Here is a 118,373-nt window from a genome sequence, read left to right on the forward strand (position 1 = left end):
TTTATTATTGCAAAATCAACACACTTTAATTATTTTATTTAACTTGCAAAATATTCTCTATTACACTTTGAATAAACCAGATGCATTTTATACCATATTAGTAACAAATAACAATTATTCCTTTATTAGAGTTTCCCGACCTGGATCCAAAAGCCATACACAAATCAAAGTTGCAAATCATGTTTCTGTTTTCTAAATTTAAATTTGCCTCTAAATCCAATGAAATGTGTCATGAGCCTAAATCTCTAGTATTTTATAATCGATGATTCTAATGTTCACAACCTGAATATGATGCAGTTTTTATTAGTGTCATTGGTTATGGCAGTTTAATCCCAATGATGACCTTAAAGCATGATCTAATTTCTCTCTTTCTTGTTTTGCATTGAACCGATGGTCCATTCCTGCGCCGTTATGAAGTAACCTCCTAATTACCACACCTTTTAAATAACCCTGCTGATCTACTGCATACCTTTAGAGGTTCAACTGTTTGAAATGTTCAGCGCGGACCGCTCCGGAGTATGCAGGCTCTATCACATGCTGTGATTTATGGCTTCACAAACATGTCAGATTTACTGCCGTGGTGTAAAGAGCATGAAGACTACAGCCTCGGACTCTCCCCGTCCATTCATTTTTGACAGGTGACAAGACACCAGTAATTATCAGCCGCCAGGATAAATCACTAGATTTTATCACGCTGCTCGCCGTGCCCTTGATGGAATAACCATTTTCAAGCAAAGCGGGAACCTGTCCAACGCCTCTGAACCTTAGATTTGTAAATCTCCTGCTATAGACCCCATAATGACTGGTTGTTAGCCGTTTGTTATTAGAGGTCTGTGTGCCAAACATTATAGATATTTCCTAAGGGGTAGTTAGGGGTAATAAGTGAGTAAGGTCCGGGTTCGCTAACCTTGGCTTTGCAGTGGTATGTTAATGCATGTTTTTGGAGTCTGCCATGGAATTTTCTCACCTTAATAAAAAGCCTCCAGTCAAAAAAAAGAAAGGGTTGCACTTATCTGTGTCCCTCCGCTATTTACCACAACACAATCCCTTAGGAATAGTTAATGTCTGAAAAATCAATGTTATCAAGTGTAAACTGCCAATCTGTGGCCTTTCATTGCAGTTATGCTATTTGTCATAGTCTAATTGCAGAAATACTGCATTACCTTCTCTGAAAGGGACAGGCTTTACATGGAACATTCCTTATTTTCAGGATAAAGTTGTGTTTTCCATGTTCCAGAAATGGCAGAGAAGGTATTACAACCTCATCCATTCTGGTTCTTTGTGAATTCTGTCTACCCAAGTTTACTTGATAGTTATTTTTGGTGCAAAGATAAATATTCAGTGCCTGTGTTGGAGGAAGAACTCAAGTTAAACAAATTTAACCAAACTAAACACGTGTAACTTTGTAAAACAAGTGAAAGTAAAAAGTGATAACATAAAAATCAACTGGCATCAGAGTAAAACTACATGTCATGCAGAATTGTTCTTTCAATACATTATGTTTTCTTTTGGTGGGATTTTATTACAGATACAGTAACATGTTGGCAGCATTTCAATATCATAGATGGTTTAGATGCAGGGAATTCTAATACATTTGCATTACTGCTCGATATTTGAATGTATAATTATGCATCATGTTGGGGATGATACAAATCAAATCTTAATTGGCAAAGTAACGAGAAGTAACTGGAAGTACACCTTATGCGACCTGGTTTAAATTCAGTAAATGTTGAACTAAATTGATAAAACTCTCTAGTTTCTTTAGCATGCCTGATTCCCTGGAAATCCTGGATTCCGCTTTTGATCTGGATCCAGACCAAAATGTTATTAGTTCTTCTTTGGGTCATGCCCCACACCCGAGTAGTTTTTGCATAACCCTGTTAACTAACCAAACAAACAGATGAAAACACAACCTCCCTGAAGGATGTTTTTAGCATGTGTTCTCTGGGTCTGTACAAATACAGGGGCTCCAGTGGGCTGTGGCCTCTACAGTCATCATCCAGCAGCTCAGTCCATCTTTCATTTTGTATCTTACTGTCATAACCGAATGCTGTCTGTCATGTCTGATAGTTTCAAAGCCTCCAGTGAAGGAGACTCTCAGGCCTCCCTGAGTCACACTCTTCTTGAACAAAGTCAGACATGAAGTCTTGAAGAAACATTTGAACATTTGACAAAAGAAAAAAATATATATCTGAGTTATAGTCGGGTTGTGTATGAGCTGTTCTACTCCTCCGTCAGCGTGTACCGCAGAGACGTACTGTAGTGAGACACACGTCTTGAATTTTGGTGACATGGTGAGAGAGTGTCTGCATTAGAGGTCCAACGTGTTAAAAAACTCTCGCTGAGAGCAGTTCACACTGACAGAACAAATGTGAATCATTCTGACTGAAATTACTGGCACTTGCGTGTAGCTGGCTGCTGTGATGCCTGTCAGAGAGCACGGGAGCAATAAAATCTCTGTTGTTGACTTGAGACGATGCCCCGGGTACTAGAGCAGGCACTGCCCAGCATAAAAAGTGTTATTCACACAGTATCTGTCACAGCGTCGGCTATTAATCACAAAGGTGTGCTGAGGTGTATTCTGCAACATTAGAGACATAAAATAGATGGTTGTTAAGAGGAGGAAGAGCATATCTTGATTAAGGCCTATAAATACTTCAAGTTGTCATCATCTTTCATCAAGCAGTTAATCATACCAGGATACATTTCCCAGAAAAAAGACACAATTTAACATTACATTTTGTATTTTTATTATTCACATGAATTCAGTTTTTAGTTATTAAACAAATTCAAAATTCTTGACATGGAAAAATCTGATTTTGTTTAATTTTGTATGTTAACCCTGCCTTTATAATAATAGTAACCAATTGATCAATGATACACTTCTTTTCAGTCAGGTCATGAAGGTGGGCTGATGGCTGTGTGGAGAAAAACAGCACTTTTAATGTTTGGGTCACTAAGAGATCCTGTGCTCTCTAATTTAGCCATAAGAAGAACATTACTATAACCTCTGCTGTTACTGATTTATACCTTGTAATAAAACCATGCAAATCTGTCAGTACTGATGTCATGACATGTCTAACAGTTTCCTCCGCATTGGAATGTCAGTACACTTCCTCCCCTGCCCTAAATACTTGAATCACAATATGAATCACTGGTTTTTACAGGAGAGCATTTACTGTAAAATCACATGAACTGAAAACTGCTGAAAAAGACCTGTATTTATTGCACAGTGCAGTGTAAAGGCATTAAGCTGTTAAATCATGTTTTATCGTGTGCCATGCAAACGCTGAGGTTAATGTACGACATGACCCAAAAATATGCAAAGAGTTGGGAAAAAGAGGATCCCGACAGGCTGTGTGTATGTTCATCGTGCATTCCTTCCAAAGAGAAGTCAGTCATTACGTGGGGTTGTCATTAAAGGGTCCATTTGGAGGGTTGCAACATGTGGTCAAGGTTAACTCTCCGTAGGCTAGTTCCCACACAACCCACAGCAGTTAAAGTGAGCCCTCTGACCAGAAGAGTGGTAACAAAGCATCAGACCAATACTCTGGTTAAATGGCTCTAATACGTTTACTGCACTCCCCTAAAGTGATGTGCGTGAAATGTCTCCTCCTGGGAATAGAGATCGATTGACTGGTGTTAAAAGTTTGTGGTTTAACTTTTATTATCTGTGATCTGTAAAATAAGTAAAAAAAAATACATCTAAATAAAAATATCTAACAGCTGTCTGGTTGACTGGGAGCATATTTGTTTAAGGACAAAGGAAAGTTACAATCAACTTAAGGAGTTTTGTCATTACGTGGCTGATAATTGTAGCTTTGTGTTTGGGGTCAATTATAACCCTGTCCTGCCTCTGGCCCTCAACCTCTCTCACAGCAGGAAAGAGATCCCACACCTTCTACAAGCTTGGAGATAAAGATTTAAACTTGTTCCACCAAATAAAGTCCACAGTTGTATCCTAAACTAAACATATATAATATTCTCTCTAATCCTGAATATCAACTTTTTTGTAGCATAAGTCAAGTGATAGGTTCACAATGTCAAAGTCTATCTTAAAGCTACATTCGGTGTGATTATAAATAGTGGGACTGTTTTTGCTCACTCCTTAATGTTCAGAATGTACATAAGTGACCCATGTGTTCAACTGTAGATGGTCTTTTTTTTTTCTGCAGAAATGCATTCAGAAGTATTTCCAGTTAAGACACTTTGAAATGAGTCTGTGTATTTTGTCCCCAATAACTGCTCATTGAATAATAATACATTTTTTAATGGTCAGTATAAAACCTGGGGAATAATTGGAATTATTAAAACAACAACACTCTGTTTCAGTGCTCATATTACCACCTGACGATTGTTTCAAGGCTGACTTGTTTCAAATGTAATTTACATTCCTCTGCAACACAACACTGAAACACTGCATTTATCTTGTTGTACATGTTGCAATTATCCCTTCAACTATAACCGAAACACTGGTAGTTACCCAAGAGTAATTTGTCAAGTATTTTTGTTTGACCACGGTTGATGTCAATCCAAGAGACTGAACTCATTTCCCAGGCTTTCACTCTGCTACTGCTGCACACATCCTTAAAGAATATGATACTTTCAACAGGATGGAAAAAGTCATATAGCTCCTGAATAACCAAAAAAATCCATCTTTACAGTGTCACACTTACATATTGAACTCCAACTTCAGCTTGGGGGACAATAGTTTTATACATCAGTGCCGCTTAGTGACAGGAATAAGAAGGCCTCTCTCTCATAGCTGTCATATAATTAAAGGCAGGGAAAGAGAACCATTGTAGAAATGTTGCCCTCTAGTGGTAATAACATCACACAAGTACTAAGGCTGCTTTAGATTGGTTATGCAGTTGATTTGTGCTGTTTCTTAGATGGTAAATAGCCCAAATCAACTGTAGAGGGAGCCACAATCCAACTTGACAATAGCTCTGGAGGACACAAGCAACTCCAGGAAGCATGACAATGTTCAGCAGTCTGTTATTGATGTGAGGACCAGGAAATTTGCTAATTTAAAAATGTTAAGTCTTGCCAGGTAGAGGTGCTATGAGAAAGGATTAAAGCTAACTCAAAAGAAACACAGAACTCTTCAGTGTGCAATCTTTTGCCAGAATTTAAAACAAGAATTGCACTCAGAGAGCACATACCTCCAAGGATTACCTATAGTTTCACATTTTTGTTTGGATCTGCTCCAAATTTCACACAAAAAATATCAGTCCCCTAAACACGCCTATTTTATTCATCAAGATCAATGAAAAATTCTCTGAGAGATCAACAAAAGTGTTGCAAGACACCCTTCCGTGCTATTTTAAATAGACTGAAAAGTAATTCCTGGATTTGCATCGAAATGTAATGGGAAATGTTTTGATCCATACAACATCCTTTCACCAAGTTTCATGCTAATCCATCCAGTAGTTCTTTGCTAACAATCAGACAATATAGATTTTTAACCAGTAGTTTGGCACTTTAACGAGTAGTTTGGCACTTGTCTTTATTTGATAGTGACAGTGGAGATATCAAGTGGGAAATATTGACTTAGTTTATCTGCCAGACAGCAGATGACCATAGTTTAAAACTGTTTAAGATTGTTTTACTTATCCAACAGACAGCATTTTAAAATTACTATTTAACTAACCAAGAGTGTCATTGTATGCTTATAGTGACATTATGATAGGGTCTGATCTGAGGGGTGGTTAAGTTAATGTATATAATTATAAATATTTCTCCAGCCTTATGATGTCTATGTAATGCCAGTGGTTTAAAATGGCTTGATGTTTGTCTCCCTGTGAGGGTTTTAACAGAAAAATGATTTTGTTTGAAGGTATTCGATTTGTTATGAGATTTAGACCTGTGAAGGGAGAAGGGTCTGGGAGGGTGACAAACAGTAAGAGGGAGATACACTTCCTAAAGTTTTCATAGAGTTTTTCCCCCAATTAGTCCAGGCATCTCACAGGTTTGAAAGATTTCTAACACAGATATATACTGTACCAGTTAAAAGTTTGGATACACCTTCTCATTCAATGGTTGCAGATTAATATTGAAGACATCCAAACTATGAAGGAACACATATGGAATTATGTGGCAAACAATAGAAATGCTCAACAAAGCAGAATATGTTTTATATTTTAGATTCTTAAAAGTAGCCACCTTTTGCTTCAATGACAGCTTTGCACACTCTCTGCCTTCTTTCAGTCAGCTTCATGCGGTAGTCCCCTGGAATGGTTTTCCAACAGTCTTGAAGGGTTCCCAGAGGTGCTGAGCACTTGTTGGCTGCTTTGCCTTCACTTTGCGGTCCAACTCATCCCAGACCATCTCATTGGGTTTAGGTCGGGTGATTGTGGAGGCCACGTCATCTGACGCAGCACTCCATCACTCTGCTTCTTGGTCAAATAGCCCTTACATAGCCTGGAGGTGGGTTTGGGGTCATTGTCCTGTTGAAATACAAATGCTGGTCCCACTAAGCGCAAACCAGATGGGATGGCTTGTCGCTGCAGAATGCTGTGATAGTGTGGTAGCCATGCTGGTTAAGTATGCCTTGAATTTTGAATAGATCAACAACAGTATCACCAGAAAAGCCCCCCCACACCATCACACTTCCTCCTCAATGTTCACGGTGGGAACCAGACATGTAGAGACCATCAGCTCACCTTTTGCGTGTTTTACAAAGACATAGTGTTGGAATCAAAAATCTAAAATTTGTACTCATCAGACCAAAGTAACGATTTCCACTGGTTTAATGTCCATTCCTTGTGTTTCTTGGCCCAAGCAAGTCTCTTCTTGTTGTTGTTATTCCTCAGTAGTGGCTTCTTTGCAGGAATTTGACCATAAAGGCCTGATTCCCACAGTCTCCCCTGGACAGCTGATGTTGAGATGTGTCTGCTACTTGAACTCTGCGAAGCATTTAGGTGACCTCTAATCTGAGGTGCTGTTAATTTGCAATTTCTGAGGCTTGTAACTCTAATGAACTTACACTCGGCAGCAGAGGTACCTCTTGGTCTTCCTGTCCTAGGGCGATCCTCATGAGAGACAGTTTCATCATAGCGTTTGATGGTTTTCGCGACTGAACTTGAGGATACATTCAAAGTTCATAAAATCTTCCGGGTTGACTGACCTTTCTGTCTTAAAGTAATGATGGACTGTCGTTTCTCTTTACTTAGTTGATTGGTTCCTGCCATAATATGGATTAGAACTGTAGTCGAATAGGGTTATTTACTGTATAGAGCCTGGCACCAACGTTGCCTCTGCAAACCACAACTGATGGTCTCACACACATTAAGAAGGCAAGAAATTCCACAAATGAACTCTTGTCAAGGCAAACCTGTTAATTGAAAACCATTTCAGGTGACTACCTCATGAAGCTGAATGAAAGAAGGCAGAGAGCAGCAAAGCTGTCATCAAAGCAAAAGGTGACTACTTTGAAGAATCTAAAATATAACACATATTCTGGTTTGTTTAACCCCTTTTTGTTTACCCCATAACTCCATAGTTTGGATGTCTTCAATATTAATCTGCAATGTAGAAAGAAAGAAAAATACAGAAAACCATTGAATGAGAAGGTGTGTCCAAACTTTTGACTGGTAGTAATACATAGTATTCTCAACAATAAGACCTAGGTTTCAAAATGTACATCCCCAGTCCCTCTTATTTCCCTTTTGGAATTCATGCAGATTAAAATAAAATGCTAAATGTACCACATTACCTGGCAGCATCTTGACACTGTGAAAATGGAGTGACAGGCCAAAAAGGTTTGAACATATTGTCATGGTATGTGAGGATAAGAGGTAGATATACACTTTATTCCCTGTAGGTGGTGTGAGTAGGCTGTATTTGCTTTTACGTTACTCTGAAGTTACCAAAAAGAAAAGCAGGAGGATGAATGGGAAACTAGGAGATACGATGCCTTACCATACATAATCCTATCGACATAAATAACATCTACGACCAGACTTCTAACCAAGAACAACAAGGAGAGATGACATTACTTCCATTTGACCTTGTCATTGTTCTCATTGTTCTCAGTATTTATAATTGATGGTAAGATTCGATTATTGATTTTTGTGACCTGTTCTGGAAAAAGAGATAGTCAACACAACCATCGTCACAGTCTCAGCTGTTTATTAATTTTGAACGAATACTAATTAATATAAGGTGACGGTACCTCTCCTGGAACCGTCACCTTATCGTGGTGAGAGGTTTGCGTGTCCCTGTGAACCTGAGGGCTGTGTTGTCTGGAGCCTTGTGCTCCTGGTAGGGTCTCTCATGGCAGAGTGGTCTCAGGTGAGGGGCCAGACTAAGAATGGTTCAAAAAGCCTCAATGAATAGCGAAAAAAGAGGAGATGGGACCCGGCCCGGAGGAAGCCCGGGGCCCCCGTCTGGAGCTAGGCCCAGACGGAGGGCTCGATGGCGAGCGCCTGGGTTAGGGCCCGGTCGGGCATAGCCCGAACAAACTACGTGGCACCCCCCCTCTCTTTATCTCATGGGCCCACCACCTGTGGGAGGACCCGTTGGGGTCGAGTGCGCAGCCACATGGGTGGCAGCGAAGGTCAGGGGTCTCGACGGACCAGACCCGGGAGGCAGAAGCTGGCTCTGGGGACGTGGAACGTCACCTCGCTGTGGGGAAAGGAACCAGAGCTTGTGAGGGAGGTGGAGCGCTATCAGTTAGATCTGGTGGGGCTTACCTCCACGCACAGTCTCAGCTCTGGTACCGTACTCCTGGATAAGGGTTGGACTCTATTCCGCCGGAGTTGCCAAGGGCGTGAGGCGCCGGGCGGGTGTGGGGATACTCATAAATCCCCGGCTGAGCGCCGCGGTGTTGGAGTTTACCCCGGTAAACGAGAGGGTCGCCTCCCTGCGCCTAAGGGTTGTAGGGGGGAAAACTCTGACTGTTGTTTGTGCGTATGCACCAAACAACAGCTCAGAGTACTCGGCCTTCTTGGAGACCCTGAATGGAGTCCTGTATGGGGCTCCAGTAGGGGACTCCGTAGTTCTGCTGGGTGACTTCAACGCCCACGTGGGCAACGATGGAGACACCTGGAGAGGCGTGGTGGGGAGGAACGGCCTCCCTGATCTGAACCCGAGCGGTCGTTTGTTATGGACTTCTGTGCTAGTCATGGATTATCCATAACAAACACCATGTTGGAACATAAGGGTGCTCATAAGTGTACCTGGTACCAGAGTACCCTAGGCCGAAGATCAATGATCGATTTTGTGATTGTGTCATCTGATCTGAGGCCGCATGTTTTGGACACTCGGGTAAAGAGAGGGGCGGAACTGTCAACCGACCACCATCTGGTTGTGAGTTGGATCAGGGAGTGGGGGAAATTTCCGGATAGACCTGGTAAGCCCAAACGAGTAGTGCGGGTGAACTGGGAACGTCTGGAGGAGGCCCCCGTCCTAGGTATCTTCAACTCACACCTCCGGCGGAGTTTTTCTGGCATTCCTGTGGAGGTTGGGGGCATTGAGCCGGAGTGGGCGGTGTTCAAAGCCTCCATTGCTGAAGCTGCGGCGGCTAGCTGTGGCCTCAGGGTCTTAGGCTCCTCAAGGGGCGGTAACCCTCGGACACCGTGGTGGACACCGGTGGTCAGGGAAGCCGTCCGATTGAAGAAGGAGGCCTTCCGGGATATGATATCCTGGAGGACTCCTGACTCGGTTGCAGGGTACCGACAGGCCCGAAGGGCTGCAGCTGCTGCCGTTTCGGAGGCTAAGCAGCGGGTGTGGGAGAAGTTCGGAGAGGCCATGGAGAAGGACTTTCGGTCGGCACCAAAGTGTTTCTGGAAGACTATCCGGCACCTCAGGAGGGGGAAACGGGGAACCATCCAAGCTGTGTACAGTAAGGATGGGACTCTGTTGACCTCAACTGAGGAGGTCGTCGGACGTTGGAAGGAACACTTTGAGGAACTCCTGAATCCGAATAACACGCCCTCTATGTTGGAGGAAGAGCTCGAGGTTGATGGTGTTTCATCGTCAATTTCCCTGGTGGAGGTCACTGAGGTGGTCAAACATCTCCGCAGTGGCAAGGCCCCAGGGATTGATGAGATCCAGCCAGAAATGCTAAAGGCTCTGGGTGTTGAGGGGCTGTCATGGTTGACACGCCTATTCAACATCGCGTGGGAGTCGGGTACAGTGCCAAAGGAGTGGCAAACCGGGGTGGTGGTTCCCCTGTTCAAAAAGGGGGACCAGAGAGTGTGTGCCAATTACCGGGGCATCACACTTCTCAGCCTCCCTGGTAAAGTCTACTCCAAGGTGCTGGAAAGGAGGGTTCGGCCGATCGTCGAATCTCAGATTGAAGAGGAACAATGCGGTTTTCCCCCCCGGACGTGGAACTACGGACCAGCTCTTCACTCTCGCAAGGATCCTGGAGGGGGCCTGGGAGTATGCCCATCCGGTCTACATGTGTTTTGTGGATCTGGAGAAGGCGTATGACCGGGTCCCCCGGGAGAAACTGTGGGAGGTGCTGCGGGAGTATGGGGTAAGGGGGTCTATCCTCAGGGCCATCCAATCCCTGTACTCCCAAAGCGAGAGCTGTGTTCGCGTCCTTGGCAGCCAGTCAGTTTCGTTCTCAGTGGATGCTGGTCTCCGCCAGGGCTGCGCCTTGTCACCAATCCTGTTTGTGATATACCTGGACAGGATATCGAGGCGTAGTCGTGGTGGGGAGGGGTTGCAGTTCGGTGGTCTGAGGATCTCGTCACTGCTTTTTGCAGATGACGTGGTCCTCATTGGATCATCGGCCTGTGACCTTCAGCACTCACTGGATCGGCTGGCGGCCGAGTGTGAAGCGGCTGGGATGAGGATCAGCACCGCTAAATCTGAGGCCATGACTCTTAGCAGGAAACCGATGGATTGCTTACTCCGGGTAGGAAATGAGTCCTTAGCCCAAGTGAAGGAGTTCAAGTACCTTGGGGTCTTGTTCGCGAGTGAGGGTACTATGGAGCGTGAGATTTGCTGGAGAATTGGAGCAGCGGGGGCGGTATTGCGTTCGCTTTACCGCACCGTTGTAACGAAAAGAGAGCTGAGCCGCAAGGCAAAGCTCTCGATCTACCGGTCGATCTTCGTTCCTATCCTCACCTATGGTCATGAGGGCTGGGTGATGACCGAAAGGACGAGATCGCGGGTACAAGCGGCCGAGATGAGTTTTCTCAGGAGGGTGGCTGGCGTCTCTCTTAGGGATAGGGTGAGAAGCTCAGCCATCCGTGAGGAACTCGGATTAGAGCCGCTGCTCCTTTACTTAGAAAGGAGTCAGCTGAGGTGGTTCGGGCATCTGGTAATGATGCCCACTGGGCGCCTTCCTTGGGAGGTGTTTCAGGCACGTCCAGTGTGGAGGAGACCTCGGGGAAGACCCAGGACTAGGTGGAGAGATTATATCTCAACACTGGCCTGGGAACGCCTCGGGATCCCCCCGTCAGAGTTAGTCAATGTGGCCCGGGAAAGGGAAGTCTGGGGCCCCCTGCTTGAGCTGCTCCCCCCGCGACCCGACCCCGGATAAGCGGACGAAAATGAGATGATGAGATGAGACTAATTAATAATCGTTTGAAATCACATTAATTTTGATTCACATCAAGTTGCTACACAGACAATCACACACGGACGCAAGTTCGTTGGTCAGGTTGTTCACCTTTCCAAACATTTAGACTCCAGCATGACAATGGCATGCATGCAGTGTAGGCTATGCATCACCTTTCCAGCTTTTATTTACTTACTGTTTTAGTCCATTATCTCTACTGCTCATCCTGCTTAGGGTCGTGTAAAGAGCTGGAGCCAGTTGACATCAGACGAGGGGCGAGGTACACTGGAGGCCAGCCCCATCACAGGGCCGACAAAGAGACAAACATTCATATCTACACTCAATTTAGAGTCTCCATTTAACCTTACCCCAATCGGAATGTTTTTGGACTGTGAAGCAGAAAGAAACAGTAATCACAGCATCATGGTCTCCTGAGCTAGCCCTGTAGTCAAATTCTGGACTCTCAATTAGTTCCTGTTTATTTTGTAAATTATTATCATGTTTCTACTCTTGCTGTTGGTCCCATTACATTACATGTCATTTAGCTGACGCTTTTATCCAAAGCGACTTACATTTTTAGAACACTCATCATTTTATGAGGGGCCATCCAGGGGTTCAGTATCTTGCCAAGGACACTTAGGCATGCAGATGGGATAGAGTGGGATTCAAACCGGCAACCTTCTTGTTGCAGAGCACCCGCTCTATCCCCTAGGCCACACTCTCCGGTCCCCAGTCTTTGTCATAGCCTCCCCCACCCGTATGTGTTTCCCCTATGTCTCCTTACCATTGCCTAGTGTGTTAATGCCTTGTCTACACATAATGCACATTTTTATTTGAATAGATATTATCCTCTCTGTTTAAAAAGTCTCCGTCCACACAACCTTCATTTTAGAAAAACATCTACACTGAAACAAGCATTCCAGGCCAGTAGGGGGCAATAAAGTCTACATCAACCATCGTTCAACACTAAAGAACAACGCTGTGGTCCAATTAATGTTGGACAAGCCCTTGCTGGTAATGTGGTGCAACGATGCTAGATTAAGCTACAAAAATCGAATGAGACTTTGCAGTAATAACCAAACGCAGAGAAACAGTTATCCTTTCCCAAACACTCTATTTTACATGTACACAGAAATATACAGTGTCTGAAAGTCTGCACTTGGAATTAATTCGTAATAATCTATCTATTTTTTTTACTTAAAATATTTTTGTGCGGATGAGAGAAAAGAGGAAACAGTTTTGCAAAATATACAGTGTGGACGGGATGCTAGTCATCTTTTTCATTATATAAGCCATTTTGTAGTGTAGTATCTTAGTGTCGTGAATAAGCAATTTTGTAGTTTAGTATGATAGTGTAGTGAATAAGCCATTTTGTATTGTAGTATCATAGTGTAGTGAATAAACCATTTTGTAGTGTAGTATCATAGTGTAATGAATAAACCATTTTGTAGTGTATTATCATAGTGTAGTGAATAATCCATTTTGTAGTGTACCTCGTTTATATCTCAACACTGGCCTGGGAACGCCTCGGGATCCCCCCATCAGAGTTGGTCAATGTGGCCCGGGAAAGGGAAGTCTGGGGCCCCCTGCTTGAGCTGCTCTCCCCGCGACCCGACCCCGGATAAGCGAACGAAAATGAGATGAGACCTCGTAAACGGACGATGGACCCTACATCGACCGTTCAGTCCACCATGCATTGCTTGTACTGTCAAGAGAATTGTCAGACTTGAGAGAGCGATGGAGAGTTACAGGTTCTCTTTTTTCTGATTCATTAACCTGCTGAAGTCTTTAATTAAAGAGGTGTCCGCACACTTTTAATTGTGTACATAACATAAGTCTCATGACAACACAATGCTAACATTAGCTGCTAGCTAAGGTGATTTTCCTCTTGATTTCTGGTGAGCAGCGTTTCAGCCGTGTAGCCGTAGGTCTCCCAATGATTATTAAAACCCTTACTGGGATCATTTGAGAAACAAGCTCACTTATGAAATATTGGCATGAGTTGTAACAAAATTTCGCTAAAAACAAACATGTATTTTGTCTCACATGTGATGAAGTTGCTTTGCTGTCTCTCTGCTGTTTATGCAAGAGATAATCTGGAACATCCAGTTCATAATTATTGGACAAATCTAAACATTGCTCCATTGTTTCCCCTCACTGGGTGTCAGTTTGTCTCTTCTGTCCCCCTGTGTTACCTCAGGCCTCTGCTCATGTTTCCCACAGACTTTTGAATTTGAATTATGAGCTTTGTATCCTGTTCTCCATCTGGCTGCCTCCAGAGTACCTGTTAGTTTTTCTGCTCCACCAGCCTGTATGTGTGTGTCTGCATTTAGGCCCAGATAGGCTCACTGATAGTATCACTATATCAATAAAAACCCCTGGGTTAGCATAGGCCTGTATTTACAGTTATGATCAGATCAGATATGATCAAATCTGAATTACCGTGGGACAAATTCTTTGACTATATATTTGTGAATATTTGGAAAAATGTTGGTTGAAGTTGGTTTTGATAAGAACTGATCATTGCCAGCAAGACCTGCCTCATTGAATGTGGTTAAATGTATAATGCAATGACAAAATTATATTTAGTATAATAATTAAGAATTTTATTATAAACCAAACAGGGATTTAAATCATGGACTTAACTCAAAACACACGTATAGCATTTTCAACAAAACTTGGTGTGAGGTAGTGCTCACTGCCTCTACTCATGAAATTTTAATCCTTTCTGGATGCTAGGATGATTCCATTTTATAAAAATTGGTGGTTTAAAAAAAACAAAAACAAAACAATATATATATAAATAAATAAACTAGATGCTGCAGTAAAAACACACTCAAAAATAAGAACCAAATTCAGAGCGAACATTTTGATGACATGAAGCGTTTTTTTTGTTATTCAGATTGAATGGAGATGTATTAGTCAAAACACATGGTGCAATGCATGCACCCTCTGTACAGACATGCCATTTTGCAGCAGGAGGATCAAATGCAGGTCCCCTTACAGAGGGTGAGTGCACAGAGAATCAGTCAGCTGCACCGTGGACCATGTGTGCATGCGTTCTCCTTCCCTCCCATTCAGCTGTTTTAAAACGACAACCCCCCTCCCTTTCCAAATCCTGCTCCCGCTCCGAGTGCAGTCATTTCTAGTGCAGAGAAATGTCCCTGGTGACACTGAGGGATGACGCAGGCTCCCTCTTTCTTTCCCTGTTTCACTACCCCCCCTGCCCCTACCATCTTCTCCCTCTTTTGACTTGCTCTCCCCTTCTTTTTTTTTGCTCTGACGCTCCCCCTTTTCTCTATTTCGTCTCCCTGTCATCCTCTACCCTTCTCCTCTTGCTGTCTCCCTCTCCTCCCTCCTTCTCCCTCTCTCTCTTTCTCTCTCTCTCGCTCTCTCTCTCCCTGCTCTAGCACTGCAGTGCTGATTGTGATTGCACACACACACACTCACACACACACACACACACTCACTCACACAAGCACACACAGGAGCGTAGCTGAGCGGCAAGGACTGCAGCAGCATGCACCATCCGCGGCTGAGCTGTTCGGGGGAACGAGGAAGAGGAGCAGAGGAGAGACATTAGTGTGCTATTTTCACACCAGCCTGTGTGTGCATCTTTTCAGCACCGGGGATGGTGCATTTCAAGAGCAGATAGCTTATGTTATCCGGCCTCCTCTGCACTGACTCTGCATCCCATTCACCCTGCTCCTCCCACTCCAACTCTTCCTCCTCCTCCTGTCTAAAGCATCGTTAGACAGGACTACAGATTGACCGGGACTGGAGAGTGGTGGATGTTCAGGTTTTGCCCCGGCTGAAAGATTCTTCTATGGCTATGCTACATTTACACCTCCACTAATGGCTGGATTCTAATTGACATTTGGAGCTTGAAGATACCCCACAGCACTCAAGGAATCTTGGATGTGTGTCATTCTTCACCAGTGTTGTCATTGGCGCATTTCCTCTATTTCACTGCTTGCTTTTGCCTTCTCTGAGACTGGTTAGCAGGCACTGCAGCATCAGGACCGCAAGACCCATGAAGCGGTAGGGCATGAGGACCCAGGGGCGACCCAGCGGAAGGGCTTGAGTGCTTCCATTGCTACCACTGCTGCTGAGGTGCTTATCTTGATTTTTTTTTTTTTCTCCAGAAAAGGGTGTCTGGTGGGGGTTGGGGAGGGTGGTGACAGCACAGGTACCCAGGCCCCTGCGGGTGGCTCTTGCGTAGAGGCGCAGGCAGGACGTCCTGTGGGAAAGGGGTGAAGAAGGGCTGGCTCAAGTGTTGGGCTCCTGATGGTGGCTATTTTTGTCTCCCTTAGCTGAGTGATTGGGACAGCGGGTGGAAGAGAAGATGCTTATGGCCCGAGACACGGCGCGGGATGAGGCTCAAAAGCTACACAGGAAGTGGCTGAAGCACCAGGCCTTTATGGCAGAGCTGGCCCGCAATAAAGAATGGCTGGCCAAGATAGAACAGGTGAGTGGAGGGGACCAGGGCATGGCGATGGAGGGAGGGAGAGATGGGGAGGACAGATAGGCAGAGCAGGTGAGTTGGGGGGGAAGGTACCACACCAAAGAGAGCACATGACCGAGAAACAGTGATGATGCTGGGTGTGGTGGCAGTGAAATGGAATATGTGAAAGTGGGAGAGATGTCTTCACCCAGTTTTCATTTCATCGCTTTGATTGGGGACATCCTGAATTACATTCTCAAGGTTATACCGTTGTAGTGGCTGTGTTGTGTTCAGGTTCACAGGTGGTGTGATCCCTGTGGCTCTGTGGTCTGTTTGCTCTCAGAACAGGCCATGCAAATTTATTTTCACATAACTTACACATAAACATCTGCAGTAGTGAAGGCCTAACGTACAGAAATGGAACATTCAACAAATATTCCCTTATTTACAAAATGTCCTCAAGGAACGCACAGCTAAAATGTAGTCAGCTCACAAGAAGACCCTCTCAGGTTTGCTTCTTTTTGCCCTGCATTCCCATCATGCTTTGCAGCATCCCATCCACACAGAATGTTCTCCATGCCCTCTGCCTCAGTGGAGCTCATGTGGACTCTTTGCATGTGAATTAGTCAATAAGACTCCATTTCTGCAAAAGGCACATTGCATTTGAACATTTAAATGTGTGGTCAGCTCAGTCACATGTCAACATGCTGATGCACAGAATATGACATCAATGCAGTCTGTGTACATTTTCCTGTTTGCTTCCAATGTAGAAACCTGCTGTTTGTCTGTTTGTTTGGCACATTATAACATTGTAACACAAAATTATAACATACAATATCATTATCTAAGGTTCTTTACATACTACAGTCAAGAACTTCCAATATTATATTAAGAAACCCAAAGGTTCCAACCATGACCATCTATTGGAGACAGGGAAGAGGAAAATGTGATTCTTTGATAGTGCATCTGTTTGACTTTTAAACAGATGCACTCTACCTTTGTAATGATTCATCATAATAATAATAATTACACAAAATTGTTCTTGTGTTTAACCAGAAAGTGTTCTATGAATTTAGCCCCAAGCATCACAAGAACATTAGAAAACCTTAAGTGTGTTTGTTTTTTGGTTATTTGATTCTTAGTTTTTGCACCTACTCTAATATTAATGAAGTGGCTCCTATTAATCAAGTATCAGTAAGTAAAAGCTGTGACTATAACACAGTACAGTATTATACAGTACTATAACACAAGTCCCTTAAAGACACATGTAAAACAATCTGTGTCTGTAGTATCAGTTCTGTTGACATTTGATTGTGCTTTAATTAATCTTTTTTTCTCCCAGAAATTAAGAAAGTATAGATTGTGTGACTGCACATTACCTAATGAAGAAATCCTCACAGAGTCACCCATGTGTGAAATGTATTTTAAGGCTTATCGTGCTATAGTCTAGAACCCCCCCCGCTCCCATTGAGCCAGCAGACACCTTGATTTAGTTCAGTCACGATGCTAAACAGCTGAGAGATGACTTGTGATATGACTGTGATGCATACCAATCACTGTGTGCAGGCAGGTTTGTGCTTTTTACCAGGTGACATTTTATTTATTTGTATTAATTCAGGTTTAGTGCCTGAATCTGTGCAACCATATTCATTTGTGTTCATAGCAGTGTCATGTCCTGTGGTTTAGCAGTGCAGGATATTATGTTCGTTCAAGTATAGCCGGTTTAATAGTACTCAACACATGGAGGAAACACCTGGGATGGTGTTCTTACAAAGTCATATGCACAGAGGTTCGTATATAGGAAAATTAATAATCAAATATGCTGTACTGCAGCAGCTCAAATGGAACTTAACAATATTCAATATTATCAAACAGGTACAGGTTGTGAGTTCATCAAATACATTTTTCATATTTTAATTTAGTACAAGACACTTGATGATCTGTTCAGCTTAGTGAAAGACTAAAAATGCTCAGTTTGGTTTGTTGTTATCATGGAGAATCTCGTGCATTTGTCACTGACAGCTGATATTTAATTGAGCAATGGATTCAATCAAAAATACATCACAGAATTTGTTTTGGTGTCATTGTATGTTAGGTTTAGTTTTTGGGATTCCCAAACTTATTTCTCATCATACCTGTTCCCAAATCATCTGAAGTGATGAGCCGGGTTTGTGTTGAGATGTAAAAAGAAAATCATTTTAAGAATAAGAAATGAGAGTTATAATATTAGCAAAAATCTTTTTTTGTCCATAAAAGCAAACTCAACAAGGCCTCTTGAAAACGAATGGTTATACAATTCTGTCATCATTTTTACCAGCGGAATTAAATACATAAAGCTGGAATAGATAATTTTTTTTCAAGAGGAGTTGGACATAAGTAATGAAGAGCATTTTTTATATGAGTTGAGTACAATGACCACAGTTATACAATGTTGTGAACATTTCTTAGCAACTATATTGTTATGTTAATTGAATTTGCCATTATAGGTGCTACAGTTAACAGTAATGTGTGCTGCTTTACTTCTGAATCATGAGCATATTTTTGAACCTTTGATGTTAAACAGCAGAGAAATAAGCTGAAAGGACTGACTCGGAGTGCAGAAGATGGCTGCTCCATAGTGGATGTCTCCCCTGAGCCAGCTCCTTTGTGTGTAGTCCCATACTCACACTTCCACCGACCCTCATGTCTTCCTATCCCTTCTAGCGTTACTTAATCTACCCCCACTGCTCTCCCTGTCGTTACCTGAGAGACAGCGAGAAGAGATGACGCTGCGTCCTGCCATGGTCGGAGAACTCTGCGTCCTTTTGGAAGGGTTCCCGCCTCAGCCCCTTACCTCCCTTCTCCCTCAGTACTTACTCAGCACATGACAAAGGACGCACAGCTCCACGCAGCCGGGTGTATGTGGAGGATCTGTAGGTGATCAATGACCTTGTGCCAGGGCTCTCCGTGGGCTCAGGGGTCAAAGCTTTGTAAACACTAGCCGGAGATCATAGATCAGTGGCACCACTGTCATCAGTCATAGTTTTTCACCTCTAACTTACTAGCTGCTGGACACCTTCTGGTGATGTGGGATCAACATAAGAGTCAGATTTTGATTTTTCTGTTTGCCACAGTCTACATTTAAATCCTCTATCACTCTTAATCTTCAGCCCCTCCTTTGTATGTGATTGATAAGACCTTTATTCAATTCAACTTGTATAGCACCCAATCACAACAAACATTATCTCAAGGCACTATAGTCACATCCATATTACCCAACAGTTCCCACAACAAGCAAACGCTTTGGCGACTGTGAAGAGAGAGAGAGAGGAAAGGAAATCTGATGGTAGGGAATAGGATGATGTCTTCACTGCATTACACACATTCCACATATGTGTCAGGGCTGGTGCACACTTAAGGATAAGTGGGCTCATTTGAGACCTCATATGCGCCTTTCGACTATCGCTGGGCGTTTTTCGATTAGAGGCCAATTGGAGCTGATTATCTGCCCAAATAATCTTTAGGTGTGAGGGGTTTACAAAATAATCTTAATACTACTGAATGTTTGGAAGCCTCCCTGATAACGATTCATATTTTCTCTTCATTTGTTTTTCGCTCAAAACAGACCACACGCAACTGCATATAGTGAAAACATGGATCCTCCTCCTCCTACTTGTTTTTTTTCTGAGGTCACGTTTGATCACGCAAGTTTCTGTGAGATCCCAAGTCTTGGATATCACCACTTTCTTACAAATGGCAAATGTATGGTCTTACGTTCAGCCAAAACTGGGGCTCCTGAACAGAAGAGAGCCACCGTTCATATCAGCGACGCCTATTTCCCACTATGACAAGACAGGGTCTGTCGTGAAAAGGCCCTACACTGTCGGACATCTTTTCCCTGTCTGTTCCACTCCAAACCAAATTAAAAATAAATTATTCCTAGTGTTGCTCAAATGGGTGTAAACCCATATGCATTTGCTCTGAGGTATTTTCAGGGGTGAATGAACACATGTGATGCTCTGGCGAGTATATAGCAGGATGGTGTACTCTATATATATTGCATTTTATAGATTTCCATTTAAGAAAAGAACATGTCACCCAGTACAGTGGTGGAGCCCTTTTTATCATAATTTTTTTCCAGTAAATATACATGTCCTTTTTCCATCATGTATTGCATAAAAAATCTGACTGTTGGGAATAAAAAGCAAAGACTTCCTTCTCATATCCCTGAAGTTCTTTCTTTAAATATCTCTTAATCTCTCTATTTTTTTTAGTGTATTTTAAAACAACATTGACCTTGTAAACTGAATAAATACCAGCACCAAGTTCTGCCGCTATATTTACATTCAAACATGACCTGATAATTCACACATGAAGAGATTCGCAGCATTAAGGAAGACATTTTTCTTTCTTTCAGGGTGTATATTTTTAAGTATGACTCTTTTGTGAGATTTTAATGGTGAAAAACAGTGGTCAAATTAAGTTGTGCATCCAGATAACAATGAAACACCCATTCAGCCCCTCTACTCTTTTTCTCTTCTATAAATGTACAGATTTTATATATTTTTCTTTATTGGTTTGTGTTTTTATAGTGATGTCAGGTAAACAACATCTCGCAAAATATTGTTTGGAACAGATTATCTAACTATGTCACAGAATAATTAAATACTCTAAGGAAACAATTGACTCATACTGTATTTTACAGTAGAGTAAAGAAAGTGATTACATTTTTGCTTTAATTCAGATCCACAGCTCAAACATACCTTAAATGTCTACATCTATTATCTATGGGAGAAATGTTTTATATTTCATTCCAACAGTAGACAACAGGAACTATAACACACACAGCAGATGCAATTAAAGAAGGCGGTTTACTGTGTCCTGCCATAATAAACATATAATTCCAGAGTAGTTTGGATGTTTTGACCTATGAATTATTCAGTCAGCTTTAAGGTTATTACATTATTATATCCTGTCATTTATTTGCGTCTATCACATTAAGTAACACTGCTGAAACATGATCGTTGAAGGCTCACTTAATTCAAGACCAAGCGATATTAGATTGAAAACATGTATGTCACATTATCTCATGGTGTTAAATCTGTATCAAGACTACATGTTCTACTATGAGGTTGGGTAATCATTTAATACCAGGCATACTGTAGCGGTATCAATACTACATGACGACAACCTTGCTATCACATTTACATAATAGGTTGCATCTACTTAAGGATTGTGACAATATCGCTGCATGGTATTGCTACGTAAGCTAATTTGAACCTCTTTCACCAGATCTTAAGGGGATGTGGTGTGTGAAACAATGTCCTGCTCAGACAGTTTCTAGTTGTGCATTAAGGATCTCAGTAACTTGCATCAATACTCACAAGGTCAGTAAATTGAATAAAGTTAAATCAGGGACAAAATGCAAATAATTATTCCAAAAAAGACACAGGCTCAGTTGAAGCTGCAAGCAACTAACATCTCAGGTCTTTTTCTAACTGGGTCCCACCAAACACACTGGTATGTAAATAAACCTGAGGTCATATTAGGATTTGATGAGTGGCATTCACATCCAGTAGTTTAACAAACCAGATATTTTCTTGATGCTCGCCAAAAAAAGAGATTCTTGTACCAGCTTTCTTAAAAATTACAGCAACACAATTGAATAGTGTTCAATAGAAATACTTGTCTTAGTATGTTTGTTAATCAAGTCAGTTTTCAGATGATTCTAATGCTACATCAATATTCTTTTATTTCTGTTAAATCTGTCCTCACGTGTCTGTATTTTCTGTCTGCTAAACCTTTTTGTTTTTTTTTACATTTTCCTCCAGATTAAAAACATGCCTCACTTTACAGCTAAATAAACTTGTTATATTTTTGCCAGAGATCATCACCGTCCCATCATGTAAAATAGATTCATGTCATTTCTGCTATTTAGGAGTAACTCATTTGATAACAAAGGCTGACAATGGCCTTTTATATCAGACAGTTGTTTGGATGGTACATATCTGTTTTAGGATAATGGTACTTATATAATAATTGCCATCCATGCTACAATGGTCACTAATTTCTTTCTTTTTTTTTCAAAAATTAAGGCACAGGCCACAGCCTTCTAAAAAACGATTTATGAGCCAAGATATTTTTTTATCCATGAGTGTGTGTTACACAGTATGACTTAGTTTATATCTAGGTTGAAAAATCCAGAATTGCAAAACAGAGGTCGCTGCTGGCAAAAAAAGTTGCATCTGATGTTACTGTAAATACATATATAGTCATGTTAGTGTTGCATTTTGGGTTGGGCTGCAGGGGACAAAATAACACGTAGTGACATTCGCAGTATGATGACTCTTTGAACAGCCAGATTTGAGTTTGGACATCTGCTCAGGGTTTAGGTGTTTTTGTGGATAAGCCCTTAGCAGAAGCTTAACGTTATGCAAAAGTTCCGTGTTACCTTTATCAACGCAGTAGGTGTGAATACATGGTTGTTTGTAATACCACCCACTGTTTCACTATGCTTCATCAGCATTTTAAGAAAGACCGCAGAAGAAGACAGTGTTGCCATAATAGCATTATTCATTTGTGGTATAGCCATTCAAATATCACACTATGTCAGCCATGACTGCCTGGAAAATTCACCTCGCAGATGCCCTTTGGATCCAACTGTGCCCAGGCTGTAGCAGAGCCGAGCACACACCCGCAGCCCCATCCCTGTTCTACAAACCTTTGATTCTTTCTCCTTCTGCTTCCCCTCTTCCTTTACTCTGCCTTTCTCCTCTCCTCTCTCCACCCCCTCTCTGATTCCCTCTCCCTCTGCTTCACTCTGTGTGTCAGTAAAGCCAAGAGAGAGAGAGAGAGAGAGAGAGAGAGAGAGAGAGAGAGAGAGAGAGAGAGAGAGAGAGAGAGAGAGAGAGAGAGAGAGAGAGAGAGACCTGCTTTCTGCTGGCTCTGCATTATGAGACGGAGAGCAAGGCTGAGGGAAGATAGGAGCGAGAGAGAGGGATGTGAGAGAGTGAGCACTAGCAGCAGTTAAGCAGTGAGCCTGTGCCAAGAGGAGGAATGCAGCACTGCATTATGAAAGCCATAGGATATAGGCCTTGCTCTCTGTGAAAGATGAAGGAGTAAAGCAGGATTTAGAAGATAAAATCCATCATCTGCACACTTGTTAGTACAATACAAGCTAAGTAAATGATGAATATATCACCCACTATCATACAGTATAGATCAGGGAAAAAACAGAGCTTTTTTCTTAAAACATAGAGAGAAAGACACTGCAGGGACCTGAAAGCCTCAAATGCCTGCACTACAAATGAGCTTTTGTGAGCCATATTACAAAAATATCCCAAATCTTGTCATAAAAGGCAAACCCCTCCTACCATAGGTAATGGGAGGAGAGTGATGATAGTGTATTTCTGGGAAATGCTTAATTTTATCAAAGTAAAATGCCACAATCCTCGATCTCCCTGCATCCAGATCACGACGTGAACGAAGCTGGAGTATTGAAGAGGGGAGAGGAGTCAGAGGAGCACAAGCTAAGGACAGAGCAGGGCTTTATTAGATTTAACATGCATGATTTTTAGGTCAGCCCGGGGCCACACTTTGCTCCATACACCTGCCTCCCTGCAAGCTGGGGGCTCCGAGACCATGGCATGGAGCTGAGTTGTCCCAAGTTATTTTGGGGAAGGAACTGAATTATGTCACAGAGATTCTTAACACTATGTAATGGTACTCTTACAGTCTTGATCTGAAATAATTGAATAAATACAATGTAATAAATACTCACTCATTCAACCTTTATTTCTTTTGTAAATAAACAAAGCATTCCACCAAACCAAGTAAACAAAAACATGAAACATAAACATTTGCAAAATAGCAAAAGCAAGTGCGAAATTAAAAGCCTTAGGAATACATACAGTACATGGAATTTAATTTAAAGCTTACTAATAAATCAAAACCAATTATTTAACTAAAACAAGAACAGTTCGGTGTAAACTTAAATTGGAATTATATGGAATAAATTAGATCCAAAGGTACATGTTTGAGAATGGGGCTGTTTAGTTCCTACAATATTACTCTTTCTATGAACAACAAGTGCCTATTGATAAAAAAAAAAAAGTTGATACAAGGTTATCAGATTCCTAATCTTAGTGGTGGAGATTACAGTGGAAATCTCCACCACTTGACATCTCAAGTGGTGGAGATTTCCACTGTAATTCATTTCTAGTCCCAAGTGAGACAACAATAATATCAGCCCATACGAACCATCCCTTGAAGAAAGAGCTGACATTTGAGTTAGAGGCGAAATAAATCACTCAGCCAGGAAATGACAGCCCAACACATAATGTAAGTTCTAAATAGGTCAGGTTTTAGCATGTGTTGAAATACATTGTGAGTTGCAGTGAAGTCAGAACACTGTTATTCAGTGGATGAACTTGACTTTCTGTCTCCAGGAGGGTCTGGAGCTGATCCAGGAGAAGCCGGAGCTGCGTCCGGTCGTCCAGCAGAAGCTGGAGGAGATCAGAGAGTGCTGGTCCGACCTGGAGAGCACCACCAAGGCCAAGGCGCGCCAGCTCTTTGAAAACAACAAGCCTGAGCCGGCGGTGAAGAGCTACTCGGACCTCGACAACCAACTCTCCCATCTGGAGCAGCAGCCCCCTCAGCTGGAGCAGGCGCACCACCTGCCCACCTTCAATGAGCAGCTGCAGAAGTTTCAGGCAAGTGTCAAGTGTCCCCGGCGGGATTCTGAGAAGAACCCTTCATATGTGAAGCAAGTTGCAGGTGCTCTGAGGCCAGACATGGTAAAATTGTTAGAATTGTTACCACCAACAACCGTTCACCTCTGTAAATCCTCAGCCATCACTAGCTCCTTGTCATCCTTTACACTGCCCTGTTTTAACTACACGTTTGCACTCAAGCACCTACAAACATTTATTCCATAGATTAAGCCGTTTTGTTTATGTTGTTTATGTAAACTGTAACTTATGTACAAAATGGCACAGCATACTACGTAAGTATATATTATTTAAATCTAGATTTGTTTCAAACTTTTTGACACTTAGCCTTCATTAGGGAATAAGACACAAAACAGGTCGAGAGGGGATAGGAGAGTGACAGTAAATGATCCAGCCAACCAAAAGTCAGACTGATCTGGGCATATTCACCCGCTCCAAGAATAATTATATCGTTTTTTAATCTTTGCGATAAATTGAGATGAGATGATTTGAAATGATATAAGATAAATCTCGGAAATTTGATGTGTTGCAGCAGAAAAAAGAACAGTGATAAATAGATATCAGTGAAAGTAATAAGACGTCAACATGCAATATAAACGCAGGAAATTAAAATATTGAAATAAAGTAGAAATTATATCTTCAGTGTAAACAGAAAATATACAGTGACAGCAGAATACATATATATCATCATAACTCTACTTTTTGGACTCCACCCATTTGACATTTAACTCAAGCAGCAGTCTAACTGATACTCTATAATCAGCCCCGTTGTAGCTCATGATTTTGACAGACTGTGTTTGATTTTGACAGCTCATTGTAGTTTATGTAATTTTCCCAGCTGTTACATGTGTTCACACAGGCCACTGTTGTGGTATGCCCTAAACACGCGGTTCAGTGGCATTAAAATATGCACCATATGCTTTTTCCCTTTGAAGTGAAAAAAGGTTATTACATAACCCTGAAATGTTCTGATAGGAAAAAGCTGATGTGATGTGTTTGTCCATGCCTGTAACATGACCTCCCTCATTCCCCCGTGAAGGCTATGGAGTCTCAGATAGGGGACTTTTACAAGGATGTGGGGGAGCTGGGAAGCTTGCAGGGGGTCTGCCTACCCCAGCGAGGCCTGATGGCAGGTGACAAGGGAAGCGGCGAGCAGTCAGGCATGGTGGAGACGCGCATCGTCCGCCTCATTGAGCCCCTGAAGGAGAGACGCCGCATCCTGCTGGCTTCCAAAGAGATGCACCAAGTCGCCCAGGACCTGGAGGATGAGATAGTGAGTGGCACAGCGCTCCTCCATACACGCAGATCCTTGTCACACCGCAGTTCAAGCTACTGCATTAACCCTCCTATTGTTTCAGGTCAAATTTCATCAGTTTTCAAATCTGGATACCTGCATACGCTTAATTGTTTCTGATCAAAACAAAGCGTCATTACAACCCCAACAATGACTTTCTGAATACAATAAAACTCATGTTGATCATCACATGCTTCAACATGTGACCAGGTGGAAATGGGTTATTTGTGCAAAGAGATTTATAGCAAATGTTGGCAAACCATCTTGAATAACAGAAATGATAAAACCAAAAATAATGGTAATAAAATCTAATAATTTTACAATAATCTCACCTCAATCTCAAAGGTGTATAACTTCCACTGGTACAAGAACATGCACAAACACAAACACAGTTGTGTCTCCATGACTATAGCGGACATCACATTGACTTACATTGATTTCCTGGAGACTAACTCTAACTGTAACATATATACTACTTGCCTAACTCTAGCACTCACCCTTACCCTAACCTTAACCTAAAACCAAAACAAACCTTTCTAAAATGTAATGACTGAAGTTATGGAGACTAGATTTCTGTCCCAATAAACGAGGACAGTTTCCCATTATGTGATTGTGTAAACAGATTTAGTTCCCAAGAACATGAGTGATACCTGGACCACATAAACACACACACAGTCTCACACTCACACAAGTTTAACCTGACTAGAGATGTCAAGTGTTGGCTTGGATTTTTAAAATAACTATTTTCATTGGGAAGTGTATGTTCTCGACCTTTTTCATTTGAAAAATATTTTTTTCGTGCTTGTTACAGTTGTCAAACCTGTCAAATGTTATCAACAAACTTTATGGGTTTAAACCGCAGTAGGAGGGTTATGTTTTATGGCTTTATGAATTTTAAGGAATCTGAATTTAGAGGAATTAATACTTCTGAAAAACGACCTGACTTTGTCTTCTTGATAGCTGTGGATTCAGGAGAGGCTTCCCCTGGCCTCCTGTAAGGATTATGGGAATAGCCTCCAGAGTGTACAGCAGCATGTAAAGAAGAACCAGGTAAGTGTCAAAAATGACATATTGTGACGGTCAGCTGGGATGCGACCTAAATTCTAAGTCAGGGAACTTACCTCTGATCGGTCCCTCAGACACTCCAGAGGGATCTAACTGGGCGCCGCGCCCGTGTAGAGGAGGTTCTGGATCGGGCGGGCATCATTGCTTCACTGAGGACTCCTGAGGTGGAGTTTGTACGTGAAGGCGCGGGTCACGTGCGCCAGCTGTGGGAAGTTTTGCAGCTGGAGACGGAGAGGAGGTCTGTGATGCTGGACGCCATGCTGCAGTCTCAGCAGTACTACAGCGAGGCAGCTAAAGTGGAGTCCTGGCTGTCCGGTCAGAAGCTCTATCTCGTCAGTGAGGAAAAAGGCACGGTACGGACAACCCTGTGTATTTTTATATCAGTAAATCCTCAGTGAACATATGACAACGACAACCTCACATTAGTCTCATATTTTTCAGGATGAGGCGAGCACTTTGCAGCTGCTGAAGGCCCACCTGGCTCTGGAGCAAACAGTTGAGACATATGCAGAGACAGTCGGCATGTTATCCCAGCAATGCACGCGTCTACTGGAAATGGGACATCCAGACAGGTTTGGCATGACCTTCCCTCACACCCCTTACACTTAAAATGTCTCATTTCTACATTTTCTTGTAAAATGGTATGGGAATAACACACCAATAATTCCCCTGTTGGTTGCTCTAACACTTTCCATAGTGAGCACATCACCAAGCAGCAGTCCCACATAGATCGGCTGTACGTGTCTCTGAAGGACATGGTAGAGCACAGGAAGACCAAACTGGAGCAGCAGTACTGGCTCTATCAGCTCAACAAGGATGTAGAGGAGTTGGAGAGGTGGATCACTGAGCATGAGGCGGTGGCCAGTTCCACCGACCTCGGCCATGACCTTGAGGACGTCACGGTATGTCCCTCATTTCATTAGCTACACCACTGTAACCACAGCAGACAGATACAAACTTTTGTTCAAACGGCACGAACCACGATCATATAAGTGTAATAATATGACATCCTTTTACGTGGGATCCACCTATTGACCAATTATTAACTGATTTTTATTGTTACCAGATCTGGATTTTTATTTGGATCCACCAAACTGCACACACTTATTAAATATCAGTCCTCTTAACATGTCTGATTTAGTTCATCAAGATTTATGACCCATTTTTATATTATATTATATTATATTATATCATATGTTACTGAGGGATGAATTCCTATTTTTGTAGATTAAGGCCCAATCCCATTTCACTCCTTGGCCCTAGCTCTTAACCCTTACCCTTCGTTTTGGACATTAACATGTAGGGGTAGGCTGTCCCAATACCTGTGGGGACGGGGGGATAAGTGTTGGGGCTGTATAGCCCTCGAAACGATCAGACCATCACTTCAAACCAAGGGGTACCCAGAATGCCTTGCGAATACCTGGCAAGCAAAAATGTATCAATCTCTCCATTAATATGGATATAAAAGTTACGATTATGATTGTAACATCTTTAATTTCGTTTCAATATTATTGACACAGAAGAATTGGAATAATCCAGAGTTGTAATATATTCTATAGGATTGGTCACCATTGTACAATTTGAATATCCTCCCCCGCAGGTTGTATTTTATTTTAATAAACTTTGAGACTTTTACATCGTTCAGCCATCAAGTGGCAAGGAGGTCTAGATCCTTTCCACTTTAATAGAATGAGGCGGCGTGCCAAAGTTTTGTGAACACAATCACATTATACATTTTAGATGACCAATTTGCATTGAAACAAAACAGTTTTATTCTTTAGTCTTTGTATGAGCACGACAAATCATACATTATCCTCCTCACTGATGGCAGAACATGGTTGATTTCCAGGTCATGGGATTAAATATATCTAGCTGAATGGAAATCATGCATTGTCTCATTGATTAAAAGAATAATATGCCTCACAAAGGTGGAATTTATTGCAGCACTGGTGTATCAGAATGAGTGAGTTCACGTTACTGAGTCCAGAGTCTGAACTGATCTGCGATTTCGGTGTTTCAGGTGCTTCAAGAGACGTTCACCAAGTTTGCCGCAGAAACCAACAACATCGGCCAGCGGCGCATGGAGCAGGTGAACAAAATGGTGAACGAGATGATCGACTGTGGCCACTCGGACGCGGCCACCATCGCTGAGTGGAAGGATGGACTAAATGAGTCTTGGGCGGACCTCCTGGAGCTGATGGAGACCCGCCGACAGATGCTGGCAGCTTCGCACCAGCTGCACAAGTTCTTCACCGACTGCAAAGAGGTACAGTCACAACAAATATCTGTCCCTGACTTAGGTGCGTCGTACAGCTTCAAAGGGAAACTGTTTGGCCGTGACACGCGCCTTCTATTTTTAAAGCGCTCGTGATGACGCCACTGTCCTGTGTTGCAGGTCTTGGCTCAGATCGCAGGGAAGATGAAGCAGTTGCCAGAGGTGAGGGCTTGCCAGGCCAACATCACCAATCCAGCCACCCTGCAGAGACTCATGCACTCCTTTGAGCATGCCCTTCAACTGCTAGTGGCACAGGCAAGTGATATGACTTCTTTCCAAACCCATGAGTCATAGTGTAGTTGGAGTTATTTTTCTTTAAAAAACCTATACGAGTGATCCTAACCCAGCCTTTAGACTATACAACTATATTTCATTATTTACTTTTTTGTTTGTGTATGTATCTGAAAAAGCTTTTTTTTGTTTATTAAAAATCTGAAACCCACAGTGTCTTCTTCACTGACTGTACTTGCATTGGCTTCAGTGTGATCAAGCCATTCATTTATCCTGTGTTGGTGCAGGTGAGGCAACTCCAGGAGAACGCCGGCCAGCTGAGGACTATCTATGCTGGTGAGAAGGCTGAGGCCATCATGGCCAAAGAGCAGGAGGTGATGGAGGCGTGGAAGGAGCTGCTGAGGTCCTGTGGGGCTAGTCGTGTCCAGGTTACTTCAGTGACCGATAAGGTGCAGTTCTTCTCGGTAGTGCGTGAAAACCTGATGTGGATGGAAGGCATCATGGGCCAGATAGGTTGGGATGAGCCCAGGTGAGACATTTGCCATCTTCCCGCCCAGCTTTGCACTGGTTACTCCACTGTGTTGAGATGAAAACAGAGTTTTCAGTGTGTGGTCCAGGTTTATTCTGATTTATTTGTTCACTGTTTAGTTCAACTGTACACAGACTTTCATTACCGTGCAGTGTCATATTAAGCTGCTGTGCTACCTCTGCCTAATTTTGATGACATCTGTTACTACATTTTTCATATGGTGTAGGTGTGGGCTATAACTATGACACTGTAATCACTGCCATTATCTTTTTCCCAGTATAACTGTGCTACAAGTTTGAAACAATACCAACTTGGCTTGAAATCTTCAAGTAAATGTTGAAATAACCAAAGATGTAGCAAAACAATCAGCTGGTATTTTGATAACAGGTTAATTGACTTTCAAAATGGCCTATTTCCAGTTTCTGACATTGGTGAGATTTGCTGCCTCTATTTTTCTTAGGTTATATATATTTTCTTTGAGGGAGAGATTTTGTATTTGTTCATTTTGTTTCATAAAAAATGTAGAAACCTCAGAGAAACCCACTTTTGAGGGATCCCTCTCCCAGGACGAAGAGAAGTGCAGTAGATGTCTCATGTAGATGAAAATAAAATTGTCAGATATTGCCAGTAATAGTAGTATATGTTAGTAGGCATATTGTATCCATCGTGATCCATTTTAAGATGTCACCCTACACATAAGGACATTTCTCAGTGTTTTCTGCCATTTTAAAGTAAAACATGACATTAATTTAAACAATATTTCACCAAATGTGGGATTTTAAACTAATAAACAGGAAAATCTATGTATCCTGATAAATTGTTTCCACTCATGAAGCTTAGCCCAGGGAATGCTCTGTGTATTGTTTTAAATAGATTACTCATATGTTTAATTTTCTGCGGTGCAATATGTTAACTGATATAGCTGTAAATCTTACAGATGTGATTTTACAATCTGCAGGTACAAGAGTACCCTAAAAGTAGTTTTCCTTAATCTAATCTGAATTATCCAAACTAATCTTTCCTCAGGGATTTGACAGCTCTGGAGGTGATGATAAAACAACACATGGAGCTGAAAGCCAAAATAGACGGCCGGAGCAAGACCATACAGCAGTGTGCGGATCTGGGCAAGATCCTGATTGCTGCAGGAAACCCTGCATCAGAAGAGGTTGGTTATTGATCAGCCACAAAATACAATTCATAAAACCAATACAATACTTATTCAAATTAAGATGGAGCAGTATGTTGCTGTCGTCATGACTGCCATTTGTGTGTCACCACAGATCCAAGAGAAGCTGGACAGTCTTCTGACTAAGCAGAAGGATCTTGTTGAAAAATGGGACAAGCACCAGGAAAGGTTGCAGCGCAGTGAGTAGCTCAATAAATGTCTCTGTTAGAGCAGAAGCAGTTTATAACACAGCAAAGTGTTAAATGTGGAGTGGAGTTAAACTCCCTTTCATCCTGTTATGTGCAGTTAATGTATCATGAATCATGTATGAATCTGATTGTTCCTGTTTGTACCAACATTACACGCTCACCCACAGCTACAAATCTAAGGTGTGAGCTAAAACATAACAACAACATAACCATCACCATAAGTCACACAATGTGTACACACAGACTGTATGTAAACACCAGATTTTACTGGACGGTGCATTAAAATGCGGTGTAATGGTAACCATCTTGTTGGTCTTCTGTCACCTCCAGAGCAGGAATACTTCCAGTTTGCCCAGGAGACGGTGAGGGCGGAAGCCTGGCTAAAAGCCAAGGAGCCGCTGATCACCTCCAAGCAGCCAGAAGGAGGAGAGGCCCCGGCCCAAACAGACGAGGCTGAGCAGCTCATCCTCCGTCACGAGGCCTTCCGCAAGGCTGCTGTAACCTGGAAAGAACGCTTCAGCTCCCTCCGCCAGCTTTCCGCAGTAAGCTCTACTGTAGATAAATGTTTAATCAGTTTGGTGGAGTCAGAATTGAATGCTGCTAAAGGAAAAAATGTGACCTTGGCTTGTTGTGTTTGCCTAGCAGACATGGGTACATGTATTGTTATGGGCTTAAATCCATTTTGTGACGTTTACTTCATTTCGTGCACCGTCACTCACTGCACCCCATCTGCTTCTTGTGCAGAGTCGTTTAGTGGCCAGTAAAACACTGCTTTTAACAAATATCCCTGAAAAGGTTGTTCTACCAACAATTTATTGGATCCACCCTACCTTTGACTTCTGGTTGTAACAGGGTTTATGTCTTGTGTCTTTTAGGCTGAGAAGAAGAAAGAGGAGGAGAAAAAGACAACTCCACTGTCCAGCAGAAGGATGTTCCCATTATCTTGTCTGACTCCAAACGTTGCCTCAACCAGTGCTACCTCACCTTTCTTGAGGCAGACGGTACAGGCACATATAGAACCCAAACCCTTACAGACCTGTCTGGATATGGGTGCCACTCCGGCCACCCAGAGATTGTCCTCAACGCTAGCCAACTACAAGCCAGTCATAAATGGATCAGGCTACCACGGTCAGGAACAGCAGTGCACTGGGAAGTTGATGAGCTCCCCGTACCTTGGGATGAACCACCAGGCAGCTGGAGGTGGAAGTGACTCCGGTTTCTCTGCATTGACCTCCCATGGTGGTGGAGCAGACACTTCTACTTACCTTGGACTAAACCATCAAACTGTTGGCAGTGCAGAAAGCTCTGGGTATTTTGGACTGACTGCTGGGTGTGTGGGTAGTATCCAAAACCATTTTAGCAGTGGCAGATTAGGGAGTTCGGGTAATTTAGCTCAGCAGCCAAGTAGTGGAGGTTTAGGAGGCCCTGGATTACTCCCTCAACAGAATATGGGCAGTTCTGGATATTTGGCCCAAACACAAAATATGGGAAGTCCTGTATACTTAGGACAACAGCCTAATTTAGGGAGTTCAGGATATTTGGCACAACAGCCTAATACGGGGAGTTCGGGATATTTGGCACAACAGCCTAACATGGGGAGTTCTGGGTACTTGGTGCAACAGCCTAATATGGGTTCTGGATACATACCGCAGAATTATCAGAGCAGTGGGGGATTTGGTAGCTCAAGCCTTCTGGCACAAAATCAGTACAGCAGTGGAAGTCTGGGCAGCTCCAATTACCTAGCTCAGAGTGGTGGCATCATGGACCCTAAAATGGCATACGCATGGCAGCACCTCAAAGCTGACTTCATGCAGCCCAGGATCAACCACATCCACAAGGCTGTAAACCCCCTGCTAGAAGCCAGCAGAGTGCAGCGGGAACAGTACGGTGACATCCCAATGGCAGACATGATGGGACCGGAGTCTGGGCTGGAGCTCCTCCATGGCCGTCTCCAGAGGGATCCCCGCGGTAGTCGCTCTGACCCTCAAATGGACCATCTGAGGAGAGAGAGGGAGTACAAGCTGGGTAGGCAGACCTCCAGTGAACAGGAGATCCAGGCAAGGCTAAACGAGTTGCCAATGATTGTGCGTCAGGAGCGCTACAGGAGACGCCTGGAGAGACAGTCGTCCAGTGAACAGGAGGGAACGGGCAAGCCGAGGCTGCAGAGGCAGGACTCTAGTGACCTGGAGGGCTCCATCAAAGATGGCTCTGACAAGCGCTCAGGGTACGAGTCGTGCTGGTCACACTGCAATTCAAATGAACTTTGCAAAATGTTGCTTTACAGCGAATGCCTCATCAGCACTGTCAAATGTGATCCCAAGGATTTTGAAGGTTGCATACAATTGTGTTTGTTGTTTGGGTGATTCATCTGTGTTGTCACTACAGGGAGAAGAGAAATACCATGGCAGAGATTGTAGAACAGGTCCAGGAGAGAGAAGCAGCATCTGTGAGTTATTTTACATACAGTGTTTTTAATGTTCATTTTCTTTGTGTCTTTGCGTCAGATTCCTGTTTTTCTCTGCTTTCTCAGGCACGGGGAGACCCCTATCGGCCTCCTAGCAGCCTTTCAGCACCAGTGACTCGTTTTGACGGACGACCTCGCGCCCGTGACCGTCCAAAACCAAGGAGGAGGCCCCGTCCAAAAGAGCCTGAGGAGAACCGACGTTCTCGCTCAGCCCCAGCAACTGGAGCCCCAACGACACCCCAGCCACCCTCACTCAATGCCCACAATGAAGGCTTCCTCTATCGCAAAAAGACCACCAGCTCTGACCTAGAAGTTCAGCAGAGGAGCCCCAACAGGTATAGCCATCACTGACAATCATAGAACAGATATAGCTCACAAGTGACGGTTGGCTAAACCCAGTCGTAGCTTTGCACGACACATCTGTGAAAGCTCAAATGTTTTCATATGTTGTAATGGTGTGCGTAGGTCTCTGACAAGAGCAATATTAGCATTTAAATACTTAGAGGTCGGTGTCTTTTTTCCAAAAGACGTAAGTGCTGGAATATGCATTTGTTAGTAAAGATTAACTAACTAGTTAACTAGCTAATGAGCTACCGAGGCCAAGTAGCACATTTTGAACTTCCTACAGTTTGTTGGGTTGCATTAGCTGAGACATGTCGGACATTTATTTCCCCACTGGGTGGAAGTCAACCCTGGATGCTATGACTGTTTCTGCTAATATTTGCACGAGCAGATCTTTCCTGTTCTTCATTGTACTACAAGATAGAAACCCTGTAGCAACCAAGGTAGTGTTTGTCAAATGCGTAGTTAGGCCACACTCGGAAATCATCCACACAGTGTTATGTTAGAGAAAATATAATTTTTTTTTATTATTATATATATATATTAACTCTACTTAGGCCTTGGACCTGCAGGGTCCATTAACTTGGTGGTTTTAAGCCATGTTCAATTAAAACCAGTATTCATGTATTTTATCAAATAAAAGTCATCAAACTGACTTTGCAGCTCAAAAAACGTATGGATTACAGGATCTGTTTAATAATACACAATAATAAGATTGTCTAGGTCTTCACTGTACTACAGCAACATGGCTGTTTCTTTATTTCAATGTTCTCTACTGGTGAGGATGGACAGCCCTCTTATTCATATTTAATAAATTGAATTAAAAGTCTTAGATTTCAGAGTAGATTCTCCATGGTTCATCTAAGATGACAATTCCTTTTGAGTTAGGTGTTGTGTGTCAATCTTTAAACATGAAAGCAAAATTGAAGCATAAAATACATGGGAAAAAGACCAATTTAAATGTATTATAATGTAAAAATCTAGCAATGTTTTTGGTCTCAATCTGTTAACATCTACTTAATGTGTCATTGTGGTTCAACAGTAAGTCCTGGGTGAATGTATACTGTGTGCTGAAAGAGGGACAGCTAACCTTCTACAAGGATGCCAGGAACCACAACACAACGTACAATGACGAGCCTCCCGTCGAGCTTAGTAACTGCTCATTTGATCCTTCAATGGGATACAAGAAAAAGAAAAATGTTTTCCTTCTTCAGTAAGAGCTTTTTTGTTGTTCATACTTTAAAAGTAGAAGATTTGATTTTTAATTTAGATTTGAATTGCAAATTTCAAAGTGTAATTTTTCCTTAACTGGGATGAGGAACTAATAATCCCTGTTCCTTTTTTCTGCAACAGAATAAACGATGGAACCTTCTTTGTATTCCATGCAAAGGATGAGGTAAGCACATTTTGACTTAAGACATGGGTAAGAAAAGCTAATGTCAAGACATAATCCACCTTTCTTTTAACTGAGGAAAGGCTCAGTTGTTATTTAAGATTTCAATATTAAGTAGGAACTGTTGAACTTGCTGGTTAGAGCCATCGACAAGGTATGTGAGTGGGAAAGCATTTAAGGGCAAACTGAATCTTTTGTTTATTAAAATTTGTTAATTATGTATTGTGTACAGGCAGTAGGTTCAGTTTCAGGGCAACAGCAAAGGGAACATTCATGATGGTCTTTTCTGTGTCGAAGAGCATTTCATTCACCTTACCGCAGTCCCAGCTCTCGTTAAAGATGCACAAAAAAGGAATAAACTTGTAGAATACAACACAAAATAATCTCTCTTACCAACATTTGAGCTTGTGCTATCTCACAAAAATCTGTTTAGTTAAGGCCCATATTATAGTTTTAGATGTCAAATCTCTCAAAACTTATCAAAGTGTTTCATTTCTATAACTATTTTCAGACCACTGAGGTAATATTGTTCAAACAGGAAGAAGATATGAAACAATTCCAAATAAAATATATGGTTTTGTGAATCAGAACTTTACATTAATCGTCTCATAACCCATCACAGTTATGTGTCACTTCAGAGGGCCTCAACCACTGGGTTGCAAACAATAGTAGAGTGAACACTGACACCTGAAATCAGTTAGTTCAAATAAGGGCATTATCACAGTTTTAGTTGCTCTCCTTTGTTTCAGGCTCAGATACTGTCTATCACTCCTATAATTACAAGATGGTGTAAATCTCAAAACAGATTTTTATTAAATCCCAAAATCTAGTAGTAGATAAGTAAGAGAGTTCTTGTAAAAGCGTTCTGTTCTGGTCTGTGTAGGAGGACATGAAGGCGTGGACTTCCAACATCACCGCGGGTATATCTGACCAGGAGCAAATGGCCAAGTGGGACAAGCCCGGCACCTCGTCCATGGACCCTGACCGCTCGGAGAGGAAGGAGAAGTCGGAGGGAGATGCAGACGCCAGGTCAGAGAGGTCAGAGCTCGCTGAGGGGGAGGAGAGGTCCGAGAAGGAGAGGTCAGAGAAGGGGGATGGCTCTGAGAAGTTAGACACGTCAGAAATCGCTGACAAGCTGGAGGGCGGGGCAGGGGGCTCCAGCACGTCTGGAAAAAGCAAATGAGGAGCCACTTTGTGTTTTCATTTTACTCACTGACTAAAGGCGTAGGAGGCGGTGGGTGGGAGGGATGGATGGATGGAGAGCATGTGCAGCTATAGGTATGCAGATCCTCAGTCATAGAGCCGGAACACACTGAGGCCACAGTCCATGGACTGACTACTGTAACTGTGACAGACTCATCTCTCAGCCCCTCCCCTTCACCCAGGCAATACATCAGTGCTTGCATTGCGCCACCTGCTGGTAGACAGCAGGTTGGCCCAGACAGACAGACACAGACAGACAGACTGACTGACTCCAGCAAGTGGTCCCAGGAATTAGTCACTGTCATGTCCCATCGTTGATCGTTTAATCTTTTGGATTCACAGCATCCTTCTGTATGTATCTTTGACTGATAATGTAATGCTCTGTCTATCTAGACAAACCCAAGAAGTGGTGAATGAAATGTTCCACGATATTAAAAAAGAAAAAAAGAAAAAAAGATTTTTGAAGCAATATACTTTTTTATTTCTTCTCTTTGTTAGAGAGAGAAAATGGGAAAGGAAACAAGAAATAGTTGCAACTCTATGATTTGTCACTTCCACTTAAGCTTACGCCAGGCAGTTGTGCACCTTAGACACCTGACACATCTGTATACTAATCATAAAGACATTTAATCCCATCACATGGCTAGCTTTCAAGTGTATTATGGAATGTTGGTGTTACCCACCTGACTTCATCAGTGTCAACAAACACACATTTCTACGGTTTAATATGAGTTATTTTTATTATTATTATATTGTTATCATTATTAGTTCATAACTATCCATGTCAAGAAAAGAGCTTTTCATCAGAATCTAATCCATTGACCTGAGTTGTGTGGTTCCAAGTGGCAATGCTCAAAGTAACACTAAGCCTATGTGACACAATGCCTTTGTATACATGACAAAAATCTGAACATTGCATGAAATAATCTGTTAGTGCACCTCTTAAAACTTGCCTTTGTTTTTATGTTCTTGAACTACGTTGGGCAGTATTGGAATTGCAATAATTCAATGTGAGAGGTGGGAGTAACTGTATTTTGCTATCACGGGACCACGGTAAGTCCGACAAAGTGGGGCGGTCCCCTATCCATAGTGCGCATGAGAATGAAGAGGGAGGGGGGAGGGAGGGTGTACTGTACCAGAGTAATGACTGCTTCTTGATCTGTAACATTAATTACAAAGCCAAATGCCCCCTCTGCTGTTTGTACTGTATCACTGCAATTTATTTTCCTCAGAATGTACTGATTTCAGCTGTGAAATGTTCACTCGCCACAGAGTCAGTGGTGCCCAAAATTGTAAAAGGCCGTTGGCAGAGAGTTGCACCTCTCTTTACCCTGTGTCCTTCATTTGAAGCTCAACCCGATTGGAATCTCTCCACCAAAGGCAAGTTAAATGTAAAACTGTCATGATCCAAGTCCTGAATTGTATATATCTATCTTTGTATGTATACCAATAAATCCAGTGCTCTAATAAAAACAATACTCTGAAGCGAAATGAGTAAAATTAAAACATTTGTATTAATCCACAGATTTAAAAAACAATCATCACTCGAGAATATATTAATGTTTATCACATTTAAATGAAAAATATGCAAATTAGGAGTCACTGTTAACTATCATAGTGTATATAAGTACACCATATCTAGTTGTATTAAACACCTTTTACCAGGGAAGAGCAGGGACATACTGTAGGTATGCTTGTTGTATTTTTATATGCTTCTATTTATTCATATCAGGTTCAGGAGTTGCCCCGCAGCCCCAGTAAGAACTTGTAACAATAGCTGATTGAGTAGTCAGTGTGTCTGTGAGAGGTGTGCTCAGTGTATGTATTACCAACAGGAGATAGTCAACTAGCCTGAGCTCCGTGCTCCTCTGGATTATTGAATTTATTGGCCATTAAACTTAAGTACAGTGTGATGTTATGAGAAATTAACAGGCGTTTGTTCCCCTATTGTTTCTTATATTTTCTTTTAGGTGTATAAGGATGGTTAAGCTTCCGTTAAAGGCAGTGGTCATTTTGACATTGTACTTATGTTACAGACAAGCAGGAAATACAGTGTAGTGAAACACAGGTAGTAAGTGAGACTTCCTTCAGATTCTGCTGTCAGTGTTTCCCCACATTTCACCATGTCAAAATGCAAATATGAAAAAAAAAAAGAGTCTTCCTTTCTATTAAAACACCAAAAGCATATCTCTGATGCAGCAGTGTTTTAATTGACTGACTTGAGGATTTGGGTGACAGTGCTGCTCTTTGTGTCTGCATTTGCTGCAGATAAGCTATGTTGCGATGTGAATGTTAATTTTAATTTGGAAGCCATTGTTTTACTTTACATACGTGCCATGTCATGCAGTCTGCAGAGAGAGTGGTTCAGAGGAGAAAGCTTTTGGTCATTTAGATGAAGAAACACTTCATCTGACTCCGCGGTCATCTGACTGTGAGCCTGTCATTGCAATACATATTTTTATCACTGGAATAGGAGCTATAATATTTTCATGTGGCTGTAATTGTTCTGAGTCATTCGCTCACGGCACATATTTATCCCGCATCACTGTGTGCGTTTTAAGTATTTTCTTTCCATCACTTTTATGAAACACAAAGGATTCTTTGCCCACTATCCTATAATAACAGTGACAGTTGAAATGATATAGGCAGCATTAACTGTGACTGAAGAAAAAAAAATATTGTGCAATCTCTGTTTCCTTCATTGATGGTCTTACAAGTGTGTGTCTTTGTTACTTTACATGACAACTTTGCTGCTATGACATTAAATAAACCTCCGAACCCTGCTGATGCAAACTTTACGTGGAATTGATGTGGACACGCACGCTGGTCTCGCATACGCACACGCAAACACACAATCAAGCAGTGTGGTTCTCCTCTAACTTGCTCATTGCTGAAACTGACACAGTGTCCATGAATTCCAGCTGAAACGCATGACTCTGTCATCGTGAGGTCGCAGCAACTCCGGCTAACATTGACTGATCAGCTACATTCACTCTGTGCTTCCAAACCGACGGAGCACATTCTGGGGGTCACACACAGGACAAAACACAGTAACGTATGTTGCTAGGACACTGACATGTAAACACACCGAATCTGAGGAGGACTAAAATGTTGGAATTTTTTCTTAGAAACATTCAAGTCTGTGTGTGTGTCATCATAACGTGTTTCTCGCCTCATGGACGTAGAGCTGAACGAGCCTTTATACCGACACTCTGCCACAGGACTGAACTATTGGAAGGAAATCAACTGAAGGGCTGGTATTTTCCAAATTGTGTCCATGTCAACAACTTATCTCAACGCTTCAAATCCACCTCGCTCGCTTCTGTACATACAGTCACTGCTGCAACGCAGACATTTTGATGCTGTATTTATGGCTTTCTTTCAGCAACCGATGAAAATGCTGAATCTCATCCAGGTTACGTACGTGCAGTTTTGAATAAGATGTGAGAGGACATGTGAATAGCCTCATTCATGTGAGCAAAAATAAAGGTACATGCAACTTTTGTTATGCACTAAAGTACAGCCCCCTGCACAGTGTGAAACAGTAGTGGTGATGCAGGGTCTATTCTATAATTAAAGAAAAAGAAAAACATACATAAATGTATACAGTATTGCACAAATTCTGCCCAACTTGATGTATGTTTCAAGAATTTACATTTTAAATATGATTTGTTTATTGAATTGAAAAACATCTGCCAATATCTGTCTGTGGAAATATGAAATATGGTATTGTCTCATAAAATCTCTTCATCCCTTCATTTTGCCATTGTCTTTTTTCCCCTCCATAGCTTTAAAGCACGAGCTAATGATGGACACGTTAAACTGCTATGCTACATGAGAGTCCTTATAAGTAAATGATCCTCAGAGCAACATCCTAAAAGGCTTCAAATGAGCAGCTTGTATCTGTATTGTGGCACATGCAACAATATTTGTAGACCATTCCCCAAAGGGTTTTAACAACCATAGCCATTCCATGAAAAACTGAGCCGTGTAGAAGAAATTCTTCATGAATGCTGAGAGTTGCTAATTATTAGAGGAATTACAGGCATGATGTGATGAATCAAATCTCTTTTCCTCATGCAGCATGGATAGAAGAGCCACATGATTGTTATCTGTCTCATAAACCCTTAAAATAACCTGCTGCTGACTCATGACAGGGTATTTTCAGTCAGTTGAACTTCCAGGTGTCTCTCTTCCTTTGTACATTGGCCTTTTCTTGTCACTTTTCACTTGATTATGAACCTCAGAACTTATATCACAGTGGCGCACATTTACGCAGCTGTGGCTCCGGAGATAGAGAGGGCTGTCCACTACGCAAATGGTCGGTGGGTCGATCCTGGGATCCGTTCCACATGCTGAAGTGTCCTCGGGCAAGGTACTGAACTCCAAATGGCTGTGCTGACAGTGTGTGATAGAAAATGTGCTACATATAGAAGCACTATATTAAAGTGTAATGTGTGAATGTGTCTTGTACCGTAAAGTGCTTTGAGTGTTGCATAAGGCAGGAAAACCGCCATACAAGCCATTTCCATACAGTATCACATCGGCATCATCAGATATAGACGTCACCAACACATAAACTGTACCCATCCCCTGCAGCTCACTGAGATCTGAAGAGTTACTTAATTGAATAAAGACCATTTCTGAGCCATTCAAAACATTATCCTGTCTCCTAAAACAAATGATGAATAATGTTATTTGTGATCAAAGCAAAGACCTGTTTCCATAGCAAATAACGTGTGTGTAGGTGATGCTGCAGAGAAATGCCTGGGCTCTGTGGACAAATTATAGAGGACATTCTGCATGCCTGTCTAAACTGTCAGTACAGACTTCAAATATCTTCTCCCTAAAGAATCTTAGGGTTGCTTGTCATTCATTAAAGGAATTCTTCTCATTTGGAGAACAGCCCCTCTGCCGCGGCTTTATGTTTAAGTTAAATTCTTGTCTCTGAGTGACTGACAGAGCTCACTGAGACAAGGCAGGTACATTTGAACTTTAACCTTTGCTGTTGCTGTCGTGCTCTTTGTTACAGGAAGCTGCTCTCTGTAAGTGAGCCTGGTGTCATTCAGACTGCTGCGGGGGGAGGGGGGGGGGTCAGCAAAATGGACATGAGGAGGAACCACCTGCAGTGTTCCTTTTACCACTTAGTCTGCATGTGTACATAACTCAAGCACAATCATTTTTCACTTCTCTGTGACAGCTTCTCTCCTTTTGTTGACCTGTTTGGAGAGACAGTTTGTCCACTGTGTGTTTACCACTGACTTGGAGTCAGATCCATGCATGACATGTTAAATACTGTATGATTTTCCTCCTTAGGACAAAATGTTTTTTAGTTCCAAGAAACACAAAAGTAACAGGAAGGGAGCACAGTGTGGCAAAACAAAAAAGCCGCCCTATCAAATTGAAATAACTATAATTATTCAGTTCAGAGGGGATTTTTCAATATGTGGTTACTGAATGTGGTCGCCAATTTTCAACATAACAGTGTGTTATTATACAGAATTAGAAGATTACATCCATGCACACTGATTTTTTTTTTTTTGTGAGGTTGATCTATTTAGTATACTTCCAATCTCATAGATGTTGTTGCTGCTTTGTGGCTAATTTGTCCATGTTTAGTTATTGATTCCGTGGACCTGCACATACATGCACACAATTATGAGCTTATGCTGTCTCGTGCTTAAATTGAAATGAAAGCTACGTCAGACTAACCTGCAAAAGTAGAAAATATCAAAAAGTAAATACAGTACCAGAAGAAACAAATTTATTATGTGTGGTAATGACTTCTTCATTAATTGTATAATGTCCAGTATAGATGCATATGTCTTTGTGTTGTTGTTGCCGTTGTATACAAAGGGCAGGACGTGAGGCACGTAAACAGGGCCCCGATTTCTGTGCTTCATCACTGTGGTCATGTGTTGTGGATGTACTGAGGAGAAGTATGTGAACATATCAGTTCTCTCATTTGATCCTTCCTAATGCTCACTCAACCTAGAAATCATCCTTTACCTGGAAGCTTCTGATCTCTGCTCTGAGGAGCCATGAGCATTCACCAGAATTCATCAATACTAACCTCAATGCTATCAGCCTACCTGGAACAAGACATTCATTGTCCAAGGCGGAAAACGTATAATTGCTGGAATGGTACTATACAACCAAGCCCATTGAGATGGGAGTTATGCAATTTGAAGAAGGAACACAAGAGGATTCAGCAGATTCCAGGTACAACATTTGAGATCTCCAGATCCAGGAGAGCTCAGTCCAGAGAACAGCTCGGATACTCCAGAGCCCTCAGTCTCTCAGGCCAAATGGTGGGAAAGGGACATTTATTTTGTATATATAGTATATATTACCACTTTCCTTTGAAGCATCTGGACTAATTCATCGTGATTAGACACATTAAACAATAAATAATTATTAACAAACAGAATATCAAAACATGGTGAAGTCCATCCTGGGAGAGGGATCCCTCACATGTAACATCTAGTTTTCTACATCTTTTTGTTTTTACCCATAGTGAATAGGTTGTTTAGGTAGTTTTTCCTCACTGTTGTTGAGGGTTAAGGAGAGAAGATGTGATTTGTGAATATGGGCTACACAAATAACATTTGATTGATGATCCATACATAATAAATTAATTTAGACAAGAGTGACAGATGTTCGTCAAACCGTTTATAAAAGCCTACTGGTAAGTGTTTGGATAGTGTGTACATTTTACGGGAATACAGGCATCAGACAATCTGAAGTCAATACATAACACTGCACCTCTCTGACAGCTGACCGGGCTGTGCTGTCGTCATCAGAAAGGGACGTCACTTCAGATGACAGCGTCAGGCCGCAGAATGTGGGACCAGCAGATAGAATATGGTGCAGACGTCACGGCGAAATCTGATCCGAGACTGCAGGCCTGGGCGCGGCGCTGTCACGTGACCTGTGGCTCTGCACGCTCATGTGGGCGGGGCGCTGCTACGGAAGCCTTTGATTGTAGCCAGCTAACGAGTTAGCATCCAGAAAATGGCCAGCTGGGGGAGGGTCTCTGCGGTGCTGAGGAACGTGTTGAGGGGCCCCCGTACTCTGGGGAGCTCCGCTGTCCGCCGGGCAGTGACTCCTGTTGTTGTGAGCTCTGTTGTAGCGGGAGGACTCCTTTGTTATTATCAGCACCATGCTAACAACAGAGCTAATATCCGGACTCTGCCCTTCACTGTTCACGCTGATGAAGAGAAGGTGAGAGCGGACACACACATACACACACACTTAGACACTGGGCCTGGTACGTTTCATGTGTGAGTTATTTAAACGCATAGCAGCTAAATGTGCGTCAGCGCTACAGACAGGGCGTGAACACTTAGTATCAACATGACGCCCTCTAGCGGCCACTCACTGACACAGCACACAGACTGTGAATCCTGACTAAAGCTCATTCTGCTCCTGCCTGTGATGATCATGGTGTTTGTCTGTGCTGCTTTAGGAAGCTGCTGCTCCTCCTCTCTCCGCCAGGAAGGTCCGCTTCAACAAGTTTGCCTCAGTGGTCTGCGAGCAGGAGCCCTACATGACCCCCAGAGACTTCCTGTTCTCGGTCATGCTGGAGAATGTGGACCGTAAGCTGCTCTTTGTCCTGCCCATGACACTGTGGAGCCCGAATGGCGTCTCACATAGGACTGGGCAATAAAACCATATCTATAATTATCACAATATAACTTTCATGAAATGCAACGTAGTCCAGCATACATTGATTCAATGCATATGCATTCTGCAACCACACTGATACGATGAAGTAGTCTATTATTATTGAAGAAATTAATTTGGGATTTCAAGAATGAATTAATATTATTACATTACATGTTTGTAGAGTTAAGGCATAATTTAACAAGAAAAAGTCACTATGACAATAAAGTTGTAATATTAATATAATAAAAACGTAATTGAGAACTAAGTCATAATTCAACAGGACAAAAAGTGATTATCAGGACAGTAAAGGGATCATTTAAAGAGAAATAGTCATAATGAGAATAAAGCTTTAGTTATAATGAGAAAAGAGTCATAAATGAACAAGAAAATCCATCTTAATATGATCAATCGTGCTTTAGTTGATATTAAACAAGAAGGTCCCACAGTGAGGAGGTGTAACACTTGACCGATCTACCTCAGATTGGTAAAATGTTTGAAACCACAACCTTCACTCAGGAACGAAAATCTGTGTGTAAACTTATTGTGATAATTATCTGTATAAATTGATATGAACATACACACTCAGCACTGGCCAATCGGCTTGCTGCTCCCTCACTGCGAGGAACAGTTGAATGTTCATAAAGAGTGAAAATATGAAAAATGTTGCACTTTAAAGCATCATCGTTCCTTTAATCATTATTAGACTGACAAACTGAATAACATCATAGATGAGTATACATATTTAATATGATGTATGAGTTTGATTGTGATGGGAATTGTAATTTACGTTCATTTGACGAATAAAACATAACTTGTAACTGTAAATGTAACTAGGCTGCCTACAAAAATACTTTACTTAAAAAACTAACTATGAGAGTAAAACGTGTGTTAATGACACTTTTTTTATTCAGGCAGCCGTTTTAATCAGCAGTTCACTTGTGATAGCAGTAGTTACAGTTAGATTAATGCTATAAGTGAACTATTGAAATCATTGAAAATTACTTCAAAATGTCCACCAAATAAACCTACTAATACACATGTTTTATTCTTGTTTCATGTGGTTGTTCATTGTTCATGGTTTCAGAAGGCCTTAAATTAATGCATGAACACTAAAACCTGGCCGACACTCAGACATATAAAACCAAGATGCATGAAATGAATTTACATGTAATGCTGACCTCCTGCTGTTAATCTTTTATGTCTGTTTTCATGTAGGGAAGCTCCAGAAAATGAAACTTACAACACAGGTATGTCACATCTCCCTTTCTCTGCACATGAAGAGCACAGTTATACTCTGGGACTAAAGGTGCTATCGTCTGTTTCCTCCAGGAAGTTAATAAGATGTTGGTCACTGCGTCTAAAGCGTGTGCTGGTAACGATCTGTTCAGAACCTTGGGAGACAATGGTGAGTGATTAATCTGTCGTCAGAGGGGAGTTAATACACAGGAGCTCCGGGCCTAATACCCTGAGTCCACATCTGTTCACACAGTATGTCTGGATTCTCTGAGACTGGATTCAGGTCACACTTAACTTGTGTTTATCTGTGTATTGGAAAATACGTCTGTATGTTGGCACATTATTTCTTTTTAATATCAATTGTTATATTTCTTGGTTATCTTCTGTCCAAAGGAAAATGTATCGTCAATGTCTTTATGTATTGCAGGCCTGATATCTTACACAGAGTACCTGTTCCTGCTCACCATACTCACCAGTAAGTCACTCATACATCTCCGAACCTTACACGAGCTGCAGGGCCTTGTACTTCCCTTACTCAAGTGATTAATACTGAGTAGTAATCTCAGTAACGGATTTGCATGGGATCTATTGTTTGCATTCAGTGATGATACTGCTTTTTCCCACAATTCTGTTCAACCTTTGCACACTTGCACATTTAGAGTGGAGAGCGACAGTTTCTCAGCAGCTGCTGATATTCGTTCCTGAGATGTCCACTTACCAAATTAATTGATTTGTTTGAATTCGTCTGTATTCGGAAAACTAGACAGAGTCCTGATAACTGTCGATGCTTTGCTGTTGCAGAGCCGCGCACAGGATTTCACATAGCTTTCAAAATGCTTGATGTGGACGGCAATGAGCAAGTGGACAGAAAGGAATTTCTCAAGGTAGGACCTCTGACATATCCAGCTAATTTAGTAGAGAAAGAATCAAAGGAATAGTTAAGGGACCATTTGTGTTACAGAAAGGATTATGATTATGTTTGTTGACATGTCTGTGTGCACCTAAATTTCTAAATATAACCACCTTTAATGCTGCCGCTGATGCCACAACAGTGTAAGTAAGGAGACGTGGATATGTGTGAAGGTGAGGGACAGCTGCACTGCTCGTGTCATCTGTTCTGTGTTTAGAGCCTGAGTCTGCTCCTTAATTTACACCAGTTATTATATATTTATTATATTACTGCCAGTTTTTGTCTCGTCCAATCAGGCTTGTGCTCTTGACAAGCAGACCTCTGCGTGCTGAGCGTGCTGAGTCTAGCTAAGGCCTAGACTAATAGACTGCATGTTGGCACGTCATGAACCTTGTGTCGTATTGTTACGTGTTGTGACTTGGTGTACAGGCCCAAAGCGTTCAGTAATACGAGCCAAGTGCATGAGATCTGCTCCAGTCTCCTGTGTGTGTGATTTAGATGACGGTTGCATCTCTGGTTTGATCGGTGAAATTATACTGTTTTGTTCTTTTTTGCTTGGTAGTTCAGAGAAGAAGGATGTATGCACTCAAAAAATCTAGTTCATACATTTTCTCTGGTTAAATGGAAAAATAATCTTTTCTTTTTTATTTGCTGAAGCTCAAGAAAATTATTGGGAAAAGTAAATTGAGAGTTCCTAAGGACACTGAGGTGAGTATTCACACTTTTTCTTAAAATAATACATAACTCTCCTTTTAAAGCATAATTTATAAAGTGTAACATGTGATCATTCAGATTAAATGTTAACCATACACATTACATGGTGTTTACAGAAACCAGCAGAGGAAGGTGAAGGTGTGAAGACGACACTACAGGCCTACTTCTTTGGGAAGGAAGGAGAAAACAAGTTGCAATACAAGGACTTCCTCAAGTAAGAAAATGGCCTCTACAGTAACACAGGGAAAGAAAATGATGCCATCCCACAATTCCTTGAAAAAGCTAAATTCAAAGTTCTGCACTATTCCACACCAATGAAATCGGAATAATAATGTAGCCAGGAGTAAGTGCAATGAAATTCTAGCACGGCTGTTTTATATTCGTAAGACGTCAGTAACTCTATGTATAGAGTGTATATGTTTTCTTAATGCATGACAGCAGCAATAGTCTGACTCACTGTAGATATGTTTGCCATTAGCTGCGAGTCACATGCAGCATCCTCCTACCTGCCTGCCATCTGCATGTTATTGTTTTCAAAACCCTCTTCTCTACAGGAAACAGCAACTAGAATCAACACGCTGAAAATCACATGTTTTGACAAAGATTTGGATGGACAGGCAACCTAACGTATTGTTGATTTGCGCGGTGTTTTCTATGCAGTGAATTAGCCATTGTAATGACGGTGCTCGCCACCCGGCATACGTTTCACCCGAACACTATTTTGCAGGGCGCAATCACTGCAGACATGATTTAGGTCCTTTTTTTATTAGTCACAAAGTTGCAGTGCATCAAGCCTGTTATGGTAGTGTATTTACACAGGTGAATGAAAACTGTCAGGCTGGCCTTTGAAATACAAACAAACATTGAGGTCGACACAGAAGGAAAACTGTAAGCTGTAATCATCATTTTGTCTTGTATAAATGCAGAATTTACAGTAGAATAAAGTCACACTAACTATATCATCTTTATTTATACAGTAGGTGAATCAGTGTTTAAAAAACAGGACTTTTTCCAAAGAATTGAGACTTCATTGTAAAGAATGGTTTTAGTGTTAGAAATAGTAATAAAGTGATTAGCCAATATTGTCACATTTCCAGTAAACCATGTGTCCTTCAGGTTCATGGAGGACCTGCAGGCGGAAGTCCAGGAGATGGAGTTCCTGCAGTTCTCCAGAGGTATGGACACCATGCGAAGAGAGGACTTTGCAGAGTGGCTGCTTCACTACACCAACGTAGAACACAATAACATCTATTGGGAAAACATGAGGAAGAGGATCCCAGCAGGACAGGTAATGAGTCTCCTTCTCCTCTGCCACTCTCACACGTAACAGAAATGCTGTGAAAATGACATTCAATGTCACTTGACAGGGAACTGACCCATTTTGTGTTGCAGAGCATCACATTTGATGAGTTCAGAGCCTTCTGCCTGTTCACCAACAATCTGGAGGACTTTTCCTTTTCAATGAAAATGGTCTCTGGAACCAACCGTCCTGTTGGAATGGGTAAGAGCTTGTCTTGTCAGGACAGTATCCTCCTCACACTGTTGACAGTTGATGACATGTTTTCTGCCTGTGATTGTAGCCCAGTTTAAGCGAGCTGTGAGGATCGCCACGGGACATGATCTGTCTGTGAATGTTCTGGACACCGTGTTTAAACTCTTTGATATGGACGGAGACAACTGTCTGAGCCATAAGGAATTCATTGGTGTGATGAAGGACCGAGTACTGCGAGGGCTGAAGGTGAGGTCATCCATCTGAAACGTCTTACCTCTGCCAAGGAGTTTATGTTATCAGCCCTGTTGGTTTGTTTCTTTCTTTCTTTGTGAGCAAGAATAATTACAAATATTGGGTGGATCACCAATACACTGAGTGGAAGGATGTGGTGTGGGTCAGGCAAGATCACATTCAGTTCTGCTTCTGATCTGAATCCAGGAATTTGTTATAATTTTCTTTAACACTGTGGGATAGGGTTTTTCTAGATTAATTTTTGTAAGTTGCAAATATGTCTACATAAATGTTTACATTCAGTTGTTTCATATTATGAAGATAGCAAATCTGACTGCTACTGACATTTTGAGACACTTTTAAGATGCACCTGTTGTGTCTTTTATGCCCCAGTGTGTCGCCTCTGAACGTCACAGTATTGTTGGCCTAGTTTAATTCGGTCCTGTTCTCAGGTGCAGCCTGACGGCTTCTCTGGCTACTGGAAGTGTGTGAAGAAGGAGACACTGAAGGCAGCCAAAGAGGCCCTGGGAGACACCGGCTGCCCCTTCTGAACCACCATGATGTTCCAGAAGGAGTCTGATAGACGATCACTCATTCTGGTGTCTAATAATCACATAAGCGGCGTGAACACGAATCTAAATGTAACCACATATAAAGAAGCTAAGGATTTATACCACTGTCTTTTGTATGGATGATGTGTTTACATAGGAGCAGATCTATTAATTGATTTGCTGAATTTGGGTGTGGTGTTTACAGTGTCCCAGTAATTATCTTAATTAAGTCATGCATGTTATATTCAGAGTGGCTGATGACTTTCATATTGACCCGTGCACTTAACACATTTAAGCAGCGTGTTTACAGAACTGGTGATCTGCGTTTCAAAGCGAAGGCTTAATCTGTTCATGTCGTCACAAAACATTTTCATTGGCTTTTATAATAGAGGGGTTTTCATGTTTTTGTTCAAGATATTTATATAATAAAGATTTATTTTAAAATGGTGAATTAACATTTGTGGTTATTAGAAACCAAACCGGCAGCAGAAAAAAGCAGCTATGACATATCTATTTTTGTAATTTATTGTAGAATTGACCTGTTAAGATCACATGAGTATGTGGGTTAACCATTGAAGATTGTGGTGCTAATTATTTCATCATACATACAAGTCAAAAAGTAAATAGACAAAACAAGCTTACGTCTGTGATAGATGAACAAATTAGTGACTGATGCCAAGGTTATCAGTGAATACAGCATACACAGCTACAATACAATAAAATTACATTGCGCATGAAGCCATCTTTGGTCTTCTTATCACTATAAACAAATACATATAAATTTGTATTGTATCAAAAATAGAAATTACATAGCCATATTGAAAGTAAATTCACATTTTTGACATACAATATAGGGAGAATACCTAAGAGACATAGTATGGGACTACATTTTTTAATCCTTGGCTTTAAGGACCCAATGGTTTTTGCCACATTTTTGACATTCACTTGTTTTGAATTGTAGAATTCTGTGAAACCATCCATTACTATCGCTGTCACCCATCTGTGTAGGACAATATGAAACATATATGACAAACAAACGAAAGAAGAGATTGTCATTCTTTAAAAAAAAAAAAAAAAAATCAAGCATGTGCTTTGAATCCTGGGCTTTGAAACAAGGCCTGATGAGGAGTCTGCTGCGCTGGACACTCGAGAGAGGGAGAAACGTGGTCGGGACTCAACGTTCTGTCGTCCCTTACAGGTGTGCCGAGCCCTGACAGGACGGACATGTCCCGCCACTCACGAGTGAGTCTTGAGTTGACTGTGTGTTTGTGTGTGTATGTGTGTGTGTCGCTGTCCTGCAGGGGTTCAGAGTTATTGTGTTCTCAGAGGCACAAATGATGAACTGCAGCCAGAGGACTTCTGCTTGAGATAATAGGGAAGTGCTTTCAAAGTGTTTGATCCACTGGGGAGAAAGAAGAGAGGTCGGTGTGAGACTTTGGGAACATTTTGAACAAAGGGTACAAACAAATGACAACTCTTTTATTTGTTCAATCAACCAAGCAGTGATGTTATTCGGGGGTTAGCAAGCGTTTCTTGCTCGTAGTAAATCACCAGAACAAGCTGTCATATTGTTCTTGTAAATATGACATGGTTTCAAGTCCATTATATCTCAAAACAAGCCCCTGTCGACATCTTCAAAAATATTTTTGTCTTGTCCAAGCAACAGTTCAAAGGATAAAGAGTCTGAGGAAATCAGCAAATACCCGATACTCTACAGCACATTGAGTACAGTGGTTAGTTAATAACAGGGCTTTAACACCAGATTAACACATGGACTGAACTTCAAGTTAATGACAATTAAGCCTCGAGGCTTCTATTTTTATTATTTTCATTATGATTGAAACAGGTTTTTGTGTCCCATTTTACAACTCGGCATCCAACAAAACCACTGAGGTGTCATGATAAAGGACTACACACTATAACGACTCAGAGTATGTTGATCATGTGGCTTCTATTCCAATTAGGCCTTCAGGATTATTTTCATTATTCATTCACCTCTCATTTAGAAAGAAAGAATCGGACCTATAAAAGTTTAGAAAATTGTGAAATGCTTTTTATTCAAAGGGGGAAACCTCTAGGGAAAAAAATGGTTTGTCAGGTCAAAAGGTCAGATTCACTATGAGAGAAGAAAAAGGAAGAAATGCTGCAAATCTTCCTCCTGGTATTACGCTTCAAAAGGAAAATGCTTAAAAGAAACATCTGTTGATTAATCATCTGTGGCACTAATCTCATTGTTGAAAACCAAAGTTGTGGTGGGGGAAATATTTCCAGTGTGAGCCAGCTGATGAACTAAAATCAGTAGGTCATTTTTCATTACATCCAAGGTTTAAAGCATTTGTTTAAATGTTTAGCTACACTTATTCACCTCTGTAACTTTGCACTGCAGCCACGGCTTCCTTCATTCAACATGCACATTCTACCTACAGGAGCCTGTGCAGTTTGTATAATATTAAATACCATGATGATTAGTGCTAGTTGATTAGATGATTGTTTAATAATCTCACTACACTAACTCAATGATCACAAATATAGCTATTGTGACAGAGCCATCATCAACTAGCCACTAGTCTAAGGTTGTATTCACCTTTGTGTTTATTCAATTTGATAAATTAAATAAATTTGAACATTAACGTTGACTTTCAACTGCAATTTCAAGTAAATAAGAGTTAATTCTGAAAGAGAGGAAAAAAACATCACAACATATCAGCTCTTCACTGATTCTACTGTTGTGTGCCATCCTAACTTTTAATTTTTTTAATTTTCTGCAAACTCAAATGTTAAATCTAATTGAAGAATGGTGACGAATCCTTACCAAGCCTCTCAGGATAGATGTAACCCTTGAATTCACTTGTAAAGATAAGATGTTGGACAATTAAATGCAAGTTTTCTCACCATCTTACCATTCACCACAACAGGATGGAGACGTCAAGGGTCGTTCTCCTTCTTTACCGTCACATCTCCGTCTCCGGCCAGGATGGTCGCGATCTCTCCCTGCATGAAGGCCCAAGGCACGGTGGATCCAGCCAGGGGACAGCGCTCCCCACTGGGGCAGTACACCTCACCTCCTTGACCTTGGCTGCGGATGAATCCCCGGGTACAGGGGAAGCAGAACTTGTGGTGCGGGACAGAGGGACACTGGACAAAATGAGTGTCCTCCAAGCGCTCTCTGCAGAGGGTGCAGCAGAGCAAGGTGCCCTGAGCGCCGCTTGATGACTCACCGGCGGTGGGGTTGCTGCTGGGCCCCACCGAATTTAAGCCCTGCCCCATGGATGCCTGGGAGACTGAGGTGGAGGCAGTGGAGGGACTGCTGCTGGTGGGACGCCCAGCTGAGGAGGAGTGGGCTGTTGACATGCTGGGGCTTTCTCTGGCCATCTGACTGGAGCTCAGACTGTCTGCAACTCCCATGAGTGCCGAGATGGGTGATGGCTGGCTGTGTAAACGGGGTGGGCCTTCTTGAGGGGCAGCCATGCCAGGAAGCGGTTCCATGCCTGAGTAAGCACCTCTGGGCCAGGGCTCTCTTGCGCTATGTTCAGGCCTCCCTTCGCTCTCTCCATTCTCTGAGCCTGGAGAAGCCTTGCGGCGGCGAGCTGTGCTCTTTGCCTGTACAGGGCGACCAGCAGGTGCCATCGGCAACACTACATCTGGCTGTGGCAGAACCTCTGGGATTGGGGGCTCTTTAAACATCCGCACGCCATCATTCAGCAGCTCGGCCAACCCGCGCCAGTCTCCTGTGCCCTGCCGCTTCTCATACTCCACGTAGCGCAGCCCAGAGTTCACCGCTTTACCTGCATCTTTGGCCGAGTCGCGGAACATCTGCCTGACCAGGTCTGGGACTCCTGAGAAGATCATTCCTGACCCGGAGGGATACTCCACAAACACCTTCAGGTCAAACTCCGGGGTGGCGCTGGCATCGAAGGCCAGAACACGGCCCATCAGGTTGTGGTCTTTCCTGAAGCGCACATTGAAGGGGACACAGCTGCTGAGAGCTACGAGCACGTCCCTGACTGCTTTGGGGCGGTTTGGCCAGCCTTCAACCCTGCTGCGAGAAATCTCATTCAGTTCACTCATCACTTCATTGTTCCTCCACAATGCAGGATCTATACCCACCAGAGCAGAGGTGCTAGCCCCCACGCTCAGTGCCACAGCCTGTCGTCTTCCAGCATCACCCATGATAGGTGCTGAAACTGCAAGAGGAGCGCTCCCACCCCTGGAGCTCGATAGAGGGCCTAACAGCCCATGAGGGGTCGCGACTAACCCCTGAGCTAGCAATGCGTGGGATATGGTGCCATGGAGACCAGGGACTGGCCCGGCTATGGCCCGACGAGTGTTCGGACTCTGCCGGCTGCCCTCGGACAAGGCCACATCTTCAGCTCTGTGCAGCCCGTTCGGGAGGCGAGAGGACACCCCATACTCACCCCTCCCCCTGTCCAGGCGCTCTCCATGCTGCCGCCCTGCCTCCACGGGCCCCGACGAGCTGGGTTTGCTCTGCTGAGGACCCGGGGACCTACCGTCTAAAACCCCGTGCGTGCTCTTCAGCTGCCTGGCGGTTTCGATGAGGAGCTCTATTCGGTCCGCGCCGTCGTAGTTGACGCATCCCCGGCACACGGCCTCGCTGAACTCCCACAGCATGGCCCAGGGCATCTTGGGCAGATCGCAGAGGTAGCACCATTGCCGTCTGGAGGAGGACTGCGAGGCGGAGGACATGTTGTTTACAGGCCCTCGACCAAACTTTCTTCGGAGGCCTTCACGTAACGCGCTGCGCTTTTCGGCTGTTCTTCAGTTCTCAGACGCGAGCCGCCACATGCCGCGGATTTCACTACGGAAAGTCAAAGGAAATCTGAGCTAGAGAAACGCGACCGCTGGTGACGACATTTAAAAGTTAGCAACGTTTCCTCTCTCGGTTTGTTCGCGTCGGTCTGTGTGGAAGGAAGTAAAATGTTATAAGACACCGGAAACACCTACGCGACTATGACGCGAGGCGGAGTGGGAGTTGTAGTTTTTAACTCCTTTTGCCGTTTTCTTTATAATTTGCTGAACGTAAGTGTTTACACGTGTCTCTCCGATCCGAGGGACATAGAATAACGTTGCAGCAGACTCTGTGGAGGGTTGTGACGTGGACCAGGGAAGATCAGATTTACATTGTGCCGTGGAACCGGTTCGATGGGCGGATCCAAGATTATTTTGAATCCCTTTCGTCTACGTTCCCAGTAAAGCCAGCCAGCCTAGTATTGTGAATATTACTCATTTCACAAAAACCCGGAAGTAATCATACACTTATTAAAACTAGACAGAACTATCACTAGGCACTTCAAATTCTCATGATCAAATGTAGCACAATTAAAAATACCATTCTATTTGTAAAATCGGAGAAAGTGCAGAAAAAAGGTTTCTGTTGCGAGATACCTGGTTATTGTTGTTTTAAACAAGCCCTCAGCTTAGGAGATGTCATTACACGTTCATTGAAAAAATTTCATGTGCAGAAAATGTGTCTAGCTCTAGAAACCATGCGAACATCTTAGGTTCAGAGGAGGATGAATATATGCATATTAAATTCAGGGTCTTGTAGATTGACTATGACGTAATGATTGAGGTTTGTTTCTGTAACACTACCGACATCAAAGTGAAAGCGTGATCAGTAGAGCTGTTGAACATACATTTGTCATATTTATAAAGAAAAGAGTATACATCAAAGTGAAAGCGTGATCAGTAGAGCTGTTGAACATACATTTGTCATATTTATAAAGAAAAGAGAGTATACAACTTTCTGATAATGGCGGCATTATCTCATGGTTTATGTGTAAAGACTGTATTTAGAATAAATTCATGTTAAAGGCCACCTGACGTGTGCATGCAGCCAACAAATAATTAAAACACTAATGGCATTTCATGTGATCTGCTAGGAAAACTAAGTGCTTATTTCTAGTGATGCATTTAGGGTGTTCTGCCAATTACTCAAAGAATAAATATATGGTAAGTTAATTTATCAACCCAGCACTTCTAAAAGCAATGCAGCATAGGGCTAATTCACAACCAGGCAAATTGAACAACAGAGGCCTCTGGCTGATGCAGGCTAAGGTCTTCTCCTGATATATATATATATATATATATATATATATATATATATATATATACGCAAGACCGGCCAGGCAGAGGGCTACTCGTATATATATATATAAAATAAGCTTTAGATAATTAAGTTAACACAACCAAGTAATACTCATAGCACTGTTTACTGAAAGACAATGACTACATATTGGTGACTATGAACTTTATTTATAAGCCAATAACAGGCCCATAATTAAACATTATCTTAGGTTAGTGTGCAATGATTCATATCCTATATCATGTTAACATACAAAATAAACAAGGGACTCAAAAACATGATAAAACTAATAAAATTATACAAAACCAGGTCAAGCACATCAATCCTAGGTTTGGTCATCACTGGTTGAATGTTTAATATGTGACAACTGTTTTGCAGTAAACTATGCAAAGACACAAAACATTACAAATAGCTTGAAGGGAGAGTATTCAGTTGGCATGGTGTGTAGTTGAGAAACACAGCTTCAGTGTGTAAGGGTAAGGCCCACCTGTAACAGAGACAAAACATTAAACATTTAAAAAAACATTATAAAGACTGTTAAATGAACAGTATGTAGTCAAATCTACATGACAGTGTTGGTATGTTAATGTAATGAGATGAGTGCTTACTAGGGTTTTTCATCTGGTAATGGTTCATCAGAGAAAGGCCTTCCATAGCGTCATTGATGGATTCCCACTCCAGCAGGCCGGATGAACTTCGCTCACCTAATGTGCCAAACAAGATGACTGATTAAATTACAACAATGAATAATACTCAACTGTTTGCTAATGCACGCAACTAAACCGATCTGAAAAAGCCTCTGCATAAACTAAAATACATATACAATTAAAAAACTTTTTTTTTTCTGACCCTGAATGACGTTCATCTGGTATAACAGTTTGTCTTGAGCAGACACAGACATGCCTACACATGTTTTTATCAATTTCAGAATTGACTACTGTAATGCTGTTCTTTCTGGTCTTACCAAGTCAAATATTGCGCAACTGCAATTATTACTAAACTCAGTTGCACGCATGCTGACAAAGACCAGAAAGAGAGCACACATTACACCAATTTTAAGTCTCTGCATTGGCTACCTGTGAGCTTCAGAATTGATTTGAGAATTCCTTTACTTGTTTATAAAGCTCTTAATGGTCTTAGTCCTAGCTATCTATCAGATTTGCTTTTATCCTAGGAATCATCTCGCCCCTCAGGTCCTCTTGCAGTGGCCTTTTAATTATTCCCAAGGTAAGAACAAAAACTCACGGTGAGGCATCCTTTCAGTATTATGGTCCTCATCTGTGGAACTGCCTGCCTGAGGACCTGAGGGCCGCAGATAGTGTTGATATTTTTTAAAGGCAATCTGAAGACTTTCCTTTTCACTCAAGTTTTTAAGTAAACTTTTCTTATCTACCTATTGCTTACATATGTATGTATGTATGTATGTATGTATGTATCATCTTACTTTTAAATTCTTATCCTGGCCCTGGTGTTTCTTCAATTCTGATAGTTTCCTCCGTACAGTTCCTGCTATGTTATTTTTTTGTTTCTTAATTTTATTGAAGTGTTTTGGGTGTGGGTGGGTAGATGGTGGGGTGGCACAGCGACAAGGGGTGTGGGGGGAATTGTGTCAAGCACTTTGAGCAAAATTTTTTCATGTATGAAACGTGCTATACAAATAAAGTCTGATTGATTGAACAGTGAAGAATATTAATTCTAATGATATAACCCTCCCAAATTACAGTTGTATACAAGAGAATTTGATTAGTATGCCAGATTCAGATGATGGCATGCGGGTTTGATGTGATTTTTTAATCATGCGGATCAGTTGAAGCTAAATACAAGTGACAGTGTGTTGCATTTACCATAGGAACTGTTAGGCCAACATAGAGACTGTGAGTGTAAAGCTAGCTTAGCAATTATCCCCATCCCTGCTCTTTATATATAGAAATGCTGTATGGATTTTAAATGGACATAATTTATGTATAGTTTTTACAGTCCTACCTCAAAGCTCTTTACACAACAAATCACAATCCATCACACATACTTTTTCTCTCACACATCATTAACACAATGACAGCACAGACATCTTGGGCGGAATCATAATTAGCAATAATGACAAAAACAAATTACTCACCTTTTCCAGAGAAAAGCTTCACACTTATGGGTTCCTTAATACCCAGTTCATCACACACCTAGAAAGACAAACCAGTGAAAATGTGAGACGGTGGTTTGTAGAAAATCTTTCATTCACAGGGATGACCCTGGAGGATTTCCGTACCTGGTTGAAGATCTCTTCAGATATGTCAGGTTGTGCGTTAAAGAAGTGCAGGACATTGCTGGGGTGCTGGATTCGGTTTTTGGCTGCCTGCTCTGGGGAGGTGAAGCGGTTGTTGCGGGAGCCATGGAAATCTTTGAAGCTGCTGGTATTGTCTTCTAGCTGGTAACACTGACCTGGCACGATAGCCTGCTGCTTGGACACACTGCCAAGGAAAAAAAGCCAGAAGTCTTATGTCTGTGTGTGTAGCGCTACACACCGAATCTTCTTTATTTTTTTAATAGTAAATGCTATTATCCTGTAATATTTTGGGCAGCTCCTACCAAACGCTGAGTTTCTGTCCGAAAAGGAAGTTATTGTTGAGGTGAGTGATTGCTCTGTCCACAGAGTAGCAGTCTCCCATCTCCACCATTGCTGCTCCGGGCTTACTCTTCATGAACTTAACCTAAATAGGAGAAGCATCAGGCATCACTACACATGAACAACTTCCTCATAAAATTGTTGATGGAGAACTGTTGGTAGCATAACCTTTCATCTTTTACAGTCATACAATGAACTGTGTTTTTTGTTACTATTCCAACTACAGTGATAAATATTTGGTATCTTAGGAGTCGATCTTCAGGGGTTACTTACCCTCTCTATGTTGCCATAGAGACAGAAGATGTTGAAGACCTTGTCAGCATTGATCTTGGAGGGCTCAAGGCCATACACCATAAGGACCGGGGAGTCAGCATGAGGACCATACTCAGGGGGCGGTGGTCCATATCCAGGGCCATAGCGCTGGCTACCCCGACCACGTCCACCCATCCCTTGCCCCATGCGGTGGGAAGGAGGGGGGCCGTAGCTGTCGTCATTGTAGCCATGATAACCTCCTTGAGGACCACCTTAATTGAAGAAAATGTCCAGATACAGTATTAGGGTGTTATCCACCATTTCTAATGCAAGACCCCTGTATTTATTGAATACTTACCATAATCAGGTGGGTGGTCTCCTAGAAGGGCAGGCTGCCTCTGCCGTTTGTTTGGATTGCCATTGGGATCTAAAATATGGAGAACAAAAGTTGCCTATCAAACCATTAAATTACATGAGCTACATTGTGATAAGGTGCAAAACTGTGATTATCATGCAACAAAAGGAAATAACATCCAATGAGTTAAAAGAAAAACCTGCAAGCTCTATTTTGCTAAATTAATGTGACATAATGGAGATTTTTAACGATGAGTTTGAAAGATAGCTTTCGAGACCTTCCTACATCTGCCATCCTAATACAAACACACACCTTGTGAATTGTTCCAATTGCCTTCACCATCAGCATCTGTGCAGGTACACACATACACATGTCAAATCCAAAATTAACATTGAAATGTTATAAATTTGGCAAAACGTATCAACACATTTCTTAATATTTGAGAAAATATATTGAACAAACATTCATATAGAGGATCAGAGATTAAATAGGCATCAATGTTAAGAGCAACACCTGCAGTCTAAGCATGTTTTATTGGAAACTATGACAACAAATCAGGATAAGACACAGGTTTCACATCAGAAGTGACAAGACATCAAGCATTTAAACTAGAACACAGTGTTAAAGGGGAAACAAATTAAAACAGAATTGTAAACTGGCTTAAATAAATCAGGAACATTTAAATATTCAATTAAGTAAATTTTATATGTTTAAAAAGAAAACTCCCACAAGCTCCATATGGTAAAACCAAGATTGAATTCTGTGCATCAGCATCCATGGTCTTTTAGAGGCCCTTTCTGAAGTTTAGCCGATCAACAATCTACTCTTAGCTGACTATAGTCAGCAGTAAATGTTAAAATAGGGAAATAGTTTTTAGTCTGACCTGTGGGTATTCACACTGCCTCACGAGTCTTCACAATTAGTTTATTCAGGTCTATTCATCTGCACTGATTTTTTTGAAGCACATCCACATTGTCAACACTACTGCAGATATTTTTTTAACAGAAATTTTCCCCTACTTAAAAAAAGAAGCTATGTCTATGTGACAATCGTGTAACAAAATGTCTCCATACAGACAAGAACACAAAAATGACTACAAATGCTCAAGCAAGTAAATACCAGAGAAGAACATTGTGAGCATGCTCAGTTAGCTTATACTCATGTCAAATGGTATATAGCTGCCATTGTTGTCGTCAGTTCTGGAAAATGCTCATTACAAAGCAATAATGGGAAAGCGCTATGTAAACTGTGACAGCATCGTTTCCCAGACTATTTTACTTTTTCTTCACACAGACACATAGAAACCAGAATTTTTAAAGTCTGTAATTTGAAATGCATTTGTAAAAAAAATTTGGTGATTCAAAAAGCCATATGCATGCAGCCCAAATCCAGACAGAAATGTTTGTTTTGTGCAAAATATCCGCATTAGTGTAGGGTGCTAGTCGCCTGGAAAAAAAACTTGGCTGCGCCCTTTAAAGTGTTCACAATTTATTTGATGCAACATCCCCGCATAATCTATCACCAGAGGATGCTGACCAACCATAACTAAGATAAAAACATTATTGATATAGGTTGGGCAGATATGCCCAAATATATTGTTGCACTCAGCAGGTTTATAAACCAGAAATATAGTGGCCTATCAGCAAACATGTTTCTCATTAAAACCCGTATTTAATTCATAAGTGTTAGGTGAATCAGTGCTTTATCATGGTATGTTATCCGTTGTGTTGAGATTGAAGTCCCACACACACACATAAAAACAAGCCCACACACCCATCCACAGCAAACAAAACCTCATGTGGTAACAGATCATGTCACTATTATGTGCCACCACAATAACAATGTGTGTTACTAAAGCCTATATCTAAATCAGTTAAATAAAAGCTTATATTGAAAATCCATCTGAAGTGCTGCTATGGCCCGAACACGGTACAATCAATGTACATCTTTCCAAACGCACTTAAGTTGATCTATAAATCAAACTTACAATTACTCAACCACTCACAAGCTCATTCCCTGAAATACTAGGATTTCAGGTGCTCAGTTAACGGACACAATGTGTTGTAATCACCGTGCCATACATTTAACATATTTTTTGAATATTGCAACTATAATTTCGAATGGGTAGTTGCAAAAAACTGGTAAATAATTGACGTTCATCTATTATTTGCTGGTGTTACTCAGGTCACAAGAGAACATGATTGGAACAGGTTGGTTTTTTCCCCACATCAGTCAGATTATTCATTCATTTCGTTCAAGTACTTACAGCACCACACATGGAGCATGGGACACAGTGGGCAGGTAGGGGGCAGTCTTCAGCAAGGATGCTACCCGCATACCTCTGATTCCAGCCTCAACTCATTCTCCCTCCTCAGTCCTTTCCTTCTTCTGTCCTTCCTTGCATCCCAACCACCAGGAAGAAAATGACACCCATGGTCCAAGCTTGGTTTTGACTTGCTGCCAGTTTGTTTTGAAAGTTGCTAATCGAGGCTCATTTCCAGCTTACCGTGCTCTGATCACAAAGCGGGACATTTGCACCATTTCAGAGTGGGCTGTCAGTCCAAAGACACACTGAGCCAAACCTGCATCACACGGGAGGCGTTAAAGGTATCACTATGGGCCAGTTCAAAAAAATATTTAAAAAAGGGTAAATGAAATAACGCAGAACAACACAAGAACAGCACAGAGAGGAGGGAAATGGGGAGGAAGGCACAAGGAAAAACAGAACACCAGTCCATAAATGTAGGAAGCGTTGCGAAAGGATTGTTTGCCTCTGTGCTTATATGCTTGATAGGTGTTTGATGCTTGTGTCTTCATCGGCCCCCCTGTGGATATTTCTTCTTGTGTAAAAATGGGCGTTCACATGATGCTTGCTTATTTGAAAAGGCATCTAGTGACGATGTGCTGTCGTGGTGGTTCAGCTCTGTGTGTTGTCGCGGATATTCAGCTCGCTGTTTTGTCATGTTGTGTTCGGCACAGGATGGCAGAGACGAGCGGTATTAGCATCTGAGAAAGAGAATGGCGTCTTTTTTGTATATTGCCCCAAGTATGTGATGTCATCTGTTCCCTGGTCAGGCTGAGTGTGTCTGAAAACTCCTCTGTTGCTCCCTGTGGTTGTGTTATGGCAGGCACATCCCGAGGGCAAAGAGGCGTGGCAGAAACGACCACACGCATGACTCCAGCCCTCATTTTGTGTCAAAAGTGGCGACTCCTCAGGGCTCTGCAGATGTGCTGTACTGGATGAGAGGTGGTGGTAGATGCTTATCAAACTATCGTCAGTCTGTGGTGGATATACAAGGTGTCTGTTTGCGTGGTCTTGGAATATTTCTGTCCCTCAATTTGAAATGATGTCTACTGTCCAACACCAAAAATAAAGCGGTTTCCCATGTCAGGTGGTGAAGATAGGGGTGATGATGGGCTTGGAATAAGGAAGTATCGAGTCGAAGTTGTGTTCCGGTGTTTGTTGCCCCACTGTGTCCGATGTGAGCCAGAGAGCTGATTTACTTTAGCTGTGGGTGCTGCTGTAATACTGTCGCTGTAGAAGTTGAGGTAAGCCTGTATGAGTTTGCACAGTGAGGACACAAGGAGTACCTCTGGTTCATAAGGCAGCACAAACTAGAATACCAAGAAATGTCTGGAGGACGAGATGTCAAAAACCTGTATGAAACCTGCAATGTACATGTACCGCCTGTGTACAAGAGAAACAATTACATCTTTTAGAGTATCCGGCGAAAAAAGAAAAGAAAAATTAAATACATTTAACACCAGCAAATTTCTACCGCTGTCCACAAGAAAATGATTACTACTTGAATGAGGTTTGAGTAGGAACAAGGCTCTGAGCACATAATACTTCAGTGAATATGTGATACATTACAGTTGGTCTACTTGCATTTAGCAGTATCCTGTATTTTAACCAGTATTTAGGTCATACGAGTGTGGCCATAATGTGCCAAGTGGCTGATGAAGTTTTCAGGAAGATCAAAACATTGATTTATGAATGGTTTGTTTTCGCTTTGTAATCAAGAAATCACCCAATAACTAAAATTATATTTATACACGCCATGACTTTATCTTCTTATAATTTCATTAATGATTCTAAAAACAATACACATTTTAAATATAGATTTGAAAGCTGAAACATGTAGATGCCATAAAGTGTGTTTGTAATATATATTTTACACCAAAGGTCCCATGAAATGCAGAATATTCTTTTGCTCAATAATAAGTAGTTTTGACACCTGATTACAGCTTTATGCACCACCTGCCCTCAATCCCAGGTCAACCTGCATGTTAAAATACGTGTAGAGCACATCAATGCCTGGGAAACAATTCACATCTCAAGGGTCATTTCATGGGACCTTTAACCAGAGGCATGTCTAGCTGTCTCTAAAGTCAACTCAGCTGGCTAGTGCAATGTCTAACTTCAGCTATAAAATCTCCACTATGTTTGAAAGAATGCTAAAAAGGTGTGATAGTCTTTAGTGTTTACTGGATGAGAGTAGGCAGGGACATGAAGCTGTGCAGCTGTGGCATGCTCTATAGGGAATGTGAAACTTTGTGAAGAATGGTGTGCCTGCATATGCTACTGTGACGGTTGCTATGAGCGGTACACATGCATGACACTGTAACGGAAGTTGGCTGCCCTTGAGGTTGCTCCTCATGCCCTTACTTTGTGCCTGCAGTGTGACGAGAAAATGCATTAAGACTGTGAAGGCATCACAGGAATACTGCCTATGAACACATAGTCAATAGGCATGTGGAACATCTGTGATCTGAGGCAGTGCCCCCGGAGGCCGACAACCCTAACCATCCCATACAGTGGCATGAGAGGAAAAGAAGAAGAAAAATGGGAGAAGGAAAGCTTGGGGGCTGGATGTTACCTTGGCCACTCAGGGTGGGGTTAGTGTAGTCCCACGTGTCTTGGTCGTTTTTGAAGACATTAAGGCGTGCTGGCTGTGAATTGCAAAAACATTTTCCCTCTCATTAAGACATAATGTTTAATCTCTTGGTAAAAAGATGGATTAGATATTGTCATAGACTCACCTTGGCATATTCAATCTTCAGAGTACAACAGCCAGAATAGATGTCTGCCCCATTCAGAGAGGCTTTAGCCCTCTGGGCACTTTGGACCGAATCAAATGTGGCAAAAGCAAGTTAAGGAGATCTGATTTTTCGAGGAAGTCTGAATTCAAATACATCATCAATCAAGTATCCTTAAATGTCAACTTGTTATAGAATCATAGTGGATACAAATATAGAGAAACATGGCCAGCAAAAAAATACAGTAGTTCTTAAAAAGGATATTCAACCATGGCTTGAACACCATTCTTCCTGAAGATGACAATCCTCTGTACAGGACCGCAGTTGTTACAAATGGTGTAGAGCACATCCTGCAGGAGCACACGTACACATTTAAACTTTAGATTTGGTCAGTACTCTTTATACAGACATCACATATGACATTTCCATTTTAAAAAACACAACCAAAGACTAAATCATCCTGCGCTGGTGATTTCTATCTGAAACCAAGTAACTATATTTTGCAATAAAAAATAATTTATTAACATAAAAGGTGGAAATGAAATCCAGTGTACCTGTGTTTAGAATATTGTCTGGGAAATCCCCCTTTATAGTACTGGTTGATGGCTATATTGGAACTAGTACTAATAGCAGTTAATTAAATTTACCTAGTCCCTTTCTTATTCATAAAGTCAGTTTCAATCACTGCTCAAATCAAAACACCTTAAACAAAGCTTAAAGTACAGAAGCCCGATTAATGATTCAGTCTGAATTCGTAATCAAACAGTATTGTATACACATTGGTACAATATTGTGGTACAAAATTATTGTTTTCATAATCACATTACCGTGGTAATAGGATAGATGGGGTTGATGATGGTGAGCAGCAGCACATTGTTGACGCTCCGTGTGTCATCTGCGTCTCCTGGCCGGGAGATCTTTTGACTGGTGGAGTAGTTGATGAAGGCAGGGTGGCCTGCTATGTAAACCTGATTCTCTGCGGCATAGTTAACAGCATTGCAGGAGCCATTCATGTCTTCATACTCCACCAGGGCCTGGCGCTTCTTGGGCATCATAACCACATAACTGTAAATAAATATTTCAAGACGAAAATTACAATTGACCCGAGTCAATTAACCATGCATCATCTATAATAAAGCGTCATTAATATAAATGATTAAAATCCTAAACAACTCGATGGAACTGATATTGCCTTGAGCTAAACTACATTTTATTAGAACAACTCATAGTTTAGGCTTTGAGTTTCACTGGCTTTAGACCTCTTATAAATATATATCTATATATATTCACAAATCAAAGTTGGTCTCGTAGGGCTTAATAAGGTGCAACTTCATCTGCCATTAACCCTTAGCAAGAGTGTGGAAAAACTACCAAAAAAGACAATGTAAAAACCCAGGATGGTAAGAAGTGCAATATATGTCAAGAACCTGTGTCCCAAATGATCTGATCACTAGTGGAATGATTTATCTCAAAAACTGTTCACACCTAGTATTGTAAGGAATCCTGTGTGACTACTGTGTTCAGGACCAAATGATGTTGCTTTAACCCACTCTGAGTGAAGTGATTTGACCATTGTACATTTATTTTGTAATTTTGAGAGCGGGAGAGAGAGAGAGAAATAGACAGACAGAGAGAGAGAGAGAGAGAGAGAGAGAGAGAGAGAGTGTATCAGACTACAATCTATGGTCCCAGACAACTACATGTGCAGCATTCCAGGCATTCCACAGCACAGACGAGTTACAAAGTGTCTAGTGTCTGAGTGCAAATAATAATAATAATAATAATAGTCTTTCATGGCTGACTGTGTTTTCTCACACAACCACCACAGTGAAAAGCTTGATTAGCACAGAGTTGGGCTTTCTGTGAGAGTCTGTTCGTGGCTACTACGACACTGTAAAGTGTAATAATTACACCACTGAGGAATGCAGAGTGAATGTGAGACACACAGGGTCTTCAGTGGCCTGACTGTACCTGATGGCACCAAACTCCTGCAGGGCCTCCACCAGGTCGGCCTCCATGATCGCGTCCACCAGCCCCCTGATGTGCACCACCGGGGAGGGCAGCGGTTTGTGAGGGTCCTCGTAGCTCTCCTGAAAATGAAACAAGGTGATGCTTGTGGGGTCTTATAATACGTCCACCGCCCACAGAAAGTCTCAGAGCAGCGGCTGGTGATGTGAAGACTGTGACCCAAATCATTTGGTTTCATAAAATGTATCAGGTTAGAAGATCAACGTTAGTAACCAACGCCATGAACGGGGGGGGGGGGGGGGGGGGGGGGGGACCCGACACAATCGTCATACTAATGTCATGAAGACCGTTAACATGTTCTCTATCCATACGCAAAAGCATAAACTTATAATTCAGTCACTTTTTAATTAGACAGCTAGATAAACCGCGTAACCACTCTAATGTGTTTCTACTTTGGTCTGTCCCTCTTTATGGCCTGGCCAGTATCCAGGAGAACTGGTTTAACTTATCTAGCTAGTTAGCTTCTTCAGTTTAGCTAGCGGCGAGACCAGCATCCCCTTTTCAAGCTTAATTCTTCTCTTTGAAAAGCAAAACCTGGCACATTTTAACACGGCATCTCACGAGCACGAAAGAAAAACCGGAGGGCCTCACCGTCGCCATCCCTCCGTCCTCAGTTTTCTGTCTTTTCGTCGCTCTGCCACCTTCTCCGTAGTATCGGCCCGCAGCAGCAGCCATGTTGTCCTGTCTGCCGTAGCGCTGCTGCCTTCACGGGCAGGGGGAAAAACGAATTTCTATTTGACACCTTTCTCGAGACACCCAGTTTCCCCGAACTCCAAATTGTCCAAAGATACAAATAATTATAAATCTTTCACACACGAATACTCATTGGTGATCCACCATTGAAATCGCATCACGGCTTTTTATGGACAGTTAACATTGGCACTTATTTTTATTTTCTTTGTGATGTTGCATTTTCTTTATTTACTATCATTGATTTAAGACTTGGCATTATACAATTTCATGTCTCTGGTTTTATAAATGAGATCATATAATTTTATTTTATTTAGAACAACCATTGATTTATTTTCAGAGGGTGGCCTTCACCCTGACCATTCATATTACATGTACCACATCTTCCAGGGTTGACAACATTTTGGACAACAAGCAAAATAAGAGATCTTAACAAAAAAGAAATGGAGCGAAACTTAACCAGCCTCACTGTCACTTGACTCAGTAATGGACTGTGCATGTGATGGACAGCTTTCAAAAGTGTAGATAATCATCTTGGTCGCCTGCTGGTGTTTAACTGCAGTACTGGTCATAAGTACCACTGCTTTCATGTTAGTTGATAAGACATGGACCCAATGAAACAGTCAAAGTAGATTCTAAATACATTTTTCTCAAAGATGGGTTCTGTCAATGTATCTAGTTCTTGTAACACTGATGTATGTCAGCGTGTTTCTGATATATTTGGTTTAAATTATTTATTTGTCATGATTGAGAATTTAGAATTATATGTCTAGCACATGCATTACCTCAATTCATATATCCTATTATTTGCATTATAACAACCTGGCAGAGATTAAACGGATGTTACATTCTCTCCCTCTCTCTCTCTCCTTGAGGTTTCTTCCCATTAAAGTTTTTTTCTCTCTCCATGGCTGCCAGTCATTGTGGGGACTTTTAGGTTGATCTTTAATATTGTAGGGACTCGACCTTAAAGTGCCTTGAGATGCTGGGATTTGACACCATACAAATAAATTTGAATTGAATAACCGGCTTGACCCTTTATGTAAAATATGCAAGATGGCAGCATCAGAGTCCAGGATATTTAAGCAGTATTTGTGTACAACGGGAGGAAGTGAAGATGTGTTATCAATCTTGTTCTTTGTACTCAATGCTTTTCCATGACAGTTTTTGGACAGGCTGGTAGGTTGATCACCAGAATCCTGAAATGTCTTTTTCCTTAACTTACTTTGTAAATGAGAGATTTATCAGAAACTCAATTCAAAAATGTTCCCAAAAAAATCAATCTTGTCCCTGTTGATGAACCACAGCATTTATTACTTGGATTGTATCTCATATGCCTATTTGGGGTTCTTGGCCTTCACATCATAAAATCTTCCTAAATACTATTACTGGCCTTTTAGGCATCAGGAATGTGTATTAGATTTGCAAACCTGGATCATATCCTCAGATTTGAAAAGCTTGCATATTTATATCAGTTTGCCCTAAATTTCAAATTCCCCCAGAAAAGCCATGTCCTCTTCTGCACTAATGAGGAAGTAATGCAGTTCCGGGCCACTGTGGATGATGGATCCGATGCAGAAACACAGTTAAAATTTCAATGTAATTGACAACTTACAATAAATTACAATAATATACTTTTGTTTCATATCAGGTCAAATACAATAAATTATAAAGACATTAAAATACAGCATTGATACACATGTAAGGATTATCAGGGTGTATGAATCATCACTTTCAAACAGTCACACTAAATGGCAGATACTAGGTAAAATGTCCTCATTCCACAGCTTATTAGAAATTCATTGTCTGTGTTTCTCATTTTCAATTTGCATTTCAATATTTGATCCATTTAGTGCATTTTTCATCATTATTATCATCGACATTTATTGTGAAATTAACTTCAGTGGGTGCAGTACATTCCACTATACATGTCACATATCTTGGAGAAACAAAATTTAGCGTGAGATATTTCACAAGGTCTCATCTCCCAAACTGTGCTCAGTTATTATACCATGGCCACAGAAGCTTTTTCTTTCTGATTGGCTGGCAGGGTTTAATCAAAAATCAACACCAGGACAAGTCACACAGTTTTCATTAGTCAAACTATTGTTTTTAATTTGTTCACAAAAAAAAGGAGGTAGCCAAAGGAACAGGACATTTGCAGAGTTATGTTATGCATTAATTGTAAAAGGGTCAAATTGACTTGTAGAGCATGAATAATGCTCAGGTCTAAGTTCACTGACATTAAATAAGACAGCTTGGTGACAGCCTCTTTTTGCTCGTGAGCAGTGGCCATGGCATAAACATAAGGATACACTCAGAGGTGTAATGATATAAAATAACAGCAGGCTCCACTGCTGTAACACAAAGAAGAGTGGTGTTCAACCCTGATTTTTAGAGCAGCTTGTTGTGTAATATTACGCAACGTGACGTTGCTTTTATTATACATTTTCTGGGTTACAGAGTCTAATATACAGATCCAGTATCTACAAGAAACAAGACCGAACTTGAAGTCCAGGTTATAGCCAGTATGATGCAAAATCCAGTGACTTCACAGAGGTGCAGACCATTGGAACTCCTTTATCAAAAATGGTCACTGCAGGTTATTTAATCCACTTAACGGAAAATAACCAGTCTGTCTATTTTACTGACTGGAACTGTCCTGGAGTGGATGTAACACACAAATTTGCACGCGCAGGTCTGTCGAGTTTTGTTAATTTCTTCTTGAACCATGGCAGCAGTTGTCAAGCGGTGACAGGCCTTTCAGTGGTAGTTACTGTAACAGCACTGACCAGGTCAATGTCTTGTTGATGTTTGGGTTTGCAGTCATTACTCGCCACACCACGCCCTCTCAGAAGCCTTGTATATGGCAATAGGCCTCCAAGCTGGAGAAGAGGATGTAGAGGAACCAGAGTCCAAACAAGAACAGTGTGGTGATGATTTTAGGGATCCGTGCGCCTCCCAGTTCGCCGCCAATGGACGGCCTCCGGCGTATCATCAATACTCCCATAGTTAAGAAGGCAAAAATGGTGAAGAGTGTGACGGAGAAGGCCAACGAGCCAGGGTCCACACGGAAGACCTTACCTTTGACTTCCCAATACACAGCAGCCACAGACCAGGCCACCCCAATACCCAAAAACACATTAACTGCATTGCTTCCCGTCACATTTCCCACTGATGCATCTGCATACTGGTCCTGAGTGGCAGCCACTTTACTGGCAAACGTATCTGGAGAAGAAAAGAGGTTAGTTGCAGTGTGTAATATCCTACATACCTAGGGACATACAGCATATAGAGCTTCATTTTCAACATTTGATTCGAAAAAATATCCAAAGGTTCAATGTTGTATACATAATTGTTTTTAGAGTGAAGATATGCATCCCATGAACCATTGCAAACCCACAAGCTGGCCCTCTCAATCCCTACTCTTCAGTGCATGACCAGATTTGAGCTGAGTTTCACCTCTTTGTACTCTTTTCCTCATCTCTAAAAACCACAGCATGTTAGAATGGTTTCTCTGTTGTCACGTAATGCAACACTGAAGCATCCCATCAAAGCCATCATGATTTGAATGTGAGTGGAGAACAATTTGATGGTAACACGTAATTAGATTAGAGACTTGTGGCTTTGACAGCAGCATATAACATTGTTACACAGTCTTATAGCATGTGGTAAGTCTACCTGGGATGATTAAAATGTTATGGCTGATAAGTAAAATCTCAATATTTAGAAAATGAATAGGATTTTTAACTTCCTCAACCACACTGTTAATCTCAATTGGATTTGCTTCAATGAAATAAAACTGAGGTACAATTCACTCACCAGGAAGTGAAGTCCCAAGTGCCACAAAGACCACTGCAGTGACAGCGTCTCGCAGGCCCACGGTGCAGCCAAAGTGGGAGGCCAGGTCTCCGATAAAGGCGGTCAAGAAACCAATGACAGAGATTGATACTAAGAAGCACGCCCAGCCATTCCAGATATCGGTGGGCGGGATACAGGCAAACAGAACCTTCCAAAATAAGCACACTATGTGCACAAAGTAGTCGAGGCAGTTGGGCATTTGCTGCTCCTGTCCCTCATCTTCATCACCTGCTTAAAGAAGACACAGTGAAGAAAAAAAAAAAAAATAAGCAATGAAATGCATCGGCCACAAATTATCACATTTTGAGTCCATCAGCTTATAGTGTTATAATTAATCTGTAAACAAGAAAACTGCATGTAAGTGCTACAATAACTTTTTTGTTGTTGGTGTGAATCTGGACATTTAGTCTTCCTTTGTGGTTCTGACCCCACACCACCTGGTTTGATCGTTACCTCAGCAAAGTTTTTCTCTGCATTTCTTGTCTTACTGTTAGTTAGCAAAAGTTTGCAAGAACCACTAAATCGTGTATCCAGATCAGGGGTCCAGGAACTTTCACACTCTAAAACATTGAGAGATGCAGCATTTTTTGAAATTCTCCTTGATTTCTCAGAGAAGAATTCATGGATCTTGATGAAAAAAGAGAGTATATACTGATAATATTATGATAATTTGGTGCAGTGAATATAAATGTGGTATCATATGGAGACTATTGGTCCTTGGTGTAGATTTTCCCTTAATTGTGTTATCGGTTATCTTTCTTGACTCACACTATTTAGTAGCACATTTTCACATTGTTAATTAAATCTTCTTTGACATACTCCATGCACTGACTCTGTTTCATTACGCAGTCTGACTGCGGCTTCAAATCCTACATTAAATTAATACAAGTTCATTTAACCATTCTGGAACAGATTCATTTCACTATTTTATATTTTATAATAAAAAGTCTGTAACATTAGAAAATGTAAATGGGTATTTTTTACCACATAATAACCTGGTTATATATGTTGTACATATATTAAATATATGTACAATAGAAATGCAGCTGTACTCCAAATTATCTCTGATAGGGAAGCACTATATATACATAGTACAGCAGCACTGTGTGCATGTGACTAAAGTTGAGCTTTTGCACTACACTCACTCCTAGTTAAACCTAAGTAAATACTGTCCATTAACAGGTTACACACACACACACACAAATACATTAACAGCCACTGACCTGCACTGACTGTGACTGCTTCAATGAACTGCTCTCTCCATGAATGAGTGCCAATCACTACAGCCAGGTTAGTGTCCTTCAGGAGTTTGTCCACAGTGTTCTGTTATAGCACATTGAAAAGTTCAGTGAGAAGGTGGTTGCACATGGATTATATGGGTCCACATTTCTCTCTTCAGCCTCTTTGAAATTTGTTCTTCAGACTCTCAAATTGTTTATTTTGGGCTTTGATGCAGACAAGGTCCAGCGTAATATTCAGAACAATTATGACAGTGTTGGATATGGCACATAGAGTATATCCACAAAACCACTAGCTTCCCAGTTCTGCTGCAAAATTAAATATAAATAAACCGACTCTATCATTGCTCACACGGCGCATACTGTCACCCACATGTTGCCTCACTTGCATTTTCACACAAAATGCATGAAACAAGAAAATTTGAGGACTGGCGGAAGTAGTATTTTACAAGTGTATGATTCGAGATGAAGCAGGGAATGAAATGAGAAAAGTCAAACCAGTCTCAACAACACACAGCATACTGGCAGTAACTGTACCTGGTCAAATACTCCATTGGGAGTCTGGTGTGTGAGAGGGTACCAGGTGGTTAAAACATATATACATACGTTTTCCACATTGCAGGGTATTTTTATTATCACTCAGATTAATAATTAATCTATAATTAATTTATATTGAGTACAGAGCCCGGTTGTTGTCTGTCAGACACTCACATACCTTGAACTCGCAGGACTCCTCTATGATCACCTCCAGCCTGCTGTGCTCTCCTAAAATGGGTTTACCCATCTCAGAGATCCTCCTGGCTTCCTCCTCCTCAGGGCTAGGGTTTCCTGTCAGGAGAGGATAGTTATTTAATGATCATGTCTGTAATATACCCACTTACAAAACACACACATTCTAGACCTCAGACAAGGGTACAGGCCCAAACCTACAGAATAAAGTTTTAAAGGTACTTTGTGCAGCATCCATTTACTCCCTGATGAAAACAAATTATTTGGGTGACAACGATGGCAAGGTTTTTTTGCCCTGAGGTGAATATCCCAGCCATTTTTAGATGTGAACTCAAGAAGCTGTCTGGAAAATTTGGAACACATGCAAAACCCCCCAGTGAGTCTAGCAGGCAAGATCGTTTGTTCAAGATGAATACCATTTACCACAATCATGTTTGCACTCAGTACTAAAAGGCAGAGACTGCGGCGCCATGGAGGCAAGTTGCCAGCAGCCGGGTATGGTTGGCAGTGCAGCTGAGAAGGGACAGTGAGGAGGAGGTCGATTTAAAGGGACCGCATTGTTGAGAGAATGGGCCGTGACTGATGAGTGACTGACGAGCACCCATAAACTTATCAGTAGCTGACAGCTTATGGCAGCTGAGCACATGACTCCGTGTCCTGCATGAACTCATGTCCTTGGGTCTCTTTAAAGGTGCTTTATAAATTCAAGTTCTTATTATTATTATGAAAGAGATGATCTCTTGAGCGAACTACTGAACCTACTCCAGTTACCTGTGTACACCTCTAGTGGATTTAACACTCCCATCACTGACAACAGGAGGCCTAGTCCTTGCAGTACCTATAGGCCCCTGCCTCAGAATGGCTCTTGTTCCTGTCACCGGTGGTGAAACTCCATCCAGCAATGGTCTGGATTGGTGTTATCCAGCATGTGTCCCTACCTTCCTCATGTTTAGTAAGAATTGTGCCAACCTCAGAATTGGTCTCTTGCACTACAACCACTGGTGGCATTTGCCTCCAAAGCAAGCTTTCAGAGATGCTTATGACAAGAAAAGGATGTAACAAAAGACTAAAACCTTATTTATGCTCCTCAGTAAAACAAGTAGAAGCACTAAGCCAGGGAGAATAACATAAAGAAGAAAACAAAATTTCACACCAGGAAGCATTGGGCAAGATATTCACTGATCTCAAAGAAGCATCAATGAATTATGGATGAATGGGCAATTTCACAGTTATGTATGGATATTTGAAAATGCTGCACAGTGCAACTTCAACAGCCAAACCTTACCTTGGTTTAACAACAACGCTGCATGTGAGAAAAGAAGACAAAGATTCAATAACTCTCTCTAACACATCGGAGTAGCCCCAAAGAATCTAAAACTGCAAAAGGAAAAATACACTCTCCTTTGTCTTCGTTTGGCATGCACAGCACGCCCACATTGTTAGCTTCCATTTCCACTTTACCTCATTACATAAATGACTATTCATTTATACTGATGACGTTGAGTCTGTTGCCCTCCACTAACATGGACATACCCAGTTCCTGCACCATCCTGTTGTCACATTGAGGTTATAGGGAATAGGGAACTAAAGGATCCCACATTCATAATTGGCTGCAGTGGCCGCAGTGCTACAGTGAAACAGAGACTCCAGTGAATGACAGCGTGTTATCTTCGGTTACTGGTTCTGACGCAGGTGCCCGGCATGCAGTCGCCCGTGCTGCTCTTGTTATTGTTTTGATACCTGATCTTGGATATTGCTAACAATAATTTAAGTGAGAAAGTAAAATATATTTCTTTGGTTTTTGTTGATTGCCGCATAATTATTGATCATAAGGACACAAGTAATTTAGACATCAATGATAAAATGCAAAAGCTCACCAGAGAGTCCTCGCTTCAGCCATTTGGGATCCTCAAGCACAACAAAGAAGGTTTCCTGCTTTTCATATTCTTCCACGTTTATGATGCGCACTTGTAGCGTCTTACTGGAGATATGCAAAGAGCACACACACACACACACAAACACACAAAAACAAACACGCGTTTTTATTTCTGTAACAAATTAATGTCGTGCTATCAACTTTTTTGAACAACGAGGGACATAAAACCGCAAACCATTTCCTCTACCATCTAAATCACATCACAAATTTAAGTGACCTTAATAATTAATCACAATGGGTGTTTAAATAATTCAGGGATGAACATTGTGTACACAGTTTTCGAAGGAAATAGATAAACTGAATGAAGTGCAAAACAACTCTGTCTGAATACCTAATACCTTGTAAAGTTCACAGCTGAAAAAAAGCTTGCCCATTAACTCTAATCCACAAATTGCTATTGTTGTGACTGTGTAGCATCCATTGATGGGCGCTGTTACATAACAGAGTCTTTCACTAAGTGTACAATTAGTGCATGTGCAAACACAGCTTATATAACCTGAAAGTTTAATGGGAAAACAATCTGTCACCTTTCATTGGGTGATTGGAGGTTCCCGCACCTGATCGGGGATGGTATTGTCTTTGGGTGTCAAGTCATCGGGGTAATTCTGTCTAAAAGGACCTCCTCTACTTAGAGCGGGTGACTGACAAGCTATAGTAATCTCTAAGTGAGGTTCAGGTGACTGTTAACTGACAGCACTAATAAGCAAATGTATCTGGAAGCATTGAGGATGCTGTGTCTGGTTCAGAATTAGTGCTTTGGAAAACCTGTCAGTGGTTTTTTGATTATGTGTTTGTGGTGATTATACCAAAAATGTAGAGACTTTGATACCATAATTCAGCTACGTCAGTTATTTTGCTGAAGATGGCTGAATGAGAAAATGAAGATGCCTGTTCTGAAGACTTATATATACTGCAGTTACACGCTTCTTCAAAATGTCTGCTCCCTTTAAAAACTTAAGGATAAGTTATTTTGATACGCTATATACACTTATCAATGAATAGACCGAAATGAACAATGAACTGGTCCTACAGATAAATGTTTTGCTGTATACAAAAAGTTTCAAAACCCACAAATGAGTCAAAGTGTATGTTTAGTGTTCCTTTATCGGCCTGATGCTGTAAATAATTTTTTGTTAATTAGACCACTTCAAAGCTGCCATAAATACTCCAAATATGTAGACTACTTATCGTTAAGGAACATTTTATACAAATGGTTAAATCATAATCCCTTAAAAAAAATAAACTATGTATCTGTGGCCCCTTTCTAAAGTCGCGTTGGATAAAAGCTTCAGCTAAATTAAATGTAATGTCTTTTTATGGAGTTAATTAAAAATGACAAATATAGAATATTGTTAGCTTTGACCTATAAAACACATTTGCTTGAGGCTTCTTAATCATGAGCTTTGTTTTATTTTATTGTATGTTAAGGAGCCAAATTATTTAACCATAACAGACACAAAGTCAGTCACAGTCTCAAAAGAACTGTGACATTGTGACATTCATACCTGCCAGTCACTGCCTCACCTGGTTTGTTCATTGGTGAATTCCAGCTCCCCTCTAGTCTCCTCATAGTCCACCCCCGCCTTGGCACTGCCATCCTCTGTATGGTATGGCACAGCTACAGTGCCCCTGGAGCCTGAGTTCCTCACCACCGTCACCGTCAGCATGCCCGTGCTCTCACTCACCCGCAGCATCCGCTGACCAAAGGTGAAGATGCCGGCGTGGTCATCGTCCAAGATGGTGATGGTGGCAATCAGCGGCTCCACTAGTCTACCTTTGGGTGGAGTTCCTGTCCCTTCATTTGCACCTTCTTCTAACCTAATTTTCTGAAGACGCACAGAGAAATGCTCATCCTCCTCAAAGATGTCATCGTCCAAGATGCCGACCTGTGAATCAAAAGTGTTCATTCTCCTCATGGATATAGATACTCAAAAGTCACTTCAACACAACTTAATAATTTGACTGAGGTTCCATCAATCTCTAACCCTGAAATAATAGTCTTCTCTACACTGACTGATAACTAGTGTAAACTAACATTGCAATCTTACTCAAGCATATACACAAGTGTGTGTATTTTTTCCCCCGAGATTTTTCCAAGATATACAAATCCTCCCTCCTCATATGATAAGGAATGATTTGTGATTGAGAAAGTGATAGTGATGTGTGCCCTTTATGATGTTAAGGTATGTCTGTATCCTACGAGAATATAGACACAACCTAAAGCTAATATTTACAGACACTTTTTTTATGATCCTATGTTAGGATAATGACATCAGATGATAACATTTTGAAATGGAGACTAACAAAATAGCTATCACTTTAATTACTCACCTTGATCTCTTTGCGTGTCTCCCCTGGCTTAAACACCAGGGTACCCTCAGTGAATTCGTAGTCCGCCCCAGCGTTGGCGGAGCCATTTTCTGTACAGTAGTCCACATAGAAAGTGTTCTGACCTGTGCCCCCCTCCAGGATCACCCCCAGGCTCAGAGCGCCACAGTTCTCAGTGCACTGGTACTGGGCACTTTCGAAGCAGATGTGCGAGCATGTGGCCTTGTCGGACTCCTGGTCAGCCGTACGGCGTGCATGCTCAGCAGCATGTTTCCTTAATATATTACCGGCACCGATCATCATGCGTGTCACCTGAACACGGTAGAAGGCGCGGCTCTTCTTCTGCTTGACCAGGGCGGAGTAGTTGGCCATCTCAATCAGCTGGTCCAAGTCTTTATCTGGATGTTTCTCCTTCAGGTCTTTAAGGATGCGAACCACCTATCCAAGAGAGGAAACTTGTTATAAGTTGTTTTCCTTTCCAACAGAGGTTTGATATTAAGACTAACAAGCTGTGTGTGATGCCGGGTCCTGCAGAGGATCGGTGGGAGTCCAGAGCAGGATGAATGCAAATAACTGATTTTATAAGGTTAAAAGTGTAAAAGCGTTTCATGGGACACAACTTTTAAGACTTATATAAGTATTTCATGAGCCACATGTCTTACCTCATCTTGGCTCGGGTCTAGTTCATTGCCTGTCTGCACAGAGACCGTCACACTGGAGGAGTTTCCAGGGCACGCGCCTCTGTCCGACAACTTTCCATCCATGATCATGTCTATGCCTTTGGGCTCGAGGTCACCCTCCATTTCCACAACAATGCCGTGCCGCTTGTCAGCGCGGTAACGCTTATGCATGTATTTGTAGAATAGTAGGCGACGATCAGCAATCCAAGCCAAGATCACACACACCGGAAAGTAAAGCAGCGTCACTGCGGCCTCCCACACCTGGTAATACAGGCAATATGAGCTTTACATGATTTACACAGGATGTACTCTATTGTATAGTTTACCAAAGTCAAATATACAGAAACACACCTCTACAATTCCTGGTGAGATGACAGCCAGTATGAGGTAGAGCCAAACGTAGGCGAAAATACTCCAGAAAGACGTAATAAAAAACACACGCAGGTGTTTGATCTTGCGAGACTCTCCGTCAGGGATCACCCACACACAAATACCAATTATCACAAACATGTTGAAGGCAGCGCTGCCCACTATGGTGCCCGGGCCGAGCTCGCCTGCATCAAAGTTGTGCCCACACACCTGTGACGGTGAAACAAGTCAAACATCACAAAGACGCAAATCAAAGAGATTTTTAATGGAAGTTACATAGGAACTGGACTTCAATCTATCAAGAATCATGGGAATATTTAAATAGAACATGTTTTAAATGAATAACTATACATGACAGACAATGATAATTATCTGATTGCAAATTGAACTTGTAATTGTAATGTATTTGTTTGTAAGACTTACAGTTGACCCCAATTTCCACTTATTTTATAGTGATAGTTCTTTTACAACTTTTTTATAGATGCATATGTAAATAATTAACAATATGAGAAAAAGTCAGACTCTTTTTAAAGATGCATGAATACCACATTCTCAATGAAAGACAACTATCTCTTGTGTGTTGGTATGCTGTATCTGTGTACCTCAATGACCGAGAGCAGGATCTCAGGTGCAGAGGAGCCCAGGGCCATGAGTGTGAGGTTGGACACAGTCTCATTCCAGATCCTCACAGTGGTCACTGTCGTTTCACCATTAGGTTTGGTGATGGTCACCTCCTTCTCCTGCAGGGACGTACATTTGAGAAATTGTCAATTATGCTTATGATACACATGTGTTTCCATTAATGTCATTAATGTCAAATGAGATTCAATATCCTTTTTTTTTGCCAGACTGTTTTTTGTTAGATATACAGTCTGAGGGGTGTCATGGTAATAGAAGAATTTACTGGACAATAAGATGGATTTTGAGGTTCAGTTGGATTTCTAGGAGGTCCAAAATCTTGAGCAGCTCCACAGTCTGACCTCCCACATGTTAACTCTAGTGGGCTTATTTCAATATTATTGTAATAGTATGTTACATGTTGTGACTTCACTGTAATCTCAACTGAGATTTCTGTGATTTAAAACTAAACTTTCAGAACAGACTGATCACCACCATCTGTGGTTCACTATTTGTATGCCTCCATGCTGGGAACAGCCGGGTTTTTATAATATTAGCTTGTCCATACATCTATCCATCCCTTTCTTGTTAATGTAATATCTCAGTAAGGTTTTGAAAGAAATTTCATAATTTTTCCACACACTCTGACTTAACTAAAGGGTGAACTAATACTGGGGATCGAAAGTCAAAGGTCAAGGTCACCTCAAAAACACGTTTTAGGCCAAAACTCAAGAAAACATAGGCTCATCATTAAACCAAGTATACACAAATCACTGATAGGATAGAATGATGATGATTTTATATTGAAAAAGGTAAAAGGTCAACTTCAGTGTGACATCATAATATAAACTATAACCCAAAGCACAAAGTTCTATAATACCTGAGAAGTGATGACCTCTATGGATGCCATGAAGCGGTCTGCCAAGATGGACACACCCAGAAACATGTACATGAGACATAGGAAGTAGATGATAGCCCTCCCTGCTTGCTCCCCCAGTGGAGGGTTGAGTGGCAGCCATACCGGCAGCAGGACACCAGGTCTACACACTACGACGCCTGCACACTTGAGCTTCCAAGGTAGCGTAGAGTTGCCTGCGGGCTGAGGCTCATCATCAGGGCTAGATGCCCGCTCCACAATCTGTGGCCTGAAGGGAGTGCTGGGGTGGGCCAGGAGGAGCAAGAGGAGGAGGAGGATGGGTGGGGTGAGGTGAACTGGAAGGTATCCCATGATAACCCTGAGTCAGGAGGAGCACGGTGGTCACTGGGGGAGTGGATGGGTCAAAAGACTCTCCTGTAGACACAGACAGAGCCATGTTATTCTCAATGAAGAGATACACAGGGGTGTAACAGATTTGCAGAGCATCTTAGTTAAGATTGTATCTGTTATATAAGAATAATTATTCTAAAAGAGTTATACAAATATTAACAAGACATGAGAAGTCACCCACTATCAATACTACTAATAAGGAAGATTGTTATCATTTGGTGGATTTAAAATCGAATTTGTGGTATTCACGGTACGGTATTCTTGCATTGTTTTGAATGACATTAAATTTGGTCCTTGTTCCGCCCACCCCGCAGACCTCAGTCAAATCGAGCAAGATACGGGGCTACTGCCATTTATTAATATGACACAGTTAATGATGTAGTTGTATTAGGGAAGAGGCTACACTCTGGAAATACTTTGACTTTTACTTGAGTACATTTTTGTACTTTAAGTAAAGTGTGCTTTTTGGCCTCGACCTTACTGTGTAAAGTGCCTTGAGTAAAAGTATATTATTTTACAAACAAACTAACAAATACAATTTAATTATATACTTCCTCCAGCACTTCCTTCCTTCAAACAGTTACAGGGATGTCTTTTGTCCTGACCAGCACACTCATCCTTGGTACAAGATGTTTTGTTTCTGTAGTCATTGACACAAGCACAAAGGCTTGTTATAAGAAGTTAAAAGTAAACTGACCCCACTGAGTCATCTTAACTGCATATCAAAATGACCTCTGAAACTAAAGCCTGGTTGTTAAGTCATGCAGCTCCTGTGGTTAACATTATCTGCCACTAATCACTGAACCCTGGTCGTAAGAATGACTAAGCAGTAATTCACGTGTTTCGGTCGGCAGCTCCATGCCAATATCTCTGTGAACACTTCCTGAAGTAACGTATATTTCAATTTTAAACAAACCTCTGCAATTTCATGAAAAGAATGAAAGAACAGAAAGAATTTTATCTGACATATCTGCAGATTTGAAATAAGTTTGTAAATATCGTCATATTGACAACAATTACCGGCAAGCTGCATGAGTTACCCTTATGTGTGTTAACATGCCTTACTAAATGGCCATCAGGGGTCTTATAACTAATCAGTTGGTCATGACGCTCGGCACATTCTGCTAATTCAAAACTCACATTTCCACTTATAGAAAAAATATCACAATATGCTGTGGCCGAGAGCGCAAGGCACTGCAAATAAAAAAAAACACTTGCAAATAGAACAAAAAAAATGGATCAACAGATGTGCTGCAAAAAGTCACAACACATGCAAAAAGAGAAATGCACTGCGTATTTAAAAAAATATGTTTTCCAAAAAAGGGATGAACCTGGCTTTAGTTCAATGCTTAATACAGTACCATCACCACTGACAAGTAGCAAACTTCAATAACTTCTGTAATTGCATGTGTTATGACTTTTTGCAACACAAGTGTCATCAAATTGATGAAGTTGTTTTCCTAATTTACCGGTGTCAAAAATACAAATTCTTAATTTTAGCTGTCTGCCACCGTAGTAATAAGAATAATTTCATTTTGTTATAAAATACTTTAACTGACACAAAAAACATAGTGATGAACTAAAGCCAAGAAACAGTGTTAATATCACATGTACATTAAATGTGTTGATGCTTAACATTCTAGAGATTTGTCACGTTTTTTGAAAGGAAAGTGTGTATGCGTGTGTTTGTCTCTATCGCTTTTCACATTTATTTAGTTATTAGTCGACGGTGTCGGATTGGGAATCGGGATTGTTCCGATACACTTTGACCTTTAACACCGGGCCCTGGCTGTCCATGTGTGTGTGGCAGGTGATCTATGTGTGCACAAAATATTGGAACTCATTATGCTGATGAGAAATGCATGATTCGTAATTATCATGCTATTTAAATGGGAGGGTCATTTTTTTTTGGTCTCTTGTGTGTGCGTGAGTGAGTCTGTGTGTGTAACAATGACATTAAAACACTAATGTTTCATGTGGAGCAGAGTTGTTGAACTCTAACGGTTCGTTATTAACAGATATTTTACCGTGAGCTAATGTCAGGATGTATGGATGACATACACCATGATGGCAGAGAGCCTTCACTCCCCACCTCCACTCCACCTGCACAGGTGACACTGCACCATTGTGCGCTGTGAGTTGAAACAGATACTTGGGTGCTGCATCTTTGATGCAGCCTGAGCTCGGCCAGCTCATTATGGAGTTGTGATTCAGAAGCACAGCCCTAAGGGCCAGCCGCATCACATTTCACTTTCCAAGGCCTGCTATGGTTACCACGACCTCAGACAGAGGGCCACCTTACACCAGGGTTTGCTGATGGGGGAGTTGGCTCAACAAAAATAACTCCCTCTACCTTCATATTTGGAGAACAATGGTGCACAGAATGGTCACGTGTCACAACACAGCAGATCATAATGAAAACAGTAAAATACATCCGTAATGTCTAATCAATTATTGCATGATGCTCTCATTGATATTGCTAAACTTTAATGAGACTATCTGCCTTGTTTCTATCATAACAGCCAACACACTACTAATAAACCTGCAATATGCAACACAGAGATACAAACACACACTACACACCCCCTTAACAATAAGAATTAGTGTAAATCAATATTAATCAACATTTTTAAACTTTTAACAACTGGCTTTTCCTATAATAATGTATTTTACTTAGCAAGAGTCCAATGCTATGTGATACACTTAAGATCCAAATACAGATTTGTTCTATCTGGTAAGTGGTGAATCTGTATAATGCATCAATTCCAAGGCAATACAGTTTATGAGTGCTGGCTAACCAATAAGCTGAGAGAGCTGGATGAATTATTGATAAATGCATTCACCTAAATATAGCAGTGTATCGTTTCCTTTCATGTCAGCTACAAATAGCTGTATAATCTTTGAGAAGGAGTGCTGATAGATTTTAAAGGGACTACCTCTTAGTCTTTGCAGCAAGGAGACAGGACGATATATCAGCAGACTGCTGAAGTAGTACAGAACTTTCCTCTGCAGTAACTCTGATTCAAAGCGACTCTATTCAGATTGTCTTCCAAAAGTCACTTTCACTGGCCTCTTTAATATCAAGCCGCTGCTGCTTCGGGGAAAAGCTCTACAGTAGATGATCATGTAAAAGAAAAGAATCTCTCTCTTCTTACAAGCCTCTCCTATGACTGGCGGGATGGGGGGGTCGTAAGGTGTTGACATAAACGTGGTCTCCTTGTTCACTTCTCACACAGGAGCTGTGACCTGGGTGACAGCTCACCTCCCCTTAATGCCTCTGACACGGCCACTATCAGTCAGCACTAACGATAAGTGATTGCCCGGGGTTATCTTACACTGATAGAGTGAGCAGCCCCAAAAAAGAGAGTTAGCACCGGTGACACTTTAATATTTCCTGCTTGTACCCTGGTGGTGGTGTACCGTCGGATGAGGGATGCTCCTACAGACATGCAGAGCAGAAGAGCTTTCGTTGCCTTAACAAGTTGGGTTTCATTATTGTCAGGCAGCTAACGGGCACTATTCAGTGAGTATCTGTACAAGTAGTGTACTCTACAGCTCAAATGATAATTTTACTCACATGGTTTCAGCTTCAGTCAAATTGGTAAATTTTCTTAAAGTAACAAGAAAAAAGACCGTTAATGATTACAAACACACATATGCATATACACGCACTCACCACGTCATGTAAAATAACCAGAGTGACTATTGCCTAATCGCAATGTTACCCAAAACTTAACCTTAAACATGCATGAATGCACAAACACAGACACACACCCTAAATCCTCATCAATCGACCACCAAAAGGTGATGATGCATTGGCCGTGCAGTTTGAACATTAACCTGTGTGCAGATTAACAAAGATTACATTTCCAGGAAGTCAACTCTGTGCCCAGGTAAACCGATAACATGTATCAGTTTAACAGACATCAAAACTCGTCTTTGTACTTAATCTTAAACAGTCAGTCACCCAGTGAAGCCCCATGCAAAAATCCAGATAACACAGGTCACACTCAGGTGAGTGTAACATTACTGCAGCTTTCCATAAACAAATAAGTTAATTTATACATGAGTGACTCCACTGCTATTCACAAACTTTGTTCAAGAGCTCCTCTGGTGCCACCACAATATTTTTTCAAGAGGGAATTGTGTTTCCAAGTTTATCCTTAGGAATCACAGTGTTAGCTTTGTCATTTGAAAGAGACCAACTCCAAATGCCAAAAAACAAAACATCAGCCACAACATAAGTGAATACATTTTTAAATGAGTTTCTCTGTGCGGTTACAACTTAAATTTTCTGATCATAGACTATATAAGGAAAGACGACATGATATCTCCCAAAAGTAAAGCCAAAAATGTTGTGGGCGGGGATAAGTTCATCTGGCATCCAGGCTAGGTGGCTGCAGTATAGGTCATAAATTAGATTGGACTTCTGTCCGTCCTGGGAGAGGGATCCCTCACATGTGGCTCTCTCTGAGGTTTCTACGTTCTTTTTAGTCTGTTAAAATGTTTTTTAGTAGTTTTTCCTTACTCTTGCGGAGGGTTGAGGACAGAGGATGTTCCACCTTGTTAAAGCCCTATGAGACAAATTGTAATTTGTGAATATGGGCTATACAAATAAATTTTGATTGATTGATTTATAAAACCTGCCTCCTCCAAGTTAGTGGATGGGACATGGACCAACCTATACTACTGCGTAGACTCTGGCTCCATATGAATTCATCAGTTCAAAATGGCAGTGTTCGTATCCTGGATGTCTTGGCTTCATTTCTGAATAGTGGGAGAAAGTGCAGATGCATCATCAATCTTTATATACAGTAGCTATATGGTTGAAACTCCTTTGATCAGGAGAACACGTTAGTAAACATTTTAGCATTTACTGAACATACATCCAAACTCATTTGAGTTTTTATTTATCTTGTGAATGTAAGTCTAACATTCACTCTGTCCATGAACTCCTGAGGGAAATGTCTGGCTTTTTAGCGGCAAAATGATCCACTATATTCACCTGCTAAAGTCGCTAGCTTCATCTGTAAACTAATTGGTGCTGAGCAGGTAGGCTACAGTGTTTACTTTAAAAAAAAAAACCAAACTAAACAATGAGCTAAAAGAAACTACAACACACACCATTGTCAGCTCCTAGCTCATTCTGGATTCATCATTTAATCAGCTATAAATTTAAAGATATTGACCAAAACAGCTTTAAATAATTTATTTGGTGGCTTCTGTTCCAAAGATGCAGAAGCATAACCAGGCTTTAATAATAGCCTGATTTTAAATCCCCAGATTGTGTCGAAATGAGCTGCAAACGCCCCTAGGACTTTAAAAAGAATATACTCTTTCTGTTAACGAAAAGTATATGTGAATATTTTCAAGCAGAACATTTTAGCCCTTCATACAAATATTAATTTACATGTTGTATTTTCATTTACATTACTGTCTGTATAAACAAGATTTGATAATCGTGTAGGATTTACAGGAAAAGAGGACCGGAGTCTTGATATCAAATACGCTTTACGTGTTTTCACCTCTTTTCGACAACACTCTTCAGTTTTACAGCACTGGAATAATCCTGATAACCTTTAGAACAGAAGTCTATACAGCAATTTTGAAAGCATCTAATACTGCAAATCAGTACTGGTTTAATGAGCTGAGAGTGTTTGGAATTGTTGCGTCGTGAACTCGTGATGTCTATTTTTTTTGTTTCAAATGCATGTTCATGTTACTGCTGTTTCCTCAGATCATTTGCCTCTCAGTGTGATCAGTTTGTCCTTGGATGATGTGTTGCTAAAGTTTGATGTTGTTATCTTTTTCTCTGGATGATCTTATGTGTTCAGTGTTCATGGATAATCAGAGTAAAATACTATTGGATAAGGTGGAAGAGTCACTCTCAGAATAAAGTTGTGTTGCTTCTTACACTATTTATGGAAATGCATGCAAGGCAATCTGAATTTGTCTTCCTGTGGAGGTGTCATGGATTATTACACCTTAAAACTATTCTCCCCACGGATGATTCAATGGATTTGAACAGAACAGTCTAAAGCACATCCAATAAAGCACAATAACATGTGTTCAAGTTACACACAAATCAAGTATCTCTGTTTGCAGTTAAAGAAAGGAAAGGGATACGTCCCTTTAATAAGTAACACAGGGGTTTGGCTTGCTGCTGTGGGTCTTTTAATGAAGCAGATGAATCAGAGTGTAAAATATTCCACTAGGTCGCACAGACAGACAGGCAGAGAGACAGGCAGAAAGACATACAGACAGACATGAGCAATGGACCAAACCACAAATGTGGCTTTGAGAATATCTTGTTTAGAGGTTTCATGATAAACCAATGTCATCTATTTTATAATTAACATTTCTCACTTTTCACCATTTAACTTTTACTGAAAAACTATAACTGTTTTAACATTACCTGGGTGTACACATTTAAAGAGGGAATCCACAGTGAGGCACTTGTTCACATCATGACTTGATGCTTTTCAGTTTAAAATAAATAAAAGGAAACACAACCAATTTCCCCAAATATTTATTCTGAAATTCTATTCGTTTCAACTGTTTTGTTGTGTCGGAAAATGCGAGAAATATTTAAGAAGACAATATTTATCTAAACCACATGCTTAAGGTAATTAATAATATGTTTAGTTTTTCCTAAGATGGTCTGTATTTATAGATGTCATTATTCACACTTTATAAGTGTGTGGATTAATTGTCTTTTGTCTAATTTAGTTGAATTGTAATCATATCAGTCTTTTCCACAAAAAAATAAGTAACAATACTTTTTAAATACACACCCAGAGGCTAGGTCCTGTAGAGAGAGAAAGACGCAGAGAAAACCAGGGTCTGTTAAAGAGTTAAAGAGTTATCTGGTTAAGTTGTTTCCATTATAACTCAAACTTTCCAGAGCACAGCCTCCGCAAATGTTTAAACTATTTTACCATATCTCTCACACAAACAGGTTTAGTCATGTTAGTTGCTCAGTACAGGGCCGTATGTAAGAATGCACCAAACGCTTTGACAGACTGATTAAATAGAGTCTGTGCGGGAGGTATGCACATCATATTACACCCTGAACACATGGATCCACACAAGACCTCAGAGCCATGGTTTCAATTTCCATGACTTGCTACAAAAAAAAACAACGTAAAAATTGGAGTTTGGATTTTTTATATAGATCCACCTCTGAAAATACTAACTGTTGCCTTTTCTGTGACTTCAATACAATAACCTATGTGTTGGTTGCAAAAATGACTACGGTAAGTCTGTGGATTTTCTAAAACTACTGCTTATACCCAACACTAGAAATGTTTACATGGACATCAATATTCCATTATTAGCCTCATTATTTTACACTCATGATAAAATTAGAGATCCCTAACATAGCGTTTTGCTCCACTGTTGTATTGCACGACTGTGTGCAGCATTATTTGAGACACACTTGCTCGCGCTGTCGTCCATAAAGTTGTTAACCTCCATGCAGACTGATCCTCTTAGTTTCAGCTGCAGTTGTGTGCATACCCAAAATGCGTCTGCTTAGTATTTAGTTATCAAGTACATGTCATAAAAACAAACTTCATCATCAGCAGCTGTCACTCAGAGTGCTTCAGGCAAATGTTTGCGTTGTGTCTAAGTCTATCAGTGCAGTATAAACTAACTACACTGACTCAATCAGTCCCCCAGAGGAATGAATTTGTTTTTGACGGTAAGGTGTACGGTTCACGTAGCGGCGGAGAGATAGGCCAAGTCGAGCACAGTCTCTGTTCCCACAGGGTTAAAATCACCATCAATCTGGACAGCTTCAGTGAAAGCTTGACTGAGCACAAGGTTTAGTTTACAGCGGAACGGAAGCACTGCCACTCTGCTCGGTGATCTACTCTCAGTCGCCTCAGTTCAGCCCCACTCCTCTAATCGGTTTCTGTCCAATGGTAAAATCAACAACAATGATCGTAACAGGTAACAACAATTATGCCTGATGAAGGTGTAACAACTTGACTTCTTATAATAAAGTGGCTATAAGTAATCATCAGTGAGTCTTCCGGTTCCTTAATATCCCCAAAAAAATCAAAGTAATTTTTATTTTGGTCTATTTTGTGTCACAGAAGCAACTACACTCTGCAAAAGATAGAAACATGACGAGTTCACTCTGTCCTCTGATGTGAAAAACAGACACATTGAGGATTTTCTGTGCATGAAAGAACACATCCTGCTGATGGACTGTTAGCACTGCCATCATGGAAAGCTCACACAGAAGAATGTGATTGGAAGTCCATCAGTGCTTTTCTAGTCTTGATGATCAATCAAGCGCTTTGCAGTAAAGTTTTGCCATTCACCCACTCACACACACATGTATATAGTGCATCTATCACACATCAATCACACACAATGGCACAGCCGTGAGGGGGCCATTTGGGGTTAATTATCTTGCCCAAGGACACATGGGCACGTGGAATGGTGGAGACTGGGATCAAACTGCCAACCTTCTTGTCAGAGGACAACCTCCTCTACCTCCTCAGCCAAGTAACTCTTTAAGACAAGAAATGTTCTTCGTTTGAAGGCAAGATGTGGAGTTGATAAAGGTATCTTTGTAAGAGCTGAAATTCTAAGTTGATTGATGGTTGATCAACAAAAATGTAAATAAACAGAAATGTCCTTCTTAAATGACTGCTTCTATTTTCACATCTGGAAAATGTTTCATTAAAAAAATATCTGTACATTGCAAAGGTTTCAGCCACTTCAGATACTGTGTTCTTAAACATCATCAATCCCATCATAGAGTCATCCAACCTCAACATCTTGTAATCAGTGTGGGATCACATGAGAAAGAAGATACTGAGACTAAATCCACGGAACAAATTCTCTGAGTTACTTGGAACAAACTGCCAAGAAAAGACAAACAGTTTTTAAAGGTGCAGGAAGTTAAATGACTAAGAAGAACTACTCATTCCATTATTTGATAGTATGCTCACTCTTACTCTGTGTCTAAAACATCCGTTTGTGTTGTCATGTCACCCATCCCTACTCGATATGTCTAAGGGTGACTTAAGGTCTAAAGGCTTAAGGCCGAATTATACTCGTGTTGCACGGACGCACGCATGCACGCAAGACACGCAACACGCCCCTTTCAAGCCCTCTGGCGGCTTGCGTGCGTCCGCCAATTTTTCTAACTACACGACAAAACGACGCGAGCCTCACGCAGCCCGCAAGGCTTGTGATTGGTGGGCTTACTACATCCCGTCCGGAGTCTAGTTTCCGGTTTCATGCCCCACAATACGCGGAAATCACGGAAGATTTAGAAGAACGAATATGGACCAAATAGATGAGCACTTGGCAGAAGAGATCCGAAAGTATGACCACTTGTATAACCCGTCACTGACTGGCCGATTTGTCCGCCAGAAATAGGCTATGAGGAGCCGGAGTGGCGATGTAAATAAACATTCGACGAAGAAGAAGACATCTCTTCTTTGTGTGTTTTGTTTTCGAAAAAAAAAGTTACTCCGCCTAGTGTTCTGGGGATGAATTGCGTTAAAACACGCGCAACACGTTTAGGAAGCATAAACCAAAACGGATCCGTCGATGCAGCTGCGTGGCCTTCCGCGGTTGCAGTCGCAGGACTATAATTAGGCCTTTAAGGCCAAATTATAGTCGGGTTGCACGCATGCACGCAAGACACGCAACACGCCCCTTTCGAGCCCTCTGGCGGCTTTCGTGCGTCCGACAATTTTTCTAACTACACGACTAAGCGACAAAGCAACGCGAGCCTCACGCAGCCCGCAAGGCTTGTGATTGGTCTGCTTACTACATCCCGTCCGGAGTCTAGTTTCAGGTTTCATGTCCCACAATACGCGGAAATCACGGAAGATTTAGAAGAACGAATATGGACCAAATAGAAGAGCACTTGGCAGGAGAGATCCGAAGGTATGACCACTTGTATAACCCGTCACTGACTGGCAAAACGTATAAACCAAAAACTAAGTATAAACCAAAACGAGTCCGTCCTGTGTTCAGGGTGTAATATGATGTGCATACTTCTCTAACGTGCTGCGCGTGTTGCAACGCAATTCACCGCCAGAACACTAGGCGGAGTCAAAGAAGACGTCTCTTCTTTGACAAAACAGACAAAGAAGAGACGTCTTCTTCTTCGTCGACTGTTTATTTACATCGCCACTCCGGCTCCTCGTAGCCTATTTCTGGGGGACAAATCTGCCAGTCAGTGACGGGTTATACAAGTGGTCATACTTTCGGATCTCTTCTGCCAAGTGCTCTTCTATTTGGTCCATATGCGTTCTTCTAAATCTTCCGCGATTTCCGCGTATTGTGGGGCATGAACCCGGAAACTAGACTCCGGACGGGATGTAGTAAGCAGACCAATCACAAGCCTTGCGGGCTGCGGTCGTGTAGTTCAAAAAATTGTCGGACGCACGCAAGCCGCCAGAGGGCTTGAAAGGGGCGTGTTGCGTGTTTTGCGTGCCTGCGTGTGTGTGTGCAACCCGACTATAATTTGGCCTTAAGCATGAATTCAATCCTGTAATGTTTCACACAAGGGCCTCTTGGAACTCATTGGTGATTAGAAAGTTTAGCATCTCAGTTTGACTCCAAGGGAAACAATCCATTTGACATCTTTAAGCCAGTCTCTTGTTTCTCCCCCTCGTGTCATTGTGCCTCTACTGAAATCGTCACACACCTCCTTTTCCTAGGCAATCTCCAGAATAGGTTCCCTGTGAATGGAGCGAGGCTGCATGGGGCAGTCAGACTTACGACTGTCAGCCAGCAGACAGCGGCCCCTGAGGTTTCCATTACCTGAGACACCCTGGCCAGCCACTGAAGGCCCTGTCACCTTAGAAGGAACAGCATTCTCAACTTCAGAATGAACCCAGACAGGGACACCTGTTATGCAATATTCAGGATACTGTCAGAAACATCAACAGCTGACTTAGAATATACAAACACAGGGCTTTTGCTGGCTGTCAACGATTGACGTGTCAATATCAGTGGTGGAAGAAGTATTCACTAAGTATTTACTAAAGTAAAGTACAACAGTTTAATACCACTCTAATACAGCTCAAATTTAAGAATTATGCACAAGTAAATGTACCGAAGTTTTATCGTCAAAATGTACTATTACTGATATAAATATCAAAAGTAGAGGTACATCTGTACATTTATTTCAGTAAGATTTTGATTGCAAGACTTACAAGTATTTTATAATTGCTACACTGGTACTGCTGTTTTTTTTTATATTGTACTATGGTACTTTAGTTGAAGGACTTACTTTCCACCACTGATCATATGCACAGGCACTGCATGCCCTTTACAAAAGCTGCACTAGAGCTGGGCTCTAACTATTTAAGCTCTGTGAGCAATCTCTAATCTGTGAAATTTCCATGATGTGACACATTAAGAAGAACACCTCTACTTATTACCCAGTCTGAGTGAACATGTTGCTCATGCTGATCGTTTGCTGGGTGAGAAAACACAACCTAAAGAATAACACAAGAGGGAAATTCAACAAAGCACTTACAAACATTTCCCTTTCAAACCCTTTTTAACACGGCAGATGCAGATGTAGTGGGGCCTTTAAGTTGTCACCATGAGTGAGCGCTCGAATTCAGGGCATCAGTCGAGTTTAGACCAACAAAATGCTAACAAAATGTGCAGAGGCAGCCGGCAGGCCTGAACACACAATAGAGCAGGGAGTCAATGAAAACAAAACAGACCCCCACAGGCACTGACTCTCCTCTCCCACACACAGATACACACACACATACACACACACACACACACACACACACTAAAAGAGAGAGACTGGTAAATACTGTCCATTACAGTATTAAACTGTTAGACATAAAGATAAAGGTATACATGATCATTATTATTTAACTAAAAAATCTACATCACTTCTCTGCTCCAACTGTCCATGACAGGGGATTCTGAACTAAATAAGTACCTTACATATACGTTACAAAATCAAGTACAGTAATCTAACTCATCCGATGTAAAGGAGACCAATCCATAGGTATTTACTTCCCTAAATGAAGATGATGAAAGGTTTTGAGGGGGGAGTCTGATCAATTGTACAGTTTAACAGGCAGTTTGTGGGGGGAAACGTGAGAGAAAAGTATGGTGTAGTATAGCCCTTTGTCCTGTGGCACCTGCAACTTGCCGAGCATATCGGTGCCTGCACACAAAGCCCCAGCATTGGTTTACGTGTGCTGTCACATACGTGGGGAGGAAGTTGCATTACAGGATGTTACAGAGCATCAGAGGTGGATTGTTTGGATTTACTTTACATGCTTTACATGTCATTTGGCTGATGCTTTTGTCCAAAGCGACTTACAATTAGAACACTCAACATATATGAGGGGCCATTTTTAGGGGTTCAGTTCCTTGCCAAGGACACTTCGGCATGCAGATGGGAGAGAGTGGGGTTTGAACCGGCAACCTTCTTGTCACACCGCCCCCAGCTTTAGCTTATTATCGGCCAACACATATCGACAGCCAGTGTGTATACAGGGATAAACCTTCTATTTATGCTCTTGATTCATTGTTTTCCCCATAAAGTATCAAAATAAGAATTTCCTGCCACAATTATTAAAAGCTTAAGGACACAAACATCAACTTCACCGGTCCAAAACAAAACAAGACAAAATACCCATTCAAATAGCTGGTATCAGCAAATGTTTGACATTTCTAATTAAGTTTTTCAAAAATTATAAACATTTATCAGAATATTTTCTGATTATCGTGGAACAAATCAATCTTGTTAATTACAATTTCAGCTCCAAATGTGCACCCAATAAAACCAACAAAATACATTCTATTCAAATAATATAACAAAGACTCTCGTCATTTGTTGAATAGGTTTGCCATTATTCGGTTCAATTATAATAAATGTCTGTTTTAATGTGTTATGGGCCATTGATCCAAGTTTTCCTGATATCATTCTTAAACACCTTGAATCAATTAAAATTACATATTTATAAGATATGAGAAACTATATGCCATGTGCAAAGTGATATAAGAGGTATGTAGCCTATGTTTTCAATTAGAATGGCCTGGCACTGGAGGTGTATCTTCCCTCAACCCCTCCTGTCTCAGACATCACCAACTCTTAACACAGCTCATGGGCAGCCAGCACTGCCATGGACACAGGAGATGGGCGAGTAAGGATTTGGTACATGGCGCTGCCAATCTGCTAAATGAATGCTGTCAGTTAAATGTCCGCTCTGAAGTTCAGCCCTGATGCATGGGGGATGTTTCTGAATAAAACAAATCAATGGGGACCTCGAAGTTTCCCTCAGGGACAAACATCACTTCAAGACTAAAGTGGCAGAGCAGTTGTTATTTCCTCATTCATTAAGAAGAAGCTGGCAGAAAATGCTTTTATTTATCATTTACATACATGTGTTGAAGCTTGCAGATTCCTCTCCTCATTCATATGGGACATTACTTATTTTTTCACTGCTGACTTGTTGAAATATAAAGTATATGGTTAAGACTGCATGTTCTGTGGCACCAGTTCACACTGGAATATGCTACAGGGGCTTCAAAACGATCAAAAGGTTATATTAAATCATATGATTAAAGATCTGACATGTTTTTGAGTTACTGACCTCATTCATCCTATTTACACATGTATACTATAAGAACTGTATAACTTAGCTTTAAAAAAAACACTTGTCATAACCACAGACTACATGTAAAAACACTTACCATAATTTAACCAACTTAATAACCAGAGACTGTATATAAAAAACGTGTAATAACCATAGACTGTATATAAAACACTTTTAGTAACCATATATTGTATATAAAACACCCGTAGTAACCATAGACTATATATAAAACACTTTTAGTAACCATATATTGTAAATAAAACACCCGTAGTAACCATAGACTGTATATAAAAAAAGTTGTAGCAACAATAGACTGTCGATAAAACACTTGTAATAACCATATCGAAACACTTGTAATACCCATAGACGGTAAATAAAAGACTTTATGTGACTAATGCTGTCGGTCATCGGGCTCACATTATCAATCAGGACCACAGATGGGTCACAGTCGAGGGCGTAGTCTTCAGCATGTCTCCCGCTGAATAAACCTGCTCTGTGCCTCCTTCACCCTCTTACCTTCTGCTTTAGGGTCCAGCTCCAACACAGGATGCCATCGCTTCTTGGAGAGGTCTCCTGGTAAAACTGTGCCCGCAGCTGAACTCATGCAGTTGAACTTTCCTGTCAACTCACATCCCTGTATACTCAGAACGGGGATGCTGCTGCGGCCGAGAGAGAGAGAGAGAGAGAGAGAGAGAGAGAGAGAGAGAGAGAGAGAGAGAGAGAGAGAGAGAGAGAGAGAGCTCACATGGGGGGAGGGGAGGGGTGGAGAGGAGGAGGGGAGGGCTATGATGTGCTGACGTGCTGCCTTCACGGTCTCCTTCCAAAACTTCATGCTGCTATTATAGTTGCCATTAACTTGCAGTATTTTTTTTTTGTTGTTGTTGTTCCAGTTACAATATGCAGGTAGAGGTGGTTTGTTTATATACTTATACATAATTCATAATACATGGCCACCTCGTCCTAATTGTTACTGAGAGCACGTGAAAGCAGCTCACGCAGGATTAAGCACACAGAGTTTTTTTCTTCCAATTGCTATCAAACAATAATGAAGCCACTTTTTCAAAACTCTTCAGCAGTATTGTCAGGGAATGTTACTTATACACATTTTGATATCTTTAATATTAAGTATGACAACATATGTGTCTAACCTAAATGAACAGAAGGTCGACCTGAGCAGACTTTAGATTAGTTATTTTATGTAGAATGTGTATATTGTATTATATTTTATATTTATGTTTTGTGTTTGGAGTGACCATCCCGTCTCTGGTGTTTGCTTAACAACCACAGTCTGTATCTTATGAGGATAATGGATACAGGGAGAGGCGGTGGTCTAGTGGCAGAAACTTGGACTATGGGCAGAGAAGGTTTCTGGTTCGTCTCTGGTTCGACTCCACGGAGAGACAATAACAGACGAACCTGGATTGATCTGTCCAAAAATACAAGTGTCTCCCTACCCTGTCTAGTGCCCCAGAGCAAGGCACCTTACTCCCCCAACATCTGCTCCCCGAGCACCGTACATAGTCGCTCACTGCTCTGTGTGTCCTGCACCAGATGGGTAAAAAGCAGAGATTAAATGCATGAGTGTGCCTTTGCATGTCAGTGCATGTGTTTGGTACGAATAAATGGATCTTAATCTTAATTAAAGGTTCAGTGTGTAGAATGTAGTGACATCTTTGGGTGAAGTTTCAGGTTGCAACTGAATACCCTTCACCTCACCTCAACCTCCCGTTCCATACATGAAAGAGAATCTGTGGTAGCCTTCAGTTGTCATAAAAACTCAATAGGTGTTTAGTTTGTACAATTTGAGCTACTGTCAAAAACATGGTGGCCTCCGTAGAGAGGACCCACTCCTGATGGTAATATTAAGTATCTAACTATAAAGGGCCCATTCTAACGGTAAATAAAACAACAATTTGTACAATTTAGATGATCACAACATAACAAAACTTCACTAGGAATATTTCATATTCAATTTTATGCCAATAGATCGTTCCACCTACATCTTACACAATAAACCACTAACTTGTAGTGTATTGTAATTTGTAGTGATGTAGACTGCTATCTGTCATCTGCCTAACAAATTCAGCCATATAATCAGATATCTGCGCAGAATATGTTTCTTCATCAACTAGCAACAAGCATATTGGTCAAACAATTAAAGATATGGTTCGACAAAAATTTAAAGTCACTGTTATCTACTCCCCACAATGCCAATGGAGAAGTGGGTGGAGTGTTTGAATCCACAAAACACTTCCAGGACTAAACTTCCTTGCAGCCAAATTCATATAAATAAAGTAACGATGACTCCTTGTGAAATGAAAATGCTTCCATACAGCTCCTGTGGTGTCATCCATGAGCCCTGACATTCAAGTTCGAAAACGGTGTCATTCAGAGTGTTTGACTTATCCTTGAGTTCATGGTTTTTGGAAAGATTGATCATTGAATGCATTTTGTGCTAAAGAAATAAAAAATGGCCTCATAACCTTTTGTTTCATTTACTGTGTGAAGACAATGTGACTTCAGTTTTGACCAATGCATGTTAGCAATGGAAAAATAGGACACTGTATGTACAGTCGTCATTAGTGGAGCTGCAAAGTAATTACTTCAAAAAGCGTACCCTACTTTCTGCTGGGAATTCAATTTGTACAGTTTCAGGTTGAAATTTATAGCAAAACATCTATTAACATGGTCCTCTTACTATCCAGCTGCTTATTGGCCCTTGTTGTCTCCTACTTTGCATGGCAGTTCCATTACCCTGAATGCTGGCAGATGGAAGCAGGATTTTGTTTAGGCTTCCTTTTGTGTGTGTGTTTGTGTGTGTGTGTGTGTTTTTATTGATTATTACAAGAACATTTTTCAACCTTTTGACCAAATTCCTTGGAAATAAGGAATGGTCACTCAGCAGTGACTGGAGACAAGTAGTGTCAGAGGAGATGTTGGAGCTGACACTGCTGCATGTGAGATAATTTTATTTTTGATCATCCTGATAGAGCAAATCTGTTAACCATGAAGAGACCACAGCCAGACTCATTCCACAGATACTCCCTTTTCTCTCTAAGCAGTACCCAAGGTTGGGTTATAGATAAAGTGCCAACCAACAGTACATTGTATCATCTACGCTCATGGTCTTTCATACCTAATTCAGATGCCCAGACAGAGAGGCACCAGATCCATCTCATTTGTGTATTACATCAGTGGCTAGACGTAAAGGTTAGGTATGATTGCTTTCATGCATGTGCTTCTAGAATGGGTGACGCAAGATGAGGGATATACATTTGGATGCTGTGGGAGACATCTTCAGACTTGGGGTCCACAATTGCTCATGTTACTCTGTTAGCATTTGTATATGCATGCATAAGACATCAGCTGCTGCCTGAGTTCTCCTTTCACCAGCTTCCAGAGAACGTCCATCACACTGCAGAGTCGGTTGCTTCACTGGATCAGCAGAGCCATTTAACAGGAGACTCATCAGGAGGAGTAAGATGAGGAGACAGAAAAGAGAGTCTTTTTTAAGGCTGGATGTTGGCTGCTGTGCTGGTGCAGTCTTGCTGTTGGTCAAAACCTCCTGGACGACAGCGATAGCAAGAGCTTCATCAGCTGGGGTCACAAGGGGTCGAGGAAATGGCACCACATCAGTGAATGGTTAAGTCAATATTTGCTCTGATCCTCCCCTAGCCTTTAAAATAGCACCAGTTCTCTGCAGTACACATCCACAGTCTGTCTTTAGTTTGTTCCAAGCATCCCAGAAAAGTTGGCACAGAAGGCTTTAATCAAGACTCCATGGTGATGAGATCAGGCCTCTGCAGTGGCCCAACTACCTGCAGCAGGACTTACTCTCCTTATTATGCCTTAAGAGAGTTTTGTCCTCCTGCAGAACAAATTTGGGAAGAATCAGGTGCATCCATGATGTGATTGTGATGAATCAGAATCAAAACGTCTTAAGTGGCTAAACCTGTGATAGGCCTACAGTGCTGTATGTGTTGCTATGTTTGCACTGTAGATTAGATTCAACTTTATTGTCATTGCACAGTACAAGTACTTATACAACGAAATGCAGTTAAGCGTCTAACCAGAAGTGCAAAAAAAGGAGTTAAAGTGCAGAGTATTGTGCGTATATGAAATGTAAATAAATAAGATATGTACAGCAGCAAATATATATGGAATAATACAGTATTGACAGGTATTGTATGATATAAGAACTATGAGCAGTAAATGAAGGAAATATTACAGTATTAACAGCTTTTGTATGATATAAGAACTATGAGCAAGAAGTAATATATCTGAAGTAGTACAGTATTAACAGGTATTGTATGATATAATAACTTTAAGCAAGATAAATATATACAAATATATAGATATGAATATACTATAGGCAGGATAATATAGTAGTAAAGAGAAGTGACAGTGTAGTGCAAGTGTTCAAATGTTCAGTGGTTGGAGGAGGGTGTGTGGTCGGGGGGGGGGGGGGGGGTTGCTGCTATCACTGCGGTGCAGAGATCAGCAGGGTGACAGCTGCAGGGATGAAGCTGTTCCTGAACCTGCTAGTCCAGGAACGGAGGACCCTGTAGCATCTCCCAGAAGGGAGGCGGGCAAACAGTCTGTGGCTGGGGTGAGAGCTGTCCTTGACAATGCTGCACGCTCTCCGCAGACATCTCTTGCCCTGGACAGCTGCAATGGTTGGGAGTGAGGAACTGGTGATGCGTTGGGCAGTTTCAACCACCCTCTGCAGTGACTTCTGGTCCGCAACAGAGCAGCTGCCATACCACACTGAGTTGCAGTTGGTGAGGATGCTCTCGATGGTGCAGCGGTAGAAATTAACCAGAATCTGAGGAGACAGATGAGCTGTCCTCAGTCTCCTCAGGAAGAAGAGACGCTGGTGAGCTTTCTTGACCAGGGTTGAGGTGTTGAGGGTCCAAGAGAGGTCCTCAGAGATGTGGACACCCAGGAACTTGAAGCTGGTGACACGCTCGAACTCCGTCTGGATGGGGGTGTGTGTGCCGCCTTTCTTCCTGAAGTCCACGATGAGCTCTTTGGTCTTCTTGGTGTTGAGAGCCAGGTTGTTGTCGCCGCACCACACCGCCAGGTGCTGGACCTCTTCTCTGTACGCTGACTCATCGTTGTTGCTGATGAGGCCAATCACTGTAGTATCGTTTGCAAACTTGACAAAAGTATTAGTTACATGTACAGGAATGCAGTCATACGTGAATAGTGAGTAGAGGAGAGGACTTAGCACACAGCCTTGAGGCATGCCGGTGTTCAGGATCAGGGTTGAGGAGGTGTGGTTCTCTGGGGTCTGTTGGATAGGAAGTCCAGTATCCAGTTGCAGAGGGAAGGGTTGATGCCTAAATCGCTGAGTTTTGTGATCAGTTTGGAGGGGATGATGGTGTTGAAAGCTGAACTGAAGTCTATGAACAGCATTCTTACATAGGAGTGGTGAAAAAGTGCGGAGTGAAGTGCCGTGGAGATGGCATCCTCCGTACTCCTGTTCTGGCGGTAGGCGAATTGGAAGGGGTCCAGTGTGGGTGGTAAACAGGTTTTGAGGTGAGCCAGGACCATCCTCTCGAATCACTTCATAATGGTGGGGGTGAGTGCAACAGGGCGGAAGTCGTTGAGGCTCGCTGCAGTCGAGTGTTTGGGCACCGTCACGATGGAGGTGGTTTTAAAGCACGTGGGGACAGCTGCTTGGGCCAGTGACAGAGACCTCAGCTAGCTGCCCAGCACAGGCCCTGAGCACGCGTCCGGGGATGCCATCAGGGCCAGCAGCCTTACGTGCATTGATCCTGCTCAGTGCAGCACACACGTCGATGGAGGAGAGTGTGAGGGGCTGGTGGTCTGAAGTGAGCAGAGCCTTGATAGCCGCCTCCTGGTTTTCCCTGTCAAAGCGAGCATAAAAGCTGTTGAGCTCGTCAGGGGAGGAGGCATCACAGTTTTGGGGGGAGCTGTTGGTGGGTTTGTAGTCCCACCAACACGTCTGGGGTCGGAGTTGTTTTTGAAGTGCTCCTCAATCCTTAGCGTGTGGCAGTGCTGGGCCTTCTTGATGCCCCTCTTCAGGTCAGCCCTGGATGAACTGTAGGCCTGAGCATCACCTGATCTGAAAGCGATGTCTCGTGCCTTCAGCAGTAGACGGACCTCTTTGTTAATCCATGGCTTCTGGTTAGGGAATGTAGTTCATGGTGTATTCTTGTTGGATTAAGGACCCACGTTAGCTTATTTCTCTGCATGTGATATCCACAAAATTCAATCATTTATCTCTGCAGTTGTTTCTGACTCCAGATCTTCCCTTGGTGACTCAGCTTATTCCACCCACAATGAGTCTGGTCCTGTCTGAGGTTTCTTCCTGTTTTGTTTTTAGTCTTCTCTCCACTGTTGTTAAGTGCTTAAGCGGAAACACATTAGCTTCTCTCCGTGTTTGGTTGTATTTTGACTTTCAGTAAAGTGCATGTGGAAGCAATCAAACCACAATTTACACTGGAAAGTAGACACAAATTATACTTTGTATTTAATGCTATAGTGAGAGCATATTTTGTCTTGGCAGGCTGTGAAAAGTCCCTCTGGCTGGTGTTTATTATTTTATTTAGGTATTTTGCACATCTGAAAGTTGGTGATGGTATAGTAATAAATAAATGCTTTTTGGTATCACACTTTCTAGCCCACTAAATCTGAATTTATAACTGATATGTCAGTATTAATGGATTCAATAATCAAGCCTGCTGCTGTAAGATTTGAAATAGACTGGGTCAGACACAGTCCCTTTTAGGACACCAGTCAGAGTTTTACGTCTGGAAACACAAGAGTTATTTTTGATTGCTTATAATTTATAGAACAATATTAGGTGATTTAAGAAAAGAATGGTGTTTTATTACAAGGTGGTAACATGAAAGTTATTAAGGAGATATAATTTGATTCAGCATAATGTCAGAATGCAATTAAAATGTTTAATGTTTACCAAACCATGGAAGAATGGTTGCATAACTTTCAACCAGTTTTACGTTTAAATAAGATATAGCTTTATAAAGGAGGGTTTAACTTAAACTACCACCTCCTCCTCTGAGTAGTCAAACTTTTTCATTCTAGTCCTTTTGTCTGTTGATCGATGTAGTGTGTCTGTATTTGTTTTCAAGTGTCGGCCTTTAGTGCTTTTCAGAAACATGATTTCATAGTTAAAAATAAAATCGAAATTAGATGTTTATTATACACAAGTGTAAAATTCATTCCAGAGCAACTATCCTGCATACCCAGTTTGCGAAAAAAAAAGCAAATAGTAAAAATAAAAAACAATTTGGTCAATCGAAACAATCAGCATAAAAAGTAAAGACAAAGATTGATCATTTAAAAGTGCATTCAAAACAAACCCATATTGATAATCCAAAGCAAATATGTGTTGATCAGATTGATTAGATTGAGCGTGTGGGCTACTGTAAGAGCTTTGCAGTGTTTCAGCAGGACTCAGCCTAGGAGCTGGTTGTGACTGGTCTGACAATCACTGAGCTGCCAGTGAACTTTGTAGGGTAGAGCTCCCTCATGAAACTATTCTTCAGTCGGTGCACGAAGTGGACGTATCTCACCCCAGGTCCATAGTTGCAGAACACATGCGACACCTGCAGGCCAACACAGAAAAATGCAATGATTGAACTGAATGCTAGCGGATGTCCTGCAGAGGGCTGTGCCACTCACCTCTTTCCAGGTGTGGGAGTAAGTGCTGAGGTCCTCAGTGGGGTTCACCGAGTGCTCTGAGATCACTGTGCTTTTGTCTGCTCCCAGTAGCTTCACATGCAGCTGGTAGATGGACTGATGCACCTGACTCTCCTCATAGCTGCAAGTGACACATCATTTCATTTCATTGGAAGGCTCTTTAAAGACAGATGGCAGCACAGCAAATGCTTACAAATTGGTAATTTCCAGTTTACTCCATGGAGTCTTGAGCTGAAACTAATTAATAATTATATTGATAAACCTGCTATTTTTCAATCAAGCAATTGATTTTTTAGTGTATGAAATTCCCCAAAATATAAATTTGTCATTGAAAAATTACTGAAATCATTATTTAATCATGACTATTTATTCTAAACTAAAAAAGTGTAAATAATCCAGGGCAAGTTATTTTTCTCCAAAATTTCCAAATTTCAAAATGCACAGGCCTTTGCAGAGTATGGTTTCACCTAAGTGTGTACCAATCATGCTGACAGTAATAACAAATCATACACTGTCTATTATGAAAACAGGGTGGTGGTGCTCATCAACTCACCAGTCTTGGATGACTATTTCAGGCTGAAATGTATCCAGCAGCTCTTCCCACAGTCCCTCGGCCTTCAAGTCCACAACCTGCTCCATGGAGAACCAGCTGAGGACAACACAGCAGACATGAGTCCAAAATACTAATCCAGTACCCAATGGGACGATTTCTTGTCCTATATTTATGCTCTGGAGCTACTTTAGAATTGTTCCTTGATGTTAGTGAGTCCTCCTAAAACAGTTCTACAAAATAGTGTCACTTTTTATTATTTGTGTGTGGGACAGTTGTTTTTATAAACGCGCTATGGAGCAGAGGGGAGTTTGAAAACGTTGTGTTCATCCTACCTGGCTTATCTCCAATGTAGATTTTATAGTCAATCGTTTTAGTTAAGTAATTTTAAATGATTGATTGAACTGGTCGTGTTTTTTCATAAATTGCATGTCAGCTATTTCAGAGATCTGATAAGGAAGTGAAACAATCTTCAGACCCAGGTTCAAAGCCTTTCAAAATAAAAGCCCTGTAATTCAGCTCAGTATAAAGAATTGCAGCAACAAAAAGAACATTGTGCTTTGACTTTGAATGCCAATTGCTAAAGAGGAATTGAGTCTAGGAATTTGCTGCAACGACAGATTGTCTGTCAGTCTGTTATTGTAAAATATCGTTGAAATGATCTGGCTGGACAGACATTATTGCCGCAGGCTGCCAGCCACTGACCACTGCTGTAGTTTATCTAAGGCCATAGCAGAGGACATGTTCATCTACGTTCCGACTGCCTGCTACAGAGTGCCGGTCGACTATGTTTTTAAGTTGAATTAATATTGAAGATATTGAGTGTCCAAATTACACCAAATGTGACACTTCCCTGGGCCACTTAGAATACACATGCAAAGTGTGAGGCCAACTAGATAAACATTGGTTGCGATACGTTTATTAGATACAGACAGATGTTTGTGGAATTAATATAGACATGGCAGTTTAAAAAAAAAAATCTCACTGGTAATCACCGTTATAGCCAATAGTATGGTTAACATCTGACCCACCTGAGTCGAGGCAACTCACAGATCACGGCACCTTGTGGTATGCCACTGGTATCATAGGGGAGGATCTCGACAGACGTGGTCCAGCCGGTGAAGTCACCTAAGATTTAAGAGATGAACTCAGCAAAACTTCATTCATTCTCTTTACTCTCATTTGCTGCGTAACGTGCTGATCAGCTGTTTCTCTCACCGTCAAGTTGATAACGTGGAGGTCCGCGCATTGGCATATCATGATACTCAGGCTCAGGCGGAGGAGTGTCTTTACTCATTCCTGTGTCAGGATTAAGACAAATGGACAGTTGTCAAAAGGGGCCACACCTAATGAAACAGCAGTAATCACACCATACATATCACAAAGCCAAAGGATATATCTTTCCGACAGGGTCAGTGGGTGTGCCCTGGTTTCAAAAACACACACTTTAAGAATTAGTCAGCAGCTCATAAATCTCACATACTGTATGCCCTTTGAGATTTAGGAGATTATATATTTAAACACACTGATCATTTTAGTTTAAACATCACAGCTTTACAGTGCATTGAACTCGTTCACTGATTCCTTCCCATGCAAGAAACAATAGTTAATTGTTCAATGAACATAGCTTTCTGAAACAAAAGAAGAAAAAAAAAACTTGTAGAGCAGACAGATTAAGTTTTTCTTGTTTGATCTCAGTAGAAGAGATCACAAACACTTTGGTAAAAAAAAAAAAAAATCATCAGTTGTGAGAAGTAAACCATCTATCTATTGTGAAAAACGAGTGACCTTATTGACACAGTGCATATGTGACACGTGATATATAAGGACTAATTCATGTTTTTCTGTGCCTCTGTGAAGCTGTTTGTTTCTGTGGTTTCCACTTTTTTCGAAATCTTTGCTAAAATGAATGCTCTGTTATGTTGATTAAACAACAAACAGACATTGACGGGTCCCCCCCCCCCCCTTTGGTGTACGTATTACTGGAACAGATGAGGCTGCATTGAACCAATCATCAGTGCAGATGCTACAGTGATAAGATGAGTAATAATAAAAACCAAACCAAGACGAGCAGTGAGCAGGATTGACACAGTGTAGTCTTTGATTACACACAGCAGTGTGACAGATGTTCACAAGGACGTGTACGCTTATTGGCTCAATATGGCCACGTGTCACTGTAGAGGAGCAGCAGCACTGACAGTGAACTCAGCACCCGCCCTGAAACCACCTCTGGATTTCTTTAAACCTGAACTGAATCTGAACAAAAATTTGGGAAGCTGTAGAACCGATGAACTGAGCGGAAACGCTAATAATTAGAGGAAACCAGTAGCAGAAGCAGAAGAAGAGTCGTCCTACCGAGAGGAGCAGGGTTCTTTAGTAAGTTTCTCCCCAGCGGCTTCGCCTCGTAGATGGACTTCCAGTCCAGGCTGTCGGGCAGCGGAGCTCCCTGCAGGCTCCACTCCGCCTCAACCCTCTTCTTCCACTCGTCGGTAGACATGTTGACACCAGATGTCGTATAATATCACACTAATGCAGCCAGGAACTGTACAAGGACTTGTATTATCCTGTGTGCCACACCCCTGTGTGTTGTAATGGAAGCAGCGGTCGCCTGCTCTCTTAAAGCCACAGCGTTTACTGTGCCCAATACGGGTAACACACTGTCTCTCTGTCCGTCTATGTTCAGGAGGAAGTTTGTGGCTATATTATACAGTATATGTTAAGATTTGAAGTAATTTGAATGTAACAAAATATGAGTTCGATGAACTGACCAGATCTAAATCCCCCACAACAAACCAGATATCATTTTTGGTAAATTTATTTCTCTCTTGTTAACTTCTTTAAAGCACAATTCTTTCATTTCCAGTGTGTGCAGCACCTAAACTACTATCCCTGGTTGTCTATCCTAGTTGGATTTTCAGGTGACCACCTCATGCTTCAAGTAGTGACAAGAAAACTAGCAGGACAAAAAACTAGAGAAGAATCCGTCAGGGAGGATAAGGAGAGAGTAACTGTCTGTGGTGTCTGTGCCACAGTACTGTACCTCTGTGGCCAACAAATGAAAAACCATTCCCTCTTTGGGGGGTTGTCTTGCTTTTGAATCTCCATTGCACCTGCTGTCACTTAATTTGCATCAAAGCAGTTGAAATTGATTCACAATCACTTGTGCTTCCTAAATGGACAGATTTATATATCCATGAAGTTTAACTGTCTTGTTTGTTATCTGTTATACTGTGACGATTAAAGTTTCCTGTTGAATGGGACGACGCCATCGGGGTCTCCAACACACAGCCGGACACAAACCACTAGTTGTTCAGCTTTCAACACAAGTGAGAAAACATAAACTCAGACCTAAACTTAAATACACCAGCACGTTCTGCAGGTGTGTCAGCTTTGCAGCTCAGCTAAGTGTCACACAGTGTCTTCGTCTCTCTCTCTCTCTCTCTCTCTCTCTCTCTCTCTCTCTGTCTCTCTATCTCTCTCTCTCTCTCTCTCTCTCTACTGTGCCAATCCCTCCTCCACAGTTCCCCTAAATTTTTGGAGCAGAGTATAATGTATACAGGGCAAGATAGATTCACTTTTGTGTCACAGATTATATTTCCTAAAATCCTAAAAGGAAAACGTAATAGTGTTAATATGAGCAAGTTATGAGTGCCATAGTGAAAGGGTAGCAAACTTTGCCTATTGTTTTCTCAAACATTCTACCATAAAGTGGTATTCTGACACTTGACAGACAGTGGTGAAATATCTGTGTCACCTCTCAAGGACTTATACAAAAATTAAATTTCATATAAAATGTATCTCTGTAGAAAAGTTTACTGAAACTTGATATGGAAACAGTTTGAGTCGCATCTCAAACTCTCAGATAATGAGAACCTTAATGAATAAGTAGCTAAATCTGCCTTTTAATTTTCTCTATATATTACAGTAAAATCTTCAGAAATTTTACTTACTGACAGTGGGGGTCACAATACTTAGGAGCAATATCTATGTCATCTCTCAAGGATATTTTTTAAATAATAATTAATATGAGCAAGCTTTGATATAATTAAAAGGTAGCCAACTTTGCCTTTGCTTTTATTCGTAAAATCTTCTGAAAGTGGACATACACATAGTGGGGGTTGGCATGAACAAGAGAAGGGGGAAATATCTGTGTCACTTCTCATAGATGTTTAGGGAATAATATTTAATATGAGCAAGTTATGAGTGCCATTATGAAAATAAACTAATTTGACCTTTCATTTTCTCAGAAATTCTGAGCTGAAATCAACTGAAAATTGACATGCAAACAGAGTTGGTCACTAACCAATATGAGGTGAAATATCTGTGTCCCCTCTCAAGAATCTATAAAGTAATACTTATTATTACTGTCCTATATGTGAGTTCACCCTACTAACGGAAAATAACTCATTACTCACTCCAACACCTCCACATGCCACCTGGATCCAATCCCCACAACTTTAGTTAAAAGATTTTTGCCCCTCCATCATTTCTCTAATAACCTCTATTATCAATTCCTCTTCATCTAATTGTTTACCAAAGCAACCCTAAAATAGCTTGAACAAATTCCAATGACCAAAACAACTAGTGGCACATATCCAAACTACCATTTATCTCTAAAATCCATGAGAAAGTAGTCACATTTCTACACACTGCACCAACCAGCACAGAAACTGCCTCGGTTAAGCTCACCAATGACCCAATTCGTGCAGTTGATTAAGGTCAACTCTCCCTCCCCATGACCTTACCACCTCCTTTGAATCAGAATCAGAATCGAATTTATTGCCAAGTAGGTTTACACCTACCAGGAATTTGCTCTGGTTATTGATGCATACAACACACATATGAAAAGCTATAAAAAAAAATAATACATATATATATATATTTACTCACTATTTACTTCTTATTTACTCAGTTTTTCTAATATTTATACAGAGTAACATTTATTTAGATGTATCTAAATACAAATATTTAAAAGATATAAAAAGTAATGTAAAAAGTGAAATGAAAAATGCAAAACAGTGAACAGTGTCAAATTGCAATATAATGCAGTATAATATAATATGAGATAATGTGTTAATTTAACACATCCTTGAGGTGTGGGGGCGGAATAAAAGTTAGAGCCAGGTGGGGGTCCCGGGCCTTGTTGATAAGGCCAACTGCAGCCGGGAACAAGCTGGTCTTGTGGCGGGCGGTTTTGGTCCTGATATACCGCAGCCTCCTGCCCGAGGGAAGAACCTCAAAGAGTTTGTGACTCGGGTGGGAAGGATCGGCCACAATCTTGCCTGCACGCCTCAGGGTTCTAGAGGCAAACAGGTTGATACCATATCCCATCAGCTCCTCATAGACAATCTTTCCAGCATTGGAATCATTGGCACTGCGTTGACATGAATTCTCTCCATTCTAACAGACAGGACACAGTTCGTACAAATTAAGAATTATCAATCAGAAAGCTGCATAGTCCCACAGATTTCTGCAAGGTTCAGTGTTGGGCCCACTCTTGTTCATCACTTCATATCTCCTCCCTCTTGGCAACATTCCCCACCATTATGGCATCTATTTTCATCCCTAAACAGATGATGTACCCTAATGTCTCCACTAAGCCATCCACGACCACCAAATATCTGAAAACCTGATACCAATCTCCACAAAGGTTTGGAGCCTTGGTCTTATTATGGACAGTTTTCTTTCCTTCTCCAGCCATTTAAATAATTAATCACAGACTGACTTTTTCCATCTGGGAAACATCTCCAGATTACGCCCAGCCTTAACACAGCAATCCACAAAGATTCTACTTAATGCCCTGGTCACATCACACATTGATTACTGCAACACAATCCTCACTGGAATCCCCAACAAACTCATTCACCAACTCCAACTGTTAGAATAATTGTACATAAGTTATCATGAACTGAATATGACCTGCATAAACTGAATATGACCTGGTGTAGGAGTTGTTATTCAGTGCTGTCTGGAAAATGCTGAAGTAACCTTCTAAGAGGTGGTGGTCTAGTGGCAGAAACTTGGACTATGGGCAGAGAAGGTCTCTGGTTCGAATCCACGGAGAGACAACAACAGACGAACCTGGATTTATCTGTCCAAAAATACAAGCGTCTCCCTACCCTGTCTAGTGCCCCTGAGCAAGGCACCTTACTCCCCCAACATCTGCTCCCCGAGCACCATACATGGTTGCTCACTGCTCTGTGTGTCCTGCACCAGATGGGTCAAAAGCAGAGATTAAATTTCCCTACCTGCATGAGTGTGCCTTTGCATGTCTGTGCATGTGTTTGGGACTAATAAATGCATCTAAATCTTTCTTAATCTTTTAAGCTGTAGGCGACATTCTTACGACAGAGGTAGAATGACTAACCACTTCTGTGCCTCGCCTGAAGTTGTCTTTGAGGAACTGTCTGTTATTGTTATGAAACCATAAATGTTATTTTCTCTATGTGCTGAATGTGGTATTGCCAAATTAGGCAAAACCCAGAAGACTAAGGAATTATCAAGAAATTAAAACCCCACCCAAATGATGTGTTGTAATTTTGAGCTGTGCAGATAAAAACACTGTGTTATAGGGAAGGCTGCGACCTTTTTGAGGAAGTTGTCTTTGAGGAACTGTCTGTTATTGTTATGAAACCATAAATGTTATTTTCTCTATGTGCTGAATGTGGTATTGCCAAATTAGGCAAAACCCAGAAGACTAAGGAATTATCAAGAAATTAAAACCCCACCCAAATGATGTGTTGTAATTTTGAGCTGTGCAGATAAAAACACTGTGTTATAGGGAAGGCTGCGACCTATTCAAAGGTGCAGACTTCCCTTGCAAGGACTTCCCTTTTAAGTAAAAACTGAGTACTTGTGTATGTGTGGTGTTTGATTCAGTTCTTACAGCATTGTTAGATGTCTGGGTGAAATTCCCTCGACACCAACTCATCCAAAACTGCAGCACGGATCATTACATGTGCAAAACCCGCTGTACTTCTCCTCTGTTTATTCAATTACTCTTGCTCCCTGTATAACAACGCATCAACTTCAAAATCCTTCTGTTAACCTTTAAAGCCATTCATACTTTATCACCTGCTTACCTCACAGACCTCCTACACATCTACACTCCCTTTCTTTATGGTCCTCATCAGCAAATCTACTGAGGGTACAAACTGTTAACCTCAGCACAATAGGTGCCAGGGACTTCTCTCATGCTGCAGCCAATCTCTGAAACTCCGTTCCCCACTGTATCCGCATACTGGACGCCATTACAAAAGTTAAAACTGCTCTCAAAACTCTCCAGTTTAAACTAATGTACTAACTCTAAATCCTTTTTATTGCCCCTTATCTATATTTCAGTTACAACAAATTTATTTTCAAGTTCTGCTTTTTGCACTGTTGTGTTTTATTACTTTTGCTGTTGGTTTTTATGTTTTTGTTTTTTAAATGTGTTTATTATTTTCCAGAATGAAAAAGGAACACAGGACAATCAAAAATGAAAAGGATAAGAAAAAAAAGACCCACCCCAAACTAACAGGATCAGCACATCCTAGTAAAGAATTAACAGAAGCCACAGTCATGACAATAAATTAAACATACAAATTTACAGAAGACTACACAAAGTGAAGAGTAAACTAGCAGATACACACAGCAGGCGTTTCACAATGATCCATACTTTAGTCCTTTCCTCGAAACAGTTGCAGTCGCTCCAGGTGAAGCATATTTGCCATTTCTCTCAACCACTGATCGTACGTGGGTGCAATGTCAGACTTCCACCCACGAAGAATTATCTTCTTTGCGATCACAGTTCCAAATAGGATAGCTTTTTTCTCATATTTATTGGCAGAAGACAAAGGGGTGGTTGCCCCGAGAATGGTTACAAATGGATCCGGCTCCCAACATTTCCCATAAGCCGTAGAGAAGCAGTGAAAAATACTTTTCCAGTATGTGTACAGTTTGCTGCATAACCAAAAAGAATGCGTTAAGTTACCATTCATAGACTTGCATCTGTTACAAATGGGTGAAACATCAGGAAAGAAACTGTGCAGTTTTTCTCTGGAATAATAGAGCCTATGCACCGTCTTAAACTGAATAAGGCAATGTCTGACATTCACAGAGCAATCATGTACACTTTTTAAACATTCATCCCATACTTCATCTTCCAGTTCTGCATTCAGCTCATCTGTCCATGCCTGCCTAAGACTCGTTGTGTTCGGTTTTTATGTTTGATGATGATTAAATTATTTATTGCTGTTGGTTTTATCTGATTTTAGGTGCCATCAATGAACATTTATTATTTGTATTATTACTATTATTGTTATTATTATTATGATTATTATTATTATTATTATTATTATTATTATTATTATTATTATTATTATATCTGGCAAAGAGATTGGAGGAGAAGAGAAGAAGATTACCTTGTTAACTCTCACTTTTTTTTATCTGTAATCTAGTCTCAGCCCACAGGGCCACTCCCGAACCCTGAATTTGATCAGAATTCAAGATTCAGATCAATTGGAAAACTGGTTGAATAAAAACATAGGATGGGAGCTAAGTGACAGTGGGAAAGCCAACTTCCAGACAGGAAAACTGGTATCAGTCTGTTGGTCATTAACCAACCGCGCAGCAGTTATTGAATAGTAAGAACATTTTGTCTTTATTTGGACAAAACTGTCAGTGGTTTGCCATGTGCAGATGCACAGTGTACCATGGGTATAACTGAATTAAACAAATTGCTTTTTTCATCTCTTAAAATCACAAAACAAATGTCAAAAGTCATACTAACAAGCTAAAAGCATTTCATTTTAGTGAAAGTATCAACATGTCTGAACATGACTAAATACAACAACCAGGCTGAATAAGGTCAAAAACCAGTCATAAAACATCAAACGGTTTATTTATATCTAAACTTACTTGAGATCTAGTACTTTGGTGCAATTGGAAGAAAACCTGAATATAACTTAGTTTATTGAGATAAACTTTGAACTTCAGCTCCAGATACAATGAGTCAAGCTTTTACATGTTTACATTAGATTACATGTCTAGACCTTAGAATGTATATAAATGTCTGGACGTTTACTAAGCACATTTGCAAGTATTATGTCCCAGGAGAAAGGCTTCACCTTTTACTGATTCCTGGTGGCATTGACTCTTAAACTATTCTCTTTCCCATCATTCCGAAGGGACAAAGGTCAAACTAGGCGGCTGGTCTCGAGTTGCTACGGATTTTGTGTTTTGCACATTAAGTAACGTTTTGTAAGTAAGTAAGTTATCAATAACTGTTAAAATGCATCACCCTGAGGAATGTGGAAACATGCAATTTACAAAAAATTCCCAAAAGAAAAGTTTATTACAAATGAACCTGTTAATCTTCATAAAATAATTGTTAGTTTTGTTCATTGGTTACAAAAAATGAAAGTACAGTAGTAATTTATTTAAACTTTGTATGTACAAAGTAGGCCCTGATTGACTGTTACAGTGTAGATAGCTTGTTTTTGAGTGGCATTTATGTGAATGTGATCTACACTGATTTGATTGTCGAGCAGAACATGGGATGAAGGGCAGCAGCGACATTCACAGCAAATACTTTTCAAATGTCTCCATCTTGTGGATGGAAGATGCACTCGGCGGGAAACTCAACTTCACATGCACTAGAATGTGTACTGGCATAGTGTATATTGGCAGATTTAAAGTCTGAACCATATAGCAAATACAGTATGTTTTCCAGAACCCATGATTTCTGTATTCTCAGCATAAAAGCCTGTGTTGCATCTGCAACCAGGAAGCAAATGCAAGAACAATGCTCCTGAACAGCTCACTGGATTCAGTCGAGCAGCAACATACACAGGCCTACACTAGTAAACCCTGACAGTTCATCTCTGTTAGCAATTTTGTATTGCACCTTTTTTTTTTTTTTTTTTGTATTAAGATGGGAGACTTGTGAAAGACAGACTCTAGATATAAAAACAAAAGTTCAAGATCAGAATAATTAAGGGTGAGATATTTTATGTGAAGCCCCATACACACGGGATCCTACATTTTCCATAATGCACCTTGACTGCTCTACATAAATCCTTTATTTGTCAAGCTCCATTCTCTCAGTATTTGTCAAATATTTAAAGACTCCGACTTAACTCAAGGTATTTTTCAGATTTCAGAGTCTTCTCTCCAGAACCTCACAACAGATAAGACTAATTTGTAAATTTGTTCACTTGAACGGGTTATAGCTAAATTTGCACATTGGTCCCTATCCAGTTTTCTATTTGTGCAATGCATTTTAGCACTTTTATCATGGTTTTTGTGGTCTGTCTTTGTGATATAACACATATATAACTATATTTGTACTGTTTTGGATGGATGCCTTTTCTTCTTATTGCTGCAAAACAAATCTACCTACAGGTACAAATTAAGTAACCTATAGCTATAAATCAATGGATTGCACATTCAATTATTGGTTCATATCCTGCACTCCCACCTCCACAGGTTTCAAGAAAATGGGTTCAGAAGTTTAATCATGATCCAACTGACGTACAGCAATGAAAACAGGTCTGAAGTATGAAATTATGACTACAGACTTCAAACGGTAGATGCTCTTGCTCAGTCAAATAAATTGATGATTACCATGCATGTACTCACAGCAGCCATGGTTTGACTTGCACAAAAACCCTTATTTCCAAATATCTCTATCACTGGTTAAAGGCTGAGATATAATGTATATCCTGGACTTGATCGACACTAAAAGCTGTTCCACTTGTTCAGATTGAGGAAACTAAAATATATAATTTCTATGCCTCACTTGAGGGAACCTAAAGAAGGTTGTGTGTTCTTTAAACAGAGGAAGGCAGGTGCAGGTTGGACGTAAGCAGCATATGCCACAGGGGCTAATTTATAGTTCAGCTGTCAATGAAATAAGGAGCCAGAGGCAGCAGGGTTCATGGATTGCAGTGAGCCATGGAAGCAACAGGGGGAGACGGACAGTGTGTCTGACAGGCTGCTGCACCGAATATACTACTCACATATTCCTAAATACAAAGCAGTGCTGTATGTTATGTAGGTAGCTGCAATGCCAGGGCTTAGAACTTGAAGTGTGTGTACCTTGAGTGAGGCCATAGGCTGTGTGTCCCTTGAGTGAGGCCACAGACATTTTGTGACATGAGCAAAGCTGCTAGTTGCTGCTAGACAATAAAAAAACCATTAGGGTTTTTAAACCCAGTCAGATAACAGTTGGGCTCTGTGGTTGGAGCAGTCATGTATTTAGTATCTATAAATTCGATAGAGGAAATCCAAGCTTGAATTCAAATTTCAAATAACCAAGTCATGTAACAAGTCAGCATGGAGAGTGAGTTTTTTAAAAACATATCAGCACCATTAAGTGTGAGAGAACTTCCTCGCCTGGTGATATCCAAATAGTCATACAACACCTGTCGACTAGCCCTTTGCCCATGTGCATTGTGGGTTTTCCTGACCTGCGTCTGTTAGAGGTGAACTCTGTTCTGCCTGATAATTCATGAGTTAATCCAGTCAAGTGGTAAAGCAGATGAACAAACAGCTCTAGCCTCACTGGAGGGGTGATACACACATTAGCTCTGCACTTAGCAGATGAAAAAGAATCCCCTCCAATAACGATGGTGGCACTTAGCTGGAATCAGAGTTAGAGCAGAGCACCGCTTATTTCACACATATTTGACGTGACAGAGGAGGGTTGGTGCCACGAAGTTTCAGGTTTAGTTTCAGGGTTTTTGAAGCATGTATCATACGGGCTACTCAAAGTCAATTTATCTACTGCTTTGTCTTTTAATTTGGTTTAAAATAAAATATTACCTTATAGAAATGTAAAAGTAAATGTGTAAAAAAAGGCATAATCACTCTGAAGGACAATAAAAGAAAAGATACATTTGAGAGCAGCCATGTGTAACACAAACTGAAGACAAACCTTTAAATGTGAAACTTGAACTTTAAACTAGATTACCACTATATATACATATACATGGCAGTGAGCCAGGTGTAGATTCACGTTACATTGCAAAGTTCAACAGTCACATCACATGTGCAAAGACCATTACATACTGTTCTGTACTCCGGCCTCTGCCCTTAATTCATTCATTCAGATGCACTGATTCATATTTGATACGCTCACATGAATATTTTCCAACTAGAGCACATAGTGTTCATGGGTTTCAGTCCAGTTAATCCTATTGAGAGGGCAATACCTATTTGCTTAGTAACAGCACCTGGATGACTCATGATTTAATACTGTGGTGAAGGGAGGAAGTGAAGGACAAATGCCACGTCACACCCTTCACTTGACCCACCGTTTTATGATAAAATGTATTTCTTGTCTGATTGCTTTGCAATGCATGCATGAAGTGCATATCATGATGATTAGTGATCATTCGTTTAATTAGACCACTGATTGATCACCTCAAATTTGAAGCTCCTCGAAATTTGAAGGAGTCCAGCTTAATGTTGACTGGCACAGCACCATGGCAGCTAAATCTGTTTAATACAGTAATTATGCAAGGTCAAGTTGATCAGATCCCATATTGATGCAGGTTTCACTAAAGCTTGGAGATATGTAGTCAAGTCTTAGATTGATGGAGAACTGACTCGATGAAATTGAATCAGGGTTCAGGGTGGGCGGAGGCTCCTGTTTGACAGGGTGCAGATGGACCAGCAGGCCTGCTATAATTATAGCCTCCTCGTGACCACACTATGTACAGTACATTTGACACTAGTGGCTTATCTTTCAATGGAGAAAGACCCACACCAGTACTGAAACAAGCACTGCAACAAGAACACCAACCCAGGCCTGCATTGGTACTTTATATTATAGAATAAAAAACTAATTTAGTCAATTTAACAAAATCATCATTCAAAACAGATTGAGCGGTCATTCAGGGTTTGAACGGTTTGTGTCAGTAGATAAAATACACTTTTAGGAAATTATATGGTTCCTTCAACTTTATATCTTGTGCATTTTCTGCATCTCCCAGCAACCTTTCTATGGACAGGTGTTAAATTTAATGTGGGAGAGAATATTTAAATAGTCTGCCATAAAGGTGTTATTTATAGAGGCTTATTACATCATTGTAATTGGTTGCCAAGCACATAGTGTTACTTTTCCAATCACTGAAATGGTTCCCAATTGATGGAACAGCTGATAGGTCTCACTACTCCAGGAAGAGGTAGTGCAACTGCATATTTCCATTTAACTGACCCATAATTTGCTCTGACCCAATACTCAGGGTACTATGGCACACAGCTGCAGCTTGACACTGTGCTATTCTGACACAGGTCAGTGCAGTTGGCATGAATTCCTTTCCAAGGATCAGGTTTTATATGTCTGAAGAGAGTGTTCCGAGACGGGAAACCTCCACCAGCACATGTAGTCCTCATAATAAACATAATTTTTGTAATTTTTAAACAGGGCCGGAAATGAGGCAGATAAAATATAAAAAAGCCCAATATATGAAACACATGTACATAGATGGGTTGAGGAAGAAATTATCCTGCTCCATCTTATGACAAAAATACATTAGAACTATCCTCAATCAGTAAATGTGCAAGCTGTGCCAGGTGAATATTTCTGTGGCCTGAATGTTTCAGCGTTGTGCGACGCTTGAGGAACTATGTGGGTGACATTGGTGTAAAGCGCATGCATCATATTACTGCCCTGTTGCATAAGTGTTCCAGACTGGCAATATTTCATTTCCCTGGGTGAAATGTCAGAAGGTATTGCCACAATATCTGGTGACATATTTGTAGGTGATAGAACTTCCTTATAGAGACTTAAAGTTAGCCAAATTTATTGTTAATTACAAACAGTAGCTTATATATCAGAAATATACTGTAAGAAAAATAGTCTTTTCCCATGTAAGTTAAAGGTATTTGCAGTAATCAGTTCACTTTACTCGTGATATAAAACGCTGCATTGGTTAAAGGGCATGACTGATTTATGGAGAATTGGAAACTTGCACCGATAAAGAATTTTTCCTGGTGATTTTAGGTATAATGTAACCTTTACTGCTAACTGTTTAGTTCTGTCTTTCATCGTTTTTGTAAATATTTCTTCAGTAAATAGAGTTTGTCAAGGAGAAAATGAAAGAGAGAAAGAAACCTGAAAACATGCACAGAACCTAGTTTGGATAAAACTCCTCCTCTCAGGACATGGCAGCAGACAGCTGGGTAACATGAGACGGGGTTTCAATTCATGGCAAGGGCACAGGGACCAGCTGACTCTCCTCACCTCTATGTCTCTGAACACTGGCTTTCATCGGCAAAGCAGAAAAATAGATCACATGGCAAAGTACAACACAAGTAGTTATAGAACATGTATGCATAGAAAGCAGAAGGTCTTGCGTGTACAGAGGTGTGTGAAAGGGATACGAGTGTGGATCTACTTGCTGGATGACAGTGGGTGTTAATGATACTGAGGACTGGAAGGAGCAGGTGTGAACCAGTCAAAGTTGGATGGGACATCCCACAGACGGGGACGCCCCCATCAAACCCAACCCCTATTGGTACAGTGACTGTGATAACGTCCCTGTTGAACGGTTGATTCAACTTTTACTCTTTCGTCTTAACATAGTTAAAATGCGTGGGGTGATGTAGCTTGCACAGCAACAGTGCACCAACACAGTGTGGAGACCAGCCTTCTCACCTCATCTGATAGAGAGAGCGGGCTGTTTTTACTTTATTTTTCGTCTTCATTCATTCAATGACAGAAACATAGATTTTATTTTGTCTTTTTTACAGCACAAATATATATTTAATTCAGTTATAAAATAGCAAATGTAGTCAGAATGATGACAATAAACGTTTTGGGTCTTTTGTCAATTTGGCATGATTGGAAATACAGGGAATTTGTATTAATAAACATCACTGTATAATAAATTAAATGTACAGAGATACCCTGTACATTTTGTCCTTTTTTGGTCTTTGTTAAAGACCTGTCAATCAATTTGAGAGGGATAGCTGGGTCCAAACTTGGGTTTTGAGTTTTAGTGGAGGGGGATATCATGTAACTACATTAAATGGATGATATATTGAGACTTTAAAATAATGAGGCTCTTGCCGGCTGGAAACCATTAAAATTCTTCCAGGCAAAACTTAATTCATATGGTGTACAGAGCAGCTGCATGTTATAAGCACTGGTAATATAGTGTCAAACATTTGAGACATAACCGTGTCAAAGACGGGTGCGAATGAAGCTAATGTCTAACACAAACAGCAGCGGGTGATTCTCCATAAAGTGCATATATTTGTGGTTGCCCAGTATCTTACTTGTAGTTTTGCTTTATTTTTGAAGAAATTGTACTTTCTTGATTCGTCTTGTTCTGGGTTTGTACCCTCAGGGTTGAATGCACTTATTGTAAGTCGCACTGGATAACAGCGTCAGCTAAATGAAATGTAATGTAATGTGATGTAATGTTTCGTGAAGGAGAGCAAACTCAAATCGTGGAGGCGGCAGCTCGTAGAGGCACGTCCGGTGGCAACACAAACTGCCACTGATTGGTAAAGGCAGTTGCTGCGATCTGAGGGAGCTGTCAGTTGCCACAGCTGTTCGAGGGCAACTACCGCTGTTTGTGACTCATTCCGTGAGACTTTTACGAAGTTTATTATGTTTATCAGCGTGATACTGTTCTGAGCACCGAGAATGATTGATCTGTATTTCTTCTCATTATTGTGAAACATGCTCGTTTATTGTTCATTGTCATATTTGTACTGATTCTCCTTAAATGCTGTTAATGCTTTGCCTATGTTTTATCTCATTGAACGGAAGCTTGGGCTGCTGCCAGGCTGCATTAGGGCCCCTGCCGCGGCAGCTCCAACCTTTGTTTTGAGGGATCTGCTGCCTCTGTTGCTACACTGTAACCATCACTGACACGATATGTACTGATGCTTTTACACCATGGACGTTCAAAACCTGTAAAAAGTATTTTGAGGTTGAAGGAGTAACAAGAAGTCTATTTTAAATGTTGTTATGGATGTTAGTGTATTTAACAAAGGGTCCTTGGCGAAGGCCTATGAGATCCTGTCCTATGGTAAATATTTGGGATAAATGTCAACTTATGATAGTAAACAAAACTGCAGATGGTTTTATATGCATTTGGAAAGTAACATTTTGTGAGTCTCTCTTTGGAGTAACAACTGCAAACACTTGTGGCAACTGACAGCTTCCTCCAAATAGTGTGGCAACAAAGGCAGCAGCCTAAAAAGAGTGTGAGAATGAGGCAGCAGCTGCCTTAGAACAGTGTGGCAACAGAGGCAGCAATTGCCTCCAAATAGTTTGGCAGCTGAAGCAGCTACCTAAAAGTAGTGGCGACAAAGGCAGCTGCCTTCAGCAGTCTGGCATCAGAGGCAACTGCCGCTACATATGTGGCAGTTTCTGTTGACAGTGGAAAGTACTCTACGAGCTACCATTGCCACAATTTGAGATTGCCCTTATTGCGTTTCCTTTGTCCACTGACAGCTATCTGCTACTGAGTTGAGCATGTTATATTATGTGGTGGGAACAGAAAGATAAATGACAGAATGCGGATATATCTATTCACCGTTTGCTTTTTATAGATGAAATGTCCAAGTGATAGTTTTTAAGTAAGTGATCAACTAAAACATACCTCACCATAATTCAATATGACTGGCTTTGCTATGCGTCTGAGCAAACATAGGATGATGTTATTTAGAATTTAACCATAACCCTTTTTTTTTTATCAAACTCAAAGATAACCTTTATCCTGAACAATTTTTTTAGCAAATATAGGATGGTTGAATAAAACCT

The 118,373-nt window shown here is 41.2% G+C and overlaps 6 protein-coding genes across 10 annotated transcripts; 2 read left to right on the plus strand and 4 right to left on the minus strand.

Moving 5' to 3' along the window:
* The first annotated feature begins 15,857 nt into the window (after positions 1 to 15,857).
* Positions 15,858 to 40,598, plus strand: sptbn4a (spectrin, beta, non-erythrocytic 4a). Its single transcript, XM_062405402.1, has 19 exons — positions 15,858 to 15,986; positions 24,389 to 24,652; positions 25,710 to 25,943; positions 26,925 to 27,014; positions 27,104 to 27,382; positions 27,471 to 27,601; positions 27,727 to 27,931; positions 29,050 to 29,295; positions 29,425 to 29,559; positions 29,823 to 30,064; positions 31,091 to 31,229; positions 31,345 to 31,429; positions 31,769 to 31,980; positions 32,314 to 33,662; positions 33,824 to 33,884; positions 33,969 to 34,237; positions 35,287 to 35,457; positions 35,598 to 35,640; positions 36,521 to 40,598. Exons 1-19 carry the CDS (start codon positions 15,864 to 15,866, stop codon positions 36,818 to 36,820), a joined length of 4,578 nt encoding a protein of 1,525 aa, XP_062261386.1. The 5' UTR covers positions 15,858 to 15,863; the 3' UTR covers positions 36,821 to 40,598.
* Positions 40,599 to 43,773: 3,175 nt separating this feature from the next.
* micu2 (mitochondrial calcium uptake 2) lies at positions 43,774 to 50,093 on the plus strand. 2 transcript variants are annotated; one of them, XM_062405653.1, is made up of 12 exons: positions 43,774 to 44,064; positions 44,309 to 44,438; positions 45,724 to 45,755; positions 45,838 to 45,913; positions 46,172 to 46,219; positions 46,546 to 46,628; positions 47,312 to 47,362; positions 47,485 to 47,582; positions 48,485 to 48,656; positions 48,761 to 48,869; positions 48,949 to 49,106; positions 49,550 to 50,093. In XM_062405653.1, the coding sequence occupies exons 1-12, from the start codon at positions 43,855 to 43,857 to the stop codon at positions 49,640 to 49,642; spliced, it is 1,260 nt and encodes a 419-aa protein (XP_062261637.1). In that variant the 5' UTR covers positions 43,774 to 43,854; the 3' UTR covers positions 49,643 to 50,093. The 2 variants fall into 2 exon arrangements, with proteins under 2 accessions (XP_062261637.1, XP_062261636.1); XM_062405652.1 differs by having other exon boundaries at positions 43,777 to 44,064; positions 49,544 to 50,093.
* Positions 50,094 to 50,151: 58 nt separating this feature from the next.
* On the minus strand, positions 50,152 to 54,595 carry LOC133969275 (interferon regulatory factor 2-binding protein 1-like). 2 transcript variants are annotated; one of them, XM_062405651.1, is made up of 2 exons: positions 52,535 to 54,595; positions 50,152 to 51,044 (listed from the first exon to the last, which is right to left on the minus strand). In XM_062405651.1, exon 1 carries the CDS (start codon positions 54,344 to 54,346, stop codon positions 52,568 to 52,570), a length of 1,779 nt encoding a protein of 592 aa, XP_062261635.1. In that variant the 5' UTR covers positions 54,347 to 54,595; the 3' UTR covers positions 50,152 to 51,044; positions 52,535 to 52,567. The 2 variants fall into 2 exon arrangements, with proteins under 2 accessions (XP_062261635.1, XP_062261634.1); XM_062405650.1 differs by having other exon boundaries at positions 52,543 to 54,593.
* A 1,300-nt stretch (positions 54,596 to 55,895) lies between these two features.
* hnrnpl (heterogeneous nuclear ribonucleoprotein L) lies at positions 55,896 to 66,739 on the minus strand. 2 transcript variants are annotated; one of them, XM_062406016.1, is made up of 15 exons: positions 66,629 to 66,739; positions 65,981 to 66,099; positions 64,837 to 65,074; positions 64,272 to 64,359; positions 64,013 to 64,107; positions 63,850 to 63,922; positions 59,282 to 59,317; positions 58,973 to 59,041; positions 58,636 to 58,886; positions 58,326 to 58,447; positions 58,006 to 58,207; positions 57,862 to 57,919; positions 56,991 to 57,047; positions 56,354 to 56,449; positions 55,896 to 56,232 (listed from the first exon to the last, which is right to left on the minus strand). In XM_062406016.1, exons 1-15 carry the CDS (start codon positions 66,710 to 66,712, stop codon positions 56,174 to 56,176), a joined length of 1,647 nt encoding a protein of 548 aa, XP_062262000.1. In that variant the 5' UTR covers positions 66,713 to 66,739; the 3' UTR covers positions 55,896 to 56,173. The 2 variants fall into 2 exon arrangements, with proteins under 2 accessions (XP_062262000.1, XP_062262001.1); XM_062406017.1 differs by lacking the exon at positions 56,991 to 57,047.
* A 1,574-nt stretch (positions 66,740 to 68,313) lies between these two features.
* On the minus strand, positions 68,314 to 94,019 carry slc8a2a (solute carrier family 8 member 2a). 2 transcript variants are annotated; one of them, XM_062406913.1, is made up of 12 exons: positions 93,883 to 94,019; positions 79,367 to 79,777; positions 78,471 to 78,608; positions 77,851 to 78,078; positions 77,482 to 77,760; positions 76,823 to 77,257; positions 76,016 to 76,377; positions 74,433 to 74,536; positions 72,542 to 72,654; positions 71,812 to 71,911; positions 70,550 to 70,816; positions 68,314 to 69,955 (listed from the first exon to the last, which is right to left on the minus strand). In XM_062406913.1, the coding sequence occupies exons 2-12, from the start codon at positions 79,712 to 79,714 to the stop codon at positions 69,579 to 69,581; spliced, it is 2,751 nt and encodes a 916-aa protein (XP_062262897.1). In that variant the 5' UTR covers positions 79,715 to 79,777; positions 93,883 to 94,019; the 3' UTR covers positions 68,314 to 69,578. The 2 variants fall into 2 exon arrangements, with proteins under 2 accessions (XP_062262897.1, XP_062262896.1); XM_062406912.1 differs by having other exon boundaries at positions 70,550 to 70,819.
* Positions 94,020 to 100,533: 6,514 nt separating this feature from the next.
* On the minus strand, positions 100,534 to 104,198 carry nccrp1 (P1, F-box associated domain containing). Its single transcript, XM_062406543.1, has 6 exons — positions 103,964 to 104,198; positions 102,827 to 102,907; positions 102,640 to 102,736; positions 101,612 to 101,707; positions 101,041 to 101,179; positions 100,534 to 100,964 (listed from the first exon to the last, which is right to left on the minus strand). Exons 1-6 carry the CDS (start codon positions 104,103 to 104,105, stop codon positions 100,818 to 100,820), a joined length of 702 nt encoding a protein of 233 aa, XP_062262527.1. The 5' UTR covers positions 104,106 to 104,198; the 3' UTR covers positions 100,534 to 100,817.
* Between the last annotated feature and the right edge of the window lie 14,175 nt (positions 104,199 to 118,373).

The sequence above is a fragment of the Platichthys flesus genome, chromosome 15, assembly GCF_949316205.1.
Source record: "Platichthys flesus chromosome 15, fPlaFle2.1, whole genome shotgun sequence".
Classification (NCBI taxonomy): Eukaryota; Metazoa; Chordata; class Actinopteri; order Pleuronectiformes; family Pleuronectidae; genus Platichthys; species Platichthys flesus.

What these genes read in the sequence shown, in the direction of transcription:
- sptbn4a (XM_062405402.1), top strand. Translation starts at nt 15,864, where the DNA reads ATGCTTATGGCCCGAGACACGGCGCGGGATGAGGCTCAAAAGCTACAC. An exon ending in TCAGTGAGGAAAAAGGCACG is followed by an intron (nt 27,383 to 27,470) that starts GTACGGACAACC and finishes CATATTTTTCAG; the next exon opens with GATGAGGCGAGCACTTTGCA. An exon ending in TCTTCACCGACTGCAAAGAG is followed by an intron (nt 29,296 to 29,424) that starts GTACAGTCACAA and finishes CCTGTGTTGCAG; the next exon opens with GTCTTGGCTCAGATCGCAGG.
- micu2 (XM_062405652.1), top strand. Translation starts at nt 43,855, where the DNA reads ATGGCCAGCTGGGGGAGGGTCTCTGCGGTGCTGAGGAACGTGTTGAGG. An exon ending in AAATGAAACTTACAACACAG is followed by an intron (nt 45,756 to 45,837) that starts GTATGTCACATC and finishes TGTTTCCTCCAG; the next exon opens with GAAGTTAATAAGATGTTGGT. An exon ending in AGAGGATCCCAGCAGGACAG is followed by an intron (nt 48,657 to 48,760) that starts GTAATGAGTCTC and finishes TTTGTGTTGCAG; the next exon opens with AGCATCACATTTGATGAGTT.
- LOC133969275 (XM_062405651.1), bottom strand. Translation starts at nt 54,346, where the DNA reads ATGTCCTCCGCCTCGCAGTCCTCCTCCAGACGGCAATGGTGCTACCTC.
- hnrnpl (XM_062406016.1), bottom strand. Translation starts at nt 66,712, where the DNA reads ATGGCTGCTGCTGCGGGCCGATACTACGGAGAAGGTGGCAGAGCGACG. An exon ending in AGACCACCCACCTGATTATG is followed by an intron (nt 58,887 to 58,972) that starts GTAAGTATTCAA and finishes TCTTCAATTAAG; the next exon opens with GTGGTCCTCAAGGAGGTTAT. An exon ending in CTGAAGAGATCTTCAACCAG is followed by an intron (nt 57,920 to 58,005) that starts GTACGGAAATCC and finishes TTGTCTTTCTAG; the next exon opens with GTGTGTGATGAACTGGGTAT.
- slc8a2a (XM_062406912.1), bottom strand. Translation starts at nt 79,714, where the DNA reads ATGGGATACCTTCCAGTTCACCTCACCCCACCCATCCTCCTCCTCCTC. An exon ending in TCCTGCTCTCGGTCATTGAG is followed by an intron (nt 78,079 to 78,470) that starts GTACACAGATAC and finishes TCACCGTCACAG; the next exon opens with GTGTGTGGGCACAACTTTGA. An exon ending in GCTGAAGCGAGGACTCTCTG is followed by an intron (nt 72,655 to 74,432) that starts GTGAGCTTTTGC and finishes CTCTCCTGACAG; the next exon opens with GAAACCCTAGCCCTGAGGAG.
- nccrp1 (XM_062406543.1), bottom strand. Translation starts at nt 104,105, where the DNA reads ATGTCTACCGACGAGTGGAAGAAGAGGGTTGAGGCGGAGTGGAGCCTG. An exon ending in AAAGAACCCTGCTCCTCTCG is followed by an intron (nt 102,908 to 103,963) that starts GTAGGACGACTC and finishes ATCCTGACACAG; the next exon opens with GAATGAGTAAAGACACTCCT. An exon ending in ACTCCCACACCTGGAAAGAG is followed by an intron (nt 100,965 to 101,040) that starts GTGAGTGGCACA and finishes GTTGGCCTGCAG; the next exon opens with GTGTCGCATGTGTTCTGCAA.